Source organism: Moschus berezovskii, chromosome 11 (assembly GCF_049115385.1).
Source record: "Moschus berezovskii isolate FMDL1 chromosome 11, NW_MosBer_1.0, whole genome shotgun sequence".
NCBI lineage: Eukaryota > Metazoa > Chordata > Mammalia > Artiodactyla > Moschidae > Moschus > Moschus berezovskii.
The window spans coordinates 28,892,659-29,014,554 of record NC_142470.1 but is presented as its reverse complement, the minus strand read 5'-3'; the positions used below and the strand labels follow the sequence as shown (position 1 = coordinate 29,014,554).

The following is a 121,896-nucleotide window of genomic DNA, read 5'->3' as shown; positions in this document are numbered from 1 at the left end:
AGTCCAGGGCAGGTGACCCAGAGCCTTGGATACTGATCTGGGTTAGAGGCCCTCAGTTCAGTTCAGTTCAGTCGCTCAGTCGTGTCCGACTCTTTGCGACCCCATGAATCACAGCACACCAGGCCTCCCTATCCATCACCAACTCCCGGAGTTCACTCAAACTCATGTGCATCAAGTCGGTGATGCCATCCATCCATCTCATTCTCTGTTGTCCCCGTCTCCTCCCACCCCCAATCCCTCCCAGCATCAGACTCTTTTCCAGTGAGTCAACTCATCGCATGAGGTGGCCAAAGTATTGGAGTTTCAGCTTTAGCCCCTAGGCAACCTCAAAGTCCACCAAGGTAGGAAGGAAGTGGGGGTGGGGGGGAATGTCTCCATCTAGATGCTGGGAAGGACTAGCCATCCAGTGGCTACAGAGTCCATGCAGGGAGCAGGGGCAGGCTTCATCCTGTGCTCAGTCGTCTCCCTGGATCAGGGCAGCCTCCTCGGGCCCTGAGACCCCCGAGGACAGGCCAGGGGAGAGGCCAGGCCCCAGTGGCCCTGGAGGAATCTGGGCTGAGCCCCCTGGCCGGCCCCTCCTCAGGGCTCAGAGCCGGCCTGGTGCGGAAAAGCAAACAGGCCCCGGACGCTGCCCTTTGGACCTTTTGCAATTTGCCCAATGCTCCTTCAGCTGTGGCTCTGGGCGGGCAGCCTCAGGCCTTGTATAAATAGGGCCCAGGGCGCTGGCCGTCCATTCCCACTGCAGGTGCAAGTGTGGGTGCAGGGCTGCCTGTGGGCACCCGTGCCCCGGAGCCAGTGAGCAGCACCAAGGCCAGGCCCAGACAGCAGGCGGGAGGGAGACACCGCCCAGGTTGGCCATGAGCACCCCAAGGCCTGCGGTGCTGCTGCTCCTGTTGCTGCTGTTCCTGGATGCCGCCAGCGCCCAGGCCAGTGAGTGAGGCCACCCAGCCGCCGGGTGCCGGGCTGGGGGTGGGGGACCAGGGGCCCGACGCCAGGGCCGGAGTAGTGGCTGGGGCAGCTTGGTCCTGAGACAGAGGGAGGGCAGCCAGAGGATGGAAGGACAGGGGCACTGGACCAGCTGCGGGGGGCTCCTCTAGACTCGGGGTGGGGGTGGGGGAAGTGATGGGAGGGATGGAGGGTTCTTCAGAGCCTTCCCTGCTGGAGGTTAATGCAGTGGTCCTCCTGGTCGGACCCCAGGACCCAGCTGGAAGAAAGGGAAAACCTACAGTTGCCTTTCCCCTTTCTTACAGGAGATGAAGTGCTGGAAAATGTCAGCCCCAGCTGTCCAAGTAAGGCATTTTCCCCACCCCGACCCCCGACCCCCGACCCCTCCCTCAGCACCTCGGATCACTGAAATACCGTGATGCTGTAATTGGTGTACACTGCTCTGACCCCAATAAGCCAGTTCTTAGAGCCTCTGCCCCCACGAAGGGGATCTCAGCTCTTTTACCCTTCCTTCCCCTCTGACCCAAACATTCAGCCTTGGGGTAGGGTGGGGAAGGGACCTGTTGGTCCATGGGCACTTTAAAGAGACTGTTTGTCAGGGACTAATCATTAATCTGAAGCACAAGAGGGTGAAGAAATGCTGACTTTAACCTTTGTGCAGAAATCCAGATGCTCACCCTGGATTTGTATTTACCTGACCCCTAGGGGTCAAAGGAGCCGGCCTTGCAGTGGTACCCTGTGTTCTCCGGAGAGAGCAGGATGCTAACCTCTGATGGGGCAACACTGCCATCTCGTGGGCGTCTGGCATCACTGCATCTGGACTCGGGACCCAGATGTTCTTTATCTCAAATTGTTCAGGAAATTTCTCTCAAGCACAGCGGAAACCTCCAGAAATTCCTTCTTGGGGCTTTCTTGAGTCAGCCAGATACCCTTGACGCTTAGTGAACTTTGCCTCAGATATTTGGTAGAACCTGAAAAGAGCCACAGAGTTAGAATATTTTCATGCTGAAAAGGCAATGAGAGATATATTTGCTTTATTCTATCACCTCTTAATTTTCCAAGGAGTCTTTCCTGTAGACTGTCTGAGCCTCATTACTTGACACTCCCTGCCTTGTGCTTCAGATTATATATTCAAGGAATACCAGTTAATTTAAATATTAGCTTCAGCACTGCCGTAACAGAGAAGTTAAATCTATAAAGAAAAATTAAGTATAAGGCAAAATTAATTGAAAACAATTGGAGTTTAATTTCTGTTTTTCAATATCTGTGCCACTATCCCTCTATGCCCAGGATTGAGTATCCTTGGGCGAGTTATTTCTGCCATGTAGCTGACGGATTTCTCCTCATTGTAGAAGATGCAACGCGATTCAAGCACCTCAGGAAATATGTCTATAACTATGAGGCTGAGAGTTCCAGTGGTGTCCCTGGGACTGCTGATTCAAGAAGCTCCATCAAGATCAACTGCAAGGTACGAGGGGAGAAGGAAGGCCACTGGAGCACCCTGGAGCCCAGGGCTGAGCAAACCCAGTTTGCGCCAGGACTGTCATAACCTCTAAGTGCTGGACTAGCCCTCAGTTTGCAAGTCAGCTTCTTTGCTACAGAGACTTCCCTGGTGGTCCAGTGGTTAAGGCTTCACCTTCCAATGCAGAAAGTTGTGGATTCAATCCCTGTTTGGGGTGGCCAAGATCCCACGTGACTCAAGGCCAAAAAACCGAAACATAAAACAGAAGCGATATTGCAACAGATTCAATGAAGACTTTAGAAATGGTTCACATCCAAAAAAAAATTTTTAAGTTGTCTGCCACAGAGATAATATTTTTACCTACCAGGTTTATTTTGCTATTAGCTTCCATTCCCTGGCGGCTCAGAGGATAAAGCCTCTGCTTGCAATGGAGGAGACCCGGGTTTGATCCCTGGGTCAAGAAGATCTCCTAGAGAAGAAATGGCCATCCATTCTTGCCTAGAAAATCCCATGGACAGAGAAGCCTGGTAGTCCAGGGAGTCGCAAGGAATCAGACATGACTGAGCGACTTCACTTACACTTTCACTTTTCTTTCCAAGATGTAATTAGAATATGTGATCTAAAATGTCAAGATTGTGGACCAATAGATTTAATATTTCAAGAGATGTCCAGTGGGTCAGCATCCCAGGAAAGCATTCTGGAATGTGGCTTTTATCATCTAACTGAAATAGTATCTACTACTAAAAACAAACAGAACAGAAAATTTTATAAACGTGCAGTTTGTTCTCAATTAAACTTTACCAGTTGTTGAGACAGACTGTACTCATATCCATGTTCTGTGGAACAGATCTAAGGGCAACTGTTGGGGTTCATGTAGGAAAGAGAAGTCAAACTGGGCCAGCCTCTTATTTTTAGGGCACCAGCATCTGTGCTGTCAGGTAAGGTAGCCATTAGTCACGTGCGACTATTTAAATTGAATAAAAGTTGTTACTCGGCTGTATTTAAATATAAAATAAAAAGTTTTAAATAAGTAAAACTCAATTGAATAAAAGTAAAAATTCAGTTTCTTAGTAACACTAACTGTATTTCAAATGCCCAGTTGCCATCCACACCTGCTGCTGCTGCCAAGTCGCTTCAGTCGTGTTTGACTCTGAGCGACCCCATAGACGGCAGCCCACCAGGCTCCCCCCGTCCCTGGGATTCTCCAGTCAAGAACACTGGAGTGGGTTGCCATTTCCTTCTCCAGGCATCCATACCTAGTGGCTCCTATATTGGATAGTGAGAATACAGAACATCTCCAGCACTGCAGAGAATTCTTAAATCATGCTGGATAACACAAAGGAAACTATCTAAACTCCAGCTATATGTGAAGCTCGGAATAGGCCCTGATAGATACAAATAGTCTTGGATTTTTGGTTTTTCTACTTACATTAAGGAAACATTTGCTGTTGAAACCAATGATAGCCCTCTTCCTGCCTCCTGGTTTTCTTCCAAACCCTCACTCCTCAGCTGCATTTCTTCCAGCCAGTTGTACCTCTTTATAACTAAAGGGAGTACATTTAGAACCAATAAAAAGTTATCATCCTTTGCATACAAAGGGGAAAACTTCAGAAGCATGGTACCCCGCAGAACATGGGAAAGGTCAGGAAGCCCTGAGCTGGGGAGGAGTGTTGTGTTCTTGGTGGAGAATCTTAATGTACTGTTACCCGGTCTTCTCAGGTGGAGCTGGAGGTCCCCCAACTCTGCAACTTCATCCTGAAGACGAGTCACTGCACCCTGAAAGAGGTGTATGGCCTCAACCCTGAGGGCCAGGTCTTGCTGAAGAAGACCAAGAACTCTGAGGAGTTTGCTGCTGCCATGTCCAAGTAAGACGTGGGCCTGTGCGTTCAAATTTCTGAGCTCTGGGCATCATGGCGTGTGTTTTGCATGAGTGTGTGTGTGTGTGTCCAAGGGAGACATGAGCATGTGTTTATTGTTGGGCACAGATGTGAGTACAAGTATTTGTACTCTCTATTCACCATAGAACAGGGAATTGCTGAGTTTTCACAACAATCAAAAAGAGGGAAGTAGTCTTTACCCTCCCCTGCTGAAGTTTCCCTAATTATCATTTAAATATGGTTCTAAAAGATCTCACACTTTAAAACTCCTTGAGACAATAAAGCTGAGATGGTTTGTTTAAACAAGTGAATTCATGTTTAAAGAATGAAACAAGATTGTGCCTTGTGGTCCTCAGAGAGGGTCCGGGCAGGACTTGCTGTGACCAAACGTGGCTTGGCTCAGCAGAGAACACTAGCTTCAAGTGGTCTGGGGATAGCCACGGCCTGAGCGGGTGCCCCTCCAGGGCCGGAGTCCTGCTGGTGCACACTGAACAGACCTTTCCTGTTGCTTACAGCTGGCAGCGCTTATGACTGATCAGTGTTCACGGTGTGCTGGTTGTTAGATTTTTTTGAACATCACCCCTGCCTCATCTCCAGATCACAGTTTGCAGTGTCTCCTGCATTGCAGGCAGATTCTTTTCCATCTGAGCCATCAGGGAAGCCCTTGTAGTGTCCTAAGTGTGTGCAAATACAGACAGTCATGGGGTTGTTGATTTGGTAACAGTGGACACTCCTTCCCTGCCTGTCTTTCAACTTGTTAAACATTAGACTCGGAAGCCAAAATAGGCCCTGGTGCTTCTGTCTCTTACCAGCGCATCTTATTGTATCCAAGACTTAGAAGCATCGGAGGGAGTGGGAATACAGTGATGGAAGGGAGTAGGAGTTGCTCTCTGGTCCTTGTCTGTTAGTTGCTCAGTCATGTTCGATTTACAACCCCATGGACTGTAGCCCGCCAGGCTCCTCTATCCGTGGAATTCTCCAGGCAAGAATACTGGAGTGGGTCGCCATTCCCTTCTCCAGGGGATCTTCCCAACCCAGAGAACAGGGCCTCCCACATTTCAGGCAGATTCTTTACCATCTGAGTCACTAGGGAAGCCTTCTTTGGTCCTTACCCTCCTCCAAACAAAAGAGATTCCTGCTTTTGGCTACCTTGAGGCTTTCCTGTGAGCTGTGTCAGTGTCTAGAATTTTCTGAGAGGATGCAGGGTTATGGGAAGCATCCCTCATCTCTTTTTCTTTCTTCTGACCCAGCTAGAGCACGTGGTGCAAGGCTCTCTGAAATCCCCTAGAGAAGTCCCCAAAGAAAGGTCTCTAAGATCAGAGTTGACCCAGGTTTTAGCCATAGCCTGAGATCATATGAAAGTGAAGAACTGTCCAACAAATGTATGGAAAGAAGCTCCAGTTCGCTGGTGGTCAGGAGGTGAAATTAATGCAACAAGATATTTATCACCTTATACTCACTTATACCCATAAGACTACAGAAACTTAAAATAGCAATAGCACCTGTTGCTGGCAAGCCTACCAGGCTTTGTGAGGCAAAGCATACCCTCACACATTGCTGCTGCAAAGGAGTGCCTTTAGTCAATTTCTACTATAATTATAAATTGTAAGTATAATGAAAAATACTTGGAGCCTTTGACATAGCTAAAAAGAAAAGTAGTAACATGTGAAGATAGATGCATAAGAATGTTTCTATCAGTGTTGTTGGTGGGGCAAAAACATTTAAACATCCAGGAAGAGAAAAAGTGAATGCCATCAAATAGAAGGCTATCTGAATAAAGAATATATAAGCATAGAATGGACTGTTCTACAGCTTTGTAAAAAGAATCTGTTAGAGTGCTATCAGGTGACTCAAGGATTTTCATGGAGTAGAATTAAATGAGAAGAACAAGATAAAGACAAGTATGCATGATACCATGCCATTTGGATAAAACCAGCAATGACAAACTATTTCTATGAAGGGGTTTTCACTCCCACGCTTCTGTGTAAGATCATATGAGTGTGGAGATATGAACGGAAGGTGGTGTTCTGTGGGGTGTGGAGATATGAATGAAAGTGGGGTGTTCTGTGGGGTGTGGAGATATGAATGAAGTAGGGTGTTCTGTGGGGAGTGTGGCTGCAGAGGCTGAAACGGGGAGAGAGAGGGACTGGGTGAGCCAAGCCAAGCAGAAAAAAAAGAAAAGAAACGAAAGAATACCAGAAGTATACACATACTGGTATACTTTTTTTGAAAATGTATGTATATATGCTGATATTTATCAAAAACGATGTAAAAAGAAAATAAGTAAAAAGGAGGCTGCAAAGCCACCTAGCCTATGGCTCACGGTGGAGAAGGGAGACTCGGTGACCATACTCTGTCTGCACCAGGTACGACCTCAAGCTGGCTGTTCCTGAAGGCAAGCAAGTTCTACTTTACCCAGAGAAAGAAGAGCCTAAACACATCCTCAACATCAAGAGGGGCATCATCTCTGCTCTCCTGCTTCCCCCAGAAATGGAAGAGGCTAAGCAAGTGTTATTTCTGGTGAGAATTTAGAAAGCTGATAATAGTGGTCCTTTGAACTCCTCTTCACATAGTGGAGCTGGGTTCCACTTATACGTCAACTGGATCGTTGCCTCAGCTGCATGGCTAGTTACACAGGAGGCCTTGTATTGGTGTGAAGCACGTTGCTCAGAGCTCCCCTGGCTTCTGGGCTCACTGAAGGCCCAGCCCACACAGCCTGAGCAGGTTGGGTCTAATTTTATAACAGTTTCTGGGGAGTCCTGACCACCCTACCCTCTGTTTGATTTCGTTATGTTTCCACAAAGTAGAGCACAGTAAAGGCTCTCTTTGTGTGTGTGTATGTGTGTGTGTGTAATTTTTGGCCACACTCTGCAACATGCAGAATCTTACTTCCCCGATCAGGGATTGAACCTGTGCCCCTTGCATTGAAAGGCAGAGTCTTAACCACTGGACCACCAATGAAGTCCCCTGTGTGCATTTTAAGCACAGAAAATAATTGAATCTATTTGCCAGCCTCTTTTAAGAATCCCAGGTTTTGATCTGAGGATGCGTTATTCAGTTTAGTTCAGTCCTGTGAACACTTTGGAGCCCTTACTATGTTCTGAGCTCTGTGCTGTACTCCACGGGGAGCAGACACTACTGCATCCCGCAGGGGCCCCTGCACAGGGAGGTCTCAGGATCTGGGGGGAGAACCAAGACACATACAACACAAAACGGATTGGAGTACACGCCATAAATGAGCAATAGAGAAAAGTCTCCGAGAGGACAGAATATGCATCCAATGTTGGCTGGGCCCTAGGAGGGCAGGGAGGTGTACCTCAGAGCCAGGTACACCTTAAGAGGTTTTCTCACACCCACCCTGGCTGCTTGGGAACCAACCGCACCCACATTCTGTCCAAGAGGACGAAGCTTTCTTCCAGATCTATGTTGCCCCTGCCTTTTCTTACAGGCTTCTTTCCCAGCCCCACCCCAAGCCCCTAAAGATGGTTCCCTGTGTTGAGTACACTTGTATTTTCTGCTGCCCTAGGATACCGTGTATGGGAACTGCTCCACAGACTTTACTGTTAAAACGAAGAAGGGAAACGTGGCAACAGAAATATCTATTGAAAGAAACCTGAAGAAGTGTGATCACTTCCAGCCCATTAGCACGGGAGTTAGCCCACTCGCTTTGATTAGAGGCATGGTAAGTTTCACATCGGCATTGCTATGCACACTGGCAGCAGCCTCTTCATTATTAACATTATGGAATGTTAGAGCTAGAAGGGATCCCAAAGCAAAAATTCTAGGCAGAGAAAACATAAGGAGCAGTAGGAACAGGAGTGAAGTGTTTGTGTGTGATAAGACAGGGAGTCATGTTAGATGCATGCATGTGTGCTAAGTCACTTCAGTCATGTCCAACTTTTTGCAACCCCGTGGACTGTAGCCTGCCAGGCTCCTCTGTCCATGAGATTCTCCAGGCAAGAATACTGGAGCGAGTTGCCGTGCCCTCCTCCGCGGGATCTTCCCGACCCAAGGTACAGTCAAACACATGTTTCATTGTGTCTCCTTCATTGGCAAGCAGGTTTTTTACTACTAGTGCCACCTAGGAAGCCCCGTGTGCTGGATTCCAGGTTATAAATACTTTGTAGAGATCAGAAGTCTCCTGGAGTGAAGTAAGAAAAGCCTACAGCTGGACTCAGCTTTTGGGTTTTCAGCCCCTTGGCTAGAAGTCAAGTAGGAAGCTGTCTTCTCTCGCTGAGTTTATCTAGTGGTACAGAACCCATCTTCCCCCACTTTCTTCCCTGAAGGGAAATACATATGGGAGAAGACTCAGGCTCAAGCCCCAGGGACTGATGAAAATGCTTTTCCCCTGATCCCATTCACAGACCCACCCCTTGTCAACACTGATTGGCAGCAGCCAGTCCTGCCGGTACACCCTGGACCCAAGGAGGAAGCACGTGTCAGAAGCCATCTGCAATGAGCAACACCTATTCCTGCCCTTCTCCTACAAGTAGGTCCCCAGCTGTAGCCCCGATTCCTTATTTATGGGGCCATTAGGAGCTGAATGCTGCTCGGTGCCCTGTTGCAGGCTAGGCTGTGCCTGGGAGGAGGTGTGAAAAGGTACAAAGCAGAATGTATTTCTCTCCTCCTGTCTCAAGCTAATAAGCCATCTGGTAGGAGAGGCTTAGGCATGAGGAACAATTCAAAACCAACAAAAGATATCTGAGATCCAGACTTTAAGGGCTACAGATCAGGAAAAACTGGAACCATTACTAGCTGCTCGGGTTAGAAAGGCTTTACAGAAGATTTTGGAATTGGCCTCAGTCAGTTCAGTTCAGTTGCTCAGTCATGTCCGACTCTTTGCGACCCAATGAATCACAGCACGCCAGGCCTCCCTGTCCATCACCAACTCCCAGAGTTCACTCAAACTCATGTCCATCGAGTCGGTGATGCCATCCAGCCATCTCATTCTCCGTCATCCCCAACTCCTCCCACCCCCAGTCCCTCCCAGCATCAGAGTCTTTTCCAGTGAGTCAGCTCTTCGCATGAGGTGGCCAAAGTATTGGAGTTTCAGGTTTAGCATCAGTCCTTCCAATGAACACCCAGGACTGATCTCCTTTAGAATGGACTGGTTGGATCTCTTAGAGACTTACATGTCCATTTTGAAAACTGGTCAGTCAACTAGTATTGACTGAGTAACTGCTATCTATATTCTTGGCACTGAACTGTGGGAGATAACAAAAGAATTTTGGAGCTTAGCATTCATTCATTCCCTCTGGGCATTCTGGAATGGTGGAGAGGACAGCCTGATGGAAGGACAGCCAGCATGACCAGAAGGAGCTGTTGCTGTTCATAGGGGGTCAAGGACAGCTGGATATAAATAAGTATGATTTGAAAGGGGAGCAGGATTTGGGGAGGAGTGGAGATAGGGGAGACATTCAACATGAAGAGCAGAGAATGCTGCGGGGAGCCTGGCCATCTGTGACGTGCTGCGATTCCTGTGTTGCCAGGAACAAATACGGGATGATGGCACAGGTCACACAGACTTTGAAACTTGAAGACACACCTAAGATCAACAGCCGCTTCTTTGAGGAAGGTAAGGTGTGATGTACACATGGTTGCCAGGGCTGGGAAACCTGCCCACGAGGTACCAACCATGGCTTAGCTCCTTGCTGGGCCCTGTCAGAGTCCTGGGCTCTGGGCTTCTGGCCATGGGCCATTCTACCGAGAAAGCCTGTTCATTTCAGAATGTCAGGTGGCAATGGGATAAAGGAAAGGGGAGAGTTCTCCCAAAGCTCCCTGGGTTTTGGAAGTAGGAAACTGGCCTCCCAAGTCCACCTTTGGACAGCCGGGCCTGAGCAAGGTAGGGCAAATGGGAAAGGTCAGGAATCAGTCTTTAGAGCTGAAGGGAACTACAGAAACCTCTAGTCCAACCTCAGCCCTGCACCTGTTGTGTACGTCAATGAGTCATGTGCCCTACCTCGTTCTCAGCCACCTGTGATGTCAGGTGGTAGCAGCATGTGCTTTCATACCCATTCTATGGAAGGAAAAGGGACACCCAGAGAGGCTTAGTGATGTATTCAAAGTCACAGACTGTTAGAGGTGGTACAAAATGGGCCTCCGGGTCTAATCTAGTTCAGGACTCCTTCCTCCGCACCACTGATTCACCCACCTCCTGGGCAGAGGTGAGAGCAGGGTGATGGAGGGAACACACAACATCCCCCCCACACACACACACACAAACCGCCCTTAGATCCAGTGGGAAGGACGGGTGAGCACCCGGGAGTCCAGCCTCTGCTGTTGTCACGTCAGCAGCACCTCCTTACCAGTTCTTTTAGGCAGAAAGGTCATTCAATCCAATGCAAGTCTCTAACAAGCCTGCATTCAATCCCAGCTCTGCCTCTTACACCCAGAAAGGTCTTGGGCACAGTAAGTGGCTCACCTCTGGGCCTTAGTTCCCTTGTCTTTAAATTGAGGAATAATATTAACGCTGGACTTCCCAAGTGGTGCTTGTGGTAAAGAACCTGACTGCCAGTGCAGGAGATGTAAGAGACTCAGGCTCGATCCCTGGGTTGGGAAGATCCCCTGGAGAAGGACATGGCACCCGCTCCAGTATTCTTGCCTGGAGAATCCCATGGACAAGGGAGCCTGGCAGGCTACGGTCTATGGGGTCGCAAAGAGCCAGACAGGACTGAAGCAACACCTGGTATGCACAATATTCATGCAAATCACAAGGAGAGGGTGGCGAGTTAGGGAAACACTGAAGTCAGACCCCTAGCCCAGAGCCAGACACAAAACAGGCACTAAGCACAGAACAGGAGAGGCTTCTTTTCTCCGCCCCCCTCTTGCTGACCCCTCCCCAATCTCCAGCTCCTAGAAGGAAGGTGAGGTTGAGATGCAGGGATAAGCTGGAATCCCTCTGACACACTCCTCCTTCCAGGCACCAAGGCGGTGGGTCTTGCCTTTGAGAGCACCAGGTCCACGTCACCTCCAAAGCACGCTGAGGCCATCGTGAAGACGCTCCAGGAGCTGCAGAAACTGCACATCTCTGAGCAGAATACCCAGAGAGCCAACCTCTTCCACAAACTAGTGACCGAGCTGCGAGGCCTCAGCAGTGAGGCGGTCACCTCCCTCTTGCCGAAGCTGATCGAGGTGTCCAGGTATTTCTCGAGCAGTCGCAGCTCAAATCTTCATAGAGCTCAAACATTATGAGCCCATGAGAGCTGGCTGAGACGTCAGCCAGAGAATCTCGGGAACCATTGAAATTTCAACCCATTTAATCAATTGAGTCAGTCAGTAAATGTTTGCTCGACAGAGAAATGTCAGCTAAGGTGTTTAGAGTTCCAGCTAAGGTGTCTAGAGTTCCATGGGTAACACACACATACATTGCATCCAAGGTAGATAAATATTTACGTGTTAAAATAGGAGGGAAATCTTTCCCACATTTTGATGGGTATCTTTAATTCCTAGTTCTATAATGAGTACCCTGGGAAGTGTGAGAAGAAAAGAAGTCTGTGTTTTCTGGAAGCCTGTAGGCTAGAGGAGAGAGAACTCAAACCAACAAAATAATACCATGACTTCTCTTTACTTCAATGCAGTCTTAGTGCTGTGAAGGTCAGAGAAGGGACTGGGGACTGGGCGAGTGTTTATGTGACATGTTCCATCTTCTGACCAAAGGGTAACAGTCCTCTCTGGGTGTTGAGTCCAGGGGTTCCTTCTTCAGATTTTGCTCCGTGGTGCTTCTCCAGTGGATGATACTTATGGGGAAGGCTTCTCTGTTCTCTAGGGATCTGAGTTAGATTTTGGAAGATGGTTGGATTTGGATCTTGAAGAAGGGAATTCCTGACAGAGGGAACACAGTGGGCCAAGGAGGTTTTAGCTGCCTAGAAGGTGATCTTTCTTTCTGTGCCCTTTTCTTCTCAGCCCCATCACTTTACAAGCCTTGATTCAGTGCGGACAGCCCCAGTGCTACACTCACATCCTCCAGTGGCTGAAAAATGAGAGAGCCAACCCCCTTCTGATAGATGCCGTGACCTACCTGGTGGCCCTGATCCCAGAGCCCTCGGCCGAGAGGCTGCGGGAGGTCTTTAACACCGCAAGAGTGCAGCAGAGCCGGCTCACATTTTATGCTCTGAGTCACATGATCAACAAGTGAGTTTTCCACTGGGTCTCCTCGTAGGAGCGAAGGATGACCCCATGTGTCAGCATTCTGTTTGTACCCTCCCTCCACTTGCAAATTCTGATGCTTACCCTTCCACTGGTCAATTTTGAGAGTAATGACTTGAAATAAAAAATCAGCGAACATCAGTGTATATTTTAAGATAAACCTGGCTATGCTTGCTGAATCCTAACTCTTCTTCTGTAGCTATCATAAGACAAACCCTACATGGACACAGGACCTGCTGGAAATTGCTGATTACCTGTCAGAACAAATTGGCAATGACTGCACTGGGAACGAAGATCTCACCTACCTGATTCTGAGGGTATTTTCAGTTTTTTGTTTATTTTCTATAATAGGCATCACTTCAGATGCAGCTTTTCTGTCTGCCCCTCACTGCTCCTTCTGTGCGCTCATTCTCTCTTGTTTATTTTCAATGCAGGTCATAGGAAATATTGGTAAAACCATGGAGCAACTAACCCCAAAACTCACGTCTTCAGTCCTGAAATGTGTCAGAAGTGAACAGCCATCCCTGGTGATTCAGAAGGCTGCCATCCAGGCCCTGCGGAAAGTGGAGCTTAGTGACGAGGTAAGGTCCACAGAAGAGGGCCGAAAATGACAAGTTGATTCAGACTGACAAAGATTTGGAATGAGAGTCCAAATCTCATCATTCTACTGACTTTATTCTACTGCTCTTTAATTGCAAATTTCAATACACCTATTGACTGCCTGGGGCTTCCAGATGGCTCAGTGCTAAATACTCCTGCCAATGTAGGAGACACAGCTTTGATCCCGGGTGGGAAAGATCCCCTGGAAAAGGAAATGGCAACCCATTGCACTATTCTTCTCTGGAAAATCCCATGGACAGCGGAGCCTGGTGAGGTACAGTCAATGGGGTTACAAGAGAGTCAGACATGACTTACCGACTAAACAACAGTTGACTGCCTAGCCATATGTGGACATGAGAAAACTAGTTGACCTTCCTGCTACTTCAGCAGGCGAAGTGGGGTTTTTTTCACTACCTGCTGTCCTCTTGACAGATTGACCATCATTCCCATCTTGGGAAAACATGTCTGATTTTTTTCCCCCAATTTCCCTAGACTAAAATTTCCCTGGAGTCAAACTGGCCCCCAGTGGTGGTGATGGTGACTCCACAGCTTTGCAGACAACTTGACTTACTTATTAGCATCAAATTCTCCTGATTCCTTCTCACCTTTACCCTCATATTGAAATAATTTATGTTAAAACATCTTTATCTTCAGTTAGTGGCTGATCTCCAACAAGTCATAACTTGACCATAACTTGTGTATTTTAATGCAATTGAATTCAGCATGCATATTTTTTAAGATTCTTTTTGATGTGGACTATTTTTTAGGTCTTTATTGAATTTGTTACAATATTGCTTCTGTTTTATGTTTTGGTTTTCTGGCCACAAGGCATTTGGGAACCTTAGCTGCCCAACCATGGATCGAACCCACACCCCCTGCATTGGAAGGCAAAGTCTTAACCACTGGACCACCAGGGCAGTCCCTCAACATGCATTTGATAGGTGTCTTCTGAGAACCCTTCCTTGAGCTGGTTACTCTGGGTGAAGAAGGTTCAGTAACAGCATTTGAAGAATTCATAGAGAGAAATTCCACTTGCAAAATAAGATCAGGCATGTCTGCCAGACATGTTCCATATTCTGACAGTGATGACAGTCTCGTCTTTGGGCTACAGGTCCGGGAAGTCCTTCTTCAGACTTTCCTCAATGACACCTCTCCGGGGGATAAGCGGCTGGCTGCCTATCTCATGCTGATGGGGAGTCCTTCCCAGTCAGATATTAGCAAAATCACCCAACTTCTCCCTCGGGAACAGAATGAGCAAGTGAAGAACTTTGTGGCTTCCCATATCGCCAACATCTTAAACTCAGAAGATTTGTATGTCCAGGAGTAAGTAAAGTCATTTTCCTGCATCTGCCACAAGGGGCTGAAATTCCAAACCTCAATTCTGATTTAGCCGCTGCCTACCCTTTACAGGCTGTTCTTTTCTCTGGAACCAACATCTGTGTGAAAGTGCAGCAGCTCTGAGCCAAGCTTTTGAGGCAAATAAAACCCAAAGAGTTTGGTAGCGATTGGAAATCCACGTTGACTTGGGGGTGAGAGAGTAACATGATGTGTGTCAGCTCAAAATACTCTCCTTCTTTTTGTCTAGCTTGAAAAGCTTAGTGGAAGAAGCTCTGAAAAAATCTCAACTTCCAACTGTCATGGATTTCAAGAAATTTTCCCGGAGCTATCAGTTTTCCAAATCAATTTATCTTCCATCACTTGACCCGGTCTCAGCCAAAATCGAAGGAAATCTTATATTTGATCCAAACAATTACCTTCCCAAAGAAAGCATGCTGAAAACGACCCTCAAAGTCTTTGGATTTGCTTCAGCTGACCTCTTTGAGGTATGTGTGAGCATGAAGCAGAGTCTTATGTTTTCTAGCCCATTCTGGCCTACATCATAAATAGTCAAGTCAAGGGAGCTGTGAGCCAGCTACAGGAGAAACAAGAATCATTAGGCAGTGATACCATCACTTCTTTCCCTTCCCTCTCTTCTTCCTGCCTCCCCACTAGGGGCCATGTGAAGCACGACTCCTTATATGAATGGAAGTGTGATGTCTCCAAGAAGCCCTTACACCCTAAATCCAAGGGTTCAAACCCCAAATTCACCCCCAGACCAGAATCTTCAGTTTAACTATGTATCTCCTCTAAACATAACATAACTATGTATCTGCCTCTTCCAGAAAACAAGCACATAATAGGTTTTGCCTTGCAAGATTCTGGTGAGATTTAAATAAGACAACTCCTGTGGAGTGCTCAGGTCAACTCCTGCCCAGTAGCATTCACCAAGTACTTGTTTAATAAATTGAACATAAATAGGGGAATAGGAGACGGACAGACAACAGAGAAACCTGATGGTGTTTCTTGCCTGATTTTCTCTCCAAGATTGGTTTGGAAGGAAAAGGTTTTGAACCAACACTTGAAGCTCTTTTTGGGAAGGATGGATTTTTCCCAGACAGCGTCAACAAGGCTTTGTACTGGGTTAATGGTCGAGTTCCTGATCGTGTCTCCAAAGTTTTGGTGGACCACTTTGGCTACACCAAAGATGACAAACGTGAGCAGGTATGTTTTACACATCGTCTCAAGGAAAGCTTTGGGTCTCAATGCGAAAATGTTCTTATCTAAGCCTGGAAGTCAGCAAAGCACTATCTAACCAAAGCAACAACTATGGCTGTTACTAACCAGTCCAATGGGAATAAGAGACAGTATCCTCTGCAGTGATGGGCCTTTTGGAGATTCAGTCTGCCCAGAGTCCAGGCTCTTTAGAGGCTCTCTAGCATAATGATTAAGAGTGTGAACTCTGGGGCATGGCTTTGAAATCTAACCTCACTCTCTTCAAGCTCTGCATACCTGGGCAAGTTACTTGATGTTATATCTGTTTCCACATCGCCAGAATGCTAATAACTTATATCCTTTACAAGGATATTTAAAGACTAAATGAACTAAAGTATGTAAAAAGCTAAACAAAGCCCCTGACTCTTGTGTTGATTATTCAAGAAGCAGATACTATTATAATTTTGAAATTCGTATTTTCACTATTATTATCTACGTTCTTTGGAAAGAGTCTGATGCTGGGAGGGATTGGGGTCCGGAGGAGACGGGGACGACAGAGAATGAGATGGCTGGATGGCATCACCGACTCGATGGACATGAGTTTGAGTGAACTCCGGGAGTTGGTGATGGACAGGGAGGCCTGGCGTGCTGTGATTCATGGGGTCGCAAAGAGTCGGACACGACTGAGCGACTGAACTGAACTGAACTGAACTTGGCTCTCACCCACATCCGTGAACTAGCTAATGGAGGCAGAATCCTCTTTGAAGTTGGCAAAAGCCTCCAATTAAGGAGCAGAAAATAGATTGTGTGATCTGGACCTTCTTATTCTTGAACTCTTTGCTGTCCAAAGCATGGTCCAGTCATTGGCATAACAGCAACGCTTGTTAGAAATGCAGGTTCTCAGGCCCTCCTGGGTTCTATGGAATCAGAACTAGCATTTTAATGAGACCCCCCAAGTGACCAGTGTACACATTTCAATTTGAGAAGCAGGGCAGTAATTTACTCCCCGATGCTCACCTCCATCTCCTAATTTACTCACCTCCACTTGAGGCTGAGGGTCTTTATCTGTTTTGGGTCTCTCAATCACTCTTTCTTTCTCAGTGCCTAAGCATCAGTCTATCGAATTCTCATCTCAAGAACTTACCTAGATCAGAGCTTCCCTAGATGAGGTGTGTTTCAAGCTTTTGGCCAATGTATACAGCAGCTCTGCTTTCCCAGGAAATTCCTAGTGTTTTCCTTTGTTGGAGGAGAGAAGCAGTAAGCAGGGGAGGGGATGGGGGACAGAGGATCTTCTAATCTTGGTGAGCCATAGGGATCCTGGCATGCAGGAGAACAGAGATCACCTGTGCCTACATCACAGATCACTTGAATGACTACATCAGTCAAGTTAAGAACAGTGTGGAAGCACTGTTGTCACCGACAAGACCTAAGTTTTTTTGTTGGCTTTTTTTTAATGTCAGTTTGGAAGGGCTGTCTATCTTTTGATAAAAGTTGGGGGCCTTGTTTCAGTGTCTGCCCCACGTCCCCACCATGAGGGTTTATGTTTAGGCTCATCACAGCTGCAACAGGGAGGTCCCACATCTTAACCTAAGGGTGTTTGACAGCACTCACACCTCACTAGACGTTTTGTTGTTAAAATCCCAGGACATGATCAATGGAATCATGTTCAATGTTGAGAAGCTGGTCAAAGATCTGAAATCCAAAGACTTCCCAGAAGCCAGAGCCTACCTCCGCATCTTGGGAGAAGAGCTTGGCTTTGTCAGACTCCACGACCTCCAACACCTGGGCAAGTTGCTGCTGAAAGGTGTTCATACCCTGCAGGGGATCCCCCAGATGGTAAGTGGGCCATCATAGGGTGATGGGTTAGCCTGGGCTCTGTTGAGATCTCCCAGACTCCCTTAAGATCCCAGTCATGCAGACCAGAGAAAGTGCTTGTGCTTCCTTCAGAGAGGCAAGTTTGTCTTAAATGTCAGTGAAGAAGATTCCTGGATTCCTAAGGAATTTATAACATTTAGAAATTTAAGATATTCATTATGTTAGATGTATCTTTTAACAGCATTCATTTGTTCATGTGGAAAACAGTATTAAGTGTATCTCTCTACCTAGAGAGATACACTTTAATATTTAATATTAAATATTTCCTTTAATATTTAAATGATGAAGTGATTATGAAACAAAATATGTAGAAAACTGCAGTCCATTGTCTAAATATTTATAATTATTAGTTTATTTAAAAGGGAGAAAATATCCAAATATACTCCCTAGGATATAATGAATAATAATGTGGCTTTCATAAAAGAGATCTCAAGTTATTTTCCAGAGGTGTTATAAAGAATAAACACCAATGCATACTGATATGTACATCATCTAAATAGCTCTTCAGTTTTAAAAAACTGGTTTGACCATAGTATATTGTGCCGCAAGTATTCCAATGCCAAATAATCAGAATTAAGTCATGCCATGCAATGATACTTAAAGTTCACAAATCTCAGAGGCCCAGAAATAGTCTGAAATGCCCTTTGAATCCCCAGTTGAAAAAGACATGATATCTTCAACTATTTGTATTCCAATTTGTTGAAATCAATAATCATTCATCTTTATTTATTAAGCTATTCAACTAATTAAAATATGCTGGTCCCTTCCATTCTGGATAAAGAAGAATGACTGTTGTATGACATGAGGGAGGCTGCATTTTGGAAAGTCTACTTCATTGAGGCTTACTTTTACTCTCTCCTGTGTGATATATAGATTAAAGAGCTCGTAAGGAAAGGTTCAACAAGTGACTTGTTCCTTCACTACATCTTCATGGACAATGCCTTTGAACTGCCCACTGGACTTGGATTACAACTGCAAGTGTCCTCCTCTGGCATCATCACTCCTGGACTCAAAGCTGGAGTGAAACTGGAAGTAGCCAATGTAAGAACCTGTTCACTTTCCTCCAGGGCAGGTGTCTTGTGCAATTTAAAAAGGTGTTTGCAATTCAAGATGAAGTACGTCATCATTGGAATCACCTCATTAACTTTTCTTTTTTTATTTTTTAATTTAATTGGAGGAAAATCACTTTACAGTGTTTACAACACCACAAATCAGCCCTAATTATACATATATCACCTCCCTCCTGAGCCCCTCTCCCCTCCCCCAACTCCACCCCTCTAGGTCATCATAGAGCACCAGCGTGGGCTCCCTGTGTTATATAGCAACTTCTCACCAGCTATCTATTTTACACATGGCAGTGTATATGTGTTGATAAACATTAGGCTTCCACCGGGATGCACCTAGCAACTTCCACTCAGGCATGGCCATGACATGAGAACTACGTGTTTCTGTCATCTTTGTATCCTGTTATGCTTAAAGTTAACTTGGGCACTTCCTGGTCCTGGGTATTAGTCCAGCCCTGGAGGACTGCGAACGTGGCTTTTCCTCCCACAAATACGTCTCAGTAACACTCCCTCTGGTGTGAGCCATCCAGAGATTCTTCCCAGAAGTGGGAAGTGGGGGGTGGGGTGGGGTGGGGGAGTGGTATCTGACTGCAAGGGACTGAGGTTATTGAACCAAGCTGATTAGCTCACTGTCTGACTTACAGATGCAGGCAGAACTGGTGACAAAGCCGTCTGTGTCTGTGGAGTTTGTGACAAACTTGGGCATCATCATCCCAGACTTTGCCAGGAGCGGGGTGCAGATGAACAGCAACTTCTTCCATGAAACAGGCCTGGAGGCGCGAGTAGTCCTTAAAGCCGGGCAGCTGAGGTTCATCATTCCTTCTCCCAAGAGGCCAGTCAGGCTGTTCAGTGCCAGGTAATTCTTTCACTTGGATCTGACCAGCCAGTTTGATAGAAGAAATTATGACTGCAGGGTTTGGCCAAGCCACACAGCTGATTGAGAAAATTCAGGCCCCAGTGGATCTTGATGGGGGCCGGGGGGAATGGAGTGAGAGAAGGTACTGGATTACCTGCTTTTAACCTGCCTAGACTCACTACGTAATTACAGTTTCCTCAGAGAAGGTACTGGATTACCTGTCCTAGACTCACTGCATAATTACAGTTTCCTAGACTTTTCATATTTCACTAAGGTGAGACTTAAGACCTACTGATTAATTAGTTGCTATTAGGTTGTATTTTCTTGTGTGATTTGAGAATGAAAAAAAAACACTGGCTATAGAGAAAACATCCTTGGAAAATGAAGATTTTTCCCAAGAAAAATAGCAAAGGAGATACTGATCTACAATGGCAAGTTCAATGGATAAAGCATGAAAGTCCTAATCTACTGGCTATGGAGGCAACCTCCTATTGAGAGCTCCATGGTCAATAAAATCCTCAAACATGGATTTACCTTAGTGTTTCTATATTTTGGACACTTTTTAACTAACAATTATTATGTTCACTGAACTCTAACCCCCTGAATGCTTTGCAAGAGTGTTATCAAATATAAGACAAATGGAGACCATTTTACTCTCATTCTCTTTCTGCCTGCACAATAAAACTGTTATATAAGGATACATTAATTTATCAATTCAAATATAGTGAGATAAGCAGGGACTGTCAAGTGGAAGCTGAGTTGGAGGAAGCAGGAGAGAACCATGACGTGTATTGTGGAACCTGTGGCAGTTAGGGAAAGCATTCTGGAGAAAGCCACACTTCAGCTGATTCCTGGAAGCTGTGTGGGAGTTACCCAAAGGAAAGAAAAAAGAATGAATGTTCCCAGGCAAAGAGAAAAGCACGTGCAGTGACCTGAAGGAAAAATGTGGTTCCAGGAACTACAAGAAGTCCCCTGTGGTCAAGTGCATGGGAAATGCAGTGAAAGAGGATGTGGGAGGCTGGCAGGCGTCAGCCTTGTGAGCCGTCTTCAGGAGCGCGGGCTCTTCTGAAGGCAGAAGGGTTGAAAGTGGGCGTGTAAATGAAGTAAGGTTGGTGTTTTAGAAAACTCTGACTCCAGAGTAGGAGATGGGTCGAGAGGAGGCATGGCCAGAGCAGGAAGATGAGTCAGGAGCCTGGGTACAGCCACACGCTGGGGGAGATGGTAGTGCCACGCCTGATGAGGGCAGGCAGACAATGAACAGACCCCAGAAATCCTTGGGAGGTGGAAACTTGGTGCTTGACTGGATGCAGGGGGCGGGCAAGGCGGAGGAGCGGGGTGAGGAAAAAGAAGGAGTCAGGGGTGCTCGTCATTGAAACAGAGACTAAAGAAGCAAAGCAGTTGGTGAGGGGGATAAGGACAAATGCCATTTTCAACACACTGGCTTGGAAGTCCTGGGAGACAGAATACCCAGCTGTCGTCAGATCCGTGGGTCTGAACTCAGTGCAAAGGTCTGAACTATAAATACATATCTGGGCATCACTGGCACATAACGGTCGTGGAAATCAAACAGTGATTCAGGTAGACTAAGGCGTGAGGGACTAGGGCAAGAACAGATAGAATATACACATGAAAAAGGAAGAGGCATATGCAGAAAAGGGAGGGAAGGGGTGACCGAGGCCATAATCAGTCACAAGCCCAGGAGCAGCCACAGGGCTGGATCACCCCACAGGCAGGGCATCATTGGCACTTAGGGTTCCAGCCCACCCCAAAGTTTGGTCTCAGCACACCCCTAAGGTGAGAAAACAGCCCTGAGAAAAGAACATGATGTATCAAAGAGACCATCCTTACATGGAATCAGGACATTTTGAAACATTCTTGCACTTACTAATTTTTTAAGAGCATACTGGGGAGGAGGATACCAGATATTTTCAGATCTAGTTCAGACTCTAAAGTTTTAATCCAGCCATTAGTGAGCAACTCTACTGCATGCTTCCAAGAGATCAAAGAAGACAAAGCCGAAAAATGTCCATTGGAGGTGACTGGAGATGCTGGTGAAGGCAGTTGCAGAAGCACCAGGAGGGTGGTCGTCAGACCCCTGTTCAGGAGAAGGGTGTTGAATGAAAGTGGTGACTACAGAGGCAGACGGACTTCTTGATTGTGAGGGAGACAAGAGCGGGCTAGAAAGGCAGGAAAGGGGTGTGCAGCGTGTGTACACAGTGGAAAAAGAGACTTGAGTATGTTTAATGCTGGTGGAGAAAAGCTAGTGGAAACAAGTTGGACACCTTTTATCTGGACTTTAGGAAGGAAGGGGCAGCCATGAAGTCAGGTCCCAGTGACCGTTACTGACCTCTGAGTCTCTTTCATCTGTAAAAGGAGACTCTTAATTCCTACTGTCATGGAAACTACAGATGGGAAATGTGACCAGCTTGGTGCAACGTCTTAGTGCAAATTGTTTCGGGAAATGTTAAGAGTCACAGGGTTCTTAGCCTTATTGATGTTCTTCTTACAGTTTCTGTGTTTCTGAGTAAATCAAAGAATTCGAGGTGGATACGAACAGAGGGAAGACAGGGGGCAGGGTAAGGGGGCATTTGCATTGGGAGAATCAGTGATGTTCATTTCAATGACTTGAAAATAACTAGTTTTTTTTTTCTTTCCTTCTTTCTCTAGTAACACATTGCATTTGGTCTCTACCACCAAAACGGAAGCGATCCCACCTCTCATTGAAAACAGGCAGTCCTGGTCAACTTGCAAGCCTTTCTTCATTGGCCTGAACTATTGCATCACGGGTGCTTACTCCAATGCCAGCTCCACAGACTCTTCCTCCTACTACCCGCTGACTGGGGACACCAGGTCAGAAATGCTCAGTGTCTCCGCCCAGCATCTGCTCACCTCCTAGATTATGACCACCTAGCAGGGCTTCCCATATGGTGCTGCTGCTGCTGCTGCTAAGGCACTTCAGTCGTGTCCGACTCTGTGTGACCCCATAGACGGAAGCCCACCAGGCTGCCCCGTCCCTGGGATTCTCCAGGCAAGAACACTGGAGTGGGTTGCCATTTCCTTCTCCCCCATATGGTGCTAGTGATAAAGAATCTGCCTGCCAGTGCGGGAGACACAACAGGCATGGGTTCCATCCCCGGATGGGGAAGATCCGCTGGAGAAGACAACGACAACCCACTCCAGTATTCTTGTCTGGAAAATCCCACAGACCGAGGAGCCTGACGGGCTACAGTCCATGGGGTCACACAGAGCTGGATGTGACTGAGCATTCACGTGCAAGCAAGGCCAAGGAAGAATGCTGTGTGTTGTGTTGCCATGTCACCAGCCTCAGGAACTTGTTCTATGCCTTGGTTGTTTAGAACTGTGGTCCTCTGCCCTACACACCAGAAGGATACCTACCTAACCTTTGTGGCTAGGTTTTGGCATCTCCACAGGTGGAGAGGAGAGGGCAGCGTTGGAAGGTGAGGTGTCATAACCCCTAGGGAGGTCTTAGCTCCAAAAATAAACGAAGGAAATTTTATCAAACTCCCTCAAGGAAACTGTACCCACTGCCACTGAGAATCACTCCTTTCAAAGCATCTCTTTGTAGATGGCGCCCTCTTTTTCTCCCTCATGCATTAGAGGAGGAGATCATGGACATATGCTGATTTGCTCCCAGTTCATTATCCATGTTTCCGTTACCTCCAGACACACGGGCAAGATCTTTCTTGAAGCCACTCCCACTCCATGGCTTCCCTTGTGGCTCAGCTGATAAAGAATCCACCCGCAATGCTGGAGACCTGGGTTCAATCCCTGGGTTGGGAAGATCCCCTGAAGAAGGCAAAGGCTACCCACTCCAGTATTCTGGCCTGGAGAATTCCATGGACCTTATAGTCCATGGAGTTGCAGAGTCAGACACAACTGAGCGACTTTCACTTCACTTCCCACTCCTTATTCTCAGCTTTGCTGACATAACCACCCAACCCCTGTTGGTCCAAAAACCCCAGGCATCCAGGGATTTGCCCTTGCCTTGGGCTTTTGGATGAAATGAAGGGACCTTAAAGATCATCATCAGTTAAGGACAAGAGACAGGGCTAAATAAGGACCAGATTTTTCTTGCAATTGAGGCCGAGTTGTTTTGGCGACGTTATTATCATCACGAAGGCTCTAACATTATGCATCACATGCATTTTAACATCTTTAGATTTGAACTGGAACTGAAGCCCACAGGAGAAGTGGAACAGTATTCTGCCAAGGCATTCTACGAACTCCGGAGAGATGGTGAAGCCTTGGTGGACATGCTGAAGCTTGTAACTCAGACTGAAGGCAAGTTTCCAGTAAAGGGCCCCTCTGTCTCTGCCCTCAGTCTCAAGTCTAGGACTCACAAGGAGAACGCATTTCATTTAATGTATTTAACAAATAGTTACTGAGTGCTGGTTAAGTGTCAGGCCTGATCTAAGAGCTGAAGATAGAACAGTAAACAGAGATAAAGTCACTCTCTTGTGGAGTTTATAGTAAACAACCAAACAAGTAAATATTCAGAAGGTCAGATTCAGAAGGTCAGATTAGTGCTGGGGAGAATAGAGCACAGAGGGGCCTAGGGGATATCAGGAGTGGCAGCCAGGAGAAAGGATGGGGGAAGGCAGTGCCATTTGGAATGAAAAGGGAAGCTCTCACTGGTAAAGGGAGCATAAACAAGAGGCCTGAAAGAGGTAAGGGGATAATGCACATGTAAAGAGTGTTACAGACTGAGGGGCCATCTGGTGCAAAGGTCCTGGGGCAGGTGCATGGCCTCTGTTTGAGGAAAAGGAAGGAAGTCAGTATGGTTGAAGCAGAGATCAGGGAGGAAAACTAGAAGATGAAGTCAGAGAAATAGGGGCAGGGCGAAGGATGGTCGTGTAGGCTGTGTAAGGATGTTAGTTTTTACAATGAGTGAAGTAAGCTACTATTTTTTAAAATTGTAGTTCAGTTATATATATACACTTTTTCAGATTCTTTTCCATTATAGATTATTACAAGATATTGACTGTAGTCCCCTGTGGTGTGCAGTAGATCCTTTTTAAATCTCTTTTATATATAATAGTGTGTATCTGTTGATCGCAAACTCTTAATTTACCCATCCACCCCCTTTGCCCTTTGGTAGCCATAAGTTTGTTTTCTGTCTGTGAGTCTGTTTTATCAGTAAGTTCATTTGTATCATTTCTTTAGAGCCCACATGTTAGTGCTGTCATATGATATGTGTCTTGCTTTGACTTATTTCAGTTAGAACAATAATCTCTAGGTCCATCCATGTGTCTGCATATAGCAATGTTTTATTCTTTTTTATGGCTGGGTAGTATTCCATTGGATGTGTATATCAGATCTTCTTTACCCATTCATCTGTTGGTGGACATTTAGGTTTCTTTCATGTCTTCACTATCGTAAATAGTGCTGCTGTGAACATTGGGATTCCTGTATCTTTTCAAATTAGGTTTTCTAATTTGGGTATATGCCGAGGAGTGGGATTGCTATATCATGTGTTTATAGTTTTTAGTTTTTTAGGGAACCTCCATACTGTTCTCCATAGTGGCTGCACCAATTTATAGCCCCATCAACGCAGTAGAAGAGTTCTCTTTTCTCCATATCCTATCCAGCATTTATTATTCTTAGATTTTCTGATAATGGCCATTCTGACCAGTGTGAGGTGATACCTCACTGTAGTTTTGATTTGTGTTTCTCAAATAATTAGTGATGCTGAGCATCTTTGCAAATGCCTCTTGGCCATCTCTCTCTCTTCTTTAGAGAAATGTCTACTTAGGTCTTCTCCCCAATTTTTAGTTGGGTTGTTTGCTTTTTGATGTTGAGCTATATAAGCTGTTTGTATATTTTGGAAATTAAGTTCTCGGTGGTTTGCAAATATTTTCTCCTAGTCAGTAGGTCATCTTTCCATTTTGTTTATGATTTCCTTTGCTGTGCCTCTAAGTTTGATGATGTCCCATTTGTTTATTTTTGAAGAAGCAAATATTTGATTTGTGTTTATGCTGAGGAAAGACTTTAGAAGGACAAGGGCAGAGAAACTAGGGTGCAGCCTGTCACAATAATCCAGGCCAGAGATGGTGGTGCTTTGGATTGGATTGGTGGTGGCAAATGTGGTTGGATTCTGGCCATATTTTGAGGGTTAGGTGGACAGAATTTGCCTGACACAGTGGATATTCAGTGTAAGAGATAAAAGGCTATCAGGACAACTCAAATTTTTGGCCTGAGCAGATGAAGAACAGGGTTGTCATGTCCTGAGATGGAAAAGGCCAGTGGACAAGCAGGTTTTAGGGGATGGAGAAGCTGAGATATTCACTGTGGAAGGTTATTTATGCAGGAACAGTAAGTCACAAGATTAAAAATAAGAGGAAAACAAAACCCACAGGAAAGGGAGTGCTCACAGGGGATGTGTATGAAAAAGATGTCATTTAACAATTTTACAAGAAATGTAACATGGGTAAACCTGTGAACTGAAGGAAACCCCGGGAATTTTGTGACAAAGAAGGGAGGAGCTGGGAGAGAGGAAGGCAGGGCACAGTGGCAGGGAACCAGGAAGGATGTCATAGGCAGACGCTCATATGGAGATGTAATGTGTGCCTGACAGAGCCAAGCCTTTACTGGTCCCTGAACATGCTAAGTGTTTCTCATGTCAGGCCCTTTGCACCTCTGAGTTCCTCTGCCTGGACTGCTCTCCCCATAGGATACAGCCTGGCTCAGCATCTTTCTCACTTTTATTCATTTATTTGGCTGTGCCATATCTTAGTTGTGGCATGCAAGATCTTAAGTTGCAGCATGCGAATTCTGAGTTGTGGCACGTGGGATCTAGTTCCCTGACCAGGGATGCAACCTGGGTCCCCTACATGGGGAGCTCGGAGCCTTAGCCAGTGGACCACCAGGGAAGTCCCTCACCCTCTCTCTTCTTTCAACCCTCTGTCCACATATCCTCTTATCAGAGCTTCTCTGGCCGCCATGCATGATATAACACCTCTTCTATCCTTGTCTGTCCTTTATCATCTTACCCAGTTTTACTTTTCATCTTAACATTTATTACCATGGGACATCATGTACTTGCTTATTGTCTGTACCTCTCCCACTGGAATGTCAGCTCCATGAAGAATGGGAATCCCAGTGCCAAGAACAGTGCCTCGCCCATGATAAGTAATCAGTAAATATTTACAAACTGAACACATGTCCAGGCACCCTAGACTTAAAAATTTAAGGTAAAATCCTTGAACTGTGTCCTCAGTTGAGTGCATTAAGTTCTGGAGGATTCTCTGCCTAGTTCTCTTTTCTTCCTGTATGGAGCTGATGAATACGCATCTTGACTCTTGTACACTCTCCCAGGTGTGAAGCAGACCGAGGCTACTCTGCTGTTCAGATTCAACCGGCAGAGTAAGACCTTGTCCAGTGAACTCCACATTCCAGATTTTGATGTTGACCTTGGGACAGTCCTCAAAGTTAGTTATGAACCTTCTAAAGAAAAGAAGTCTTACAAGCTCACCCTGGACTTTCAGAACAAGAAAATCACTGAGGTCACCCTCACTGGCCACATAAGGTAAGGAACTCTCCAGGGGGTCTGGCCAGAGCTGTGGACCTTCCTGGCTCCGCCCTTTCTTCCTTTTCAGCTTTAAAGCTGACCAGGCCAGGGGTACCCACAGTCCACAGTGTAAGGTACAGATAGAATCCTCATCATTCTCACTCTCTGCTCATGTCTGGTTGGACCGGCCTGCCATTCACTGGTATTCATGAGGCACTGTGCTGGGTACTTTAATTATCTCAGCCCTCGTGATAAACTGCAAGGTAGGTATGAGTTTCTCTGTTTTATAGATGAGAGAATGGCAGAGGGGTTAAATAATTTGGCCAAGACAGCAGAGATAGTAAAGGGTAGAGCAGGATTCAGTTTTTGAAAACCTCCTCTCCTCTACCTCCCTGGAAGGTCCTGAATTCGTGCCAAGTTAGCTTTAGAAGTTGAGGAGTTTAATCTCTGGTCACTTCTTTGAGCCATTCGTGTATCTTGTTTTCATCACCACAAATAGAACCCGTGTTTCATCCTGCGTATCTCCTTGGAATGAATGGAATCACTGATGTTGACTTTTTCTTTTTCAATAGCTATGACAGGAGGGAAGAAGGCAAAGTCAAAGGTGTGATTTCCATACCCCGTTTGCAAGCGGAAGCCAGAAGTGAGATCCTCAGCCACTGGTCTCCCTCAAAACTGCTCCTTCAGATGGACTCCTCTGCCACAGCTTACGGCTCAACAATATCCAAGAAGGTGGCGTGGCGTTATGGTGTGTATGTCTCTCCTACGTGAGCACACCCAAGAAGAGCTCCGTGTACTTGAGGGCAGTGCTGACAGCCATAGGTAGGGACTGACCTGGTACTCTTGACAGCTATTTCCCATGTGTGTTTTCAGATGGAGAGAAGATTGAATTTGAATGGAACACAGGCACCAATGTGGATACTAAAAAAGCAACTTCCAATTTCCCTGTGGATCTCTCTGGTTTTACTAAAAGCTTGCATACATTTGTCAATATTCTCCTGAATCGCAGAGTTCCTCAGACAGACCTGACTTTTCGGCACATGGGTTCCAAATTAGTCGCTGTGAGTACCTAGCCAGTCAATAAACACACAGTGATAAGTGCTAATTACATAGTCAACCCTGCGTTAGGTGGAAGAGAATATCCAAAGGTGGAGAAGGTATGCTTCCCACCCCCAGGGAATTCCTGGGGAGAAAAAGAAGCATTGACATGTACACTGTTGTTGTTTAGGTGTTAAGTCTTGTCCAACTGTTTTGCAACCCCATGGACCAGGCTCTTCTGTCCATGGGATTTCCCAGGAAAGAATACTGGAGTGGGTTGCCAACTCCAGGGGATCTTCCTGACCCAGGGATTGAACTTGCCTCACCTGCATTGGCAGGCAGGTTCTTTACCACTGAGCCACCAGGGAAGCCCTCAACATGTGCCTAGTTACCCATTTACACAAGGCTGTATGTTTTAAATACCAAATGAATACTACTGAGCAGAAGAGTTACCTGTGCCTTAGACATCACAGGGAACTTCAGGATACTGGCTAGAGGGTTGACTATGCTATGCATTCCTTTTATAAAATACAGAAAGAGATGAATTACTGCCAACCAAAATTAAATAATTTTTATGATTTATATTTTAACTTTGAGTATATCATCCTGCTTAATGATAGGGCTGTCAAATTTGGATTATCACCTAATATGAACTGTGTTTGATGCCTGTCCATGCCACTGCTTTTAAAACTCCTGTTATTTTGTAGGCAGCAAGCACCTGGCTCCAGGAGACATCGAGGAGTCTTCCTTATGCCCAGAATATACAAGATCAACTCAGTGGCCTGCAAGAGTTGTGCCTCCAGAAAATGGAATTGCCAAACTTCCACATCCCAGAAAACCTCTTCTTGAAAAGGTGAAAAATGAGCCAGAAAAATTTCTTGAACCATAAGACGTAAATGTAAGATTTTACTTAGCATGATTTAGGCTTCTTTTCAATTTACATTTTTAATGGAAGTGATGTGAGCATTTTAAAGACATTAGAAACTGTAGCATAAATGCTGTGGCATTTTTGCATTAGTAAATATAAGGTCAGAATGTGAACACCAAACCAGTAAAAAAAAAAAAATCCTAAGAAAGTAATTAGGAGATTCTGGTACTCTGTCCCTAAGATGTTTCACAGGTTATGAAAAGCTTTTGGAGGTAAGTGATTGTGTCACTGTAAGAACAAGAAAAATTATGACTGGTAAAGAACCTGCCTGCCAGTACAGGACCTGTGAGACTCCAGTTCCATCGTTGGGTCGGGAAGAGTCCCTGGAGGAGGGCATGGCACCCCACTCCAGCATACTTGCCCGGAAAATCCCATGGACAGAGAAGCCTGGCAGTCCACAGGGTCGCAAAGGGTCAGACACGACTGAAGCAGCCTGGCCCACACGACTGTGACTTAGATGGATGCGAGTAAAAAGGATGCAGCTTTTGGAAGGGATTTGAATGAATCTGAGTGTTTGACAGGTAGGGATTAAGACCAAGGACTCCAGGCCTTGGGAAGAGCATGAGCAACGTGCAGTACTGGATTGGGAATGGGACACAGGCACTATTGTTTGGAAGGTCAGGAGGCAGTGAAGTTCTTGCCATCTGACTGTGGGCACTGCCTTTGCTCTTCATTTCAGTGACGGTCGGATCAAATACACCTTGAACAAGAACAGTATGGAAATTGAGATCCCATTGCCTTTTGGTGGCAAATCCTCCGAAGATCTAAAGATGTTCAAGACGATTCAGATTCCAGCCCTCAACTTCCAGCCGCTGGGATTCCGCCTGCCATCTCAAGAGTTCCAAATCCCCACGTTTACCGTCCCCTACGTGTATCCACTGCGGCTGCCCCTCTTGGGTGTTCTAGACCTCTCCACAGGTCTCTACAGCAACTTGTACAACTGGTCCGCCTCCTATATGGGAGGCAACACCAGCACAGACCACTGGAGCCTTCAGGCCCAGTACCACGTGAAGGCGGACTCTGTGATCGACCTGCTCTCCTACCACGTGCAAGGTGAGCTATGCTCGCGGGGAGGGTCACAGAACAGCTTCGCTGCATGTCCCAGTGGGAGAACCTCCTCTAGGAAGGGAAAAACTTCCTTGCAGATATTTTTCTTGCTACTTGGAACCCTGTTCTTTATTATTATTATTTTTAATGGAAGGGTAATTGCTCTCCAATATTGTGTTGGTTTCTGCCAGTCATCTACATGAATTAGCCATAGGTATGCCTATGTGCCCTCCCTCTTGAACCTCCCTTCCCACCCCTCCCTCCAGCTTGTTACAGAGCCCCAGTTTGAGTTCCCTGAGTCATACAGCAAATTCCCCTTAGCTGTCTGTTTTACATATGGTAATGTATGTTTCCATATTGCTCTCTCCATATTTCCCACCCTCTCCTTCCTCCCCCTCCACCACCTTGTTCATAAGTCTGTTCTTTTTGTCTGTGTATCCACTGCTGCCCTGCAAATAGGGAACCCCATACTTTTTCTTTCCTACCTTTCTCCCTCCCTGCCTATCTTCTTTTGGAAATATTTATTAAACGCATATGTATCAAGTATCCTACTAGGCAGTAAGAGAGAAAATGAAGAGATAAACTGGCAGTTAGATTTCAGTGTGAAAGATGCTGTGATACAGTCTAGGTATAAAGTGGAGGCACTTGAAAGGGAAACCCAGCAAGGTCTGTGGTAGTCCGGGAGGGCTTCTGGGAGGAAGGCCTTTTGCTGTCAGACTTTATGCTCACACTACAGATAGAGGAGACTCTGGCACAACTGACCCAGACCAATGGGACTTTATTACTGAAAGCCTTTCACTGCAGAAATCATTCTGGAGATGCGTGACTTCGTTTAATCAGTGTGTTTTGATTTTTATGCTAGGATCTGGAAAAACAGCGTATGACCACAGGAATACACTCACGTTATCAGGTGATGGGTCTCTACACCACAAATTTCTGGATTCAAATGTCAAATTCAGTCACGTAGAGAAAAGGGGAAACAGTCCGGCCTCAAAAGGTCTGCTCACATTTGATGCATCCAGTGCCTGGGGCCCACAGATTTCTGCATCAGTCCATTTGGACTCAAAGAAGAAAGAGCATTTGTACGTCAAGGAAGTCAAGATGGACGGACAGTTCAGAGCCTCTGCATTCTATGCTAAAGGCGCATATGACCTGTCTTATCAGAGAGATCCTGCCACAGGCCAGCTCACTGGAGAATCCAACCTGAGGTTTAATTCCTCCTACATCCAGGGCACCAACCAGATAACAGGAAGGTACGATGATGGCACTGTCTCTGTTACCTCCACCTCGGATCTGCAAGATGGCCTTGTGAAAAATACTGCTTCCCTGAAATATGAGAACTATGAGCTGACACTGAAATCTGACACCAACGGGAAGTATGAGGACTTTGCCACTTCAAGCAAGGTGGATCTGACCTTCTCTAAGCAGAGTGCATTGCTCCGTTCCGAGTATCAGGCTGATTACAAGTCACTGAGGTTCTTCACCCTGCTTTCTGGATCTCTAAATTCTCACGGCCTTGAGTTAAATGCCGACATCTTGGGCACTGACAAAATTAATAGTGGTGCTCACAAGGCAACACTCAGGATTGCCCAGGATGGAATGTCCACCAGTGCAATGACCAGCTTGAAGTATAGTCCCCTGGTGCTGGAGAATGAACTCAACGCGGCAGTCAGCCTCTCTGGGGCATCTCTGAAATTAACATCAAATGGCCGCTTTCGGGAACACCATGTGAAATTCAGTCTAGATGGAAAAGCTGCCCCCACAGAGGTGTCGCTGGGAAGTGCTTATCAGGCCATGATTCTGGGTGTTGACAGCAAAAACATCTTCCACTTCAAAATCAACCAGGAAGGACTCAAGCTTTCAAATGACATAATGGGTTCATATGATGAAATGAAACTTGACTATACAAACAATCTGAACATTGTAGGGTTCTCACTGGACTTCTCTTCCAAACTTGACAACATTTATAGCTCTGACAAGTTTTATAAGCAAAATTTTAATCTACAGTTACAGCCCTATTCCCTGGTAACTACTTTAAACAGTGACTTGAAATTCAATGCTCTGGATATGACCAACAATGGAAAATTAAGGTTAGAACCTCTGAAGCTGAATGTGGGTGGGACCATAAAAGGAGCCTACCAAAATGATGAAATAAAGCACATCTACACTCTTTCTTATGCTGACTTATCCGCAAGCTATAAAGCAGACACTGTAGCTAAGGTACAGGGAACAGAGTTTAGCCATCGGCTCAACATGAACATTGCTGGGCTTGCTTCAACTGCGGACATCAGTACAAACTACAATTCAGACTCCCTGCATTTCAGCAATGCATTCCACTCTGCAATGGCCCCATTTACAATGACCATAGACACGCATACGAATGGCAATGGGAAGCTGGTTCTCTGGGGACAACACACGGGGCAGCTGTACAGCAAATTCCTGTTGAAAGCAGAACCTCTGGCCTTTACTTTCTCCCATGATTACAGAGGATCCACAGGTCACCATCTCATGTCCAGGAGGAGCGTCACCACTGCTCTTGATCACAAAGTCAGTGCCCTACTCACTCTGGCCGAACAGACAGGCGACTGGAAATTCAGGACCCGGTTGAACCAAAATGAATACAGCCAGGACTTCAGTGCTTACAACACAAAAGACAAAGTTGGTGTTGAGCTCAGTGGACGAGCCCTGGCTGACCTCACTGTGCTGGACTTCCCTATTGCAGTGCCACTTGTACTCAGCAAGTCCATCAATGTCATTGACACTTTAGAGATGAGGGATTCTGTGGGTCAGCCCCAAGAATTCACTCTTGTTGCTTCTGTAAAATATGATAAGAACCAAAATGCTCACACCGTTCATCTCCCATTCTTTAAATTCCTGCCAAAATATTTTGAGAAGACTCGGGTAGTAGCTATAGGTGCACTGGAGGCGGTACGGAAAGAATTGAAGCGCACCCATATTGATCAGCATATGAGGAAATACATAGCAGCCTTGGACAGACTCTCACAGCAAGTTAATGATTATCTGAGCACGTTCAATTGGGAGAGACAAGTTTTGAGTGCCAAGGAGAAACTAACTGCTTTCACAGAAAATTATAGAATGACAGAAAATGACCTGCAAATTGTATTAGACAATGCCAAAATCAACCTTAATGAAAAACTGTCTCAGCTGCAAACATATGTGATACAATTTGATCAGTATATTGAAGATAATTATGATTTGCATGATTTTAAGATAACTGTTGCTAAGATTATTGATCAAATCATTGAAAAATTGAAAATTCTTGATGAACATTATCATATCCGTGTCAATTTAGTAAAAAAAATCCGTGATCTGTATTTTTTTATTGAAAATTTTGATTTTAACAAAATTGGAAGTAGTACTGCATCTTGGATTCAAAGTATGGATACTAAGTATCAAATCAGAATCCACATGCAAGAAAAATTGCAACAGCTCAAGGTACAGATTCAGACTGTAGACATCCAGCACCTTGCTGAAATGTTCAAACAGCAGGTTGAAGCTGTTGACGTCAGAGTGCTTTTAGATCAGCTGAGAACTACAATCCCATTTGAAAGAATAAAGGAAATTATTGAGCATGTCAAATACCGTGTTACAAGTCTTTCTGAAGGTTTTGAAGTAACTGAGGAAATCAATGCTTTCAGAGTCATGGTCCATGAGTTCACTGAGATGTATAAAATAGATCAACACATCCAGGCTTTAATGGATAAATCAGTGCAGTTGGCCCAACAATATAAGCTGCAGGAGACTGTTCAGAAGCTAAGCAGTGTCCTACAGCAAGTCAAGATGGCAGAAATTGTTGAAAATTTGATCGGGCTTACTGACAGTGCTCTCAAGCAGCTTGAAGCATTGTCTTTTAATCAATTCCTTGAAGAAGTAAACAGATTCCTTGACATGTTGGTAAAAAAGTTAAGGTCATTTGATTACCACCAGTTTGTAGATGAAACCAATAACAAAATTCATGAGGTGACTCAGCAAATCAATGATGAAATTCAGGCTCTGGAACTCCCACAGAAAGCAAAGGCACTCAGACTGCTTGTAGAGGATGCTAGGATTGTGGTCTCAACCTATCTGGAAAACCTAAAGGCCACCAAAATCACCTTATTCTTGGATTGGTTACAGGAGGCTCTAAGTTCAACGTTTGTAACTTACATGAAAGCAAAATTTCAGGAGACCCTGGAAGATTTTCGAGACCGAATATATCAAATGGATGTATGTCAGGAACTCCAGCGGTACCTATTCCTAGTGGGCCAGGTTTATAACACACTCGTTACCTACATTTCTGACTGGTGGGCTCTTGCTGCTAAGAACCTTACTGACTTTGCAGAACAGTATTCTATCCAAGACTGGGCTGAAAACCTGAAAACATTAGTAGAAGAAGGGTTTACTGTTCCTGAAATCCAGACCACCTTTGGGACCATACCTGCCTTCGAAATCAGTCTCCGTGCCCTTCAGAAGGCTACATATCAGACTCCTGACTTCATCATTCCCCTGACAGATCTGAGGATCCCATCCTTTCAGATCAACTTCAAAACACTGAAGGATGTGAAAATCCCATCCAGCTTTTCCACGCCAGAATTGACCATCCTCAATACCCTCCACGTCCCTTCCTTTACAATTGACTTCGTAGAAATAAAAATAAAGATCATCAGAACCATTGACCAGATGCTGCAGAGTGAGCTGCAGTGGCCAGTCCCGGAAGTGTACCTGGGGGATCTGAGCGGGGTAGATACCATTCTTGCTAGAATCACTGTACCAGACTTCCATTTACCGGAAATCACTATTCCAGAATTGGTCATCCCGAATCTCAACCTTACAGATTTTCAAGTTTCTGACCTTCGCATCCCAGAATTCCGGCTTCCCCATATCTCACACACAATTGAAGTACCTGCTTTTGGCAAGCTGTACGGCATTCTGAAAATCCAGTCTCCCTTTTTCACATTAGATGCAAATGCTGACATTCAGAATGCAACAGCTACAGCAAACCAGGAGGAGATAGAGGCTTCCATCACCGCCAAAGGAGCATCCAGATTAGAAGTGCTCAATTTTGATTTTCAAGCAAAAGCACAACTTTCAGACCCTACGATTAATCCACTGGTTCTGAAGGAATCCATGAGGTTCTCCAGCAAGTACCTGAAGACGGACCATGAGAGTGAGGTGCTCTGGGTTGGAAATGCTATCAAGGGAAAGTCAAACACAGTGGCAGGTATACACACAGAAAAAAATACACTGGAGCTCAGTAACAGTGTGCTCGTCAACGTAAATAATCAACTTACCCTGGACAGCAACACAAAGTACTTCCACAAATTGAACATCCCCCAGCTGGACTTCTCCAGCCAGGCTGACCTGCACAGTGACCTCAAGACCCTGTTGGAAGCTGGACACATAGCATGGGCTTCTTCTGGAACAGCATCCTGGAAATTGGCCTACCATGAATTCTCAGATGAGGGAACACATGAATCCCAAAGTAGCTTTACTGTAGAAGAGTCCATCACTTCCTTCAGATTGTCTAATAAGATTAACAGCAAACACCTAAGAGTGAACCAAAAAATACTGTATGAGGCTCGATTCCTCAACTTCTCTAAATTTGAAATCCAGTCACAAGCTGAATGCCAGCATGTGGGTCGCAGTGTTCTAACTGCTAAAGGCCTGGCACTGCTTCAACAGGGGAAGGTGGAGATAACTGGCAACCATGATGCTCATTTAAATGGGAAAGTTGTTGGAACGTTGAAAAATTCTCTTTTCTTTTCAGCACAGCCATATGAGATGACTGCATCCACAAACAATGAAGGGAACTTAAGAGTTAGCTTTCCATTAAAACTGACAGGGAAGATAGACTTTCTGAATAATTATGCACTGTTTCTGAGTCCGAGTGCCCAGCAAGCCAGTTGGCAAGCAAGTGGCAGGTTCAATCAATATAAGTACCATCAAAATTTCTCTGCTGGCAACAATGAGAATAGCATCGAAGCCCACATAGGAATAAATGGAGAAGCCAACCTGGATTTCTTAAACATTCCTTTAACAATCCCTGAAATGACTCTACCTTACACAAAGCTCACAACTCCCAAGATGAAAGAAATCTCCTTATGGGAAAAGACAGGCTTGAAGGATTTCTTGAAAACAACAAAGCAATCATTTGATTTAAGTGTAAGGGCTCAGTATAAGAAAAACAAAGATAAGCATTCCATCCCAGTTCCTCTGGATGCCTTCTACACACTTATCCATCATAATATCAATTCCTTCTCCAGGCTTTTCAAGACAGTCAGAAACCAGGCACTAGATTTTTTTATCAAATCCTATAATGAAGCAAAAACTACACTTGATAAGTACAAAGTTGAAAAATCCCTTAACCAGCAACCCAAGATCTATAAAATTCCTGGATACACTATTCCGGTTGCCAACATTGAAGTGTCTCCCTTCACAGTGAAGATGTTAACATTTGAGTATATGATCCCCAAAGAGATCAGCACCCCCAGCATCACTGTCCTGGGTTCTGGCATCTACGTACCCTCATACACATTGGTCCTGCCATTCTTAGAGCTGCCAACCCTTCATGTCCCTAGGGAACTTTCCGAGCTTTCTCTTCCAGAGTTCAAGGTATTGAGTACCATAAACCAAATTTTAATTCCAGCCCTGGGCAATATTACCTATGATTTTTCCTTTAAATCAAGTGTCATCACACTGAATACCAATGTTGGTCTTTATAACCAGTCAGATATTGTCGCTCATTTTCTTTCTTCATCGTCTTCTGTCATGGACGCACTGCAGTACAAATTAGAGGGCACCTCAAGTTTGACGAGGAAAAGAGGACTAAAGTTAGCCACAGCTCTGTCCCTGAGTAACAGATTTGTGGAGGCCAATCATGACAGTACCATTAGTTTCACCAAGAAAAATATGGACACATCAGTGACGACAATGGCAAGAGTCCAAATTCCAATTTTGAAAATGAATTTCAAGCAAGAGCTTCATGGGAATACCAAGTCAAAACCCACTTTCTCTTCAGTCATTGAATTAAAGTATAATTTCAATTCCCCCAAACTGCTCTCTGCTGCTATGGGAGCAGTTACCCACAAGCTCACCTTAGAAAGTCTCACTTCTTACTTTTCCATGGAGTCATCTACCAAAGGAGGTGTTGAGGGTTCTTTTGGTTCACGGGGATATTCAGGGTCTCTTGCCAGTGAAGCCAGCACTTACTTGAATTCCAAGGGCACCAGATCTTCTGTGACACTGCAAGCAGCCTCCAAAGCAGATGGTCTCTGGGACCTCAAAGTAAAAGAAAATTTTGCTGGAGAAGCCACACTCCAACGCATATATACCATCTGGGAACAAAATATGAAAAACCATTTAGAGCTAGGGGGCCTCATTTTAACATCTGGGGAGCATACAAGCAAAGCCACCCTGGAGCTCTCCCTGTGGAAAATATCAGCCCTCATTCAGGTCCGTGCACATCAGCCCAGTTCCCGCCTTAAAATCAATTACCTTGGCCAGGAAGTCTCCTTGAATGTTAACACTGAGAACCAGAAAATCAGCTGGAAAAGTCAGGTCCAGGTTCATTCTGGGTCTCTCCAGAACAGTATACAGCTCTCTAATGACCAAGAAGTGGCTCGCTTTGACGTGGCACTCTCCTTAGAAGGGTACCTACGGTTCCTCAAAGATACTGTCCTACCAGTTTATGACAAGAGCTTATGGGACCTCCTAAAGCTGGATGTCACCACCAGCCTTAATAGGAAACAGTATCTCCGTGCTGCAACTGCCCTCATATATACCAAAAACCCCAATGGTTATCTTGTTTCTATCCCCGTGCAAGAATTGGATGATAAATTCATTATTCCTGGACTGAAACGAAATAATCAAAACTTCATTCATGTCACACCTACATTCCAAGTCCCCTTTACAGATCTTCAGGTTCCATCCTACACACTTGACCTCGGTGAAATAAAAATCTACAAAAAGCTAAGTACTCTTCCATTGACATTCAACATATCAACTCTACCCAAGGTAAAATTCCCCAGAGTTGACGTGTTAATACAATACTCTAAACCAGAAGCCTCCTCTGTTCCCTTTTTTGAGATAACTGTGCCTGCATCTCAGTTGACTGTGTCTCACTTCACCCTTCCCAAAAGTATTTCAGTTGGCAACACTGTTCTGGATCTAAACGCGGTGGCCAGTAACATCGCAGACTTTGAGCTGCTGACCATCACTGTGCCTGAGCAGACTCTTGAGATTCCTTCCATGAAGTTCTCTGTACCTGCTGGAATTCTCCTTCCTTCCTTTGGAACACTGACTGCACGTTTTGAGGTGGCTTCGCCCTTGTATAACACTACTTGGAGTGCTGGTTTGAAAAACAAAGGAGATCATGTTGAAACATTCCTTGATTCCACATGCAGCTCAACCATTCAGTTCCTGGAATATGACCTAAATGGTAAGGAAATTTCCTGACTCTCCACCCCACCACACACATATGCTGTATTTCTTCTTTTTTTTTTTTAAGACTTTATTTATATTTGGCTGTGCTGGGTCTCCATTGCTACATGGAGTTTTCTGTAGTTGTGGCAAGTGAGGGCTACTCTCTAATTGTGGTGCATGGGCTTCTCATTGCAATGGCTTCTCCTGTTGCAGAGCCTGTGCTTCAGGTGATGCCGTTCCCAGGCTCTAGAGCACAGGCTCAATAGCTGTAGTACTCAGGCTTAGTTGCTCCTTGCCATGTGGGATCTTCCAAGATCAGGGATCAAACCCATGGTTCCCGCACTGGCAGATGGATTCTTTACCACTGAGCCACCAGGGAAGCTCCCCCACCCTCTGCACATGCTGTGTTTCTTCAGTGAGAGTTATAAATAAACCATTGTGTATTTAGATAGGACTTGCGGCAAAGCTGCTTTCTATAGCAAAATTTAAAAGAGGCAGGAAGGAGATACATGTATACCCCATGTGTGAAAGCCATCCTGTTGAAAACCTACTGACTTTCTACTGAAATGGTTTCAGAGAAAATAGGTGTTTCTATAATCATTTTAGGACGAATAAGGTCTTCTATTTTTTTTTCAAATGAAGACTGCATGTTACAAACATATAAGGCATATAGTTGAGATAGAATTCTGTTTTCCCAAGGAAAATATTTATATCCTGCAGTTACTAATCTAATGAAATATAAAATCTGTCCCATACAGTTGTAGGAACACACAAAATCGAAGCTGGCATGTTAGTGTATAAGACTAATGCATCCTTTGCACACCGTGACTTCAGTGCAGAATATGAAGAAGATGGCAGATATCAAGGACTTGGGTAGGGAACTTTTAATTTCATCTTTTTTCTAGTCATTGTGGTGTCTTCCATCTCCGCCTCCTTTTCGTGATGGCCCATCTGTTTTTTTGGGGGGTTGGGGTTTTTTTGCTTTCAGGTACTGGAATGGAAAGGTTGACCTTAACATCACCAGCCCAACATTAACTGATGTCCGTCTGCGTTACCACGAAAGTGAGAACCACTTCTCCTCATCAGTCGCCTCCCCAGCCATAGGCACTGTGGTCATCGAGGTGAAAAACATTAGCGATACCTCACTGGGATGGAACCTCTACTACCGCCCTCAGGTGAGTCCCATCTAGTGGTTTACACATATCAAGAGCAAACAGAGAATATGGGCAGATAAATTGAAGTTCACACAAAGTATTACCTGGGCTTTCCAAAACCAGGTAAAGCAAAAGCAGTGAACTGGCTAAACTTCTCTTCTGAGGAACTATTCTCCAGAAAGTGTTAGGACTCTTTTATTGATTATATGAGATGCACATATGACTTCCTATTACCACTATTATTTTATTACATTTGGGTAATTCTAGAAAGATGAGAGTTTTGTCTCATCACCTAAATCATGGACAAACTCTGCCATATGCTGAGTACATTTTTCAGATTGGGGCATCTGGAGTCTTTGAGGCTTCAAAATTCTTCCCCACGATAGGACTGTTAGGTGAGATATGCCAAATTCCTCTCACCTACCATACAAATTCTGCCGGGGCCAAATCAAAGATGCCATTAGTAGAGAATAAGAAATAATCAGGTTCTATTATTAAAGTTTGTCATAGGCTTGGAGGATGGATGGCACCTGATATTGGTCTTCCAGATCTCTCCTAGATGGATCCTTGACATTTTTCATTTTTGTTACATCTTCTTTCTCTGAATTAGTGTTTTCCTGTTTTTTTTCCTCCCAATTCTCTCCATCCTCCTCCGTCTTCCTCCACTTTCTCCTCCTCTTCTGATCTTCAGTCCTAGAAAAGCCTTGATGTTAAATGTCACAGTGCAAATGCCGTACATAATTTTATCCTTTCTGGGGCATGTGTTAAAGAGGAAATATCGAGTGTATTTGCTTAACCATAAGACAAACACACATGAAAGACATGACATGTGAAAGATAAATCTCCATCAGAATATGAAAGATCCTCTGATCTTTACTTTTAATTGCTAATGAAGTTTTAATGTAGTGTATTATGTAATCAGGATAATTGAAAACATGTTCTTTTCATCCTTTTCTGCTGGTCGTAGGCCTCTCCAGATAAAATACTCAACATATTCAAAATTGAGTTGAGGGTCCTGGAATTGGATGATGAAGTTCAGATCAAAGCTAACTGGGAAGAAGGAGCAGTGTCTGAATTGCTAAGCTCACTCAAAGACATTGTGCCCAAGGCCTCAGGAGCCCTTTATGACTATGTCAACAAGTGCCACCAGGAGTACACGGGACTTGATCTGAAAGATGCTTCTTTAAAACTGAGGCGAGGCCTGCAGGACAGCGCTGATCAGGTGTATCAAGGGGCCATGAGGCAGATTGATGAAGTGGACATGGAGCTCCGAAGGATGGCCAGAGGCACCACTGAAACCTACCAGCAGTGGAAGGACAAGGCCCAGAGTCTGTACCAGGAACTGCTGGCTCAGGAGGACCACAGTGGTTTCCAGAGACTCCAGAAGAAGGTGTCAGACAGCTTAATAGGGGTTACTCAGGGATACAGAGTGACAGTCAAGCGTGCGACCAACTTGCTTGTTGATCTCCTGAATGTAACCAGATTCCAGCTCCCAGGAAGAGCCAGGAACTACACTGCAGATGAGCTCTTCACTGCGGTCATACTGGAAATCGCAAAGCAACTGTCCCAGGTACATTCAAATATCCATAATGGGTTACATATACTGTTTTCCTATTTACTATACCTGATGGAGGAGTCTGAATTATACAAGGACCTAAACAATAAATTTTCTTTTGCTTCAATACGCAACCAACTAATAAGTATGGTCTTGGAGTGTGTGGAAATGTTTATATTTTTCTCACAAGAGATCCAAAAGGCACTTAGTTACCTCCAATCTACCATGATGACAGAGATGCTAAGTGATCTTCAGAGGTTTCTACAAGACATTTTCCAAGAGATAGAAAGTGAACTTAAACACTTCAAGGAGAAGAAATTTACTGATTTCATTAATCAAACCCTACAGAATATCAACACAGTCTTCAACATATACATTTCATTTGTTTTTAGATTCCTGAAAGAAAACCTAGAGTATAACTTGGTTGAGTTTAATGAACTAATCCAAAACAAACTTCAGGAAACTTCTCAAGAATTACAGCAGCTCCATCAGTACGTGCAGGCTCTTCACCAGGAATATTTTGATTCAACTACGGTTGGCTGGACAGTGAAATATTATGAATTTGAAGAAAAGATCATCAACCTGATCAAGAACCTAGTAGATGTCCTTAAGGACTTCCATTCCAAGTACACTGTTGGTGTTGCTGATTTTGCTTCCCAACTCTCAAGTCAGATTGAACCATTGATACAGAAAGATTTGCAGGAGTATCTTAGCATCCTTGCCAATGCAGAGGAAAGAGGGAAAGAGAAGATTACAGAGCTTTCTACCAGTGCTCAGGAAGTAATTAAAAGCTGGGCTGTTGCAGTGAAGGAAATCATTTCTGATTACCACCAGCAGTTCACATATAAACTACAGGAGTTTTCAGACCAGCCCTCTGATTACCGTAAAAAATTCATCTCTGAGTCTAAAAGATTGATTGACCTGTCCATTCAAAACTACCACATGTTTCTGAACTATATCATGGAGTTACTGAAAGAGCTACAATCAGCCACAGTCAATGACATGAGCCCCTACATAAAAGTTGCTCCAGGAGAGTTTACTATCACCTTCTGAGTTTTTATAGCAATTCTCCAATTAGACTTTCAGATAGTAGGGGAAAAATTCAAACCGTATGTATTAATATAACTTTTGACCAAGCCAGCCCTATAACAGGCAGCTGGCTCCAAGCAGAAGCATATATGAACTGGACCTGCACTGAAGCTGGCATCAGTTCTCTGAAGGTCTCTGAACTCTGGGGAATGACAATTTCTGCAAGTTCAAGAAAACCAGAATCTGAGTTATTTTGCTAAACTCTGGGAGAGTGAGAACAAATAAATTCTTTATCATGTATCATACCACTCATCGTGATTCATTCGCATTGAAAGATAGAGAAACTGAGAGTATTTATTCAACTGTCTGACATTTCAAAACCTCTGGAACACATACTGTTTTGAGTGATAGGGGAAAAGGAGAATTTAAGAAGGGACATATTTTGCTACCTGAAAGGAAGTAACTGATCTCAGAGAGTGTATCTGCCAAGTGAGAATGAAAAATTATTTGCAGAAACTTTCACATAATTTGATCCACAGGAGCATCTCATTATGTGACACACAGTCTTCCTCAGCAACCAGTCTGCATTTGCCAGGCAAGGCTCTCTGCTAGGCTCTGAGATAAATCCCCAGGCCCTTTATTTCACTCGCCTACCAGGAATGGAGAAGGAATGGCTAAGAAGTCCTAGCCCCCAAGGACCTCATGGTAGTAGGGACCCTAGAGGCTCCCTGAAGCTTGGCCAGGATCCATTCATGGCCTAGGAGGTAAGGGTAGGAGAGGAGGCATGGGTTCCTAACATTTCTGGACCAAGCATACATTTATGCTCTTGAGTTTCTTTATTTCTCCAAACTTAATATTCAAACATCCTAAGTGTAATCAAAACTCAAGTGTTTCCCTTGCTTCATCCACTCACCGCAAACTCTGATCTTAAACACTGGCAACATCCAGTCAGGGACTTCCCAGGTGACTCAGTGGTAGAGAATGTGTCTGCCAATGCAGGGGACATGGATTCGATCCCTGGGTTGGGAAGATCCCTTGGAGAAGAAAGTGGCAACCCACTCCAATATTCTTGTCTGGGAAATCCCACGGACAGAGGAGCCTGGCAGGTTACAGTCCCTGGGGTCACAAAAGAGTCGGGCACGACTTAACAACTAAACAACAACAGCATCCAGCCAGAGCATCCAAGGTGAGCTCTGGTGAAGGAAGGCTAGAAGCTGATATTATTGGGAAGGGCAGCTATAACATTCATTTCAATGACACTTGAGGACAGAGGAAGGGTGTGACCATTGGAGAATAGGAAATTGCAGACTCTCACCCCTACCCAAGTCCTACATGAGGCCTATTTGGAAAAGGCCCTTCTTATTCCCAAATACCTTCAACATGTACCATTCTTTCATAAAGCCTTCACATTCCCTTCTTGAAGGCTACTCTTAAAATGCACAAGCATTAGGAAACACATTAGCCTCTTGGTACCCTTGCAGGATTCTTCTGTCTAGCACTGAGGAGCCAAAGAGAGTCACAGGGAAGTAGAATTGAATACACCTGGATCTGATACTAAGTCTTTTGGTCAGTGAATCAATAGATGGATGGATGGTTGTGTGGGCAGATGAATGAGTGGATGGGTGGATGGATGGAGATCATTGAGTGAACGAATGACAGACTAAATGAGGGGTTAGTTCCAAGGATGAGATGGGAGGGAAATTAGGGCCAGGTCCCAGAACATCGTGTGAGCAGCTCCCAGCATAGTGCTATGAGACTCTCCCTGATGAGCTGTGAGCAGCAAGAATCTACTCAGTGTTCAAACTGAAAGGAAGCCTGGGATTATGGCTTAATTTGGAGGGGAAGGAGTCCAAGGTTCTTAGTACTCATGTGGTGATACCTTTGTCTGGGGCATGAGTGGAGGCAAAAAATAGACACAAATTCAAAATTACCATAGAATTTTGGTATCACCTTCCAGTTCCCTGACTGGTATTCCTTGTATGAGGTACCCTGGCTCCCTTAGCATATCTTTAACATGCTCAGTGAAGTTGGAAGAGGGGATTCTTGAGTGACTTGGACTTTGCTGCCCTCTCCCTTTGTCTTCCACTGCATATCAAGATACTTCTCTGGGTTCAGTTAATGGCTACATTTCTTACTTGTCTGGAGCTTCGGGCCACTAATTTTCCCTCTGTGAACTTCAGTTTTGTTATCTACAAAATAAAGATAATATCTATCCTGCTTGCCTTGAAAGACTGTTCATGAATATCAGTTGAAATAATAAAATGTGAAAGAATTTTGTAACCTTTATTGTTGTATAGAAACAAAGTGCCTTATTATTAGATGATTACTTAAGCAATTATGTCAAGGAGAGAATGGAGGCAAGGAGAACTAGACAGTTTGCTGCTGCTGCTGCTAAGTCAGTTCAGTCGTGTCCAACTCTGTGCGACCCCATAGTTGGCAGCCCACCAGGCTCCCCCGTCCCTGGGATTCTCCAGGCAAGAATACTGGAGTGGGTTGCCATTTCCTTCTCCAATACATGAAAGTAACAAGTGAAAGTGAAGTTGCTCAGTCTTGTCCGACTCTTAGCAACTCCATGGACTGCAGCCTACCAGGCTCCTCCATCCATGGGATTTTTCAGGCAAGAGTACTGGAGTAGGGTGCCATTGCCTCCTCCAGACAGTTTAGTGAACATTTATTGAATGCTTCTATGTGCTACACACAAAACCTCTATAGAGGAAACAAAGATCAGTAAGACACAGTCCCTGGATGTCTGTCCATCTGTTTATCAGGGGAGGAATGTGCTGTCCCATCATGGATATATACATAGTATTGTGAGGGTTTATCACAGGAAAGGATAAAAACCAAGACGTATTCATGGAGACTGTTGAAATGTATCTTGAGGATACATAGACTTTGACAAGAGGTAAGGGAGAAATGACATTACAGAAGAACATAGCAAAGAGAGAGAGAGTTAGTTGCCTTTGGAGGTAGCCAAATCAAGGGGAGGCAGGATTAGAAAGGCAGCAGAGGTCTTGAAAGCTGGTACTTTCCTGGCTGGAGAGGGCATCCAATGAAAGTGTTTGAATAGGAGGGTGAAATGAGTTGTGACTTAAGAAAACTGCTGTCACAGCTTCTACAGGATGAATTGTCATGGGATAAATCTGGATCTGAGGCTGTTGCAAGGTTCAGGTAAAACATACTGAGCAGCTAAGTCACAGCTGCTGAGAATGGTGGTGGGGTGGATACAAGAAGCATAAGAAAGACATAATTGACAAATTGACAGAGCTGTGGGGCTGATTGTTAAGAACAGAAGGGATGTGTACAAAAGCTCTGAGGACTGGAACTGCCTGGAAAATTCACTGGAGACAAAAATTGCTGGGATGACCCAAAGAACAAGGAAGCAGAATGAGTCAAGCTGACTTCAGAGTTAAGAAATTTTGAACCTGCATAACTTGAAGACCTAAGGGGCATCAGCAGAAACATGAGGAATGTGTGGAGGACAGATTATTAATGTAAAGCATGGATTTATGGCCGGTCATATGGGATCACATGGTATGCTTCAGGTTGCCTGGTATGTCCATGCAGAAATATCTCCAATATTGTATTGGTGATGTGGGCTAGAGAAACTATCCAGAGAAGTGAGAATGAGGGATTATTTTAACCAATCATATTGATTTTGTGTCCTTGTACCTTACCTTTAGAAATATAACAAGAAAACAGGGTTTTTCCTCTTGTATAATTAATTGCCCTATTGGCCTGAGAGTGAGCCAACATGTACATGTCCTGAGAAGATACTGTGAGATGATGTGGAAAGCACTACTATAAACCCAGCTATTCCTCCCGTAAAACAAATATCCAAAGTTGAAAACCAAGGAAGAAATGAGATAATGGCACCCAGCCCAGGTCCCTGGAACTTTGGAAGCATGACCAAGCTGTGTACTTGGTTTGACTCCCGGGCCCTGCCTTAGGCCAGTGGCTCTGTACCCAGAATAAACCTTGTAATAATTAAGTCTCTTGGGAGTGGGTGCCACCTGGAGCATCAGGAGCTCTGTCCATTCTCTTTGCTTTTCCTGTGAAGGCTGGTCAGTTGAGGAACCCAGTTGCCCTTTACCTATGAGATGAGCAAAGTCCCCTCTGACTTCTTATTCTAGGTCCCTTTCTGCCTCTAATTTATGACTTAGTCCCCATTCAGTCAGAGAAGGGGCCAAGCTGGCCCTCAAAAGGGGCCTGTAACATGGGAGCCAGGATGGACAAACAGATGTTCCCTCTAAAAATGTCTAATAACCAGAGATAAATGTGCAGAAACAGACCCTACCTCTTAGCTCATCCCTTTGTCTCACTGTTTCACATTAAGAGGTCAACTGCACTCCCTTCAAGCACTGTGTTTGTTGGTGGGATGGTTGGGTGGTCACCAACAAATAACATTCCAGGGTCTCATAAAAGCTGGTGGAGTAGGTACACATGTTTCTAGGATGAGAGGGCCCTACCCGCCTCCTCCTCCAAGTCTGAACAGCGCCTTGGGTCAGTGATATCCAGGGCACTATGCACTAAGTTCTGATCCTTGTGTCAACTTTCCCTTCCACTGGCACCACTGAGGCCCAGTTTTAATCAAGAAAGACAACTATGGCCTTGGAAGGTAGGCTGGCCCATGAGTTGTGTCCCCACCCTTGTTTCTAAGCTGTGGCTGGGCCATAGCTGGGTAGCATGAACCCCACATGGAGCAGAGACATTCACACTCAGACTCTCAGCAGAGAGTAGACTGAGGAAAGGGTGGCTTGGTCAGCATCCCAGCTCCCCCTGGATCCTCGAGTGGACTCACCACTCCTTCTCTTCCACCAAGTGGGTCCTATTCAGGCTGGCACGTAGGTCCCTATAGAGAAATGAGACCCCAGGGCAGCTCCAGGAGCCTTGTCCTAAGGGTTGGGCTAGATGGATCAGAGTTGAGGTCATTAAAACACTCCTGGAATTACACAATGCCTTGGAAGTTCATGGAAAGACGAGTAGAAAGAGGACAGAGTCCGGCAGCCACTACTCCCCTTGTCTCAAAAGAAAGCTAAGCTCTGGGGCCAAATTCAGGCTTCCTTTCTCATGAGTTATATAACCTTAGGAAAGTTACTTGATTTTTTTGGTTTCATCTTTAAAATGGGAATCATAAAAGAATAATTTGAAGCACTCTGAGCAGGAATAGAGTGGTTCCTTCTTACATTATAGATTTGTAATGAAGATGATATGAAATAAGGTACATGAAGTACCTGGCACATGGTGAGTAAATTAATTAATTGCATCATATTGATAGAAGCAAGTGAACAAAATATAATTACAGTTACACACAAGCATATAGAGGAATTTTACCAGCTACTGGGTATCCCTTAGCTCAGTCAAGTTGACACACAAAATTAACCATCACAAAAGGTGAGGACACACAAGAGGTAGGTGTGAGTTACATCATGCTTTCACTCTCATGCTGGGTGATGAGTTCAGGGCCATTTATTGTGTTTCCTTGGTGGCTCAGATGGTAAAGGATCCTCCTGCTATGCAGGAGACTGGGGTTTGATCCTTGGGTCAGGAAGATCCCCTGGAGAAGGAAAAGGCTACCCACGCCAGTATTCTTGCCTGGAGAATTCCATGGACAGAGGAGCCTGGTGGTCTATAGTCCATGGGGTTGCAAAGAGTCAGACATGACTGAACAACTATTTTTTAATGTTATTAATTTAAATATATTGCTTTTTTACTTTATTCAAAAATTTAAAGAGAGAAGAAAAACTTCCAAGGGCCTGACACGTATTAAGTACTTAATTTAATTTGTAGTTCCCTTTCTTTATGGCATCAACCTGGGATTTTCAGATAGACAAACTCCTCCCCTTTCAAAAGAGAACTCTTTCATATCCTCAACAGCTATTCATTAAGCCCTGTCTCTAAGCCAGGCACTCTCCCAAGCATTCAGAAATGAAGAAAGGCTTTGCAGTGGGAGGCTGGGGGAGGCCCAGATGGGAAGGACTCACAGGCACCCTAGGGTCCCAGGGGACAGTGGGGGTAGGGAGGGAAACTAGATATGGGGTCCTGGGAGAATCACATTGCCTCTCGATCCTCAAGCCAGTTTGTTTGGTCCATTTCTTGTGGCATTTCCCACTGAACCTCCTTCCTCTGATGTCTCAAATCACTTCCTCTACCTACTTTGTTATCTTGACCTCTGGTCAGCAGTCTTAATACCACAGGTGATGGATAATGGGAGGTCACCTTCGCTGACTGGGGCATGATACTTTGGACTACCTTCTTCCCTTTCCTCTAGGTTCTTGCTCCCATGCCAAATTCGGTGCTTTTACTCTTCAGCTTTCTCTCCCCGGCCCTGACATGTAGCCTCCCCAATCACCAGTCCCCTAAGCCATGCAGGACTGACTCATGTTCTATAACAGGTACAGATGCAAGCTGGGGTAAAGCACCTCCCCTCAGCTCTTGTGTAGGGGGAAAGCCATGGGGCTAGGATGGAAGGCACATGAAGCCTCAACTCCCCAGTAACACGGAAGGTAGGGAATAATCCAAACATGGGACGCACCAAACCCCAACCCCTCACTCCTTCTCTGAGGGCCACTCAGACTCTCCAAGCTCCCCACCAGGCCACCATATCCGGGAACCCCCAGTGGAAATCTTACCCCTTAGAAGTCCTCCATCTGGCCAGCGGGGCAGTCTCCATCTCCAAGCTTGCAAGAGTTTCTCCATGCAGTCTGCAGGCCTGGCTCCTGGCTCCATCTCTGCTGCAGGCCTGACTGCCTCTGTAAAGCTGCACAGGTCCCCAGCCCCATCTCCTGTGGTCTTTCCAGGACTGACAGCCAGGCTGTGGATCGAATAGGACCATGATGTGCCCCTCTTTGAGCAAATCCAATATACACAAAATACAAGCCTGAAACTCACTATGCAACCACGTGTTGGCTGCTTGGATGTGCCCACATTATCCAGCCTCCAAGGTCTCCCTCTTTTTTTGTTGTTGTTGAGATTTTTATTTTGTATTAGGGTATAGTCGATTAACAATGTTGATGACAAAGGGACTCAGCCATACATATACATGTATCCATTCTCCCCCAAACCTCCCTCCCATCCATGTTACCTCGTAACATTGAGCAACTCATTGAGCTCCAGCTCACATAGCACCCCACCCGAGGTCCCCTAACATATGTCTGTCCCATCCCTCCAGGACTCTTTCCACCTCTCCCTTCAACTTTCCCCAGGTCTCCAAACCCTGTCAGCCCCACCCAACAGAGGAAGACTCCTGTCACTGCAGAGGGCAGAACAACTTGACTTTTCTGTGATTATGTCTGGGGAGGCACTAGGGCCTCCCGTTTTATAACCCAAAGGTCCTTGGACCTATTTTCCTTTAAGATAAAACAAGGCATCTTCTTATAAGGAAACACTTTCCCTTCTTTTTTAGGCCAACACACTCCAACTGCATCCAACTTTAAAATATTAAAATATTTTCTACCTTTCACAAATTAAATGGAGCAGTGATTCATCCTACCATATTTTTAAAAGAATCTGTTTATCAAGAATTGTTTACTCAGGATTTCCCCAGTGGTCCAGGGGTTAAGAATCTGCCTGCCAATACAGGAGACATGGGTTCGATCCCTGGTCCTGGAAGATCCTACATGCTGTAGGGCAACTGAGCCTGTGTACCCTAGAGTCTGTGCTCCACAATGAGAGAAGCCACCACAATGAGAAGCCCATGCCTCACAACTGGAGAGTAGCCTGTGCTCCCTGGAACTAGAGAAAACCCGCACAGCAGCAAAGACCCAGCACAGCGAAAAATAAATTTAAAAATTAACTTAAAAAAAGAATTCTTCATGCAGTTTTCCTGGGACAAGGTAGATGGGCAATGGAAGCTTGTGTATATTTGCTTACTCCCAAAAGGCTGAGATGAAAACCTTACACAGGGGAGATTCAGTCAAGTCTTTGGTTTTGCGGTGAGAGATGGGTCCTGTGGAGGCAGGTTCCTGATGGAATATTCTGTGCATTTCCTTTTGGTGTCTAAGGGAAAGAAACAGGTGGAGGACGGTGGAGGATGGAATTTGCAGGCAATTTTTCTTCTGCAAAAAAAATCACTTTCATTGGAAGGTAATTTCTAAACCAACCGCATCCCTGACTCACTGTACACATTCACCAGGTTCAAGACAATGCAGGTGTTCACTTTGATAAATCAAAGAATATTTCACATTTACGGTACAAGAGAAACTGATGGAGAGGATTCTTGTAAAGCAGTGTCCTCATGTCCTGCGAACCATTCTACCTAAAATGAATGTTCTTTGCAGTTTTCAGGGTTTTATGGAGCTTTCTTCAATCAGGGTCATACTCAGCCAGGTCCTACTGAGGTCACTGAGATGGCATATGGTAAATATACCAGCTTATGCAGGAAGGATTTGTTTCTACTGTTATAGAAACACTTCTATTCTAGAAAGTCAAGCCAGTCGCTTGATTTGTACATATGGTACATTTTCTTCACAGAGGCCCCAGACTGACAGGGAGGCAGGTGGTTTCCAGCACCCCATCATCACTGACACATACAGAAGGGCAAGGTTATCCTCGGGGTCAGTCATCAGATCTTGACTCCTCCTGCCCCTTTGGCTACTCAGTGAGCTTTGCCACCCACCCCCAGGCTTTGCTCATTCCCTCCCCCAAGCCTGGAATACATTCTCCTGACTCTGGAAGTACTATTCAGAGTCTCCTAGAGTGCCTCCTCCTCCAGGAAGCTTTCCAGAACCTTCCAGCCCTCTCCTGAGCTCTGTCAGCCTTGATCATCCATCTGCCCACAATGCAGCCCACTGTCTCCACCTATGATGTGACCACTGGGCCTGACACAGTCTGATCTCACTGTGATGCCTCAGCTGTACTGGCCCTGGGGCCCTCTCCTCAGAGTGGGAATGAAGTTCCCTGCTCCTCTCAGCCCCCTGTGGGAAGAAAGTTTGGCTGTGCTTCCCCAAGAGAAGGAATGACGGCACATCCCACCCTGGAGGTGGCCCTACTTCTTCGGGCCAGCCAGCAATCTCTCCGTGGTAGAAAGGGCAGGTCAGGGGCTTCCCTGGTGGCCCAAGGGTTTAAAAATCCACCTGCTAATGCAGGGGACTTGGGTTCGATCCCTGATTCTGGAAGATCCCACATACCACAGAGCAATTAAGCCCACGTGCCACAGCCCTAGACCCTCTGCCCTGCAACAAGAGAAATCACTGCAACGAGAAGCCTGCCCACTGCAACTAGAGGGTAGGCCCCTTGTGCCACAACTAGAGAAAGCCCGTGGGCAGCCACGAAGACCCAGCACAGCCAAAAATAATAAAAGAAAGAAAGAAAGGGCAAGTCAGGTGGAAATAAGACTGGACTTGGGGGTCCGGCGGACTGGGCTCTGATCACAGCTCCCCCTCACTCTCACTTCTGACCTAAGTCTGGGAGGTCACGTATCCTCCCTGAGCCTCCATTTCTTCATCTTATAAAGATCATCCAACAGGAGCACAAGAACAACGGCGCACACTCTGTCCACACACCGCCTGGCACGCAGGAGATGCTGAGCACCGTGCGTTTGTGGGAAGAGGCTGGTCCGGGCTTTCCCAGAGCGCCAAGCCAGCCCCGCGCAGCTCTGACCCCAGCCCAGGCCGGCTCACCCACCCACCCAGCGCAGGCTGCCTCTCTGCACCAGCGTGCTTCCCTCAGAAGCTTTCTCTTGTCAGGCAGAACACAAGCTTCCCGTCAGCTTTTATTTCGGTGGGGGCTTGCTTACGAGAAGGGCATTCTGTTCTCGGAATTTCTTGTTAAAATATTTCATTTAATTAAGTTTTTACAACCAGCTCTGCTTTGTGTCTGTCAGAAGGTGGAGGCCAGGGCCGCCCTCTCCTCGGCTCCCTGGGAGGCCGGGTCACAGAGCCTCTGGGGAGAGCCAAGCCCCAGTCGGGGGGCCATGTCCCTAGGACTCAAGACTTGTAGCCACCAAATCTGGGATGGTCAACAGGTGGACGCCCACAACAGGCCCTATGGGAGAGCTCAGTGCCACCAGAAAGGCTGCCTGCGGGCTCCCCATGGAAACCTCTCTCAACCCAGGAACTGCCCTGTCTCCGAGCCACACAGGCCAGAGTCAGTACACTGTAGATGGTCATAGCCACCTCTTAGCGTCCCCAAAACTCCAACCAAGATCCGCACCTTGTCGCTTTCTTTCCCAGGTCCCTTCCCCCGCCCACTCCTCTGCCTGTTCAGTTCAGTTCAGTTCAGTCGCTCAGTCGTGTCTGACTCTCTGCGACCCCATGAATCACAGCACACCAGGACTCCGAGTTGACTCACTGGAAAAGACTCTGCCTGTTCAAGCCTCACTCAATTTCTGCTCCCGGAGTCCCTTGGTCAGAACTGCCCGCTTCCTTCCACCACATCATGAAATGGAGATCACAACCCCTGCCTGACTGGTCCTTCATCCATCCTCTCATCCTGGCGAGCTCAGTCGCTCAGTCATGTCCGACTCTTTGCAGCCCCATGGACTGTAGCCCGCCAGGCTCCTCTGCTCATGGAATTTTCCAGACAAGAATATTGGAGTGGGTTGCCATTTCCTCCTCCAAGGGATCTCCCTGACCCAGGGATCGAACCCACATCTTGTGTGTCTCCTGCATTGGCAGGCGGGCTCTTTACCACTCATGCCACCTGGGAAGCCCTGCCTCATCCTGGACTGCTGGATTATTGCCTACATCTCACCGGGCCATTGAGGATCAGGCCCGTCTCACACATGGGACACAGTTCAGGGCCTTTCTAGGGAACTTCAGGGGCTGCTGACTTTACCAAGCCCTTTCTCCCCTAGAGCTGGCTGCCCCTGGGCCGGAATCAGTGATCAGGGAGGAGGCAGAAGGTGCTGATCCCCCCCACCCACCACTCATGTTTTGAAAGGTGACAGAGCATGGTCACCATACAGGCAGAACACGAGATCACTTAGATGGGGGTGGGGGGGCCCAGGTGAGCAGGTGGGTTTGTGCAGGGATGAGGTTCACCCAACGCTCAGCACCCTGGTAAACTCTTTACACAACAAACCAACCAGCACTCCCCTGCTTGTCTCCCATGCTCCCTGGCAAAGTTCCTCCGGTACTTCTGGAAAACAGGACCTAGGCCAAGAGGGCCTAGAAGGGTAGCTATCCTGCACCACAGGCTAAGGCCACAACCCAACCCAGGCCAAGTCTCAGGGGCACTGGAAATTCCCCAAGGTTCCCCCTTCCCTTCTTCCTGTCCCAACCTGTACCTGCCTTGAGGGAACCACTGTGGCCCCTGGATAATTCTAGGCCCCTGGTGGCGTTGCTAGGAGTCCAGCTGCCACCTGTCAGGAATGTGCAGTCGGGGACGTGGCCGAAGGCGCTATTTTCCCACACTCGTATTTTAAAAGGTTACAGACCATGTGTGCGTAACAGGCAGAACATTGGGTCGCTTGTCTCACTTAGAACAATAATCCGTTTTGCTAGGGGTCAGGTCGACACAAAGAATCTGTCCAGACCAGGTCTCTGGATGGGACTTAGCCCTCCCCTCAAACTAATGAAATTTTCAACTCGTGGGTACTTGAGTTAATAAAGTGTGCCACACATCTGCTCAGGCCGCTGGCAGAAGAAAGCCCTGGGGTTCAATTTTGAGATCACTGACATAATGTTTGAGTGGCCTCCCGCCGGTGCCCAGCAGGACACCAAATTAAGGAAAGCCGCACAATGAATGTGTGAGAAAAAACGTTAGTGTATAAACACAGAGGCCAGGGCTCCCAAGGGGAGGGTGAGCGAGAGGAGGCCACGGAATTACAGAGAGAGGGGCAGTGTGGGCGACCGCTGGGATTTCCCACCAGGGGCCTACAGGTAATGAATTATTTTCAACGAAATTGGCACCAATGTGATCTTAGGTCAAAAAGATGAAAAAAGTAAAAAGAGCGTGTTTTCTATGGCTGTTGAATTAAGTGCTGAAGTGTAATGTGAACAGCTCTGAACAAAATATAAAGCTGGAGGTGAGGATGTAAAACAGCCCCAGGAGACATTACCTCTCAAGGCCCTCTGACCCCCAAGAATCCAGCCACCTCCTCCCTATGTCACCACCCTGGCAGGGACGGGGTCGTTGGGTTTTGACTGAGGCCTCCTGGGGGGCACGGACCCCATTGCCCACGGGGCAGACTCTCCACTGGCTTTCCCAGCAGCCCATAGGCAGAAAATCAAACTTAAAAAGTCCTGGTGCGTGCATGCTAAGTCACTTCAGTCATGTCTAACTCTTTGCGACCCTATGGACTGTAGCCCACCAGGTTCCTATGTCCAAGGAATTTCCCAGGCAAAAATCCTGGAGTGGGTTGCCATTTCCTCCACCAGGGGATCTTCCCAACCCAGGGGTGGAACCTGCAGGTCTATTTCTCCTGAATTCGCAGGTGGGTTCTTTACTACTGGCGCCACCTACGCGAATCCTGAATGGCTCCCTACTAGGGATTCATAGACTACAGAGAGGACCAGGAAAGCATGATCCTGAATTTCCTGATCGTCCCTTGGTGATGAGGGAGAAGGCTTCTTCCTTCCATGTCCTGGCTCCCAGGAGATGAGACTGTGTTTGCTTTGAGACCAGCTTAAACCTAGGTAGGGCCAAGGGTGCCCCCCACCCCTGGAAGCCGAGTGAGGGGTGCTGGTCAGGACTGGTCAGGGCTGAGGCCTACTGCTTGCACCACAGGGTATCTCCCCCAGTCCTGCCTGGTGACAAGGTGTGAGAGGGAAGGGTGCTGAGGGCTCCCCAGGACACCCAACCAGGGGCCCGGGCTGTAGGGGATACCCTAGAGGGGAAGGCAGCACCACCAGGGCCAGCTGCCCTCAGACACGAATCTGGGGCTCATGCAGGCTGGGGAGGCACTTGGCTAAGGTGAGGGGAAGCCTGCACTTACGTCCTCTAGACTTGGCCATGCCATCTGCTCCAAGCAGCCCCGCTTGGGCGCCAAGGTCAGGTGGGCCACCAACTGGTAATTTGTCCTTAGTTCTTTTGTTCCTTCAAGTGCCACCCCCGTGCTTTGGGGCCTACCCCATGGGGTACACAGAAGGGCGAGGCAAGCACACGGGGTGAACAGAGACTGCACCAGGGGACCCCGGGGCTTGGCACCAGGAGGGCTGACTCGGGAGGAAAAGGGCTCAGCAGGTGGGGCCCCAGGGCTTCACCAGCAGCCCCCAGCCCACCACAACTGTCTGCTCTGGGAGATATTATCTGGGGACAGTAATACTACCTACCTCAGAGGGTTCTTGCTAAGTTATAGGCATTCATGTATGTCAGTGGCTTAGAGGGGTGAGTGACATCCTCTTTGCCACAAAGCCCCCAGACTCCCCCTCCTCTGGGAGGCCTTCTCTGACCCAGTGCCCCAAACCTCAGGGCCCCCCAATGCTCCTGTGAGCCATCCGCCCTCCCTTCTCCTGGCTGAGGGTGCCCTTGGCCAGGCCTGGGTTTCACATATCTCTTCCGATCTGTATCCCACGACTGGGCCTCCTAGGTGTGGGACCCTGGCAGAGACACAGCAAAACCTAAAAGCTCAACATGAAGGGAGAGGTGGTTCCCACTCCCCACCTTTGGGAGGCCTGGAGCCCCCCTCCAAGGGAAGGCCACACTCCCTTTCAAAGTGAGAATTCGGCAAGTGAGAGAGGAGAGGTGGGCCATGGTGGGGCCGGTCCCCACGAGGGGCCACGCCGTGATTAATGATGCTCCCAGAGGCTCTCTGGGCAACCGCACTTGGCCGCCGTGGAATGCAGGGCAAGCGGCTTCTGAGTGGCCAGCCGGTGTGGCATTCCGGGGTTTCCTGTGCATCAGAAACGCCCAGGCTTACAGCTTCACAGTGGTCAGCCCAGATCTCCCTCAGGGGGAAGGAAGGGGCTTTGTCCTTCGAACTGATCCTCCAGCAGAAGACACAGAACAGGCTCCAGGGCCTGGCCACCTGGATCTAATTCCAGTTCCCTCGTGTGCCAGGGCTCTGACCTCCTGAGATCTCTGGGCTATTCTGTATCTGCATTTCCTCAAGTGTAAAGTGGGGATAATAAAGGTACCTACCTCATTTGACAGAAAACAACAGATTCTGTAAAACGATGATCCTTCGATTCAAAAATAAAATTTTAAAAAAATACCTACCTCAGAGGGTTCTTATTAAATTATAGGCATTAATACGTGTCAGTTGGATGGCATCACTGACTCAATGGACATGAGTCTGAGTAAACTCTGGGAGTTGACGATGGACAGGGAGGCCTGGTGTGCTGCAGTCCATGGGGTCGCAAAGAGTCAGACACGATTGAGTGACTGAACTGAACGTGTCAGTTGCTTAGAGTGGTGACTGATGCAATGTGAAGCCTATGGAATACTTGCTGTGGTTAGTATCAGATGATCTGACTTCTGAAACCTACTCTTCCTGGACAACCAATAGAACACCTCCTGGGCCATCAGTCCCTCCCTCCTTCACTAACCCCAAAAGGAGCCATAAGCTTCTGTAACATTTGGTACCTAGTGAACTGGGAGGCCTTGTCTTGGCTGAGTTTCTGCTTTGGCCTCTAACTTAAAGACAGTATCGATGCAGGCCTCACTAAATGTAGAGGACATTTCTCAGGTGATGGGGCCAGGGCCACCACCACCATGTGTAAGCTAGCTGGGCTACTGCTGTGTCCAGCAGAGAAGGGGCTCTGTCATGCCCTCCTCCCCTGCCCACCAAAGTTACTAGGAACCCAGGTTCCAGGGAGGCTGATGCCTCAATATATATATGAAGCACAGCACTAAGTTCTCAGTGACAAGCAATCATTGATAAGTTGATCAGAATTAATAAAAGTCCTATATGGCACCTTCATCTCACAAAGTCCCAAGGTCAGCTGTGGTCACAAAGTTCACAAGGTCACTAAGTCCCAGGACTCAGCAAAATGAAGAAAGCCATCCCAGTCGAAGGCCCATTGGGCTTCTCATGCCTCTGTGGGCCCCTCAGGAGGTCAGTCCCTTGCCACATTCCTCCAGACCACAGCGGAACCAGGTAATTTCTAAAGGCCTTCAGTTTCTGACAGACTATCTCTCTTCTTTTACCAATATCGTCATCAGGAATATTAATGGAAGTAGATTACTTTCTAGGAGAAGGCAATGGCACCCCACTCCAGTACTCTTGCCTGGAAAATCCCATGGATGGAGGAGCCTGGTAGGCTGCAGTCCATGGGGTCACTGAGGGTCGGACATGACTGAGCGACTTCACTTTCACTTTTCACTTTCACGCATTGGAGAAGGAAATGGCAAACCACTCCAGTGTTCTTGCCTGGAGAATCCCAGGGACGGGGGAGCCTGGTGGGCTGCCGTCTATGGGGTCGCACAGGGTCAGACACGACTGAAGTGACTTAGCAGCAGCAGATTACTTTCTATGTGCGAGACAGTATTCATACTATTACAACAAATTCATAGCAGCCCACTGTGGTCTTTATTTTATAGACAGGGAAACTGAGGCTCCCAGAGTAACTTCAAAATGACAACTTATACACATAAAACTGGGCTTTAAATCCAGATCTGTGTGACCTCTAAAACCATACCTGGAAGCAGATACTGGGCCATTTTTATAATCCAAATGATGCCATCAATAATTTTAACAGCTTTCCAGTCCAGGCACCCTATATGGGTTTCTCTCATTTCATCTTTACACCAACCTTACATAAATGTGGGTGTGGTCATCCCAGTGTTACAGGGAGATTAAGTAACTTGTCCAGAGCCAACAGAGGACACTTTCTAACATGTAAATCCAATCCTATCACTCCCTTTGCTGAAAATTTAACTCATCTCAGTCAAAATGTATTTTCCTAATTACTCACCCAATTTATTTTGGGGGACAGCAGAACTGATGCTCTTCCCATTAGCATGAGGAAGGCCACACCAGCTAAAATAGTGACACTACATCTGAACCAAAGGATACCTCTTCACACACCTCCCTCTTGCCCCCGTCATTGTACACCCCGTCCAGGGGGCCCACTGGGCCTCCCCTGGACTCCAGCCACAGCCAAGTTACTGACAGTGTCCATTCTGATCGGTCAGTGCCAGGACTGGGCTGAGTGTAGGCCCTTGGCGACCTTAACCCAAGCACCTGCATAGGTGTGTAAGCAGACCTATTACATTGACTGACCAGGGCCCTATGCATTTGTGCAACACAGGACACAGGAATGCAGAAATGCCTATATGAGAAATTAAACATGCCAAGGTGTTTCCAATGCCTTCAGAGCCCATGTAAGCAAACCAAAATCAAAACCTAAGAACAACCAAACACAAGCAGCCAACCAGGCTCTCCCAAACACGGCAAACGCTTCAGCTGAAGCCAATGAAATAACGTCCTCACTTTGCTTCTGTCTCTTCTCTACAGAAGTCTTGCCCTGGCTTCTCTCAGCAGAGCGCTTCTAATGGCTTCTGCTCCCAAAGACCCTAAAAATGTTTAGTATGCCTCTATGTATTTTTCAACACCTATACACAGGCATCAGGCACAAACACGCGTGGAGTGGGTATAAACATCTGCATGAATGTACGTGTGCCCGCCCATGTGAACAGATATACCCCATGCAAATCCCCCCGCCCCGCCACCACATCCTCCTCCCCAAAGCCTCCCTTTAGTTCCCAGAGATGCTCCATTCCAGGCCCACCACCCACTGCTGCTTCTGAAATTCTCCCTTTCCTGTTCCATGGTACATTCAGCTGCTCCCTGGAAACCCAGGGCCACACCACCTGATACCTGGAAGCAGACTGAAGCTCCACGGCCATGGTCAGAGGGCTGGTCCTACAGAAAGGGAACTGAGAACAAGGTCTTTGTGACCCTGGCTGGGTGTTCCACTTGTTAGACATCAGCTCACCCAGGAGAGACGTCCTACAATTATAGGCAGGCCAGGGTGATGGCCTGATTGCCCACAGTCTCCAAGTTCCTGCTAAGTCCACAGTTTCAGCCTCTTATCAGAAAATAGATGAAAAAGGTTTGGTTCTGCCAGCTCCAGATGAGGCCCCCTAGGCACTGGCCATGGGGCAGGGGTGGGGGCAGTCCTCACTTGGCCTGTTTCTTCCCATAGGGTGCAGTTCTTGGAACAGTTCTCAAATTTTCTGAAGAGTGTGTCACAGCACTTTGCTCTCAAAGGTGCAACTGTGCAGTTCAGCCCACACATCCCTCCTAGAGCACAAATTCGGGCCCACCTCACCTCCCTGCCTCCTCCTCCAGTCACATGACGCTGAGACAGGCCCAAAAGTGAAGGTGGGCTGTGCTCTTTCATGCAACAGACACTAATTGAGCACCAGCTCTGTGCCTGCTGCTTTCCCAGGAGAGAGCTCTCTCCATTCTGCCCGAGGGGCTCTGGCTGCAAAGCTGCCCGCCTCCTGCCGTAGCAGGTCACCTGTTGGCCTCTGACTCCTTCCACTGGGGCCACAAACTTCCTTTGTGTCCTTGAGGTGTCTGGGCCTCTCATGTCCCTCCCAGTTCAGACTTTTATCAGGGTTACTCCCAGAGATGGCTCATTTCTCAGGGCCAGGAGAGTAGCTAGCTAAGTCTCAAAGGACAGGCCTGGAGGGTCTGAGCAAACAAGCATCTCTGCTGGAGAAAGCACTCCCACCCAGCGCCAGCCCCAGGCTCACCTTTCTCCAGGAAGTGTCTCTCACTTGAGTAAGATGTCCCAGAAATAAACCCCCTCCCACCCCCCCAAAAAAATTCCAGGGCCTCCCAGGACCCTGACTGCTGGGAAATGCACTTGGAGCCATACACATGCTGTCTCTGCTTCACTCCACCTAGAGGGGCTCCTGGGAATTTCACTGGTGACACTGATGAATGGAACACACATGGCCTGGCTGCCAAGACCAACAGGACTATTTGGAGGGCCTTCCAGCCAAATGTCTGCACTCTGAGAGTCATTCACTAGAGCTGCTGCCACTGGACCAAGCCATTCTCCACTGGGACCACACACCAGTCTGGAAGAGGTCTGCACCCCTCCCTGCATGCAATGAGCATGCCCATAACATCTTTAGCCCCAGCCCAGGATCAGGCACATAGTAACGAGCCCCTAACACACTGCCTGTTTGCCTTCAGCAGAATCAGCTCAATAAAGGCAAGGCCTCTCTCTGTTCTGAACCCTTTCCTGCACCCCCCACATATCCCTCCCACTCCCATAACCTCTTTACTTGTGCCCTCTTGCTCCAGGTCAACCAGCTGAAGGGGTCCGGGCAGGGAGCCAGTTCCCCTGCACTGCTCCTGCCTCTGAGGGGTTGACTCACATCATCCCCAGTGCTTGTCTTCATCTTCCCTGTGCACCGCCCCACTCCAAGCAGAGAAGATCACATCTGCACCCTGGCTATCCCTCACCCAAGGAGACTCATATTATATACACAACTTTGAAGTTCAGGATACAGCTCACTGTTGGCTCCAAAACAACTTTCAAATTTGAGCTAAAGCTCAAAAGTTACCCAAAATGCTCAGCCCAAGACCAGGATCTGCAGAGCATCACCTGGGTCACAGGTGTTAGACTGACTGCTATCCTCTGGATGGAGGACAAGCGTGAATTAGTCCTGGAACTACTCTCAGACCCCCAAGACCTCCCAAGAGGTAGGGGGGTGGGGTCCTTCTGAGCAAAACAAGCTTCAGTTCAGTTCAGTTCAGTCGCTCAGTCATGTCCGACTCTTTGCGACCCCATGAACCGCAGCATGCCAGGCCTCCCTGTCCATCACCAACTCCAGGAGTCCACCCAAATCCATGTCCATTGAGTCGGTGATGCCAACCAACCATCTCATCCTCTGTGGTCCCCTTCTGCTCCTGCCCTCAATCTTTCCCAGCATCAGGGTCTTTTCAAATGAATCAGCTCTTCGTATCAGGTGGCCAAAGTATTGGAGTTTCAGCTTCAACATCAGTCCTTCCAATGAACACCCAGGACTGATCTCCTTTAGGATGGGCTGGTTGGATCTCCTTGCAGTCCAAGGGACTCTCAAGAGTCTTCTCCTACACCACAGTTCAAAAGCGTCAAGTCTTCAGCACTCAGCTTTCTTTCTAGTCCAACTCTCACATACATACATGACCACTTGAAAAATCATAGCCTTGACTAGACGGACCTTTGTTGGCAAAGTAATGTCTCTGCTTTTTAATATTCTGTCTAGGTTGGTCATAACTTTCCTTCCAAGGAGTAAGCATCTTTTAATTTCATGGCTGCAGTCACCATCTGCAGTGATTTTGGAGCCCAGAAAAATAAAATCAGCCACTGTTTCCCCATCTATTTGCCATGAAGTGATGGGACTGGATGCCATGATCTTAGTTTTCTGAATGTTGAGCTTTAAGCCAACTTTTTCACTCTGCTCTTTCACTTTCATCAAGAGGCTCTTTAGTTCTTCACTTTCTGCCATAAGGGTGGTGTCATCTGTGTATCTGAGGTTATTAGTATTTCTCCCGGCAATCTTGATTCCAGCTTGTGCTTCCTCCAGCCAAGCATTTCTCATGATGTACTAGAAGCAGAAGATATTAAGAAGAGGTGGCAAGAATACACAGAAGAACTGTACAAAAAAGATCTTAATGACCCGGATAATCATGAGGGTGTGGTCACTCACCTAGAGCCAGACATCCTGGAGTGTAAAGTCAAATGCCCCTTAGGAAGCATCACTATGAACAAAACTAGTGGAGGTGATGGAATTCCAGTGAAAGAAAGTGAAGTCGCTCAGTCGTGTCCGACTCTTTGCAACCCCGTGGACTGTAGCCTACTAGGCTTCTCTGTCCATGGAATTCTCCAGGCAAGAATACTGGAGTGGGTTATCATTTCGTTCTCCAGGGGATCTTCCCGACCCAGGGATTGAACCCGGGTCTCCCACATTGGAGGCAGACACTTTAACCTCTGAGCCACCAGGGAAGCCCGGAATTCCAGTTGAGCTATTTCAAATCCTGAAAGATGACGCTGTGAAAGTGCTGCACGCAATATGCCAACAAATTTGGAAAACTCAGCAGTGGCCACAAGACTGGAAAAGGTCAGTCTTCATTCCAATCCCAAAGAAAGGCAATGCCAAAGAATGCTCAAACTACCACACAATTGCACTAATCTCACACGCTATTTATGCTCAAAATTCTCCAAGCCAGGTTTCAGGAATACGTGAACTATGAACTTCCAGGCGTTCAAGCTGGTTTTAGAAAAGGCAGAGGAACCAGAGATCAAATTGCCAACATCTGCTGGATCATCGAAAAAGCAAGGGAGTTCCAGAAAAACATCTACTTCTGCTTTATTGACTATGCCAAAGCCTTTGACTGTGAATCGCAATAAACTGTGGAAAATTCTGAAAGAAATGGGAATACCAGACCACCTGACCTGCCTCTTGAGAAACCTGTATGCAGGTCAGGAAGCAACAGTTAGAACTGGACATGAAACAACAGACTGGTTCCAAATAGGAAAAGGAGTACATCAAGGCTGTATATTGTCACCCTGCTTATTTAACTTATATGCAGAGTAAAACAAGCTTGCTTACATGCTAAATCACTTCAGTCGTGTCCGACTCTTTGTGACGTTATGGACTGTAGCCCTCCAGGCCCCTCTGTCCATGGGATTCTCCAGACAAGAATACTGGAATCGGTTGCCATGCCCTCCTCCACGGGATCTTCCCAACTCAGGGATTGAACCTGTGTCTCTTATGTCTCCTGCATTGGCAGGTGAATTCTTTACCACTAGCAACACCTAGGAAACCCCAAGTAGACAAGGACAAAACCAAATGTTGCTTTGACTCATCTTGGTAACAGTATTTACCATTCCCTCAAAATAACCTACCAACCCCAGAAAACACACATTAAAAACTTCAGCCCACTCAATAACATCAAGAGTTTGCAAAATATAAAGTGTGCCCATTGAAATGATCGAGGTCTGAACTTTGTACTCTGATCTTAAGCCCAGAACAAGATGGTCACTGGCTCCCATTCTCTAATGACTGACAAGAGCCACACTGTTACAGTTTGGTTGGTTTGGGGGTTTTGTCTGTCTCTTATGCCTCTCTCCATGTTAAGTTCGTTCCCCACAGAGAAAGCCCTCACCAAGAAGACAGGCATCATGGGGCCGGTGAGAATGCGGATCCACAGGACGTCTGCAGGAGGAAACGCAAACCTGGGCTGAGGGTGCCGTGCCCTGCAGTCTCCTAAAGGCGGTGAGCACTACTTCCTTTCTCTTCGGAGGCTGTAGACTCTGGCTGTTTCTGTGGTCTTGGCTCTCCATCCATCAGGTTGTGCCTGCTTCTGACTTTGTATTCAGTTCTGTCTGGGCAATCACTTTCGGGGAGATGAAAAATCTCAAGGTATCACCAAATTCACCAGATGTCTGGGCAACTTAAGAAAAATGCCCGTCTGGCAAATGGAAGGGTACACGACTAAGGGACTGAACAACAAACAACAACAAATAATGGAACTGGGAAGTGGGCAGGATTTCCATTTCCAGTCCTCATTCTGCCCCCAGCTTCCCACAAAACCTTGGGAAACATCTTCTAGACTTCCGTTCCCTCAGTTTCTTCACTTGTTGCTGTTCAGTCGCTCAGTCATATCCAACTCTGTGACCCCCGTGGATGGTAGCAAGCCAGGCCTCCCTGTCCCCAGCTTCTTCAGAGGGATCCCAAAAGGTAGACAATCTCTGAGGGGCCTGGAGCGTGCCCCTCCCTGGAAGAAAATGCTGAGGCAGCTGGAGCACACCGAAATCAGATTGATTATATTCTTTGCAGCCAAAGAGGGAGAAGCTCTATACAGTTAGCAAAAACAAGACCAGGAGCTGACTGTGGCTCAGATCATGAACTCCTTATTGCCAAATTCAGACTTAAATTGAAGAAAGTAGGGAAAACCACTAGACCATTCAGATATAACCTAAATCAAATCCCTTATGATTATACAGTGGAAGTGAGAAATAGATTTAAGGGACTAGATCTGATAGATAGAGTGCCTGATGAACTCTGGATGGAGGTTCGTGACATTGTACAGGAGACAGGGACCAAGATCATCCCCATGGAAAAGAAATGCAAAAAAGCAAAATGGCTGTCTGAGGAGGCCTTACAAATAGCTCTGAAAAGAAGAGAGGCGAAAAGCAAAGGAGAAAAGGAAAGATATAAGCATCTGAATGCAGAGTTCCAAAGAATAGCAAGGAGAGATAAGATTTCTTTGCATTGATCACTTCCTCAGTGATCAATGCAAAGAAATAGAGGAAAACAACAGAATAGGAAAAACAAGAGTTCTCTTCAAGAAAATTAGAGATTCCAAGGGAACATTTCATGCAAAGATGGGCTCGATAAAGGACAGAAATGGTATGGACCTAACAGAAGCAGAAGATATTAAGAAGAGGTGGCAAGAATACACAGAAGAACTGTACAAAAAAGATCTTCATGACCAAGATAGTCACGATAATGTGATCACTGACCTAGAGCCAGACATCTTGGAATGTGAAGTCAAGTGGGCCTTAGAAAGCATCACTACGAACAAAGCTAGTGGAGGTGATGGAATTCCAGTTGAGCTATTTCAAATCCTGAAAGATGACGCTGTGAAAGTGCTGCCCTCAATATGCCAGCAAATTTGGAAAACTCAGCAGTGGCCACAGGACTGGAAAAGGTCAGTCTTCATTCCAATCCCAAAGAAAGGGAATGCCAAAGAATGCTCAAACTACCGCACAATTGCACTCATCTCACACACTAGTAAAGTCATGCTCAAAATTCTCCAAGCCAGGCTTCAGTAATATGTGAACCGTGAACTCCCAGATGTTCAAGCAGGTTTTAGAAAAGGCAGAGGCACCAGAGATCAAATTGCCAACATCCGCTGGATCATGGAGAAAGCAAGAGATTTCCAGAAAAACATCTATTTCTGCTTCATTGACTATGCCAAAGCCTTTGACTGTGTGGATCACAATAAACTGTGGAAAATTCTGAAAGAGATGGGAATACCAGACCACCTGACCTGCCTCTTGAGAAACCTGTATGCAGGTCAGGAAGCAACAGTCAGAACTGTACATGGAACAACAGACTGGCTCCAAATAGGAAAAGGAGTACGTCAAGGCTGTGTATTGTCACCTTGCTTATTTAACTTATATGCAGAGTATATCATGAGGAACGCTGGGCTGGAAGAAGCACAAGCTGGAATCAAGATTGCCGGGAGGAATATCAATAACCTCAGATATGCAGATGACACTACCCTTATGGCAGAAAGTGAAGAGGAACTCAAAAGCCTCTTGATGAAAGTGAAAGAGGAGAGTGAAAAGGTTGGCTTGAAGCTCAACATTCAGAAAACAAAGATCATGGCATCTGGTCCCATCACTTCATGGGAAATAGATGGAAAAACAGTGGAAACAGTGTCAGACTTTATTTTTGGGGGCTCCAAAATCACTGCAGATGCTGATTGCAGCCATGAAATTAAAAGACGCTTACTCCTTGGAAGGAAAGTTATGACCAACCTAGATAGTATATTAAAAAGCAGAAACATTACTTTGCCAACAAAGGTCCGTCTAGTCAAGGCTATGGTTTTTCCCATGGTCATGTATGGATGTGAGAGTTGGACTGTGAAGAAAGCTGATCGCCGAAGAATTGATGCTTTTGAACTGTGGTGTTGAAGACTCTTGAGAGTCCCTTGGACTGCAAGGAGATCCAACCAGTCCATTCTAAAGGAGATCAATCCTGGGTGTTCATTGGAAGGACTGATGCTAAAGCTGAAACTCCAATACTTTGGCCACCTCATGCGACGAGTTGACTCACTGGAAAAGACTCTGATGCTGGGAAAGGTTGGGGGCAGGAGGAGAAGGGGACGACAGAGAATGAGATGGCTGGATGGCATCACTGACTCTGTGGACATGAGTTTGAGTGAACTCCGGGAGTTGGTGATGGACAGGGAGGCCTGGCGTGCTGTGATTCATGGGGTCGCGGAGAGTCAGACATGACTGAGTGACTGAACTGAACTGAACTGAACTAATTGCTGAGGCTACCGTATTGGCTGACATGTGAAGCCAGAACCTTCTCCCTGGCTCTGGGAACCCTGCAAGCATTTGGGATCTCAGACTCACACAGAAGATTCAGGGAGTCATGAGGTTGGAGGGCCCCCTGAGGACCCGTCTCCCACTCTGGGGTGCAGAGCAGGCTTCCTAAGTCACTGCTTGCAGTAAAGTCCCCAGAGCAGCAACCGAGGATGCATGCAGGCATCTGTGCTCTTTAGCAAGGGGCACTGGTCAACATGGTCCACTCACTCAGTGCAGGCTTCTCGCAGGCAGAGGGCCGGACAATCAGCCCCGAGGCAGCTCATTCTAACGCTTCTGTGGGTCACATGGGATTTTAAGTTCAAAAGACTTGTGATCACCATGACCTTTTTGAGAGTGAAAATCTCACTCTCAAATCCCCAGGGCCCAGAAGTCTCATGGCCTGTCTGTGAGATGCCAGCACCGTGAGCGCCCCACACTTTTCCTGGTCTCTCCTCTACCCCAGGAAGCAGGCTGGTGATGTGTTTGAGAATCAAGCAATGGGAACATGGACTCCAGAAAGGCAAACCAGGCAGGAGAAAGTGCTCACTTACCCTAGATTGGGAAACAAACTAAACCATCCTCTCTTAACCTTCCCTTTGGTCCCTTTGCCCTGAGAGAAATCCAGGCCATGAGGACTCAAGAATGTGCCTCACAGGGATCCCAGACCCCAGCTCCTTATTAAACATTTCCATACTCATTTGAGCACAATCAGAATTTTTAAATCATCTTCCTGAGCATCAATTTATGGGGAGAGATCATTTCCAGATGTGATTCAAAATACAAAAAAAAAAAAAAGCACACTCATTGATTAACAAATGATTTCTAGATGGAGAATACATGTGACTCGCAGTCCCCAGTTGAAACTTGCATCAAATTCTGTTTGAGTGATACAGAAGCCAGATATTCCCTGGTCCTGTCCATCTCTTCTCAGCTGAGGTCTCTTCCCTAGCCTGGCTCAAGATGTCTGTTTCAGACCAGAACAAACAGGAACTGGAGAGAGGGCTCTGGCCTTGACCAGATTCCCTCTCCCACTTTAGTTGATTTCTCACAGCCCCCAAGCTCTGAGCCATGGGCAAGAGCAAACGATCCACAGAGGAAGAATTCAGTGCTGACAATCAAAGGACGGCTTTCTGGTCCACGCTCTACAGCAAACTGTCTATGAGCTTCAGGAGGACACCTCCCCTGTCCATTCTATTCATGGCTGTTCACCGTACAAATGTTGCCAAATCATTGACTGTGAACTAGTTCCTGATTAGCCTATGCTGTGTGTGTCCTTGTGCACCACGGACCTGGTTCATCCATGATCGACTTTCCCAAAGACCTTTCCTTTAGCACACTAAGTGAAGTGAAGTGAAGTGAAGTCGCTCAGTCGTGTCCAACTCTTTATGATCCCATGGACTGTAGTCTACCAGGCTTCTCTGTCCACGGGATTTTCTAAGCAAGAGTACTGGAGTGGGTTGCCATTTCCTTCTCCAAGCACACTGCTGCTGCTGCTGCTGCTAAGTCACTTCAGTCGTGTACGACTCTGTGCGACCCCATAGATGGAAGCCCACCAGGCTCCCCCATCCCTGGGATCCCCCAGGAAAGAACACTGGAGTGGGTTGCCATTTCCTTCTCCACTGTGTGAAAGTGAAAAGTGAAAGTGAAGTCGCTCAGTCGTGTCCAACCCTTAGCGACCCCATGGACTGCAGCCTACCAGGCTCCTCCATCCATGGGATTTTCCAGGCAAGAGTAGTAGGCATCCACTAAAAACCTACTCCTGCTCAGAGATCCAAATCTGAGCATGACTCGGTGTTCTCAATCAGAGCTGCCAAGCTGACTGCAGAGGCAGTCAGTTCCGGGCACTATTACCACACAGTAGGCAGTAGGAAAGCGGAGCCACAAGCGAGGGGAAACTCAAGATTCTATAAAGGGTGGAATTGGGGCTTGATGTTGAGCTCTGGTGCAGGAACCAGTTCAAAGCGGGATGTGCCCACACTAGGAAGAAAATAAGCAGCCTGGATTCCCTGGTGGCCCAGTGGTTAATAATCTGCCTGCTGGTTATACGTTTTAAAAATAGCGATGTGTACATAACCTTCCCAAAGTCCCTAAGGATCCCTTCATGGAACTGTGCCCAATGTTATATGCCAGCCTGGATGGGAAGAGGGCTTGGGAGAGAATGGACACATGTATATGTATGGCTGAGTCCCTTTGCCGTTCACCTGAAATGACCACATTGTTAATCACCTATACCCGAACATAAAAAGTTTAAAATTTGGGTTTTAAAAAAAAAAGAATCCACCTGCCAGTTCAGGGACACGGATTCAGTCCTGGGTCCAGGAAGATTCCACATGAGTTCATGAGCTGCAAAACTACCGAGCCTGCACACCTAGAGCCCATGTTCTGTGCCAAGAGAAGCCCCTGCAATGAGAAGCCTGCTCACCTCAACTAGAGAGGAGGCCCCGCTCACCATAACTAGAGAAAGCCCATGTGGAGCAACAAAGTCCCAACGCAGTCATAAGTAAATTAATTAATTAAAATATATATTAAAAAATTAATAAGGAGCCAGAGAATTTGGGAGCTTGCCCCGGTGCCAGTCAAAAACCACTAGGCTGGCTTTAGTTCTGCCCAGACTCAGCACCAGCAGCTGACTCCTGTCCACCTGGGGACCCTCGCTGCGCTTTTCTTTTTTGGCCTTTCAGAGCCCCTGCAGTTCCCCTGGATGGCTGGCATTCCATCAGTTAATTGGCTTGTTCCTTCTCGTCTGCGCACAGCAGAGACCACGTGACATGTGCATTGTTCCCAACCCTCTCTCAAAGGGTATCAGTTCCTCCAACAGCCGTAGTAAGTGATTCTCTTACATGTTCCTGCATGTTTCACAGGGCCACCGGCAGGGCGGATGCGCCTATCAGAGAGGAGAATGTCTGCCTCTTGGGCTGCAACCAAGCCACAACTTAATTTCCCCTTCTGGCTGTACTTCTCACGACATAAATACGAAAAATGGGGTTGGGGTGACTTGGTCTCATACAAACAGGCCACACTCTAGCTGGACAAACAAGGTGCTCGGCTAGAAATAAGATATTCTTTGGCTGGCATCTCCGAAACATGACAGCTTCTTCCCAGATGCTATGTAAAGCTTGCGGCGAGTTTTCCTTCCTCGATGCGCTGCCTACACCAGATTTTGAGTCAGGCAGAACCTAAATGTAGCACCAATGAAGAGGATAACTTTTCAGATACATTCCAGGTTGTTGTTTGTTGTTGTTCAGTTGCTAAATCCTGTTTGACTCTCTGCGATCCCGTGGACTGCAGCCCACCAGGGTCCTCTGTCCGTGGGATTTCCCAGGCAAGAATACTGGAGTGGCTGGCATTTCCTCCTCCAGGGGATCTTCCCAACCCAGGGATCGAACCCACGTTTCCAGGCAGATTCTTTATCACTGAGCCACCAGGGAAGCCCACATATTAGGTAGTAGTCATCACTAATAGAGGCATTTTGCCTGCATTTCCTCATTTAATCCTCACTGCAGCCCTCTGAAGTTTTTTATTCTATTTCCCGTTTTACAAATGAGGAAACTGAGGCTTAATGGGATTAAACAAATTGCCTGAACGCACACAGCTAGTAAGTGATGCAGCAAGGATTTGAACCAAAAACCACGATCTTCACTGCTAATTGTTACGTGCCAACTTAAAGGCTAGAGGCCACACCTATGGATTCTGTCCACTTCATGCCCAGAGGGTTCTCCACTGAATCTTGTCATCGTGACAGCAAGCAATTACTTGAGTCACAGAGATTCTAAGCTCCTCAACAAATCAGAGATTCCTCTTTGTCCTTCTTCCAGGAAGTTTGGGGGCCTTGTTCCACCGGTGGGGCCTCCAGCTGGCCAGGACAGCAGAGGGGCTTGAGTGCCAGGTTCACTCTCAGAATTGTCACAGCTCTGGTAGAAGGACAGGAGTGTTTCTGAGGAGCCCGGAGCAGGCAAAGAGGAGGGCTGTGCCTGGTTACTGCCTCACGGCCGGGAAGGAAATGCAGTGTGAAGGCCAAAATACAGACAGTTGACAATGTGCCACTTTCACAGCCAAAAGCTGGTTTTCCAGGCAAAGCAGAAATTCTATATTGAACATACCCTTCTGTCACAGCCCAGGGTGATGACTTTCAAATACAAATATAAAATAATAACATGGAGAAATTTGTCAAGGATCTCGGTTAATGACTCACTGTTTCTCTCTAGATAGACTCATTGCACCAGCAGGCATCACCAGCCGCAGTTTCTTTCCAGCTTCCCCTACATCTGCAGGGCCCTGTGAGTGGCCAGAGCCATGGAGGACCTGAACCCGGCTGGTGCAAATGCCTCTGAACTGGCTCCCCGAGAAATTTCAGACCAAAGGGGCAGCTGCCACCTGTGTTGCCCTCCTCATTGCTGTCACCTGAATTAGGTGGTGAAGGCAGGTTGAACAGCTTCTTGACATGCCATTGTGGAGTCTCTGAAGGAGAAAAATGGCGTTTTCTCTTTCAGGCTATCAGCTCAGCCCTGAACATGTTTTCTGAGTTAAATTGGATCCTTTACATACAGGACAAAGCTCCTCCTGGGCTGGTCTCTAGGAGATCATAGGTTTGATTTTTCCTTTGAGTCACTTTGTTCTTGGGGACTACTCAGGCCTTTGAGCACAGTCCTGGTGATCTCTGATCCGGTGTTTCCATCCTAGAATGTCTCTGGAGTTCAATCCCCTAAGACTGTCCTCTTCTGGAGCCCAGGGGTTCAAACACTCTCCTTTGCGGTTCTAGAATTTGCCTTGCTCTTTCCTCCAATATGTTTCTTGGACTTCTTTGTCTTGTGGTTACCCTCTTGCCTCTGAAATGGCCTTGAAACCCAGGTTTTCTCAACTATCAGCTCAGCTTCCAGACAAACTGCAGATGACTTCCATGAGTGGAGCTCTTTCGGGGCTGTTCCCAGAGCAAATTGGCTCTATTTCTAAAGTTTCTTTCCTTAAGAAACTTGGGACAAGTTTCAGGGGCAAGATTGGAGGAAACCATGGGACTCAATCCTCTCCTTCCCCACAGTGAGACACCCTTGTCTCACCTTTTCTCAGAAGGGATTTTTATTTTTTTTGGTATGATTTCATTTATATGAAATATCCAGAAAGGTAAATACATAGAAGTAGATCAGTGGTTGTCAGAGACTGGGAGGTTATGCAAATTTTACCTCAACTGTAAAAAGAATAGTACAAGAAAATGTATAAAAGAGAAAAACAGAAAGAAAAAATATCCCCTGGAGTTACATCACCCAAAACCAAATACATTTCACACTTTGTTTCAGTTTATGTTCTACAGTAAATGAGACAGAGGACGAGATGGTTGGATGGCATCACCCACTCAATGGACATGAGTTTGAGCAAGCCCCAGGAGTTGGTGATGGACAGGGAAGCCTGTGTGCTGGAGTCCATGGGGTCGCAAAGAGTCGGACAAGACTGAGCGACTGAACTGACATTCTACAGTAATAATTCTTACTGCATTTATAGTTTATATTTTGTTTTCAAACTTAATGTTATTTCCAAAGTATTGCCTATGGTCCATATGGTTCATGATCTTAAGTACTGGGTAAAGTTTCTTGATACTTATTTTTTTAATTGCTTCTTACTATTGCTGGACTAATTTATACCATGCTGTGCTTAGTCACTCCATTGTGTCCGACTCTTTGTGACCCCATGGACTGCAGCCCACCAGGCTCCTTTGTCCATGGGGATTCTCCAGGGAAGAATACTGGAGTGGATTGTCATGCCCTTCTCCAGTATCTTCCCAACCCAGGGATTGAGTCCAGGTCTCCTGCATTGGAGGGGGGTTCTTTACCATCTGAGCCACAAGGGAAGCCCAATTTATACTGACGGGTCTTAATCTCTGCAGCCCAGGAGGATGTCCCAATTGTGGGTCCTGGAGAACCTATCCTTGTATGTCAGTTCACCCACCCCTCCCAACCCCTGCCCCCAAGAGGGAGCATGGGTGCAGCTTCCATGCCTCCGGGCTGACCTGCCTACCTGGTCAATCTCAGGGAATCTAAACACAACTTTACCATCAACCCCCACCACTAAGCACCAAACCTACTTAATGCCCCAGTCTCTTCTCTGTCTCTGTCTCCCTCTCTGTTTGCCACACTGTAGGGTTTATGAGATCTTAGTTCTCTGGGACTGAACCCAGACCCGTGGCAGTGAGAGCACAGAATCTTAACCATGGGACGGGTTGTCCCTTTAGAGTGCCCCCAACACATCACCAGTCAGACACACCTCCAGAGCATTTTTCTTATTCATTCCACGTACATTTGTGATATCTCTGGCGCCCATCTTTGTTGAACTACACCCCCACCGTGCATGGCCCTTTCCTGCCTGTGCTGACACAGTCCCATTTGTGAACTAGTGACTGGGGGTGGGGAGAGAGAGAAGCCTCTAGGCTGAACCAATCTGCCTTCTCTCTCTCTCTCTCCATTTCTCTCCATAATTTGAACTAAGAGATACAGAAACTATAGGAAAAATTGTTTGAGGCTCTAAAGGTCATTTACAGTTTGGACTAGGGTAGGTGTCAAGGCAACCCAGAACTGTGAGCAAGCTGGGATTCTGAGTAAAGAGAAATGAACAGCCTTGTAGAGGAAGCTCCAGGGAAGGAGACTGGAGCCAAGAGACACAAAGAAGAGACACGGTGTCATTTCAGAGAGTTCGACACAGAGAGTCTGACAGGCACCAGCTGGAAACTTTCCCGACTCCATGAAGCCTGGCAGTACTTTCAGCCTCTCTCTCGGCTCACTGTTTATCCTCCCATTCTGCTTAAGTTCATTTGAGTAGTTTTTTTGTTTGTTTGTTTCTTATAATCAAATCATCCTCAACTGAGCCAAAAGCTTAATATGAGTATTTACCTTTTACATGTTGATGATCAGACTCAGCCAAACTGGGCGACTCCCAAAGGCAGGTCCCACACCCTGATCCTCTGAGTCTCCTTGGACAAGCAGCAGACCTGGGCATCCTCTGAGGCATCTGTCAGCAGCTTCAATATTCATCAAGAAGACTTTCATTCCTTCAAATCTCTTCACTGCCAATCAGTCATGGAATATTGACCATGGCCCAGGATGGCCATATGGTCCCCTCCCAGATTCGCTTTGTCCTCATTTCAACCTTTCCTGTCCCCAGAGACATCCCTAGGGTGGCAGGTATCAGGGAAAGGGGCCAGGCATCATTTAACTTGCAGGCAGCTTACAAACACCCTGAAAATTGCTTATTGCTCATTTTTCATTACACATCTATCCACCTGCCCACCCATCCATCCATTCATGCATCCACCCATCCACATCTTCAGCCACCCATGCTGTGTCTACAGAACCACTGAGTGTTCTCTGGAGCACCTGCTCAGAGAATAGCTCCAAAGGCTGAGAAGTCACACATTAGCCTTGAACCACCAGAGTCTTCTGGGGAGCAGAACTCACACTTCTTGACTTCTTCCTCAGTCCCCTAACATACTAGATTTTCCAAACAAAAATGCAAACACTCAATCTATTGGCCCCATGCATGAACACGTGTCATTACATTTCTGATCCAGGAACTGGTTTCTGTACCCACCACACTCTGAACCAACCAGAGGCATCTGCAGTCAGAAGTGTATAGTACTGATCCACTGCTCATTTGCAGGGTGGGCTGTGTAGCTTCCTGACCTGCAGCTTCCTCCCAGGGGAACAAGTTCTTGAAGCTCATTCTATCTGATTCTATAGGGAGTCACAAGACCAACCTCTGCTGCTTCTATTTGTTGCAGGAAGACAAGGGGAGTGGAGAGATGGCAGCCCTCTTGTGATAGAAAAGGTCCCAGATAAGGGCTCATCGCACACATGGTGGAGACAGCGCTATTAATGGCGGGGACAGTGCTTTGGCGGAGGTGGTGGCAGGGATAGTAGATACACAGATGCTGGTGGAAAGTAAGCATTCAGTAACCACCTGTGTGCAGAGCTCCTGACTCAAATGGATAAGGGTAGCAGCAGACAGCCCAGGCAGACCAGCCTTTGAGGTTGCTGGTCACTGCTGGCATTGCTTGATTCCCAGGCACTACCTGATCATACCAGGTATCTAGGATTTCTGAAATGCCATGGACAATATAACACATTTAAATCCTCTAATTAAGTCAGATCATCATGATTAATAGTAAGAATTGCACATCTTAGGAAGGTCCATGTTCCCATATTGTTCATGGAGCTAGATCATCCCTGCCGTCGATTAGAGAAGACAGTCCTCTCAGGAAAGGCCCATCTGCAGATGGTGATGCTCAGAACCTGTTGTTCAGTCACCCAGTTGTGTCTGCCTCTTTGTGACCATGGGCTGCAGCATGCCAGGCCTCCCTGTCCCTCATTATCTCTCAGAGTTTGCCCAAGTTCGTGTCCATTGAATCAGTGATGCCATCCAGCTATCTCATCCTCTGTCACCCCCTTCTCCTCTTGCCCTCAATCTTTCCCAGTATCAGAGTCTTTTCCAATGAGTCGGCTCTTCACATCGAGTGGCCAAAGCATTGGCGCCTCAACTTCAGCATCGGTCTTTTCAATGAGTATTCGGGGTTTATTTCCTTTAGGATTGACTGGTTTGATCTCCTGGCAGTCCAAGAGCCTCTCAAGAGTCTTCTCCAGCACCACAGTTTGAAAGTATCGATTCTTCAGCACTCTGCCTTCTCTATGGTCCAAATTTTACATCTGCACATGACTACAGGAAAGACTATAACCTTGGCTATATGGACATCTTTGGCTAAGTGATGTCTTTGCTTTCTAATACACTGCATAGGTTTGTCACAGCTTTCCTTCCAAGAAGCAATCATCTAATTTCATGACTGCAGTCACCATCCGCAGTGATTTTAGAGCCCAAGAAGAAGAAATCTGTCACTGTATCCACTCAGAACCTGGCCCAGCTCTTAATCTAGGGCCTTCTCTTCTGACAGTTCCAAATGCTCCCTTCCCTCCTATGAGGTCCCTGTCCATCCAGTAAATCCTTGCATCAAAGAACTACAACATTTAGGAACAGGCTGATGACAGAGAAAAGCAGAATTTAGATGAAATTTGCTTTAGTCCAGGATCCAAATTGCTCTGGGTGGGCCGGCCTCCCTCTGTGGGTCCCTGCTCACTTCGCCCCACCCAGTTCCCCCCAAGCAGGGCCTGGCCTCTTCCTAATACAGCTTTTCTTTAAAGCTTTGGATTTTCCCCTCAGAGCAAACCTAGAATTCAGATTCTAACCCCTGTTCTCAGGGTACAGGGGCTGGTAGTGGGACATGATACATCGTGCCCAGTCCATTGATCACCCTGGTCAATAGCTGTCAAATATTTGGATTGAAGGATATTTTGGGTATTTTCACAGAAACATGGGCAGCCTACTCCCAGGAAGGAAAAAGAATTCATGACCAAAAGGAAAGAGTTCTTGGTATTGTTGGTAATTGTTACCATGTGAGTCCGTTCAGCATTATGTGTCCTCTCAAGACCCACCGCCCGTCACTCAGCCCCACCAGGTTTTGCTCACTGAAGCATTAGCATAAACTCGTCCTCTGCCTTTACTTCCTAGGGATAACCCACAACTGTCCCCAGGAAGGAGCCAGCCCAGGTGCCACCAGGTCTCACAGATACCTCAGGGTAAGCTGCGGGTCCAGACTGTGACAAGCAACAGATCTCTCCAGACCAACAACTCTGTCCCCAGGCCTGTCCTAGGTGCTGCAGACCACAAGCAAAGAGAAAATCATCACCACCACCATCTTTACCATCATCACATCACCATCGTCACCACCATCACCATGCTCACTACCTACCACCAGCATCATCACCACAATCTCCTTCACCACCACCACCCTCACCACTATCATCATAACCACGATCACCAGGACCTCCATCACCTCCACAAAATGTACGTAGCGATGGGCTTCCCTGGTGGCTCAGTGGTAAAGAATCTACCTGCCAATGCAGGAGATACAGGTTCAACCCCTGACCTGGGAAGATCCCACGTGCAGCAGAGTAGCTAAGCCCATTCACCAAAACTACTGAGCCTGTGCTCTAAACCCCAGGAGCTGCAACTACTGAGCCGACGTTCTGTGGCTACTGAAGCTCACAATCCTAGAGCCTGTGCTCCACAACAAGAGAGTAGGCCCCGCTCTATGCAACTAGAGGAAAGCCCATGCAGCGATGAAGACCTGGCACAGCCAAAAATAAAGAAATATAATTATTTTCAAAAAAAGAATTTTAAAATGTATCAAATAGGTACTTCCTAAAAATTTACATGTTGATCACTACATGCCAGGCAAAATTAAATAAATATTATCCCATGGAAGCTTTTGACAACTCTACAGGACAGACATTATCAATGATGTTGAGACACAGAAACTTTAAGCAACTAGCTCAGGGTCACCCGTTTCCAAAGGGTGAGGCTGGAATTCCCTAAGCATCTGGTATTTGTGTCTGTCCTCTTCATCCCTCTGTGAAACTCCTTCTCATAAACGAGATGGACCTCCTGCCTTTGGGATGAATGGACAGTTGAGACCAGCATACAAGCAACAAGGTGAGAACAAGGCAGCAGGCGGCTGAAGGATTAAGTGAAAGGCAAGTCGCAGAGAGGTCTGAAAGGTCTGAAAGGTAGCCGATGGCTGGAGAAAGCCTCTCCACCTTCCAGTCACAACATGATAAAGCGGGTTTCCACTGGGTCAGACGCTGTGGAGGTCCTGGGGACAGATTTCTTTCTAAAAGTTGGCCTCACCTGGATGCCTTGTTGATCCTGAACTTGAGGGACTGGGAAAGAATTAAATTGCCCTCTCAGAGCCACAGAGCCAAACGCTACCGCTTCCTATGGCCAGCACTAAATTAATGACATGAATGTGCTCTTCCCATCACCCTTTCCTGGACTGAGACATGAAATATCCTTTCCCATTTTTGATCTTGTGACCTCTGGGGTGTCACAGGTACAGATCCACACGTGTTGCCTGCCCGCAGACCTGTGTACACGATACACATTCATGCACAAAAAGCACACTCCTGCAACCTTACCTCTTGTGTCTGTGAAATCTCAGCTGCTTATCCACTGACAAAGGGAAGCCTAATATTAGAAACTCCAGCACATCCACAGTTAGCCTCCTCTGCTTCTGGGCAAGGGAGCCTGTTCTTTTCACTAGAGCAGAAACAGCCTTAGGCAATGCTGGATAATGCTTTAGATAAAGCCTTAGGTTTGTGCTGTGGGGAAGGTAGCAAAAGAAAACTGCTGGTTGCCAGGACCAGTGCCAACAGGCAACCAGCTGGGGCCCAGCCTAGTACCCACTGGGAGGAAAGAGGGGGATGAGGTTTACCTCCTAGAAGAAGGAGTCTTTTTTAATAATTGAAAAGCATTTTTTTTTTAAGAACGAAAGGGGATTTTTTAAATGATAAATTGAACACTTTGTTTTATATTTCTTAAAGTAATATTTGGGAAAACAATGATTAGTGTTTTCTCTTTCATATTCCCCTGAGCATGACCTATTCTCTAAACCGGCAAAGGTATATATTGGTTGGATGGAGTGGTGTGGGGGTAGCTAGAAATGTTATAATAGGAATGCATAGAGAAAGAGTTAATATTCAGCTCATATTATTGAAATACGATTTCACAGTAAGACAATAGGCCTGAAAGCTAGGCATTGACCAGAGAGAAAAGATGTTCTAAATCTCTTTAGGTTCTATTCAATATACTGACAATCAATCAGTCAGGCATGCAGTCAGCAATATCTATTGAGCCCTTCTCTGTATGTTCCAGAAGAATAGTCTTATCCTCAAGAAACTTAGAGAAAAAAGACAGGCCACAGGTAAACAAGATAAATACTAGGCATTGATAAGTGCTAAGAAGGAGATAAAATTAGGTACTGTGATGTGTATGTTTTGCAGGGTTGGGCATAGGGCCTGTTGCCCTTAGGGAAGTCAGGAAAGACTGATTGAAGAGATGACATTTAACCTGAGACATGAGTGATAACATAGCAACCAAGCAAAATCTAGAGAACACAGTAGTCACAGCAAGTGCAAAGGCCCTGAAACAGGAATGTTTTTAGGAAATTGATGATAAATAAAAAATATCATTGCTTCTGGGGGATTGTAAATGACCAGAATGGAGAAATAGGATATAGGAGAGGTCTACAGAGGCTAGGTCCTATGGGGCCTTGAAAACTAGTATAAATAATTTAAGTTTTATCCTTATTACACTAGCAAGCCACGTTGTTTGAAGCATGGGAGTGACACAATTTAATTTATACTTAAGAAAGACCACCCTGATTACTATGTTAAGAGTTTGGCAGAGTTTTTCAACCTTCAGTTCAGTTCAGTTCAGTCGCTCAGTCATGTCTGACTCTTTGCGACCCCATGAATCACAGCACGCCAGGCCTCCCTGTCCATCACCAACTCCCAGAGTTCACTCAAACTCATGTCCATCGAGTTGGTGATGCCATCCAGCCACCTCATCCTCTGTCGTCCCCTTCTCCTCCTGCCTGCAATCCCTCCCAGCATCAGAGTCTTTTCCAGTGAGTCAACTCGTCGCATGAGGTGGCCAAAGTATTGGAGTTTCAGCTTCAGCATCAGTCCTTCCAATGAATACCCAGGATTGATCTCCCTTAGAATGGACTGGTTGGATCTCCTTGCAGTCCAAGGGACTCTCAAGAGTCTTCTCCAGCACCACAGTTCAAAAGCATCAGTTCTTCGGCGATCAGCTTTCTTCACAGTCCAACTCTCACATCCATACATGACCACGGGAAAAACCATATTTGGGGCTAGGTAATTCTTTGTTGTGGGGGGCTGTCTGGTGTCTTATAGGATTGTCAGCAGCATCCTGGCTTCCCTCCACTAGATGCCAGTAGCACCCCCTGCTTCCAGTAAAGACAACCAAAAGTGTTCCTAAACATCACCAAATGTCCCTTAGGGAACAGTCACCCCCAGATGAGAATTTCTGTTCTATGGGGACACAAATAGAAGAAGGAGTCCCAATTCAGAGACTGTAGCTGTGGTCCAAGAGGAAGAAACAGCAGCTTAGATGCTGATGGTAACCATGGAGATGATAAACGTTTGGGGTCCAAGATCTATTTTGAAGTTAGAGCCAATGGGATTTTCTGATGGATTAGATGTGGGATGCAAGAGATAGAAGAGCCACAGATGACTTTAAATTTTGGGTCTGGGCACCTAAGACAATGGCAGTTCTGTCACCAAAATTAAAAATCCTTGGAATAAGGGACAGAAACAGGGACAGGCAGCCAAACAGTTCTGGTGTTGATTATTCTAAGATGGAGATTCTTCTTAGACATCCAAGTGTAAATATTGAGAAGCAATTTAGACAGTAAATTAGACAGTAACCCACATATCAGTTGAAGAAATTCAGACTATAGAATTTTTTTTCTGTAGTATATTCAGACCATGAGACTTGCTGTCCAATTCAGAAGGAGAATAATACATAGAGGAAAGAAAAGCTAGAAGTTCACCTGTCCCAGTCCTGAGGGGTTAGAAAGAGAAGGGGGGAAATGCAGAAGAGGAAGGGGGTGAAATAACTCTCCTCTATGTTGAACTGGGCTTCTCTGATGGCTCAGACAGTAGAGAATCTGCCTGCAATGCAGGAGACGCAGGCTCAATCCCTGGGTTGGGAAGATCCCCTGAAAGAGGAAAAGGCTACCCACTCCAGTATTCTTGCCTGAGAATTCCACAGACAGAGGAGCTTGGCGGACTACAGTCCATGGGGTCGCAAAAGAGTCGGACATAAATGAATTACTAACACACACACAATATGTTGAATAACTGGAGGGGGAAACCAGAAAAAAGAGTCTTCTGTCCTATCTCCTGGTTGGGACTCTGGGTTAATTTTACTTTAAATCTTGTACCAACATGGCAGCAACCCCACCAAAGTAAATTTAATTGTGAAGCATACCAGAGCTAAGGGAAGACCAAGCTTGAATTACGTTTCTGAACCATTTTCAATTTCCTTGGAGAACAGGGGAGCGTGTCTGGGACCCAGACATTCACACAGGCCCTCCATAGAGGAGAGTGTATGGCCACTGTGTTGGGAGCCAGGGGGTCTCCGAGTCACCATGGTAGGTAGAATAAGGACCCACAGGAGAGACCTCTCAGGTCAGAGTTAGAAAGGATGCAGCCCACCTTGAGTCAGCCGAGTGGGGAAACTGAGGATTGAGAGGTAAAGTCACAAGTCTCGCCAACTGCTGACCTCAGTCATCAGAGACAGCAAGGTAAGCAGTGAACAGACCAAGGGCCACTGGCTCAGAAATCAGAGGATCACCAATGCCAGAGGGATCTGAGAACACAGTATTCCTCCTCCCACATCCCAGTGCCATATGGGGTCAGAGAAAAGAGAAGAGAGCTGGAATCAGTTTGAAATTTTTCAATTGGACTAAAATTGAGTTTTATTTCTTCTTTCACCACCCATTTGTGGGAGCTCACGTGGAGTATCAAATCAGTATTAGGAAAACAAAGAAAGAACAATTGCTTTCATCAGTGTGGTTAGCATGGATAAACTTACTACTACAGGACGTACTGGTCAACTAGCCAACCCAGGGCTGTTTAGCAAACCATTGCTGAGTGCCAGCTATGCACTGACTCTTTCACACCTACATTTCTAACCTGCAATAAATTAGAAATCCAAGGACCTAGTTCTTCCTTTTGCTCTGACATGTGTTCCAGAAGCTGGGTGGTGTTCTTTCCATCTCTGAATCTTCCTTTCTGGGCAATGAAGGGATTAAAGATTAAACCTTCTGTTAGTCTTCCAGTCCCGCCAGCCTGGACTTTGAAGAATGAACATGGTACAAGAGTAGGCTTCCCACCTGCCCTCCTTAACCATAGAGAGTGGGAATGACCACACCACCAATCACCCTCTCCTGGTCCTTAACTCTTTGACCTTCAGGAAACCTTGGGTCTCCCTCTCTCCTGGATGTCATTCTTAGCCCTGCAGATTTGGCCCCAGGGCTGAGAGTGGGGACTTAAGAACATTCCCCTTAGTGGCCAGGAAAACCCATCAGAAAGAAAAGACCCTGTTTTCCTTCTTGGATTCCCTTAGCACTTCCTTGAAGCCGAAGGGAATGACATCACAACAAAACAAAGTTGCCAAGACATACTCTAGAAAAATGTCCTCACATGGTTACATTTTCTGCAAATTACAGCGTTTGGAGTATAAATCAGAGTAATTGTTTAAATCAGAGTGACTGTTGAAACAGATTTCCAGTGATCAAATCAAAAACACAATCATTCTTGCGGTTCCTCCGGTGCTTGGAGCCCCACATACTTCTGAAACTGTCGGTTGTCAGTTACATGGAGTGTTTACATTAACATGCTGCCCTAACAGAGAAAATATATATTTTAAGAAGAAAATGTGAATCCAGGGTTACAAGAATGTTTCTGAAACAGCTAAGTCATCTTGTTTCAAGTAAAACCAGATGTTTGCATCAAGAGAAAGCCAATCATTTCTTTTAATTATGCTCAATGGTCAGGCCACCAAGAATACCCACATGTGTACACACGAGCCGGTGGAAATCAAAGGCTCTGTGACAGAGAAAGCAATCAACAACTCCCAGACCACCAAATGGTATTGCCAGCACCGGCTCTGGGCACTCTCTGAGTTCCTTCCCTGAGAAAACCAGGGTCCCAAGCAAGGTCAGGCTCAGGAGAAGATTCTCTGGTGGAGACTGAGGTCCCATACACACACACACACACACACACACAGACACACACACACACACACAAAAGACCTTAACAGTTATGTTGTCCTCTTAAGCACCCTCCCCAGGACACCTCACTATCACCAGAGACTCAGAAATGTGAATAAAGACAGAGCTCTTTCTCCTCGTGGTGTTTATCCTGAAGGAGATGCTGTGGATTTGCATGCCAGCCTCCCTGCCCAGGTGGCATAGGAGCCTGAGTCAGCAGAAGGCACGTTTGTCAGTTTGGTCTCCACTCTGACGCACTGTCAGGTGTGATAGACCCGGTGGAAGATTCTCCAAAGGCCAGGCAATGACATCCCTGACCGGTGGGCAGAAGAGAAGACTTTGGAGTTATCACCTTCCCTCTGAGATCCAGGCTCAATCTGAGAAAAGATCCATTCTCCCAATCAGGGGCATCCCCTGTGGCTCAGAAATGAAGAATCCACCTGCAATGCAGGAGCCACAGGAGACGCAGGTTCAGTCCCTGGATTGGGAAGATCCCCTGGAGGAGGAAATGGCAACCCACTCCAGTATCCTTGCCTGGAGAATCGCATGGACAGAGGAGCCTGGTGGGCTACAGTCCATAGGGTCACAAAGAGTCAGACATGCTGCAGCAACTTAGCAGCAGCAGCTCCTGAGCAGACATGACTGACTGCTGGGGGTCTTCACTGGGGGACTCACAGAGATTCATTCTGTTAATAGAAAGATTGTTGTTCTTTAGTCATTGTATCTGACTCTTTTGTGATCCCATGGACTGTAACCAGCCAGGCTCCTCTGTCCATGGGATTTCCCAGGCAAGAATACTGGAGTGGGTTGCCATTTCCTTCTCCAAGGGATCTTCCTGACCCAGGAATCAAATCCACATCTCCTGCTTGGCAGGCAGATTTTTTACCACTGAACCACCTGGGAAGTCCAAGATCCTAGAACTAGAATGTTTCCCACAACCAAAAAGAATAGCCATGCCCTTAAGGCTTCCTTCCAAGCACGTCCACAGTACCTAAGCCTTTCCCTGAGAAGATGCTAAGTCCTGAATATTTGTTCCAAACAGTACTTATGAATATGAGTACTGCTTCTAATAGCACTGCAAAAGCTTAATGCTCACTTTGCATCAGTTCACCAAACTTCATTATTTAGGTACCAGCCTCACAATTTTCACTATTATTAGTCTTCTTTGAATTAATACTCCTACCTTTCTTTTTTGTTTTCAATTAAATGGATTCTTTAGTCTTTTCTAAAATATTCAAGAAATTACAGATGTGTTAGTTGTATATCTTTTAAATATGTGTTAAATATATGCCATTGAAATGGAAATATTCATCCATATTTGGGCTAAAATCTTCTCACAAGTACTATCAGTACTTGTCAAAAGCTTTAGACAATTATTCTGTAGAATCCTGGTAGGTTTTTTTCTGACCCCTTCCTCAGATTCCTTTAGATGACGTGGCGATAAATGAACACAAGGCTGCATCACTCCTTCTGCCTGCCTCCGTGAGCTCTGGAACCACCTCTCAGCAAGTTGACTAGTGATAGGAGGAGTTCAAGACCTGTTTTTTCTCATCCTGTTAGAAATAACCACCATTTCCCACCAAGAGAATTAAGGGAGGGATATTTTCTCCATGATTCATTATGAGAGGATGTGAACAAGAATGCAAACATGCACTAAATGTTTCCTCAAAGTGTTCTCTGTGCCCCAAAGTTCCACGGACATTTCAGTGTTTTTTTTTCAAAATAGATCCATCATGGGAAGTTGTAAAGGAAAGCTAATCCAGTATGATTATTAAACTAAGAACTCTGCTTTGAACTCAGCCCAGAAGTCAGACCATGTCTGTGCAACAGGCACTTGATAATCATTTCTTGGCTGCGGTTGACTGGTAATGTCCTCAAAACCAAGCCATCCTGGGGATTCCTGAAGTCAGAAGGGAAGTGAATTGTTTGAAAATAAAACACTCCTACTTCAGGCCCTTCAGACCGCCCATAAGTCAGTGGTCTAATAATCCAAATAACTGTTTTGAAATGTATTTCAACTCCATTTTGTCAAATGTTTGCTTGCGTCTTTCAGCCTCATGAATATAAGTCCCCTGATTTGGCTGCACGCAGCCCTTTCCGGTTGTATAACAGTGGGATTTACACTGTGACTTCAGAGCTCAGAAGCTGCATCCGAAGTGCCACTGCTGCAATTCCTTCCATTCATTCCTGCAAGCTTTTAACAAACAATTATTAAGCACCTGTTGAATGCAATGATCCAAGATATTCACTTCAGGGGATCTGAAGATGCCTTACTTATGCCAGAAGTTGACGTTTCTCAATCCAGAGACAATGCCAAGAACACTCAGTCCTCTTTTAGTTTACTAGGCATAAGTCTCAGAACAACGCAGCATGCTGTTTAAGTAAGAAATTTTTCAGAAAATTACTTTTCTTGCAAGAGGCTGAGTCAAAGACTAAAGGATCTAGTTAGTGCCTTAACTGGAGATGCAAATAGGTGCTGATACCATTCAAAAAAGAAGAGGTTGAGAAAAGTGACAAGACAGACTTCATATTCTAAATGTTTGATCTCACTCACAGCTGCTTCAAAAATACAATTTAGGCCCAGCAGGTGCATCCAGATGCCTGGCATACAGCTTAGTACCCCAAAGCATGTGGACCCCATCACAACTTTGGCTACAAAGTAGTTCTCCTGGGAAGGCAGCCTTGGCCCTTGGCCCTGGCAGTTGATGTTTGGTAAAAATACCTGCAGGGAAGGAGGCCAGCTGTGGGCAAAGATCAAGAAGATACATCACCATCTTGGGACATGGGGGCCTCATGACTGCCACCCTAGAAATTCTGACTTTCAACCTGGCTGTGCAAGGCAGTGACCCACAGTGAACTCCAACAGTGAGGAAAGTTAGCAATTGACCAGGCTGGTGAAGACTGCTATCCTAGTCCCATAGCCTGAAGTCTCCCATAGCTAAACTTGACACACTGTGAAGGGTCATTCAATATTCATGGACATATGGATCTTTGAGTGAAAAGTCTGTACTGTCTACTATCGCACGAGAGTTTTTCAACAGGCAGGGCATTTGAGCAGCTGGGGTCTTTTTGGAGAACTCTCAGTACTTACGTAGGGGGTGCTGTACACGCCATTTGGGAGTGAGGCTCACCTGGAATATGGAAAACCGCATGCCAATCAGCAATCCCATACTGGAAGTCAGGGCTGCAGCAAGTTGCAGAGTTCACCGCCAGAGGGCAGCAGTGCACACAATGGAACCTCCCCATTTGAGAGAGGAGAAAACTGAGGTGGGAAGGGAGCTTAGCAATACACCCACAGCTCACAGGGAGAACTGTGATCCAATCCCACCCCCTGACTCAAACCCCACCCTCGCGACTCCTAGTCAGTGCTCCTCCACTGATCCCCACGGTCTCCAGAAAGGAACATTTTGGATGCTTTATGCATTTTTATTTAGAGTTGATAAAGTTGCCTGGTCAAACCTGCAATGTCTTCCCCCCAGGGGTCACTGGATCCCCCCAGTGATTCCTGGAATGCTCTATTTTTCCTTGACCCACAATAAGAAATGCATCGTACTTTGCAACCCACACTTAGTATGTTCTTATTGTTTAGTCACTGAGTCATGTCCAACTCTTTTGTGACCCCACAGACTGTAGCCCACTAGGCTCCTCTGTCCATGGGATTTCCCAGGCAAGAATACTGGAGTGGGTTTCCATTTCCTTCTCCAGGGGATCTTCCCAATCCAGGGATCAAACCTGCATCTCCTGCATTGGCAGGCAGATTCTTTACCACTGAGCCACTAGGGAAGCCCTCTTTTAGTATACTATAAACCATACACAAAACTGAAACATTTTCACAAAGTAATATCCTTATTCCTGAGATACACTTGGATATTCTCAACTGTGCTGGATTCTATGTCTCTTTTTTTTAATGCAAGGTGGATCTGCATCCACTACATTGACTTCACTACCCACTAACTGGTTGTCAAGCCTGGTTTGAAGGGTGGCCTGGAGAATGACCTCCAAAGAATGGAGAATAAAGTCTATTGTATTGATTCTCCCATACATTCTAGGTCCTGAGGGTTAGGAGGGGCTGAAGATGCTGGGCTTTTCCAGTCGAGGAGGAAGATGAGGGCCTGGGGAAGTACCAAGGCAACCCTGATTCACCATCCAGCCTTCCTTGGTCTATATCATGCTTCACCCATCCTCTCAGCAAACACTGAGTCCCCCCATGAGTTCAGCCCAGGCTTTGCCTGCCCTGCCAGAATTTCTGGCTTCAGACATCCCTGTGATCAGCCTTCCCCTGCAGTCTGTGGCTCCTGGAACTGTATGGGGTCCCCATTCTGTAGCTCTGAGTGAAGAAGAAGGTCAGGATGAAGGAGAATAATCCGAGGCCAGAGGGCAGAAGATACTCAGAGCCAAGGGGCCTTACCAGGTGGACACTGCAAGGGGAACCTTTCCACTGGAGACCAGAATCACCCCCGTATCCCCAACTCTGACAGCAGCCCCCTCCCCCTGGGGCACAGCTGATAGATCTGCCCAGAAAGTCCTTCCTGACATTCTGCCAAGTATTTCAGTTGCTTAATTTCATCCCCTTGCTCCTAGCACATGATTTTATGAAGAAATTCAAAGGACAAACCACCCCTCACTGATCATTGCCCCAGTGATCCTAAAGTCCTGCTTGAAACCAAGGGCAGTGTCTCAAATCCGGTTCCCTGATGTCTGGGGAGATTCCAGGTGAGACCTCACAGCTGGACATAAGGCTGTCACTTCAGTCCTGCTTTTCACCTCTGATGGGCAAAAGTGGATAACAGTAAAGAAAATCTTTCAAACGCTCAGGCCAGGGCTGTGTCCCAAGATGCTGGCGGATTTCCCATCACATCACAGATCCAAAACTGAGCCCCCCCTCTAAAGACAAAAATGACTGAAAGATGGCACCTGTTCATTGCAAGTGGCATCAGTATTCATTGGGTGTCCACCAGGCACAAAGCAGTGAACTGAGTTTCAAAAGAAGGAAGAGGATGAGTTTGGTCCAGTCCTGACTGCGCTTTTCCACAGATTTGTGGAGTGAAGCCAAGCACTGACTTGAGTACCACCCCTTGGGACCGCCTGCCATGACTTGGGACCACCCATCGTGACTTGGGACCACCCACCACACATGTTACCACCCTGCTCTCTGCAGAACACCACTCTTCACTTCCCACATAGGACTGCATTTCTGGGCTCACCTGTCTGTTTGTCATAGAATGTTGGTAGCTTGTGAGTAGGTCAGAGAGAGGTTATGCTGGTGCCAGGAGGTGAGGGAGGTGGATGGCCTCCAGAAGGTGGAAATTCATCCACCTCTAGAGGCTCCAGAATGGAACCCAGCCCTGCTGACGCCTGAATTCTAGTGTCACTTCTACAGACCTGTAAGGTAATCAGCGTGAACTATGTCAAGCCACCCTGTGGTGGTGATTTGTGACAGCTGCAAAAGGAAGCTAATGTGGATTTTGGTCATTTTCTTTGGGGTCAGGACCCTGTGGGGATCTCTCTGTGTTCCAGAACAAGAGGAGACAGGGTCAGGTGACACAAGGGGACCCCTTGAATGCAATGTCCACAGGGGAATTATGGAGTTTCGTCTTAGTGGGAGAGGGGTTAGAAGCTGGTCCCTTGAGGGGAAGAGGCCACCATTAGGGAGTCACATTCTGAGGCTAAAGGATGGAAGCAATTTTACGTCATGCACACAGAGACCCACTCTCACTGGCTTTCTTTCTAGGAGGAGCTGGAAAGCAAAAAAAACAAAAATACACTCATAAACAAAGAAACAAGGACACATCTGTACTTTGCAGAGAACCCAGTGGACACTCAGTGGACTGGAGCTGGTCAACCATTAGATCAGGGGTTAGGGTGTCAGAGACAGCCCCATCTGACCTTTGACCTGAATGACAAGTAGGATGCAGGTAGATCAGGGTTCACCTTTTATGTGCAAAGCACTTTTCCTGTGCTGTTTTATTTCATTCTCCCAGCTGACCTACGGAATCTGCATTGTCTGTGTTTTACAGATGAGAAAACTGAGGTTCACAGAGACTGTTTCTTGTCTAAGATAACACAGCCAACCACAAACGAACAAGGACCAGACAGACGTGCGGTCTGTCTGGCTCGAAAGCTGCAATCTTTTCTATTCTGCTCATAAGGGCTCCAGTTGCATCCTTCTTGGAATTGACCCAAAAGTTCCAGACAGAAATTTCTTTCCTGCTAGGTGTTGACATTTCGATCTTTCCTCCTTGGTCCCCTGGCAAGGGCACTGCACGAGGAGGTTTCCACCCTCACGGCCGTGGCTCACGGGAGAAGATGAATCTGGCCAGCTGCCCCCACCCCTCCAGCCCCCGGCCTGGCCTCGCTCCGGCATGGTCCTGACCTCCTTCCTGCCCACAGCCCCCTTGGGTTCTGCCCTGGAGACCTAACACCCTCTCTCTCAGCGACCCTGTGCTGTGGGCCAGTAGGTGGGAGAGAGAGCAAGGCCAGATGGGCCGACGGAGCCCGGAGTGACTGGCTGGTGGTATTCGAGCCTATTTTTATTCACAAAAAAAAAAAAAAAATCTGTTATGTATTTTATTCAGCTCTGGGGCAAGGAGAGGTCAACTCTCTTCACCTCTGCTGTAAGATGAGAATAGTGCAGGAAATGAAATGACAGGGAAGCCAGCCCAGGGAGAGGGAGAAAGGGCAAATTACAGGGAAATTAAAAACCTGTGTTCAGATCAGAGTGGAGGGTGTCAAAGCTCCCCTTGCAGGGGGCCCTTCTCCCCAAGGCCACGGGGCATGGAGATGTGAGCCCTGTAGCCACGCTTGACAACCACCACATGAGGCCCGGTGACTTAGCATGGTAGCCTGGCACACGCATGGCCTCCTGAGGGAGGGCCTGGCTTTGGCCGCTGCACCATCGTCCATGCCTTCCAGCTTCAGTGGGGTCACTGGAAGGAAATTCCCCAAAGAGCAGAGCCCGAGAGCCTGATGTGTTGGCATGTGGCCCATCTTTGCCTTTATTACGGTTACGGAGTCCCCTCAGCGTGCAAGGCAGAGGATTCCTATGCATCTGAGTCAAGATGCATGAAATTATTCAGAAACCCAGATAAAGTAGCCTCTGCTCCTTCGCTCCGCAGAGGCATAGCTCCATTAAGGCCTAACTCCAACGCGCATCCTCCCCTCCCCCTGGGGATGGAGCAGACACTGTTCTTTTGGTCCCAGCAGCCAAGAGCTGGAAAATGCCAGGCAGACACCCGGTACCCACCTTTCTCTTGACCTGGTGGACACAGAGACATGGCTGCAGTTCCATCCAGAAAATCATCATGGCGCACCTATCACGTGCTGGGCAAGCTTCGGCCCCCAGAGGTCCAACAATGCAGGGGGTAGAATAGACATGCTCGACTCACCCCACAGAAGGCAAGTGAGTGAAGGGTGAACAGAACTTTCCACCAACTCTGGGAGCAAAGAAGAGAGGGACTCATGTAGCCAATGGACCACAGTGAGCCCACTGGGCAAGGAGGCATGTGGGTAAGGCCTTAAAAGACAAGGGGGGGTGGTTATTTTATTGTGGTTTTGTTTGTTGCTAAAAGAATTGCAGAAGCAGAGCCTGGAGGAAGAGTGGACTAGTCAGACTGTGGATAGGAATGCTGATCAAATCCTAGGGTACGTTTGGGGAGCAGTGGGGAGCACCGTGAGTTAGTCTCCCTGGACAGGCATCGTACATCACCCCAGACTGGGGGCTTCCACTGCAGAAATTCTTCTATCTAGGCTCCGGAGGTTGGAAGTCAAAAATCAGGGTGTTGGCAAGGTTGGTCTCTTCTGAGGCCTCTCCCCCTGGCTTGTGCACGGTTGCCTTCCTTCTGAATCCTGAGCGTGATTCGTCTCACTGTCTGTTGTCTCTCTGTGTATCCTGCGATGTGCTAAGTCACTTCAGTCATGTCCGACTCCGTGCGACCCTACAGACCAGAGCCCCCCAGTCTCCCCTGTCCATGGGATTCTCTAGGGAAGGATAGGTTGCCATGCCCTCCCCCAGGGATCTTCCCAGCCCAGGGACTGAAGCTGCATCTCTTGCATCTCCTGCATCAGCAAGCAGGTTTTTACCACCGGTGCCACCTGGGAAGCCACCGTGCGTCCTAATGTCCTCTTCTTATAAAAATATCAGTTTCAGACTAGATTTGGAGTCCACCCAAACAGCATCATTTTAATATAGTTTCCTCTTTAAAGATAATTCAAATACTCAAATATAGTCAGATACTGAGGGGCTGGGGTTAGGAGCTCAGCACGCGAATTTTCAGTTCAGTTCAGTTGCTCGGTCGTGTCTGACTCTTTGCAACCCCATGGACTGCAGCATGCCAGGCTTCCCTGTTCATCACCAACTCCCAGAGCTTACTCAAACTCATGTCCATTGAGTCAGTGATGCCATCCAACCATCTCATCCTCTGTTGTCCCCTTCTCCTCCTGCCCTCAATCCTTTCCAGCATCAGGGTCCCTTCCAGTGGGTCAGTTCTTCGCATCAGGTGGCCAAAGTATTGGAGCTTCAGCTTCAGCATCAGTCCTTCCAGTTAATATTTAGGACTGATTTCCTTTAGGATAGACTGGTTGGATCTCCTTTCTGTCCAAAGGACTCTCAAGAGTATTCTCCAACACCACAGTTCAAAAGCATCAATTCTTCGGTGCTCAGCTTTCTTTATGGTCCAACTCTCACATCCATATCTGACTACTGGAAAAGCCATAGCTTTGACTAGATGGACCTTTGTCAGCATTTTAGGGAGACATAATTCAGCCCATGACAGATGTGAGGTCAAGAAGGTGGAGCAACATGGTGATAAGAACCTTAGACTGAGGTCAGATTTCATCATCTCTTGAGTGTAAAACTAATTCATCTGGCTTTTATGCTATTGGTTAATGTTATGAAAACAAACCCTGCCATCTGCTATGTGCTAATGGATGTTAAGCAAACAAGAGACTGATGCTAATGTCCATGGTCAAGATTGGGAAGCCAATTTCTTCCCTGCAGGTCTTCTCAGGGCCCTTGAGTATGTTAACGTGCATTGTGAATTCTCAAGAGGGAAGCATAATCACTGAAACCGATTTTTAATAACTAGGAAACACTGCCGAAGGTACTGGGGAGCCAGCAAAGATTTCTGAACAGCAAAGCAACATAAGCAAATCTTAAGTTTAAGGTAATTGCACTGGAGCTGAAAAATCTTGAGGTTGATGAACCATCAGAGATGGTTAAACACCAGCATCTGGGTAAGGGTATGTTCCAGAAGGCCTGGCCTCCATAGGTAGGATAGCCTGTGATGGGGCCGAGCTCACTGGAATCATCGACCCTTCTTTTGTTCAACAAGCGTGAATTAGGCTCCTCCTGTGTACAGGCACTCCGGTTTGCCAACCTGTTTGTTCCCCAACTTGGAGAGCCCTGCCAGTATACACCCTGCCCTCACCATCTGTGTCTCTGGGCAGGGTTTCTATTCTATACAGAGATGGGAGTCTAATAGCACCAGCCATCTGGGGCCTGCGGCCCTGGTCCCCTCTCTCCTCTTCAAATCTATGCCATGCCTGATGCTAAGACCTAGGACACACATTAGACTAGGATGCTCCTGGTGCCTCAAGGCTGAGTTGAGGCCCTGTTGCTCTCACCAACAAAGCAATTCATAAGAACTCAAGTGCAATCCTTCTGAAACAAACGTCTCCATTTTCCAGCTCATAGGAGGCCCAAGAGGTATAGACACATCCCTGGAGGTAGTCTTTCTCAGGAATTCACAAAGTTCAGTTGAAAGTGCTGAACTGGGGGAAATGGGACTCAGGTCTGAGACTCGAGGTGGAGGAGGAGCCATGGGCAGGTCACCAGCAGAGACAGGGCTGCCCTCACCTGGCAGCCTCAGGGATGCAGGTGGGCATCCTTTGAACAGCTTCCTCCCCTGACCTAAGTCAGGGCTTTACTTGCATCCACACTAAGGAGCAGGTTGAGGGTGGAGCCCTGGAGGAGGGGAACAAGGACCTGACAGGTTCTCTAGGGGAGCAGCATGCACAGGAGAGGGGCCATGGGAGGGGGATTGAGAGCTCTGGGGTGCTGGGCACTCGACTGGCAGTAAAAGGCCAAGTTGCTCTCTCAGCTAGGCACACCAAGGCTTCAGAGGAATTTGATGCAGCCCCTTGTGACTGGGGGTTTGGGGATGCATATTCCTCCATATAGAAAAATATCCAGATTTTTTTTCTTTTAGTTATGTTTTTGTAAATAATGTACCTGACTAAAACCCCTGTCCACCTCCCCCAGCCCCTGGCTTCACCGTCCCTACCCTGGATGCAGAGGAAAACCTTTACCCACATGACTTATTAACTAAAAGAAAAAACAGAGCATTTCACAGGGTATTTTTTTCACAGGGTATTTTTTAGCAGAAAAAAATGCTACTACATGTTCCTTTGTCAAATGGCCCTATCAAAACATCAGTGGTCTCCAGGGCTAAGAGAAGTCCCCTTGCCCTGCATCCACTTCACCCCCTCCAACACCTTGTGCTGTGATGCTCTGGGGGGAATCTGTCCTTGAGGCAGAAGAGAACCCCTCCCCACTGCTCTCATGGGCCTTTCTCAGTCATTCTCAAGCACCACGGAACCAAGGAATAGCCTTCTCCCACCCAGTATTCTTCCCTGACCCGGCCAGTCTGCCTTTGGCATTTGTAAGGGTTCATTCCCAAAGGTCCAGGTGGCAGAAATATATGGAGCCTTTCCTTCTCAATTTCTCTCCAGTTTTTTGGAGGAAAAAACATGAAGTACCCAACTCTCTACTATGAGCTTTCCCTGCCACAATAGAGGTAATGAATTTGGGTTTCCCAAGTGGCAAAGATGAGGCTTGCATCATGTCACCACAGCCTGTGACCAAACACCTGTAGCAAACAAATGAAGCTGACATGACTCAGCTCAGCTGTGGCTCCAGATACTTTCAAAGGTCACCACCCCCTGAGACGCTGCAAGAGCCCAGGGGCTCCCAAGCCTGACTGCTAATCCTGCCTCCAGGCAAACGGTCTCCTTCTCTCTGGTCCATAGTTTCTTCTTCTGTAAAATAAACTCTAAGATTCCTTCCAGCTCCCCAAGTCTATAATCCTTTACTTCTACAGTTGAGTCTAGTATTTGTCACTCAGTCATGTCCAAATCTTTGTGACCCCATGGACAGTAGCCCACCAGGCTCTTCTGTCCGTGGGATTCTCCAGGCAAGAATGCTGGAGTGGGTAGCCAATGCCCTTCTCCAGGGGATCTTCCTGACCCAGGGATCGAACCCAGGTCTCCTGCATTGCAGGCAGATTCTTTACCTTCTGAACCACCAGGGAAGCCCACAATTGAGTATATGTAATGTTTATTTGTAGGGAAAGGGGATTTTTATTTTAGGACTTGAAAGTTTTAACTTCAGACTAACAGTCGTTTTGGATGATGTCACATTAATTCAAGGCTAAGTGAAGAGCTAGACTATTGCTGTAGTGTGTTTTTAAGGGAAAAAAAAGAGATGATTGGGGAAATTTCCTGCCCACTCTAAACGTGACATACAGACTTTTTCTGCTTTGCATCTACAGTGGGATATTGCCTGTAGGGGGATAGGCCAGCCCCCCGCCCCCACCCCATGGCTCCCTTCAGAATGCAGATACCCACATTTCTCATGGAGGAGCAAGCAGATGTGAACCAAGAAGTGAGTGAATCTGCTGCCAGAGACCCGATCTCATACCGGTTTCTAGCGCTTTGCCTGACTGTGCTTCTGTTTAGGGCAATTGTGCCCTGGGGCTGGAGGAGCTTCTGGTCCCAAGGACTTCTGACTCACAAGGTTCACACAGATGTTTGGGGCCAAATGGTGACAGCTGACAGAGTAACCCTTTGGGCATCACTGCTCCCATTCAGCTTTAAGGCCTGGTAGATGCCAGGGGCAGCTCGAGCCAAGGATGCTGGAAAGAATCGGCTGGTATCAGCCCCTGTGACCTGACCCACAGTCCTTTTTTGGGAAAAGCTGACATGAAATAGAGTGTTGGATTGATGTGGTTTGTAAACACAAAACACTGCTATTGACGACCTCGAATCTCTGCAGATCGTTTCAGGTTCAATGCTGAGAGAAGGCTCTGAGAGGAGAAGGGCCCAGTCCCTGGAGTAGACTTCGGGCCCTTAAGTAGGGTCGTGACATTGCCCCGGACCTTTGGAGTTTCGCACTGAACCCTAATTTCAGGCTGTGTAGTCAGGTTGGCTGGGACCTGGCAGGGCAGAAAGCACAGGTATTTGAGAACCTTCTAGAAGGGCGACATTGGCTGGTACACAGAGCCCCACGACCCTCGGATGCCTATGAGCTATTTACAGGACTTTTCTGATGTGAGGCCAGGAAATCATGTAGGGTCCCCTTTGTTTCTCTCTGCAACTGGCCAACACGTGAAGTTGCGGGAACAAACTCCAACTCAAATTGTGAATTTCTAGGTCACAAGAGGACACGGATTAATCAGACTATTTACCAACTGCTGTCAACACAAGCCGGAGGGAGCCGACCAGTGGATGCCAGCGACATTTTGTGGAGTGCTTGTAGCATGTTTTGTCCATCCTTTCCTTATTAAACATTCAAATCCCCTTCATGTTCTCTAAAACTTGATCCTGTCGTCTGCTCACCCGCTGAGCACCAGTAATCCAACACACATGCCTGGAGCCACACTGGGCTGGAGGTCCCCAGGGCCTGGTTTCACCACATCATACACAACACACAGAGACACACACTCCAGGCATGCATCACGCAGATGCTACAAAGCGTGCGAAGTCAGAAGCCTCCCGTGAGACTCAATCCCTTTGCTGAAACCCCAGAAGACTTAAGTTGTCCTTGCAGAAGTGACCCACCCTGGGCCTCAGCACTGACACCTAGTTCTCACAAGAGATTTCTGATGTTAGCATGGCAAGGGCCACCCCATTTTTGGTAGGGAGAAACTGAGGCCCAGCTGACCCAGTCACGAGATCCTATATAGTTGTCAATCAAGGGTAAAGATAACTCTACCCATAGAAGGGCTCCTCCTGACCTCAGGGAGTATCATCAACCAACACCTTGCCTCTGCTCTCTGCCCCAGTTTGGGGGCTGACCACTGCTCAACACTGACTTTCTCACGTGCCACCTGCTCAGAGTCTGGCAAACCCCAAACCTTGGCTATAAAGGTCACATTCCGATGGCAGTACTCTGTTGAAATTGGCTCATTCTGGCTCCTGACAGCCTGCTGTTAAATATTCAGGAATGTTGCTAGTCAGGTGTTTAAAGGTTGGCATTTTGAAATTGATGCGAGAGCCAACTCATTGGAAAAGACCCTGATCCTGGGAAAGATTGAGGGCAAAATGAGAAGGGAGTGGCTGAGGATAAGATGGTTAGATAGCATCACCGACTCAATGGACATAAATCTGAGCAAACTCCAGGAGATAGTGGAGGACAGAGGAGCCTGGCATGCTGCAGTGCTCAGGGTTGCAAAGAGTCAGACACAACTTAGCTAGTGAACAACAACAATTTTGAAATTGACCACAGTGAGAGTATTTAAGCCATGGAAACCAGCAAATGCCAAATGCCACACATCAGGGACACTTTTTTCCCTAGAGAGATGGCTCATCAGCACATCACTGCTCACCAGAAAGAATCACTGATTTCAATAAGACCTCAGGACTTTGTGAGCAGAGGGCATTTCTCTCAGGATTCACCATGCAGACAAAGAAGCTGACTCTAGTAAGGCAGGATTTGGGTAGTGAGATTGGGCGGGGTGGCTGTATCAGATCACTTACAGAATCCACAGCAGACCTGGAGAATCAGAATCAGGAAAGAGGCTGGAACTGAGTATGGTCAGGCAGGGTGTGCCGGACCAGGCAGAGAAGGCAGCTGGTGCTTTCATCTCAGTCCTCCTGCCATGGGCATTACATCTCAACCCCAATCGCTTCGCCCTCTGCAGAGAATTCTAACTGCATCTGCTCCTTGACATGCTTTGCTCTGGCTCTGAATGGGTGCATTTGATTAGCTAACTGGGAGTCATATCTATATGACCACTCCCAGTGGTCAGGGTAGTGAAGAACAACTCTTGGGCCTTTTCTGCTGCTGCAGCAGGAAGTAGGAAGCTGACAACGTTAGTGGATTTCCCAAAGAGATGAAACACGGAAAATGCCCTCTGCAGAAAGGCTCCCCTCAGTCTGCAGGCTGCTGAGTTATTGGTCCTAGGGTGGCAATGGAGAGTGAGGGCCTCAATGAGCCCTACCCTCAAATCTCCTCCACCCTGATGTAAGAGCTTCCCTCCCTGCCCACCTAGTTGTGACTTTTTACAACCCAGTCTGCCTTCTAGTGTATAAGATCCCTCTCTGAAATGAAATACCCTTCCCCCGTTCCTCCAGGGCTCGGGTGGCATATAAGTCACTCACACTTTAGTGTGGATCAGTTTAATCTGACATTTTCCTCTTATCCTCTTCATTCAGCTCAACTAAAAGAGTGGGAGTAATTCTTGATCACATACATTAGTGGAAGAGTTAAGCATGGATAATTCAGAACAGCAGGTAATCCAAGAAATATTTCCATGTGGCTCTGGGATATAGCATATGAGTCATTAATTATAGAAAGGCATTAGAATTGCCTGTGTAGATTGTCACTACACGACGAATGGAGAAAGGGCTGCCATAGTCCATAAGTCCTTTCAGCTAGGGGGTGCTATGTCACTTCAGTCGTGTCCGACTCTTTGCGACCCTTTGGACTATAGCCCACCAGGCTCCTCTGTCCATGAGATTTCCCAGTCAAGAATACTGGAGTGGGTTGCCATTTCCTTCTCCAGGGGATCTTCCTGACCCAGGGATCGAACCCACATCCCTTATGTCTCCTGCATTGGCAGGTGGGTTCTTTACCACTAGCGCCACCTGGGAAGCCTAGACATTCAGCTTACAGACTATAAAATCACTGGCACCTCTTGGCATTGTGCCGTGCACAAACCTGTGCCACTGTACATGGCAGCCCTAGTGGAGACTGTCCAGGGCTTTCTGAACAGCAAGAGAAGAATGCTAGGAAGAAACAATACAAAAGACAACATAGAATTAATCTTATCACTGGGAGAAGAGCTATGATAACTTGTAATACATAAGATGTAAACATATACACTTCCTGGGGGGCTTCCCTTGTGGCTCAGATGGTAAAGAATCTGCCTGCAATGTGGGAGACCTGTGTTCGATTTCTGGGTTGAGAAGATCCCCTGGAGAAAGGCATGGCAACCCACTCCCGTATTCTTGCCTGGAGAATCCCCATGGACCGAGGAGCCTGGTGGGCTATAGTCCATTGTGTCGCAAAGAGTCAGACAGGACTGAGCGACTAAGCACAGAAACATACACACAGCACATGAACACTTATAATAAGGCATCTTCATACTTGTCTAGACCCACCCGAATTCATAAAGAATCTTCCCTGGTGGCTCAGAGGTTAAAGCGTCTGCCTCCAATGCGGGAGACCTGGGTTCGATCCCTGGGTCGGGAAGATCCCCTGGAGAAGGAAACAGTAACCCACTCCAGTATTCTTGCCTGGAGAATCCCATGGACGGAGAAGCCTGGTAGGCTACAGTCCACGGGGTCGCAAAGAGTCGGACACGACTGAGCGACAGAAGGGAAGGGAGGGAATGAAAAACAAAATGCTGGTATCTTTTCATCATTCGAGGATGCACTAGTAAGAAGGAGGGGCTGCTGGTAGACAGGTGGGACGACACTGAGTGGCTCAGCGGCCTGGTCCTCAGGTTGTTGAGCCACGAGGGGCTGAGAGTAGAGAAGCACATGGCCCCCTGAAGGCATGTTCCTTTATAACATGTGAAAGGCGCTCACAGAGTAACAAGTACCCGATGCAGAAGCCTTTGGTCTCTAAGTGATCCCACGTTTGCAGCCTGTTGTTGATTTTACTCGGAAGAAAGAAAGCAAATCACCGCTTCTCTCTCGGAGGCTACAAGTGCAGCCCCGCCCTGGTTTTCTAGTTACCCCAGCAGATCCCACGTCCGGAGCAGGAGTCAGAACTCAGCCAGGTCCAGAGCGTACATCCAACTTCAGGAGACCTGTGGGACCATCAGCTTCAGAGCTGGGCATGCTGTTCCCTGAGCTCTGGTTCAACTGGAATCAAGCTGGACTTGGGCCGCTGAATCCAGAAGACAGGCCCCTGACTTGTGGTTGGGAGACCTGGGACCTAGTCCTGCCAGCTCACAGGGTAGGCAGAGAAAGCCCTTCCCTTTCTGGCCCCAGCTGGAGGCTCCTTGAGCAGGTCCTCCTCCCACAGTGGCTGAAGGTCTCAGGCTACATCAGAGACCTATACCTGATTCATAACCACACACCCCACACAGGGCTGGCCCCGAGCCTAGACATGGAGCTGATGTTGCCTTGGGTCTCCTCCTCCTGCCACCTCCTGAAGTTTCATTCCCTCAGAGTCAGCCCAGGCTCCTGGTAGCCTACCACCCCAGGAAGGACCTTACAAGGATTAAACATGAAAAATAAATGCAAATGAAGGAAACTCAGAAGAACATATTTTATAATCCAGCAGAGAGAAAGGCCTTTTTAGGCAGGTCACAAAACCTCCATATCCATAAAACAGGAGATCGATAATTTTGACTAGATTTCCACATCAAGGAGAAAAATACTGAATGGCAAAAGAAAAGATAAATGAAAACCAGCTTCCCTTGTGGCTCAGCTGGTAAAGAATCCACCTGCAATGTGGAAGACCTGGGTTCAATCCCTGGGTTGCAAAGATTCCCTGGAGAAGGGAAAGGCTACCCACTGCAGTATTCTGGCCTGGAGAATTCCATGAACTGCATAGTCCATGAGGTCACAAAGAGTCGGACACAAGTGAGAGACTTTCACTTTCACTTCACTCAGAAAAAATATTTGGAACTTGTATCACAGGTAAAATATTAATTTCCTTAAGACTTATAACACTCCTTTGGAGTCTGAGAGATCTAATAAATATCACAGAATCTCTTTCCCTACCAAAATTCCAAACCAACTTGTAACAGACATGCTGCTGCTGCTAAGTCTCTTCAGTCGTGTCCGACTCTGTGCGACCCCATAGACGGCAGCCCACCAGGCTCCGCATCCCTGGGATTCTCCAGGCAAAAACACTGGAGTGGGTTGCCATTGCCTTCTTGACATAGGAATAGGTAAATGAGGATTCCCAATCCAGCTTTATTACTGACAGAGCTTTTTTAAGGTATTTTTTAATTAATCTTATTTATTTGTTCCTTGGCCAGACACCACAAAGCATGTGGGATTATAGCTCCCCAGCCAGGGATTGAACCCATGCCCCTTGTATTGGATGTGCAGAGCTTTAACCACTGGGTCGCCAGGGAAGTCCCCTGACAGAGCTTTTGGAGAACACAGTTTAGGTGTGCAAACCATAGGTCTCCTAATGCCAGACTCTGGAGTGAAGCAGATCTCCTCCCAGATCACAGACAGCTGTGGAAACCCACAGGCCTCACCTGGCCAGAGCAGGGCCTTTGTCACTAAACTGACAGCAGAGCCAAAGGCCACCGGAAGCACCTGTGTTCTGCAGGTAAGCAGATCCCAAAGGGCAGGGAGAGAGAGAGGCAAGTCCATCCCTTCTTCATCCCAAATTCACCAACCAGATAATTTACTTCTCTTCTCCACAGTTGAAATGAGTGGTGGGGGTGGGGGTGGGGGGGTCAGAAAGAGGACAAGACTTACATTTACTGGTGTCCTTGAACTCAGAAATATAAACCATGGAGAAGGGAGATAAATCCTCCCCGCTCTTTCAGTTCAGTCGCTCAGTCACGTCCGACTCTGGGACCCCATGGACTGAAGTACACCAGGCTTCCCTGTCCATTACCATCTCCTGGAGCTTGCTCAAACTCTTGTCCATCGAGTCAGGGATGCCATCCAACCAACTCATCCTCTGTTGATGAGTTCCAATAACTAGCACCACCTGGGAAGTCCCCCTAAATCAGTAGAAAAATAGCCATAATACAATAGAAAAACAGGAGAAGATCTGTACAGACAGTGCAGGGAAAAGAAAACTCAGACACATAGACAAACATATGAAAGATGCAAAACTTCACTGACAATATAAAAATCCAAATTAAAACCACCATGAAATATCACTCTGTACGTATCAAATTGTCAAACATTTTGTCACAACACTGTATTGGCACACATGTGGGGAAGTGGTACTCTCAGACATTGCTGGGAAGATGACACAGCTTTCATGGAGGGCAGTCAGGCAGTAGGAGTCAAATTTGCAAAGCAGTTACCTTTGACCCAGCACATTCACTTTTAGGTCTTTATCCCACAGATTTGAGATCCATGATATTCAGGGCAGTATTGCTCTTATAAACGCAAAAGATTAGAACCAATCCAAATGTGTAACAGGCGACCAGTAAGATAAACTGAAGTATATCAATGCAATGTAGTGATACAGAGCTCTAAATATTTTTAGGCAGTTCTATACATCCTAGTATAAAATGATCTCCAAGGAAGTAACATGAAATAAAGATGCAGATTTTTTTTGTACAGAATGCTACTATGTTCTTTAAAAAAAAAGAATATATGTGCTTAGATATGCATAGACTCCTAGAAGTTCACGTAAGAAACTGGTTCCTTTAGAGAAAGAAATTGGAAGGCAGAAGATAAGGTGAATAAGATTCCCACTTTTTACTTTATCACTGTATGATGAAAAAGACCCATAGGATGAGTAAGGGCATGAGAAAGTATGTTTTCCCACTTAATGTGAATTTTCCCTAATGAGTGCCTTTCACCCAGTGGGGACCTGGTGTCATGATTTGGTGGGTTTGGGAAGAGGCTGCTTTTGGAACTAAGACTCTTGGGGAGAGTGGACAGGCCTGGTGGGCTATCAGCATAGTAGGTTTTGAGTAGCCAGATCCCAAAACACACACGCAGGAGAGGTAAGTGCAAAAGAGGGATCAGAGATGAAGACAAAACTTACCAACTAAGAGGCTGGATCTGCTGAATTCTAATGCTAGAGGCAGACGTGTCCAAGGACAGGAAAATCCACGTCCTGTTCTTCACAGCACATGCTTCAGAGCTACAAATGAAGACAAAAGGCCTTTAAGCCACAGCCTCCTGACTGTTCAGTCCCCAGCTACTGTGGCAGGTGTTGAAACAGCCCTTCCATGCCACTAGAATCTGGAGAAAATCATCCTGTGAAGAAACCACAGCAAACAGAAGTTGTTCACTGAGGGCCATTTATCATTGGGAAGCCTCAGTCACAGAGCTCCACTCCTGGAGCTGACAATGGCCCCCAGAGAGCAGGCATCACAGTTCACGTCAGGACCAGGAATATCCATTGCTGCCAGTGGATCAGTGCAGCTGCTGAAGAAGCCACACAGCATGAACTGCCCACATGCCAGATTGTATAGCTAAGCAGTAGGGGTACATCTGCGAGGGTATAAAGGTATGTGTGATGGTTGATTTTATGTGTCAACCTGACTAGGCCATGGGGTGCCTAATGTTTGGCCAAACATCATTCTGGCTGTTTCTGTGGCGGGTGTTTTTGGATGATATTAACATGTGAATCAGCAAACTGAGTGAAGCAGATTGCCCTCCCTAACATAGGCGGACCTCATCCAATCAGTTGAAGACCTGACCAGACCAGAAAGGCTGACATATTTTTAAGTAAGAGGACACTCCTCCTGCCCCTCTGTTTGGTCTCTTCCAGCCTTCAGACTAGGACTGAACTATAGGTGCACACACATGTGTCTGTCCTGGGCAGTCACCCCTTCAGACTCTTTGGGCTTTCATCATTGCCACCACATGCAGGGGTGCAAAAAGAGGAGAAGAAGAGGGAATGTGACAGACTGCTGCCATGCACTCCAAAAATGCCTTCACTGACTTCAAACCTCACCCCCCTTACTAGAGACGTTTAGACCCATGAATGCTATGTTCTGTTGTTCAGTCATTCAGTCATGTCTGACTCTTTGCAACCCCAGGGACTGAAGCATGCCAAGCTTCCCCTGTCCTTCACCATCTCCTGGAGTTTGCTCAAGCTCATATCCATTGAGTCAATGATGCCATCCAACCATCTCATCCTCTGTTACCCCCTTCTCCTCCTGTCTTTAGTCTTTCCCAGCATCAGGGTCTTTTCCAGTGAATCGACTCTTTGTATCAGGTTCTAAAGCTTTGTTCCAATCTGTCCAATTAACTTTTCCAGAAGACCATATGTTACAAACCCTAGGGTCTACAGGGACATAGCTGGTAACGAAAAATGTCTGAAATGTAAGTGGTGGGGACTGTGACAAGATGGAGAATGGGTACCTCATCAAGCACAAATTCAAATTTTGATTAAACAACATGCTGTCAAAATAGAACACATTTTTGTGAACTTTGGAAGGCTGTAAGCTTCCCATGGCTTGTTACAATGAAAACTAAAAGTTTTCATTAAAAATAATGACAAACAATAGCACTGTACTGAACAACCAAAAAATTCTCTAAGATAGAGAGTGAAATAAAAATCCTTATAACAGTCCCATGAGGGAGGTGCTACTATTTATTTTACAGATGAGAAAATTGAAGCATAGAGAGGTTACGTAGCTTATCCAAGATCACACAGCTAGTAGCATTAGAGTCAGAACTTGAACTTTAGTAGTCTGTCTGCAAAGCCATTAAAATTGGGTTTCTTGTGAATTCTAAAGGTGTAAGAGAACTGAGCTCCATTACACAGGGGCATGATTATTTACATCTCTGGCTGAATCCCTACAAAGTGCCATGGAATCCTGAGCATACATCAGGGAGTTCCAACCCTATAGGGAACCAATCCCTGTCAAGAAGTTCCCTCTTATATCAATGGGGTTTGCTTGGTGGGTTAGCTGGATAATTGACTCTGTTCTTTACTTCCTTCAGTGTAGATGGACACAATGACCAGTAAAGGCCAATGTCTTTCTGATTTGAAAGTCAAGGCTTTGACAAGGTGGGACACTCATGATGTGGAGGGCATTCTCCACACAGCTTTGTGACTGTGTGGAGTCACAAAGTCCCAAGCCATGAGGGTCTTCAACTGTGAGCAGATCTAGCTGGAGGTGAGGATCTCATAGGTTCATCTGGGCCCATGAGACAAAATTAAATGTAGGATTTTAGGGCTTGTCTTAGATAGCACAGGCATCTTTAACAAAATAGTAATACTTAACTAAATACTTAATTAAAATATTAATGACTTAAACAAATGAAGGCTGGGAAGTTCAAGATCAAAATGCCAACAGATTTGGTGTCTAGGGAGGGCCCTCCTTCTGACTTGTATATGGCCATCTTCTTGCTATGCCCTCTCATAGCAGAGAGGGCTCTGGTCTCTCTCTCTTCTTATAAGGGCACTAATCCATTATGGGGGTTCCACCCACATGACCTTCATCCCCGAAGAAGGCTTCAAATTATCAGTGTGGAAGGGACACACACATTCAGTACACAGCAGGGTTGATAGCTGAGTACAATTATGGAAAACACACCTTGACAGATTGTGCCATGCTTATTGCACACCCTCATGGCATCCCTGCCTGGCTTTCCTTTCTGTCTGACCACCTGCTTGCTGGCTAACAGCGTGTTCTATAATTCTGAGGAACCTCAGTCCTCTCTTCCAAGTCTCCATTCCCAGACCATTGCATAACCTGAAACTTCACACCCATTCTTCAAGGAGAGCAAGGACTTTACACACAAGCCAGAGGTAACTAGAAACCCCTTTACACTTGTGGTTACAAGATTCACCCCCAAGGACCTGCATGTTTGAATTCTATTATTGTCTCCATTTGCTAAAAGTCAAATAAAGAAATTGCACCTGAAAAACCCTGAATCTTGTTTGGTACTTGGAGTTCCAGGGTGTAAAACTGGAGGTTAATTGTATCTTCCTGCACAGAGGAGAGAGCCGAGGAGCTAGAGAAGTAGCTTTCCAAAGCACACAGCTGGCCCTGGATATCTTCCCAGCTCTGCCGGAGAAGGAAGGGTGGGTCACTCCCCAAGGGCCAGGCAGCCAGTGCCTCCCCAGGCAAGGTGTCCAGCCAGAGGAATCCCATTGCCCAGGCTCCCGGGCATCTCTGAGGCCAGGCATGCGGGTTGGTCAGGAGACTGCTGCTGCAGCCTGGAACCACTGCCCACCACCAATTTGTGGTAGCACTTTAGGCCTCTCCAAGGGGCATGGCTTATGGCTCTCATAGCCATACAGACAGCCAAAAGTGCTGTTTAAGTGACTAGTGATGTACGTATTACTCAAAAAGCCTTTTCAACCCAATGGCATTATACAATGATTGCCTATTATTATTATTTATGGGTCCCTTGCTGTTCTTCTGAGCCTTTTGTGCTTTTGCCTAGAGAAACTTGGGCTTCCCTGGTGGCTCAGATGGTAATGAATCTGTCTGCCATGCCGGAGACCCAGGTTTGATCCCTGGGTCAGGAAGATCTATAGAAGGAAATGACAACCCACTCCAGTATTCTTGCCTGGGAAATCCCAGGGACAGAGGAGCCTGGTGGGCTAGACTGCATGAGTCGCACATGACTGAATGACTAACAGGAGAGGGGTTGAATGGGCTCAGCTAGATGGTTCTCAGCCAGGTCTCTTATGCTATCGTGGGCAGGCAGTGGCTGGGGCAGAAGATGTCTTTGAGGCTTCTTCCACTAAGGGAAGAAACTGGGACCCCAACTGAACACCCCCAGCACAACCTCTTCAATTGACCTGGACTCCCCTTACTTCAGTCTTTATTAAGGTTCTGCTCTGTGCTGAGAGATACAGCGAAAAAGGAGGTTTAGATCATGGTATCCACTTGGGAGATGGCACCATAAAAAAAAAAAAAATCAAGAAGAACTAAAGAACCCCAGGAGACAGCGTGTGCAAAGAGGGTGAGATGAGTCAATTTCAACCTCGAGGAGGCGTGAACGCACCAAGGGAATATGCTGGGAATGCGTCGTAAACTTACATCACTGGCACTGTCTTCAACGCTGCCATTTTTCTCATTGCTGTGAGCAAGTATGTTTATTTTGCTTGTGTTCCTTTTGTTCTGTGTTGCTCTCAAACTGGAGTGAGTAGGGCAGGTGATGAAAGGAGTTTGGCCCCCCATGTAGCATTGGAGAGGAAAGATCCAGGATGTACTAATTCCCGCCCACCTGTAAGCATTTGTTCTTCTCTTGTGGGGTTGAGGTCACTGACCTGAGGGAGGCAGGGCAGTGCAGAGCTGGTATGTGGTATGAAGGGACTAGTGCTAATCTACAAGTCCTTGTCTAAGGCATCTGGGGGCTGAAACAGCCCAAAAGGTGTCCCAGTCAAATCCCAGGACAGCACAGAGTGCCACCCATCTTGGCAAACAAAGCTCATACAGTGAGTTCCGTGTGTACAGGCTGGCCTGAGAGTGAGAAGCAGCAAACGGGCAGATGTGGGCTGAACTGAAAACAAGGGCTCCATCACGAGCAAGGGGAGCAGGGGAAGGAATGCTTGGTTTTGCCTTCACTGAATTTAAGCCATGTAGTGTTTGGGTGTGTCAGACTGTCTGCCAAACAACCTAATCTCTGCTTAACTAACAGTGATGATGGTCAACATGCTATAGCTCCCACGTGGCAGGCACGGTGCTAAGCACCTCCTGTGCATATTTTCTTTAATCTTCTTAACAACCTGGTAAGGGGTTATTATCACCATTTTATGGATGATGAAAAAACTGAGGCTCAGAGCGGGGAAGTATTTGTTTTTGATCAACAGTCAAACTCTGACCTTCGGCAGTTGGACTCTGCACCAACAGGAGCTTTCTCTGGGGCCTCCATGAATTGCCCACAATGCACCTGTGATGATGGGTTTTATCCCCCTTTTATTCCCAGTGAGAAAATGGAAAATAAGTGACCTGCCTAAGGTCCAACAAGCAGAATAGGAATCTGTCCAACAGGCGGGTAGGTGGCAGAATAGGGATCTGAACACATTCTCACTCCCCAACCCAAGCTCCTTCCACTACTCCAAAGACTCTTATTTGTGGGATGTCCTCCTCTGCAGACTCAAATGGCCTGGTACAAAGTTAAGGAGGAAAAGAAAACAAAAGAGAGCTCCCCATAGCCACAGCCAGGGGAAGAAAGCAGATTGTTAACGGAGGTGAAGGGCAGGGCAGGGAGCAATGCTAACCAGATGCCATCTCCCATTTTTCACTTAAAAAGAAGAAAATCACCTTGTCATTTTTTAAAATTACCTCTCCTGAAGGGGGAAAGGAGCAGGTACTCCAAAGGGCTAGACACCTGCTTTCCTCACCGTCTGCTTCCAATCTGTGTTCTGGCCTGGCACATGTCTCCTGTGCCTGGGATGTTTTAAGGGGCCTTCCTAGCTGGGTCCAAAGAAAACATTCGTTTTGATTACAGAAAAGAGGCGCATCTGCTAGCCTGGATTTGTGGGAGAACCCATAATCCCTGCAGTTTACCTCCTATTAGCCTTCTTCTCCAGGAAAGAAATGTCCTGCTCTTTAAAGTCGGGGCCATAAAATTGTGACAGCTCGCTTGCAAGCAGAGCTGGCTCTGGAACATGAAACAGCCCTTCAGATAAAATATACAACTCAGGTGTGGGAGTGAGAGGGCTGGGGTTTTAAAACTGAATCAGCTGTTAGTTACGTTTTGTTTTATGGCTCTATCTGGGCAGTTCCCTACTGTAGAGCATCACCAGTTCCAACATTTTGGACATATTTCCCATTAGCCCTTTATTTGAAATTTTATGCTTCCCCTCATAAAAACCTTCAGCAGATTAATGTGCTCGGGATGTTTATTTATAAGTCCAGCTGGTCTCCCTTCGAGTTGCTTTTATTGCTGAGTTGCCTGAGTATGCCCTTTGTGTAGCAGCAGCAGGATGGAACTGCAACCCAGCAACCAGCGTTATCTCCGGTTCGAGGGGACACATGGCAGGGGGTGGGGGCAGGGGTGATGGAGAACACCAGGTAGGCCTTTGAGGTTTTCCATGCGGTGAGGTCCTCAGGAGCCTTCTTTGGCCTGTCGGCTGTCACCGCATGTTGGGAATGGGCTGTGTCTGGCAGGAGGTATAGATGGAAATTGAGACAGTCACCCTCATCTCCCAGAGGGCTCTATCCTGTGAATCCTCTCCTCCAGCGCACTGGGACAGGCTTGACTTTGTTCAAGTAGGAGGTGTTCACCCTTGAGCTGAATACTGGCCAAGATTGCCAGTATTACTCTAATTTTGGATGAACAATCATCACTTCTTTTATAAGATACATGATAATCAAACGTCTTGTAAATTTCTAAATTTGTACCATTCTTTCCTCCCTCCTGCTTCATTATTTTGCACTAAACATGAGCAGCACCATTATTTTTTAAAAGGTCAGGCATCTATCAGGCTTGTGTTTTGTTTTGTTTTTTTTAGTGTGTGTGTACTTTTATTAAGGACCACCACATTGTATGGTCTTGTTGCATACTTGGCTTCTTAGGTCTTACAAGTGATAGGAACACTTGGAGCAACATCAGGGATAAGAATTCCTCCAGCTTCTTCTATCTTTCTCCAGATTGGAGGCAACACTGCCCTTTGACCTTTAGAAAGTTCTGTCTGCTATTGGCATCAGATCTGCCTCTCTGCACGTCTATCTTGCAAGTCCTACCCCTGCCCTCCAGGCTACATAGCCTATTTCCTCTCCCTCTTTCTTTGGAGAGATTTAAGGACCATGCCTAGTCCCCCTGAATCATCTTTTTCCCATGCAATATGTCCTGTGACTTCCCATGCACTGAGTGAGAATCCAAATGACTGCTGGCCATATTATGGCTTTTCCATCTTCCTTGGACTAATGGGTTCTTCTGTCAGCGAGACTACTAAGCCCTTGTCACACATGCCAGCCATTATGCAGTTATGCACTCTTGGCAAAGACTATCTCTGAACTCATGCTTCTGGGCTCCAGAGAGAAATATTTTTTTATCAGTCAGATGCCTTTTGATTATCCAGGCATTATAAGAGGCAGCAGACATTGAAACCAAAGAAAGAAGGAAAAAAACTTTATACCAAATGGCAAGAGACTGATATTTGTCTTGCTCTTGCTCCCAAAAATGTTTGGTGATGTCCAATAGCACAAGAAAAGGCAATCCAAGTATCAAACAATAAAAATCATTCATGCGGTCTTTGGAGAGACAAATGCTCCATACCCACCCCCGCAAACTCTCTATAATCCCCTCACCTCCTTGCTGTGTAATCAGTGCTCAAAGGCTCTCTGAGTGTCAGGAAGCTTTCACCAGCCCCTAAAACCCCAGAGGCCAAAGGAAGCAGTGTTAAAAGCAACTGTGGTCATGACCCCAGGTCATTTAAGGGAAAAGATGAACAGTTGTTGGCATAAATAATCTCTTTAAAATACTAATGATTTTAACAAAGATGTAGCCCTGGGACCTAAAATTTTCCATTACACCCATAGCAAGACAGAAGGCTCTGGGATGTTGGGAAGAGCTGAGATCCATCCATCAGGCATCTGGAGCCTGGATCAAACCACACTTTGGGCACGGGGTGGGCAAGTCAGTGTGACCTTCCTGATCAGGTGTCCTGAGAAGGTACACGTGACCTCATTTCCATCAACCCCACCCATCTAATTAAGCTCCTGGGTCTAAGTCTCTTTTTCCCTTAAACTAGCCCAGATTACAGATTACAGTTCCTTAGGAGAGAGAAGACCTTCTGTAAGAGAAGTCTGGAAGCAAATCTGAGCTATTTCCCATGCTGGCTTTACCCTGTCAGGCACTCCTGACCAAAGAGACTCCATACTATGGGAGGGTGAAGACTCTGACTTAGGACCACCAGGGAAGACTTCCTAAAGAAGAGGCCTGGGGAAGGAGGGAGGTGGGAGAGGCAGCACTTGAGATTTGGGAGGGGGGCACCCTGCTTGCAGTATATTTGCAGAGGGATGGATGGACATTTTCATTGTATAAAAGTGTCTGACTCAGAAGCAAATGTGGGTACATGTGAGCATCTGTGCTTCCGTAGCTAGGTGAATCTCCACAGTGCAGAACTGTTTGCTTAAGAAATTCTTCTGACCTCTGAAAAGGGCTGGAATCTGTTTTGATCTCAGAGTCGGACACGACTGAAGTGACTTAGCAGCAGCAGCAGCAGCCCTGCATCAGGGCTCACACCTTCCTTCCCAGCACAGCCCAGGATGACACCCTCAGAACCTTTAGCTCTGACTTCAGGGGAAGTAAATCATGGCGGGTACCTTTGTCCAGCTGAGGCAAACCCCAGGACTGGGCTCTTTCCTCATAAGAAGCAAAAGAACCACAATCCCGGCTCTTGGGCTCCAGAAACTGCAGCTTTGGTGCTCTGGGGCCATAAGGTGGCCTTTGCCAAAGTCAAATGAATCAGTCAGCTCCCAGGGAAGAACTGCTCAGATGACTCTCAAGTGCTGGCCTTGCAAAGACAAAGCTTCCTTCCAGAATTGCTTCTGATTAGAGCTATAGAGCCAAGTGTGGATTTCATAGACAACCTGAATGTAAGGAACTTTAGTTGTTCTCTACTGCTGAGCAGGACATACCTTCACAGACTGACAGATTCTTCTGTTGCCTCTGAGCAGGCCAAAAGCCCAAACCTCCCAGATAAATAAATAAGAGCCTCTCCCAAAGTTGGGACTGACAGAATAAGAGACTCTTCCAGGAAATGTCCCAGTGTTCCCACCCTCTGCCAAGCCTCAAAGCCTGCCTCATTCAGTTTGAAATGCCACACACACACACATACATGCACTCAAGCACACCCAGCCCAGTATGTCTTAAGAGCATTGCTACTTCCCCAACTTCAGTTCAGTTCAGTCGCTCAGTCGTGTCCGACTCTCCGCAACCCCATGAATCATAGCACGCCAGGCCTCCCTGTCCATCACCAACTCCCGGAGCTCACTCAGACTCATGTCCACAGAGTCGGTGATGCCATCCAGCCATCTCATCCTCGGTCGTCCCCTTCTCCTCCCACCCCCAACCCCTCCCAGCATCAGAGTCTTTTCCAGTGAGTCAACTCGTAGCGTGAGGTGGCCAAAGTATTGCAGTCTCAGCTTTAGCATCAGTCCTTCCAATGAACACCCAGGATTGATCTCCCTTAGAAGGGACTGGTTGGATCTCCTGGCGGTACAAGGAACTCTCAAGAGTCTTCTCCAACACCACAGTTCAAAAGCATCAATTCTTCGGCGATCAGCTTTCTTCACAGTCAACTTACTTTGGGGGAATTCATTCACTTGCTGAGTAAGGCATGTGCTCTACTTATGATAAAGATGTTAATTGAAACAGAGCCAGCCACCCTCCTACAAAATATTCTGAAGTCAATACAGTGTCTGTGAGTAATACTATGTGTATATTCGAAGGGATGTGTGAACATGGGGAGCACTGGACAATTGCCATGAAAGCCTGAGGGAAGTAGGCTCCAAACAGATATTAGGATTGCATACATCTTGAACGTACAGATGTAAGAGTTGGACCATAAAGAAGGCTGAGCACCAAAGAATTGATGCTTTCAAATTGTGGTGCTGGAAAAGACTCTTGGGAGTCCCTTGGACTGCAAGGAGATCCAACCAGTCCATCCTAAAGGAAATCAACCCTGAATATTTATCAGAAGGACTGATGCTGAAGCTGAAGCTCTAATATTTTGGCCACCTGATGCCAAGAGCTGACTCGTTGGAAAAGACCTTGATGCTGGGAAAGATTGAGGGCAAGTGGGAGAAGGGGGCAACAGAGGATGAGATGGTTGGATGGCATCACTGACTCAGTGGACATGAGTTTGAGCAAATTACAGGAGATGGTGAAGGACAGGGAAGCCTGGCGTGCTGCAGTCCATGGAGTCGCAAAGAATTAGACATGACTTAGCGAATGAACAACAATAATGTCCTCTGTAACACACCCAGGCCAAAGTCTAGGCTTCCACAATTTCCAGCAGGGTGTGGGCAACAGGCTGGTGGCACAAGGCCAGGAGGAAGGGAAGTGAGGAAGGTGTCTCCCTGGAATCTGACAAAAGTGACGGCAGCCCCAGTAAGTGGCTCGCTAATGCTCTGGGGGTTCAGGATCCTCCCCAGTTTACTGTCTCTCTCCTCCATCTCTGGACTTAGGGTCCCAAGTGTCATCTACGGCCACCTCCTCACCCCTGATTCATGCTCCCCCCATCACAGGTCCCCAGGTCTGTCCTCATGACCTCTTCCGTAGCCGGCCATTCCAGCTCTGATTTTGTGTAATCAACTTTTTAAAAATAGATTATTTCACAGTTACAAATGGCATAGGTGTTATATTTGCTTGCTTCTGTCAAAAAAAAAGGAAAAAGCACAGATAGTAAAATTCCCTTAACTTGTACAGGCCATTAGATTTATCATTCCATCCCATCTTGCTGGAATTGTTTGAGATTACCTCTAGACCCTTTATAACAACTAATGGAATATGGGGAAAAGTATCAGTCTTATATGATAGTCTGTGCACGCACGAATGCTCAGTCACATCCAGCTCTGTGATCCCATGGACTGTGGCCACCCAAGCTCCTCTGTTCATGGAATTCTCCAGGCAAGAGTACTAGAGTAGGTTGCCAATTCCTACTCCAGGGGGTCTTCCCAACCCATGAATTGAAGCCACACCCTCTGCACTGGCAGGCATTTTCTTTACCACTGAGACACCATGGAGTAGTGGGGAGAAGTAAATGAGACCATGAAAGATAACAGCCTTGTAAATGACCTGGGGCTGGGCACGCTGAAATTAACACAATTATTCCCACCAGGTCCCTGCTATCTGGACCACCATGGGCCTCTTTCCTACCACAAGTGTGTCCTGCCTGGAATTCAAAGCCTGCCCACTGGAGCTTGCCCAGAGCAAGTACTCTTGGGTCCTGTGAATCCTTGGGAAAGTCACTGCACCTCACTGGAGCTGATTCTCCTGGGTTCAACGGAGGGACCCCAGAGTCGTCAAAAGACAATGACTCTGAGTTCCCTCCCAGCCTGATGTTCTACAATCACTGGTCCTGCTTCACACATGGATTCCTTGGGGAGGACAAGGGCACCTGCAGGTATTGCTGAGCATATATCTCGCAGGCGTGCGACCTGATCAGATGGGGCCTAGCGTGTTCGCACAAGTGAAAACAGTCACCTCCTTTGCATGCTCTGGGCTGCAAGAGGTGAGGGGAACTCCATGAATTCTCTAGTTCATGTTTCACTTTTCGATTAGGAGGAAAACCGCAGAAAAATAAACCGTGTCAATCAGCCCCGCTGCATAAACACGTGACTGATGATGCCTCTTGAGACAGTTTGTATTTCTTTACAGAGTGGCCAGTGACAAAGACTCCCCAAACCAACCTGCTCTTTTACGGTTATTTGGGAAAAGAACAAGGGAAGCATTTGTTTTACCTCTGGGAGCTTCTACAACCAGCCCCACGCTACTCAGACAGCCCCTCCGGGCATCAAGCCTGTGGCTGTTCTACTGAGCGGTGCTCGCGCCCAGTTGCCAGCAGCCTGTGATGGGTTGGAGTGAGGCCTTGTGAGCACTGCTCCCCAAGGCCCCCACCCTCAGAGGAAGGACTGGGACCTCCTCTTTAGGGCCTACTTGCTCACAAGGCACCTTTGTGCAAATCAGAAAAAGCCAGCCCCCATCTTTCAGATGCAATTCTGGCTTGGCAGGCAGACAGAGCCTTTGCAAATTAGAAAAAGGTGCCCCTACCTTCAGATCACTTGTCTGCAAACTTTTTCTATCAAGGGCCAGGTAGTAAATATTTTAGGCTTTGCAGGCCAGAAGGTCTCTGTCACAACTCCTTAACTCTGCCATTGTCACACGAAAGCAGCCAGAGATAACACATCAACAAATGGGTGGAGAGCTGTGTTCCAAAATGTTTTTATTTCTAAAAACAGGCAGTGGACCTGATTCGACTCAAGGGCTATTGTTTCCTAGCCACTGCTCCAGGTGAACGCAGCCCAGCACCAGGGTTTGGTAAATGGGACACAGGCTAAAACCCATCCACTGTTCTTCCCTTTGATTAGATGCTCTTGTACAGAAACTACAAAATCCTTCGTGGTGGCCCTTTTCTGAATCCCCAAGGTCTGCGAACCTTAGAGGACAAACTTCTTAGACCTCGAATGGACCACCCCAGTGAGCCTTAGCATTCTTTATCCCCAACTCTCTCCCACTCCCATGGCCTCCAGATCTTAGGGTCAGGCCAAATAGAAAGAAAGTCCCCTACAGACCGAAAGCCTCTTCCTCATCCCACTGAGCAGCCCCAAACCAGTGAACAGCACTGGGCATGGCTTTTAAAAACAGACTTCTATTTACCCTAAGAGATAAAGACAAGGTCTATGAAGACAGGAAATCTAGCAGAGCCAAATCAAAGGGATTCTTGGATGAGCAAATCTGCCTGCCTCCTGAGACCTCTTCTTTGGCAAAACACCAATTAACCAATCAATAACTGGTTGAGTGGAAGATTAAGACAGTTGGCAGAAACAAGTTATTTCTGGACGTTTTCCAGGTTTTTTCCAGCCAGTCTTCCAATTACAATTAGAATATAGCTGTGGTTTCACGCAACACTCTGAACAGTCCACAACCTTGCAATGCAAGCAAAGTCTACAGAAAATCCATTTCTTACAGCACCAAAGAGCAGCCAGGGCAGTGGTTCCCAGGAGCACTGGTCTGACTTTGAGTGGGATACTTCGTTATATCACTCACCCTTCATTTGACCTTCATAAATATCAAAACCTTACCACCCTGCATCCTGACATTTAATTCTTTCCTGTCATCTAATGAGGCCACATTTGGTTAGAAGGTCACTTGTCATTCACAACGCTGAGACAGACATATCATTTTGATGAAGCTCCAAATTCAGAGGGTAATGAAATTGCAGACAAGATTACAACACATGCTGGCCAAGAGACAGTGGAGGCCTCGGACTTAGCCAGGCCTTTGTGGGATCACGCCAGAAGAAAGAAAAACAACCGAGCAAAGCGGGCATTCCTGCGAAAGCTGCAGAGCCTGGCCGCTGTCACTCTAAATTCAATTATCCAGAAAAAAGTGTGGATGCATGTTAATATATTTTACAAGGTCCTATAATTTATCATCCTTTGTTTTTCTTTATGAATAACAGATTTTTCCCTCAGCTAAAAAGCACATCGGGGGTTGGGTGGATGGGAGAGAGACCAAGAGCCACTTGCTCTTTCTTCAGTGGAATGGAAGGTCATACAAAGTCTTCTCCCCAAGACAGGCTGGCAGAGAATTGCTAGGAAGTCCATGGCAGAGATCCGGGTTGCAGCTGCAGCCACATTTCAAGCTGGGAGAGGGAAATGAGGCACATGGAATGCTCTAAAGAACAATGGTGGTTGACAGGGATGCCAAGCCCTGCTCAAACCTGCAGAAAATGAGGACGGAGCCTTTCTGAGCAGCAAGAGAAACTGTCCAGACACCACCCAGAATTCAGCCTAGGCTGACAAGCCTGCATACAAGGCTAAGGATGGATGACAAGCATACAGGGTGGTTGGGGAGGGCAATGCCCTCTCAGATTGCTTGTTCCTGACGCACCACTGGATTCATCTCAGAACTCAGTCATCATCTCAGAACTCACATCTCTGGCAGGAACCAATCTTTGCCCAAAGACCACTGACAGCAATGCTTTCTGCCAAGCCCCCCCACCCCTCACTGACACACATATGGGGATGAGCTTCCATACTGGTTCCCAAGGCTAATATCACCCTTTGGTTTGGCCAGGAATAGGGACACCATGTTGTCACTGATGTGAGTCTGGTCAAAAGTACCTGCCTTTGGTGTGAGAGTATAAAGAGGGGCTGGCAGCTCTGTTCTCATGACGGAGACATGAAAAGAGAGGAGAGCAAGCTCTGGAGAGCAGAAGGGATGCTCCCACTGGAGCTGATGGTGGCCTTCCTGGGAAGGAGAAGGGGCTGCAACAGGAAGGGCAGGGGGACATCAGACAGGCCACATGCCAGCCAGGTGAGTTTCTCCCTCAGGGATTGGGGCAGACTCTCTTTTCCAAAGATGAATGCAACAATCTTTGCCACCCACAGGCTTTTCTGCAAGTTGATCTTGGCACTCTCCCACTCCCTTGAGTCCAGGAGGGCTCTTGATGGCTTTGACAAGTCGAACGTGGTGGAGATGGCACCAGGCCAGTTTGGCTTCCTGCCTTTGGCTCACTGGCTCTCGGGACGCTCTCTCTGGGATCTCAGCTACCCAGCTGTGAGAAGCCCAAGCCACACGGAGAGGCCAAGAGTAGGAATTCCATTAGGGTCGACACCTCTACTGAACTCCCAGCCAAGGGCGGCACCATCGGCCATCTGATGCCAGCCACAGAAATGACCAAGCCATGTTAGATATGCCGCCCAGCTGAGGCCTCAAACAATGTCACCCCAAGCACCAGCTGAGTGCAATCACATGTGGGACTATAGCGGGAAACCAGGCAGCTGAGTCTGGTCAACACACAGAACTTTTGAGAGATAATAATAAACTCTTCTTTTAAGCCACTGAGTTTCAAAGTGGTTTTGTTGCATATCAATAGTTAACCAATAATTAGGTACAGTATGAGCCCTGACCAATCAGAATGGATGCCGACGGGCAGTAGGGATGGAGCAGGATCTTAGAGACTTCCTGCTGTGCCAGAATGTGAGTTCCAGTGATGACTGGGGGAGGGGCGGGGTGGCAGAAGGGCACTCAGGGAGACAGGGGCCACAGGTGTTTCAGTATCTTAACAGTTACAGACACATTCACGCGCACCAGCTGGCATCATCACAGGCATCCCTCATCCTGGAATTCAGACCCTCATCCTTTCTGGGCTGCATCAGATATGGCAAGGCAACCCGTGCTACTCCTGGGAGTAAAGAGCCTCCTGAGAACTCAACACTTTCACCTTTTTAGAACTGTTTTCTATCTACGATCGCATTTGATCTTTACAATGGGCCCAAGAGGCAGATGTCACTGGCCCCCACCTGACAGGTGAGGAAATTTAAGGTCCAGAGAAACTGAGGAGGGACAGAGGCAATCACAGGAAGTGTGCTGGTCAGGATATTTTATTTTTGCTTCTGATGCCACCTCAGTCTGGGACCTTAAGCCACTGGCCGGCCTTCTTGGAGCCTCCTCACCTCCAAAGTGAAGGAAGTAGAAATATGATTTCCGAGGGCACACCTGGCATTACCATTCCCTGACTCTGTGACTTGCCTGAGGTCACCAGGAAGGGAACAGCAGCATCAGGGGTCATGGTCTCAAGGGCCCTGACTCCTTGTTCAGTGCTCATGTGACTGCTTCTACAGCTGCTTTCTTAAGACACTTCAGTGCCATCAGGCAAGGGGGCAGCCCACCCCTCTCCCCAGGCCCTGGACAGGAGGATGTGTCTAGGTCTAGAGCCAGAGAAGTGTTTCTCTGTGTGTGCCTTGGGTCCTGGGCCTTCTGTTCTGATATCCAAGGACAAAATCTCTGAAGGAGGTATGGGGTTGAGTGGGGAGAGAAGGATGGGGAGAAAGATGAGGTAGGGGGCTCATACCAAGTTTCAGCCAGGTCTGCCCAGACCAGCTCTGAGTAAATCCTGCAGCCACCACACAGGAAGCGGCTAATCGGGGGCAGACCCTGTCTCATTCAGAGGTCCAGGGCCCCTGTCTTGACACGGACCTGAGGCACCATTGGCAGGTGATGGATCTCTCCTGAGATTGTGTGGTTTCCAGGAAAGCATTCCAGAACCTGAAACCAGCTTCAAAGGAATGCGTCTCTGCTCACTCCCGCCCTGGCAGGGAACCAGCCTGGGGCACCTTATTCTTATTAGGGCTGGAGATGTCTTGGACACTAAGCTTGAAAAATGCACCAAGGATTCTGACACAGATGGGGAATGGTGTGGCTGTGCAGAAAACCCCATTGTTGGCAGCGCTAGACTTTCTCTGAAAGATCTTTGCAGCAAGTAATTTAACTCCTTTCTAGCTCACATTTTTCCAACTTTGAAATGGAAATGAGAAATTTCTTTGTCTTGAAACCTTCTTGTGCCTGGGAGGCTGGATGGGACAGAGGGCGAACTGAAGCTTCCATTACCTGCTGGAAGGGGCAAGGTGCCAAATACCGCAATCAAAGGTGAGAATCTCCAGGTAAGAACAAAGAAGAGAGTCCAAAGTGGGACTGAGGTGAGAATTAGGTTGGAGAATCTGGAAAGATCAGGTTGGAATAAGCAAATGGTAATGAACAGAAATGTGGACAGATTCCAAGGAGGACACCAATACCCCCTGCTCCTCCATGCCCTGCGAGTGTGTGTGATGGAAGGAGGGGGCACTGGGTCATTAAGGCAGCTGGGAAAGAGACAGGTTTAGCTTTAGTATCTATTTACTCTCATCTGAACCTGGATGTGAGGCTCCTGGGGGTGCCCCACCTTGTGATGACCAATCTTATGTAGCAACATGACCATAGCACCCAGAAACTAGGCACTCACTACGGCTGTGATGGTTCTTTTTTTTATTTTTTTTTAAGTTCCTATAATTTTTTCTTTTTTTTTAATTTATTTATTTTAATTGGAGGCTAATTACATTATTGCATTGGTTTTGCCATACATTGACATGAATCCTCCCCAGGTGTACATGTTCCCCATCTTGAACCTCCCTCCCACCTCCCTCCCCATCCCATCCCTCTGGTTCATCCCAGTGCACCAGCCCCAAGCATCCTGTATCATGCATCAAACGTGGACTGTCAATTCGTTTCACATATGATAATATACATGTTTCCATGCCATTCTTTTAGACACAATGAACATTTAAATCAGTAGATTCTGAGTAAAGCCGACTGCTCTCTCCATCATAGGCCTCACTCCAACATTCTTAAGAGGAAAAAAAATGGTTGATGTTTCCCCAAGAAAGGAATTGTGCTTCCAGACTGCTTACAGGTCAAGATTGCAAAGTCCACTCTTCCCTGGGTCTCAAGACTGTTGGCCAAGTCTTCAGATTTTGGACGTGCCAACCTGCATAATCATAGGAGACAATTCCTTAGGATAAACCTGCGTCTAAGTATCTATAGCTAAATCTAAGTTCTATATCTATCTATATATCAGAAGAGGGAGAATGGGAAGGAGTGATTGGGATGAAATCAGATTGGTGAGGAAGTGGTCTGAGAGCGGGTGATGAGCCCTGTGGCAGGCTCGCTTATCAGCACCTGGACCTCAACACACCTGGAAAATGCAGTCATCCCACCATGGTCCACTCCTTGCCTTCCTTTCCTCACTACACATTTTTCCCTGGTTGATCTCATCTGTCATCTCCCATCTTTTCAATCATGTCCTCTTCTTCAGTGATTCCCAGATCTTTGTCATTTATCACAGGCCCTGATCACTCTGCTGAGCCCTAAAACTGTATCCCCAACTCCTGCTGGACAACCCATCTCAGAGTACCATTGATACCTCACACTCAGCAAATATAATCTGAACTTTCCATTCCCACCTCGCCACCCTGAAAGAAACCCTGATACTCCTCTTGGTGAATGGCATTACCATCTACTCAGTTTCCCAAGCCACTAATTCGAGAGTCAAGGATAACTCCTTTCTGTACTTCCCCCACTCACCCGCCCAATAATCATGAACTCCTGCTGGTGTCACCTGTGAGGATATTCCCAGTGATAAACTTACTGTCCTAATTCAGCACTCATCTCTGGTCTAACTACTCAAACAGCCCCCAATCAGTTTCATTGGTCCCAGCCAAAATCTACCAGGAAGATGCCCCAAGTTGCCCCTTCATAGTTAGATTCTAAAAAGCAGCGTTTTCCCACTTCTCAGGGTTGATGATAATATGCTGGTATGAACATATCTGACTCAAGTGTGGCTACTTCCAAGGCATTTTCAGCCAGGCTCCAAACAACTTGTAGATGCATCATTCTTACATTCCTGGGTTTGCTTGGAGCCTTTGGTCAATCTTCCCACACCAATCTAGACAGCCTAGCCAGCATCTTCTTCCATTCAACTCTATCAGAGGGCCCTCCTGGGCACAAGAAGGGAGGCAGAGACAGGTTCCCCAGGTGACCTGGTTGGGCTTCAAGGCAAAACTGTAGTGTAATGTGCCCTTCTGGGTAAGCCAGCCTGAACCATCAGCACCTTGGAGAGCTCTGACCTCTGCTTGGGAGTGAACTGGACCAGAGTCCTGGATTCTTCTGGGAGTGGTAGCAGGGAAGGACAGGGTTGATGTTGTACATCTCATCAACCAGATACCCAGCCTAATGATTTCAGGAATCTGAAAAACACAAATGGCCCTTAGGTCAGTCCAGACTTGGGTTTTAGGGGCTCAGGTGGTCCGTGGGAGGCAGATGGTCATGATCCTGAGTCCTGGCCGTGCCAGTTTGATGCTGAAGACTAGTGCTCCCCAAGGTTCTGTGCTCAGACTGCACAGGATTCAGCAGCTTTCATCGTTTCATTTCAGGTTAATTGCCAATGAAAAGACAAGTCACCTTTGGGAGTTACCTCATCTTTCTGAGCTAACTGTCATTTGTTCTTTGTTAGTGGAGCCCGCCTCTTCTGCTCTCACTGTGGACTTTCCAGCATCCTCTGCCCCAGCACCAGAGGATGAACTGGGAGGCAAGGACTTCAGGGACATGAAGGCTTCAACTGACCTCTGGCTCAATGAAGCAGGGCCTTATGCATTTTGTGGAGGAGATATTGCCTCTGGTCGCAGGCTCAGGGAGCTCTGAGATCAATACACTAGGTTCATCTCCAGGGCTGCTCTTTGCTCCCATTTGACCAGAAGCCTCTAAGCCAAAACTAGACGGAAGGATGGAGCTCCATGTGAAGACACCTATGTCTGGGCAGTCACAAAAACTGCCTTTGCTCTTCAGAGTTAACACAACTGCTCCTCTACTCGCCTTTGTTCCCCTACTCACCTTGGCTCCCTCAACTCTAGCCCTGTGCTCTCTGTGTGATGACCCTCCTGAGCTCCTACTGCTGAGGCATCACAGCATCTGAGTTGCTGACAAGTGTTTCCCATTCTCCAGGGTCCCATCCAGTTTTCACAACAACTCAGAGATGCAGAGGGGCTTTTTTTGTCATCCCTGCTTACCAACAAGAAAACCATGGAGAGCATAGGTGACTTGTCTAGACACACAGGACTCTTGACTCCAGCTACATGCCCTTTATAATTTCTTAAACATCCAACAGACCAGGATCTCACCATAGTGTTGAGAAACCTGCAGCATGGGCTTTTCCACTCGTGAGAAAGCAAAATGAAAGAAAACTACTTTCTGAAGATTATGCTTATCTGCCCAAGGTCTGTCCAAGTCCATCTGTTCCTCAGTCTCTTCTTCAACCTGAGCACAAGCTAAGCACTGTCTCCAGAGCACAAACAAAAACCCAGTTCACTGGAAGCTTGTCAACAGCTTACTCTGAGATTCTTTAAGATTTCCTGGGGACATTCCCACCTCCTTACCCCTGAAGTTCAACCAAGGCTTCAAGAGAAAAAGCACTCCTTTTTAACAAAGACTCATAGGCAAATATTGTTGATCCCTGTCTATTCTGTTAAGCTTACCTTTAACTTTTCATATACAAAGCCTTTAGAAAGATTTGAATCCAACAGAGAGAGACACCTTCAGCTTTGCCTTCATCTCCAAATGCCTGAAAGACATGGCCATAAAGGGAAGATGTTCCCAATTAGCCTAGGAAATTATGTTGGAGGGGCTCATTCATCCACAGCTGTGATCAAACAGCAGCTGAAATGATGCATGTTTTGGTCTCAGTGCATAACATTCTCCTTTAAGTTTGATTGTGGTACATCACTCTGTTGCATCTTTAGCTGTATCTTTATCCATACAGGACCAGCTACAACTTAAGGCTCCATGGGTACCCCATACTGAAGACCAATAAGTTCAAATTCTTCACACTCTCTTCCTCCTTGGGTCCCTGCATCTGAGTCAAATATAACACCATTCAGAATGAGCAAAGGTGGTTTATAGGCACAGGTGCCTTTTTCTCTAACAAAGAAAAAAAAAACTCTGTTTTTATTTGATTACTTTTGAGGTCCAATTAGAATTTTGCATTGCATAACAGATGTGCTCTTGGAAGTATGAAGGTAAATCACTTTCTCTGTATGTGACTCAAATCCTATTTGTAATTTGCTCTTTAAGAAGCTCAGCCCTGAGCCTTTTTATGAAGAGAGGCTAAAGCTGAAGAATTAACCATCATTTTCATTAGTTAAGAATGAAATGGTAAGACCTAGGCTATCCTTGTTCCAAGCAGCAGAAAACAGCCTCGCCTCAAAGTCCCCCACAAGACTGGGTTTTTTTCTTCACCTGCTTTTTCCTGGGGCAAACAAGCCAGGCAGCCTAGTCCATCTGAGGATCTCAAACCCCCTCCCCTCACTTTATTTCCTCTCCTCTCTTCTCCATGATCTTGTCCTGGGATTCCAGCCTCTCTGAGCCCTCCTGCTTTCTATCGCTGAGAAATGACTGCTCTAAAGGCAGAGGCAATGCAGGTCACTCACCCCAATGTGACCATTAGACCCTTGTCTCCCTCGTCTGGGGTACCAGCATTCCTAAGCTCAACTCTAGGGGAGAAGCAGCTCCATCTCTGGGGAAAGGGTTTCAAGACTTCTTGGATGGGTAATGGAGAAAGAAGGCCGAGGACAGAGGGGTCTGATGGGGACCCATTAGCCTATTCTCCCTATGCTGCTGCTGCTGCTGCTAAGTCACTTCAGTCGTGTCCGACTCTGTGCGACCCCATGGACGGCAGCCCACCAGGCTCCGCCATCCCTGGGATTCTCCAGTCAAGAACACTGGAGTGGGTTGCCATTTCCTTCTCCAACATGTGAAAGTGAAAAGTGAAAGTGAAGTTGCTCAGTCTTGTCCGACTAGTAGCGACCCCATGGACTGTAGCCCACCAGGCTCCTCTGTCCATGGGATTTTCTAGGCAAGAGTACTGGAGTGGCTTGCCATTGCCTTCTCCGATTCTCCCTATAGGTTAGGACAAATCTCAGAAAGGGCTGCCTTAAGACAAAGGGGTCACCCCTAAAATGCTCCCTGGATTTGGATACTAAGCACCTGGCCAGGAAGAACCTGAGGTCAGGAGTGAGAAGAGACCGTAACAGCTGTGAAGAAGCATCCAACGCACTCCAGGGCAAGGCTTTTTCTTGCCTTCTAGGGTGAAGAGCGGGAGATTGGGGTTCCCTCTGTGACACTCACACTCGTAGCTCACTGGGGCAACGCCATCTGCAGCACGTGGGAGGCGCAGCGTGAGATCCGCCCCGCCAGGAAGAGCAGGAGTTGGGAAAGGAAGCTGACGGCTCTTGATACTCAACCCGAACACTTAGAAAATGACCCATCATCTTTGCCTTAAACTTTTCCATACGCTCAACATTATTAGAATTTCTTCTTAACTACACAAATCAGCCTTAGGATC

General features: G+C 46.8%; 1 protein-coding gene and 1 long non-coding RNA gene across 6 annotated transcripts in view; one reads left to right on the top strand and one right to left on the bottom strand.

The window, feature by feature from the left end:
- The first annotated feature begins 857 nt into the window (after positions 1-857).
- Positions 858-42,348, top strand: APOB (apolipoprotein B). Of its 2 annotated transcripts, none has more exons than XM_055400866.2 (29): positions 858-930; positions 1,251-1,289; positions 2,298-2,413; positions 4,127-4,272; positions 6,651-6,804; positions 7,811-7,966; positions 8,649-8,773; positions 9,774-9,859; positions 11,204-11,423; positions 12,187-12,414; positions 12,629-12,746; positions 12,864-13,010; positions 14,141-14,352; positions 14,615-14,852; positions 15,394-15,570; positions 17,206-17,397; positions 18,310-18,477; positions 19,145-19,356; positions 22,024-22,206; positions 23,537-23,658; positions 26,692-26,902; positions 27,457-27,632; positions 27,758-27,945; positions 28,630-28,775; positions 29,530-29,903; positions 30,760-38,334; positions 39,077-39,191; positions 39,307-39,493; positions 40,440-42,348. In XM_055400866.2, exons 1-29 carry the CDS (start codon positions 858-860, stop codon positions 42,078-42,080), a joined length of 13,725 nt encoding a protein of 4,574 aa, XP_055256841.2. In that variant the 3' UTR covers positions 42,081-42,348. The 2 variants fall into 2 exon arrangements, with proteins under 2 accessions (XP_055256841.2, XP_088697851.1); XM_088841725.1 differs by having other exon boundaries at positions 27,758-27,949; positions 28,634-28,775.
- Positions 42,349-117,166: 74,818 nt separating this feature from the next.
- The window catches only part of LOC148776107 (uncharacterized), an 8,151-nt gene continuing 3,421 nt past the window's right edge, over positions 117,167-121,896 (bottom strand). For 2 of the 4 annotated variants that reach the window (XR_016038536.1, XR_016038538.1), the window contains exons 4-6: positions 120,032-120,408; positions 118,401-118,747; positions 117,167-117,489 (exon numbers count right to left, since the gene is read on the bottom strand). This is a non-coding gene — a long non-coding RNA (uncharacterized LOC148776107). The remainder of the gene's footprint in view (positions 117,490-118,400; positions 118,748-120,031; positions 120,409-121,896) is intronic. The other 2 variants (XR_016038537.1, XR_016038539.1) reach the window with 2 other exon arrangements.

Excerpts from the sequence above, each read along its gene's own strand:
- APOB (XM_055400866.2), top strand. The coding sequence starts at position 858 with ATGAGCACCCCAAGGCCTGCGGTGCTGCTGCTCCTGTTGCTGCTGTTC. Across the intron at positions 14,353-14,614 it reads GAAGATTTGTATGTCCAGGA|CTTGAAAAGCTTAGTGGAAG; the intron begins GTAAGTAAAGTC and ends CTTTTTGTCTAG. Across the intron at positions 23,659-26,691 it reads GCTTGTAACTCAGACTGAAG|GTGTGAAGCAGACCGAGGCT; the intron begins GCAAGTTTCCAG and ends ACACTCTCCCAG.